The 129,607-nt window shown below is 54.5% G+C and overlaps 1 protein-coding gene and 1 pseudogene across 2 annotated transcripts; both read left to right on the plus strand.

The window, feature by feature from the left end:
• The first annotated feature begins 61,931 nt into the window (after window positions 1–61,931).
• Window positions 61,932–63,496, plus strand: LOC119064459 (isocitrate dehydrogenase [NADP], mitochondrial-like; annotated as a pseudogene).
• Window positions 63,497–69,610: 6,114 nt separating this feature from the next.
• On the plus strand, window positions 69,611–120,967 carry CD82 (CD82 molecule). 2 transcript variants are annotated; one of them, XM_037166094.2, is made up of 10 exons: window positions 69,619–69,724; window positions 91,014–91,082; window positions 96,813–96,895; window positions 101,689–101,761; window positions 106,635–106,759; window positions 106,893–106,967; window positions 115,617–115,718; window positions 118,260–118,466; window positions 118,737–118,820; window positions 120,069–120,967. In XM_037166094.2, exons 3-10 carry the CDS (start codon window positions 96,833–96,835, stop codon window positions 120,144–120,146), a joined length of 807 nt encoding a protein of 268 aa, XP_037021989.2. In that variant the 5' UTR covers window positions 69,619–69,724; window positions 91,014–91,082; window positions 96,813–96,832; the 3' UTR covers window positions 120,147–120,967. The 2 variants fall into 2 exon arrangements, with proteins under 2 accessions (XP_037021990.2, XP_037021989.2); XM_037166095.2 differs by lacking the exon at window positions 91,014–91,082 and having other exon boundaries at window positions 69,611–69,724.
• The last annotated feature ends 8,640 nt before the right edge of the window (window positions 120,968–129,607 follow it).

The raw sequence follows: 129,607 nt of genomic DNA on the forward strand, positions 1-129,607 counted from the left end.
AGCACCTTGACAGCCAGCTGAGGCAGAGAGTATAACCAGGTTGATGAGGGTGTGGACGATGTTAAGATTTATCATGTTCACTGGTTAGGTCTTGCTCTGCGCTAGGTGCGTTGTATGCACTAGGTTGAATTCTTCCAATAAACCTTGAAGGGACTATTAAGACCCATTTTATAGATGAGGAAACTGAGGCTCAGAGAGGTGACATGACTTTCTCATTATCCTACCAGCAAGTGGCCCAGGAAGAAGTTGGAGCCAGGCCCACTGGGCTTCCTCCCACGCGCCTCTGGCACATTCCAGGCGGGCCCGAGTGGCCAGAGCAGGCCCCGCCTGGCTCCCCTCCTGCCGCCCCTCCTGCCCTCTGCGGCTGTTTCGCATCCTGCTGGATTCCTGAGGTGTCAGGCCTCATTAGAGCCCGCGCCCCAGCGAGCGCCGAGAGGCAGTTGACAGGTATACAATCTGACCGCGGCTCCCTTCAAATCATCAAGCTGTCTTCGGGCAGGAACGTGCCGGGAAGCCGGGCAGAGGCCCCTGGCTTGGCTGCATAATCTGATGCACATTAAAAACATCTTTCAGACGCTTTTGCCTGGCTGCACGCTCATTCTCACTCTCCTGGTTTCTCTTTTTCTTCATCCAACAAAAGCTGACTGAGTTAGCCAGACATGTGGGCTCTGCAGCCCAAGCAGGGTCCCGCTGACTGGTGGGCCACCCAGGAATGGCTGACATTCTCGTTTGGCTGGTACCTGGGCAAGAGCGCCTGAGACACTGGGCCATGCCCAGGCGTGCTTCAGAAGGGACCGGGAGCTCTGCCGCCCCCTCCAACTCTGGGGAATGGGTACAATTTTGCCATGTCCATCAGTAGGAAGCCTGGACCAATAATAATCGTGACTGGCATTGAGAGAATGCTCAATCTGAGTGTTGAATCCCTTTCTGTGTTTGGAGAGTTCCCCATGCCATGAGTCAGGAGGGGAAGGAAAGCCAGCCTTCTAACCAAGAAGCTGAGAAAGCCAGATCCCAACTTTCCCAAGGGCCCTTGCAACCAGGAAGGGGTCATGTGACCAGAGCCAGCCTATCCAATGCTCCCACCCAGCTTGATTCAGCCCAGGAGCAAGGGAGGGTCGGGCCCCTTGGCTGCCAGATCCTGGATCCTGGGGTGGTGGAGCCTCAAGTGGCAGCTGCAGGCACTGGGTGCACGGGGCTTCGGTACATGGAAAACCTCACCGAGCAGGTCATGGAGCGTGGCTGGGGCTGTGGGTCTGGCCGCCAGTTCTCCCTTGCTCTGGCATATTCTGACCCTACATTTCCAGCCCCCTGATGGCTTTATGAGCTGCTGCTTTTCTTCTTAAAGCAGCACAAAAACAACTTCTGTTATTTATAGCTAAGGCTCTCTGGCTAGAACTCATAGGAAAGCTTGTTTAATTCTCATAAGAACCCCTGAGACAGCTTTATATGGATGAGGAGGCTGAGGCACAGAGCGATACACTAATATAAGGTCACAGAGTGACCTTGAAAGAAATGGCAGGGTGCGGATTCAAACCCAGGTCTGTGGACACCAGAGCCTGGGTCCTCAGCCACTTTCGGAAAGAGCTTGTGGTAGACTGCACAATGACCACCCCCCGCCCATGATGTCCATGGCCTAATCCCCAGACCCTGTGCATATGTGACTTTACATGGCAAAAGGGAGTGTGCCGATATAACTAAGTTAAGGGTTTTGAGAAGGAGAGCTTATTTGGGATTATCTGGATGGGCCTTGTTGTAATTGCAGGAGTCTTTCTGAGAGCGAGAGGCGTGTGGACAGAAGCAGAGGTCAGAGAAGAGAAAAGACGCTGGCTTTGAGGGTGGCAGAGGGAAGCAGCCCCTGGAAGCGGGGCAGGCAAGGAAGCAGAGTGTCCCCAAAGGGAAGCAGCCTCCCCGACACCTTGACGTTAACCCAGTGACACTGACTTCGGACTTCTGATCTCCAGAACTGTAAGGTAGTAAACAGGTGTATGTTGTTTTCAGACACTGGGTCTGCGGCGATTTGTTATGGCAGCAGCAGGAAACTCGATGGAGCCATGAAAAGTTTTACCACAGCCCCTCCTTAATCAAGGGGGGCACTTTCCGAGCCCCCAGTGGACGCCTGAAACCTTGGATAGTACTGAACCCTGTATACTGTTTTTTCCTATACACACATACCTATCACAAAGTTTAATTTACAAATTAGGCACGGGAGGAGATTAACAGCAACAACTAATAATCACACAGAATGATTAGGACAATATGCTGTAACAAAAGTTATGGGCGGTCTCGTTCTCCCAAGATACCTCACTGTACTGTCCTCACCTTTTCACCTGAAGGAAGCACCTCATCCCGGCTTCTCCGGGCGCGTGGGAACCGTCACCAAGACTACGCATGAGGGAAATGAGGGCTGTGAACACAAGCACTGGGAAATCGGGGCTGTCGACCCGAGGACACCTGAGATGCTGCTAAGGGACCAATGGGCGGGTAGGGGTTGCAGAGTGAAACTGCTGGACAAAGGCATGGTTCACATCCTGGGGGTGGGGGTGGGGAGTGGAGATGGGACGGGACAGCACGACATTGCACCGTGCTCCTCAGAACAACGGGCAATTTAACACTTCCAAATTCTTAATTTCTGGACTCTTCCATTTAGTATTTTTGGAAGCGTAGCTGACAGCGGGTGACTAAAACCAAGGAAAGAAAAACTGTGGATAAGGGGTGATGCCTGTGTATCCCCCGTCATCGTTGCTGAAGGAAGCCCATGGAGACAGTGGAGCTGCAGCCGAGCCCACCACCGCACCCCAGGGCCTGGCACGGGGCTGCTGTTCGATACACCCGGTCTGCCAGCCAGGTGGGAGGAGACTGGCAGTGCACTGTTGTCGCTGTGGCTTGGGCCCCAAACCCATGGCCTCCGTGGCTTACCACCCTATGGTGAGGAATGAACAAGATCGAATAAGTGAGTCACATACATGGAGATCGGGGTGGCGGCTGGAGGAAGTGTGTGCGTGGGGACAGCTAAGGTGATTGACACACATCTCTTGTGATCCCATTTCCTTTGTCTTACCTCTGGGAACACAAGGTGTGCTTCCGGAATGTGTGACAGCGTCCAGGTGGCATTCCATCTGCTCTGCCATGCCCAGGAGCACCAGTGTCCGGCGAACTCCTGTTCATCCTTCAAAACTGAGCTGGCTAAATGCAGCATGCTTCCCAGAATTGCATGCTGGGTTGTGAAAACCGGGGAAATCCAAACCAAGACTGTAGTTTAGTTAATAGGACCCTACCAATGTTAATGTCCTGGTTTCGACAAACATAGCCCTGTATCTAAGAGAGGAACAGGGGAAGCTGGAGGCAGAGTATGTAGGAACTCTCTGTACTACCTTTGCAATTTTTCTATAATGTAAAGTTGATCCAAAGTGAAACGTTTATGTAAAATAAGACAGTTAGGCTGGCGGAGGCAGTGCCGTGCGTGGAAGCGCCATGGCGGGAGCGGGTCCCCTCATGTACCCCCACGTGCGGTGTTCTTTCCCTGCACCGGCTGAGGTCGTCCCACTGTGTGATGATCTTCCCTTTTAGACCTGAAGCTCATGAGGGAAGGGCTGTGTCTTCCTGCATTTCTGCGCCTGTCACAGAGCATTTACGAGGTGCCGTCTACTGTACACACTAAACACTTTATGTGCCTCCCACGTAGCAGCTCCTTTACTCTTCACAGCAGCCCTGGGGGGTAAGTACTGTTCTTACTCCCACGTCTCAGAAGTGCAAACTGAGGTTCGGAGAAGTTGGAAGTCGAAAAGGTAGGAAAGGGCGAGCCAGGACCAGGACGTGAGGAGCTCCAGCAGTGTGGCCCAGACCTGACATCTGAAACCCTTTGTCGTGGGAAGCCCACGGCCTGGGGGCTCGGCATACCTTTGGTGTCAGGTTAGCATCTCAGCTCTGGCACATGCCAGCTGCGTGACCCTGGGCAGGTTACTCAGCCTCTCTGAGCTCACATCCCTCATCTGTGAAATGAAGAGAAGAATCAAAACTATTTCACAAGAAGTAAACGAGACACGTAAAATGCCGTACACATAGCATCCACAGTGGTAACGGTCGATGGTAACCATGGGGACGAAGATAAAGGCGGTAAATGGTAACCATACGATGATACAATGAGTGCAGTGCTGATGACGGTGGCGATGAAGATTGCATGCTTGCCGACTGAGAGAACCATATGGAGGAAAAGAGAACTATTAACAGTTTCTGGAAGAATCCAGACACGAGAGCCTGGGTGGTGGATGGAGGAAGAGTAAGTGGCAGCATCAGGTAAGAGGCCATCGGTCCAGAGGCCGGAGAGGACAGAGGGAGGGAGGAGCTGAGACGCAAGGTGACATGCCAGTGGAGAGCAGAGGCAGAGAACATGACCCCACCTGCAGGCCAGAACCACACTCTTCTGCTTCTTCAGGAAGGTGGACATTTCCAGATGGCCTCTTGCATTGCTCCAAGGCTGGGAAAAAACAAGCAAATCAGGCAGAGGCCCTGAGCAGCCCTTCCTCTCCCCCTGCTACAAAGGGCTTGGTCCGCTGTTTGTTCCGCAATTAGAAATGGGCTCTTGTCCTTGCCTAAGCAGGAAGTTTTTGTTTGGCAAAAGGAGGAGGAGAAGCCAAGTGACTCCAGAGAGGAGCCCCTCCACCCCAATGCCACAGGCTCCGCATTTCTCCTACAGTGCCTGCCAGAGCCCAGGTGGGCGTGGGGGACTTGGAAGCCCTTGCCACCCAGCGAGCAAGGCTCCAGAGGCCTGGCACCACCGGCAGAGGTGGCGGCTGTCAGCGCGGAGGAGGAGAGCATTCCAAGGCACAAGAATAGCCCGACCACAAGACAGGGAGGCGCTGTCTCTGAAGCATGGCCCTCCTCTGAGGAGCAGAAAAGACCACATGTTGGGAGGCCCCAAGGTTTCTGGGGACTGATGAGAGCAGAGGCCGTTCCCAGGTAGACCGACTTCCCTTGAAGAGTCCCAAAGCCCTGTACATGGGTGGGCACCTTCCTGAAGGGGGCCCGTGTCTATGTTGGCTCGTGTTCAGTTAGAGACCCCCTCTTCTGCAGCTGATGTAGGCGACAAGACAGTGCCATTCATGCAACCGCTCATCAGTAGATAGTGCATACTTGTCATGTTTACGTGAGACCTGGGGCCACAAGAAAGGGTTGGCAGAGCCTGGATCCCACTGCGGACCATAGAAAACATGGGACTTCAACCCGTCCCTGGTCACACATCCCTGTGCATTTCATTGTTCTTTGTTTAACAACAAGTGGGTGCCTCTGCATCAGGAGAGAGTGGAATGGCAAACAGGACAGGCCCTTGCTCTCACGGAGTTTACAACCAGGAGGAGAAAAGAGACAATTAACCAGGAAATAAGGAAAGACAGGAGATGCTTCCAGGTAGTGGTAAGCAGTAGGAAGACCATGAACATGGTTATGGGACGGAGATGTCCCGGCCTGGGGGCAGGAGGCAGCTGTTTCCTTCTGGTGGGTCTGGGAGGCTTCTCAGAGGAGGTGACGTCAGAGGAGGATGCCTCAGAGGTGAGAAGCAGCCAGACATGCAATGTCTGGGTGAAAAGTGTTCCGAGCACAAGTCCATCAAACTGCAAAGGCCCTAAGGAAGGAACGAGCAGGGAAGGGCAGAGTGGCTGGACCGGAGCGTGCTTAGGGGAACGGCACCAGCTGGCTTGGCGGGATAGCAGTGGCTGGGTTGTGTAGATACAAGCACCGTAAGTCGGGGGGGAGCACCTGGACTAGACTGTAAATGGACTGGGAAGCGGCTAGGAAGCTGTAGAGAGGCATCGTGGGATCTAGCTTTTGTTCTCAAAAGCCCACTCTAGCCGTGGGAGGGGAGTGGATTGGGGAGGGGCAGTGGGAGGAAGCAGGGAGCCCTAGCAGGTCCATTTCAGTTCCAGCCAGAGAAGACTCTGTCTCGGCCTAGGGAGGGAGAGCGGTGGGCAGAATCGGGCTCTACTCTGGAAGGCTGAGCCGCAGGGAGCTGCAGATGGACCAGATGTAAGATGTGATGGGAAGTAGAGGACTCAGATTTGAGGCTTGAGCAGCTGGAAGAACAATAATGTCCTTTCGCCACAGTGGGGTTGGGGGTCGGAGGGTGCGACCTTCAACAGGAAGCTGGATGTCGGGGGGCGGGAGACAGACTCACGTTCTCATAGAATGTTCAGGAAGTTGTTTCAGGTTCATGGAGCTGCTGCAGGGTATGGGGAGATTGTGGGAAGAACCAAATCTTGATTTAAACCCAACGACTCCTCGTTTACCGGTTTTGTAGGTAAAATGTTTTTCACTGAGTCAGAAGAAGACACAGCAATAGTTTAGCCCAGTGGTTAAGACCGTGGCTGCCGGTGCCCGTGTTCATGGCGACAGGACTCACAGTGGCCAAAGGCGGAAACAGCCCAAATATCCACCAGCAGATGAACAGATAAATGAAAGGTAATTTCTCCCTTCAATGAAATGTTATTCACCATGAAAAGGAGTGAAATCTGCTACATGTTACAACATAGATGGGCCATGAAAACATTACGCTAAATGGAATAAGCCAAATATTTGCCCCCAGAAGGAAAAATATTCTATGATTCCACTTATATGAGGCACTTAAACTAGACAAATTCATAAAGACATAAAGGAGAGTAAGTGTTATCGGGAAGTGGGAGAAGTGAGAGGGGGGATTAGTTAATGCGTCCAGAGTTTTTGTGTGGGGTGATTAAGAAAACGTTTGAATCCAGGCAGCGGAGATGGTTACTCCTGATCCTCTGGGTGCCTGGCCCCAGAGCTGCATCCCTAAAAGTGTCCCCTGGTGGCGTTTCACCCACATTCGCTTCCACCTGGGAGTGTCTTGTCAGAGTCAGCTCAAGCTGCCGTGACAGACCAGCACAGACCGACATTACACAATAGACATTTATTGCTCTTACAGTTCTGGAGACTGAAGTCCAAGATCGAGGGGCTGGTCAGCTCGGTTTCTGCCGAGAGCCCTCGTCCTGGCTTGTAGACCTCGGAGTGTCCTCACGTAGCAGAGAGAGTTTGTGGGCTCTCGGGGTCTCCTCTTACAGAAACACTAATCCCATGGAGTCAGGGCTCCCAGCCCCAGGACCTTGTTTAACCTTAATCCCTCCTGTGCTCCGACACTGGGGTGGGGCTCCAACATAGGCATTTGGGGGCTGGGAGGCACAATGCGGTCCACAGCAGGCCTCAGTCTCAGTATGGCCTAATCCAATGTGTCCTCCTGACCCCAGACCAGCGTCTCCTTCCTTCCTCCTTCTCTTCCACTGGTGGCAGTTCTGTGCTCCCAGGTACTCAGCGGCGTATCCTTCCTGTCCCTCATCCCCATGCCGCACCTGTCATGTGCAGTGGGAGAGGCCTTCCTGAAGCATCGATCAGACGAGACCATTCCTTTTCTACCCCCATCTGCCATGCCCATCGGCTCCCATGGCCAACCAAGTGATGTTTCAGCCTCTCACTTGGTACACAAGGTCATCCCATGGAATAGCCCAAACCTGTTTTCCTGTCATCCTCCTGTCCTCTAGTCAACATTAAACTACTTTTTCCACCCCCTGTCTTTGCTCAAGCCATCCCTTCTGCGTGCAATGGCTCTACCACCTTCTATCTAGAGGATTTACATTCTCCCAAGTCAAGTTCAAGTTTAATAGCCTCTGAGCTACCTTCTCTGACTCTTCTGGCCAGAAGAGAGCTCCCCCTCCTTGACCTGATCTGTTTCTTGCACTAGTTGATGACACCTTCAATAACACATGGCACAAGTCCAGCTGATATTAGTGCAAGTGCCACAGGGGGAGGGGTTAACCTGTGTATCTGCAAAGGCCAGGCCTGGGGCGGGTCCCCACAGCGAAGGCATCAGGACGCTCTTGTCTTGCATTACTTGGCCTTCCACTTCCCAGGGGCCTGCTCCACTCGTCCCTACCACAGGTGGAGCACCTGGCTGTGGTCAGTGGCAGGCTCCCACCGCCCCAACTAAGGGCTTCACGTGAGAGAGAACATCTGTCCACAACCCTAGGGAACCATGCTGATTGGCCCAGGTGAGGATCATATGTCGTCCCAGATCAGTCACTGAGACCAGGAGCACGGGGCTCTGTAATTTCCAGGCAGGAGTCACACAACTGCCTGGTGGGCCAGAAAAATGGGGTTTTGTGATTGGCACCTTGCCGGCAATGCTGTCAGGGAGAGGCAGGTTCCCAAAGAAAGGGGTGTGTGGCAAATGAGAGAGGAACATCCATTATGCCACTTGTTCTCAGAAGTTTTGTATTTACAATTCCCTTTACACGTGTCTACATGCATCTCATGTGCCAGACTCAAACCCCTTGGGGTGAGGGGATGCGCCTTATTTTTCTCTACAGTCCCATACTTGGCTTAGGGTCTGACCCACTAGGTGCGCAATAAATGCTACTAGCTGTACATAGAGTGGTCTTCCTCCCCCTACATTGACCTTTTGAGTAATCCTTGGTGGGGAGGGGGCACAGAGCAGGGGGACTGTGTTCTTCAGATGGTACTACGTGGTGCCCTGGGAGTCCTGAGCTTCTCCCCAGGGACCCCCGCCCCCCACTGGCCCAGGAATGACAATGAATCATTAGGCTTCTGAACTGTCCCATCTCTACTTTCACACACACTGAGGTTTCCGACAGAAAATAATTGTAAAAGAGTGTCTGTGGCTCTTCAAACATTTGAAAACCACTGTACTAGTGAAGGGAGTTGTACAGACCGTTGGTTCTTCAAGCTGTCCCTCATTCAAGGGCTCCATAGTCAAATGAACTTGAGGAAACTTTGTTTACTGTAGCCCATTCTTGGAGGTAAATAATGTATGTTACCATAGCAAGTGCTCTGAGAAGTCCTACATCTTGGATTTGTGTACCTCGCTGATTCCCAAGATAATTTCCTCATAAAATCCTTTTGTCCAGTAGGAACGACTAGTAGCCTGAAGAACCAGTGTCCCGTGGAACCCAGACAGAAACTCCTGGGCTGGGCCCCTTAAAGCTGCTCTGGCCCTGTCCTTGGACCCGTATGAGGAGTTGCTGAAGGACCTTGGGCATGGAGCCTGCACAAGGGGGCCCACGGTCACGGTCTCCAAATCCCTGAAAAGCTGTCATTGGCAAAGATGGCTTTTTAGCTTCCTGGAGAAAGTGTGAGTTGGCTAAGATTTCTTCTTTCCATCATTTCAGCAAAAGGGCCTAAAATCTTAAACAGGTGTGCACCCTTTGCTTCAGCAATTCCACCTCTGAAACTTTCCCTGAAGGAAGTAGTAGCACCAGGAGGGAGCAAACGAAGACGTGCATCAGCTCTCGCCCCCCACCTTGAAAACTAGAAACCACCGCCAGGGTGCCAGACTGGCAGACAGACTTGCAGCGATCCGCATCACGGAAGGGAGCGGCCACTGACTGCTGCTAAACACGGGACATGGCAAAGGAGACACATGTGAAGACCGGGTGGGGAGCAGGCTACAGCACAGGACACGGACCCACTTTGATATCAGTGCTTCTCCAGCTAGCGAGGCTGAAGGGCCACTTGTGATTCCCAATCTGTGACAAGATGGTACTTCTGTAAAACACAGTGAGTGAAAATGCAGGGCCATGCCGTGCCACTGTGGATGCTTCTAAACTTTTACACTTTTCTTCACGCCCCAGGAACACACAGTTCCCAGACTACACTTTGAATTACCCTATTTTATGACATAAAAAAGCCTGGGGAGAAATGCAATACAAGTTCAAGAGTGTTTTTCCCTAAGTACTGAGGGAGGGGTGACGACTCATTTTTTTTTCTTACTCGTATCTCAGCATCGCTGCAAGGACTGCATTCTGGAGTAATAAGATGAGCTGCAACTGTTGGAGGTGGGACGAAGGGGCGTTCTGGCAGAGACAGAGGCTTTGCTTGTCTTCTGAGTCTGGAGCATCGTCCCTGGCCCCCATCCCTGCTGCCCCCATCACTCCATCTCCATCCCTGGGCACTGAACTCTCTCTGGCCATCCTTTCCCAGGCCAGGCCAGCCTCATCCACGGAACACGGAGCAGCACGTCCGAGTGCCACCTGCGCGGTGCAGCCCGGCCAGGCCAGGGCCGGTCCACCAGACATCGCGTCAGCGCGTCCCCACCAGAGGCTGAGCCGCGGAGGAGGCATCCTGAATCCAGGCCCCTGCCAAGGCCCCAGGCACCGTCTGCCGGCTCCTCCGCTCCTGCGGCTCCAACTAGTTTTCCCAGGGACCTCCACCCTGCTGGCCGCCAGCCTGAGGAGGAGGAGGAGGGAGGAACGGCAGGGGCCGCACAGTTGTGGTTAGCCTGGGGGGAGAGGCGGGAAAAGCTCTGCCTCCACCATCCTGGCTGGGTGGAGGCAAGGCTGTCCCCGAGGACGAGGACGGGAGTCTGGCTTTGTTGTTGTTGGTTCCTAAAGAGAAGAAAGGGCAGAGATTTGTTTCCAGACGCCAAAAACCGAGAAGAATGTAACCCCCCGCTGGGTGCCCAGGCCTTCCCCTCAGTGGTACCCAAGGCCCAAGGATGCCTGAAGGCCAAGGGCTTCGGCAAACGGAGTGGGCTGCCAGGAGCACCACTCATTCTGGCCCCAAAGGAGGGCGGAGTGACCTTGGGTGACTGTTGGTCTCTTTGTGCCTCCCCAGCATCGGGCACACCCTGACAGGGCACAGATCTGAGGCCTCGGACTGTTCTCAGAGCTTTGCACCAACCCAGTCGGACTGGTGTTAGTGTTGTCTCTGTCTTACTAACCAGGAAACTGAGGCTGGACCCTCGGCTTTAGCACACGTCATCCGGGGCTGCTCCGGACCCCTCCCTTGTGCCCTGACTCTGACCAAGGGCACGTGCCACCCCAGGCTCTGCAGGGCTTGCCACAGGCTGGGGTCACTCTCCACTCATGTTTAGCTCTGCTGTGCCAACCTAGTCCTCCTGCAGAGGTGCTTCAGGATGCTGTTGGGGTCAAGGGTCAGCTGTGGGAGTAGGAGCCAGGTAAGGGGAGAGCCGGAGGCTGGGCCATCTCATCTGCTCCCGGTTGGGAAAACACATGGAATCCTAGAGTTCCGGCTGGGTTCCTGGAGTAACCCGGAAGTGAGGTCAACTTTTTGAAAAGACATCAAGAAATCAGGTGAAGACAAGCATTTTGTAAATCAGGATTTATAGAGTGAGCCCATATTTTTAAACATGCATTTCAATGTCTATGTGTGAATCTATAGAGCCACATGGACCCAGAGTTGGGTCAAATTTTGCAATTAAGGGCATGACCCCCCCCCAAGACAGCCCTAACTTCATACACCAGCCATAAGTTTTAGGGTCTTCAGGGCTCCCCTCCCTTCAGACCAGCTGGCTACAAACTCAGAGGTCCCCATGGATTCTTCAGGTTCGATTATTCACTAGAAAGACTCACAGAACTTAGGAAAGCACTGTAATTACAATTACTGTCTTATTATGGCAAGAGGGTACAAATTAGGAGAGACACATGGGACTAAGTCTGGGAGAGTCCAGACATAAAGCCACTATCGTCCCCAGGACCACTTCACCCTCCTGGCATCGACATATGATAAAGAGCGCCGCCAACCAGGAGCTTCATCAGAGCTGTGGTGTCCAAAGTTTTAAATGAGGCTTCGTTACATAGATATGAGCGAGTGAACTATACACCCCTCCCCTTGGCAGAGGTTGGGCTGAGGTCAGGTGGCTCAAAGCCCCAACCGTCTAATCACATGGCTGGTCTTTCAGGTGTGGCCAGCCGCCACCCTGAGCCATCCTGTCAGCATAACCTGCCAGGTATGGGCCTAGGGGACACTAGGAATGTTAAGGGTGCTCCTATTACCCAGAAAATTCCAAGGGCTTAGAGGTTGCCTCCCAGGAACTGGTGACTTAGGCCAGCCAAATGTTTTATTACACAAAATGTATATGACGTAGAAAAAGGAACTGGAGGAGATCTCTCAGAGTGTGAGTAGTGGGTCTCTCAGGATGCTGAAGCTCAGGTTGTGCCAGACACCGTGTGATAGGACCCATCTTCTTTCCCCGACACAGAGTTAGACTACATTTCCCAGCTTCCCTTGTGGCCATGTGACAGAATTCTGGCCAATGAAATGTGAGCAGAAATAATACTTGCCATTTCCAAGCCTAACCCATAAAACCTGCTTCACAATCTTTACTCCTTTTCTTCCCCACCCACTGGTTAGAGACAAAGCACCCAGAGCCACAGGTTGATGGAGACACAAGATACAAAGATCCAGAGTCCCTGAATCATCAACAGAAAGGCCACGTAGCAAACATTGTCACTGGACTTTTGCATGTGCAGAAATAATCTATTATGTTCAGCATCTGAAATTTGGAGGTTGTTTATTAACAGCAGGTGGTCCCTCCTAATGAGTGCATTGGCAATTTTCTTCTTTCCCCCTTATGCTAATTTTCTTAACATTTTGTAATAAATACTTATTACTTTTGTCAGAAGAAAAACCAAACATCAAAGTTAGATTTTTAATAAGAACATACAAAAAAACTAAATTAAATGGTTAGAGAGGAGGGTGCCTGAATAATTTTAAAGTGTTTTTGAAGAAAGTGTTAATAGGAACATGTGATAGCACAGGAAAAATAAACTCTGTTCTTCTGGATCCCTGAGCCCTGAGCGGCTCCTCCCCTCTCTTGCAAGCTTTGAAGTAGCTTTTCCCATGGCGCACCACCAGGGTTAAGGACACGCTCCCACAGTGGGCTTATTTCCAGCCTGCTGTTTGGGTTGCAGCCCCTACAGCTGTGTCTGCTCCTACCCAGTCTCCTCCACCTGGGTCACTGTCCCGCCCAGCAGCCCTGAGCATCCATGCTGGCAGGTACCTTAGAGACCATAAAGCCTTAGCCTTCATTATCCTTACTGTATGGGCGGACCGAGGCCCTGGTACACAGGAGGGAACTCAGGCTGGGATCCCGGGCTTCGCGCCTTCCACTGTGTTTCCCCCAAGGTGGGTCCTTGGGGATAGAGATCCGCGTGGTCTCCATCTGGATTTCTCACCTCATTGCCCTGACGTCTTCACCAGGAAGGTGCTTCTTGCCTTCTGCTAAATCTGCTGTAGTTTCATAGAGTAGCCAGACTCAGGTCTGGGGCCAGTCTCCACCCTCCACCCCCAAGACCCTGCAGGACTTCCCCAGGGCCTGGGGCCCTAAGAGTGTATTTCCGGAGGATACGCTTTCAGTTCAGTTTTAAAGACACCTTGCTAAGGACACCCTCTTTCCCATTTCTCATCCGTGAGGTGGCTTGTCCTCATGGATGAGAAATGGGCATACTTTTTATTATCAGTGAACATAGGACCTATATTAGTTTGGGTTCTCCAGAGAAACAAAACCAATAGGGTGTTGGGGAAGAGAGAGAGATTATAAAGGCTGACAAGTTCAATGTATGCAGGATAGATCAGCATGCTCCAGACCTAGGGACTTGCCATTGTTGCAGTTCAGGTGTGAAAGCCGTCTACTAGCTTCCTCTGGTTTGGAGAAAGTCAGCCTTTTGTTCTATTCTAGCCTCCAACTGATTGGATAGACCCACCCACAATACGGAGGCCAACCTGCTTTGCTCAAAGTCCCCTGATGTAAGTGTTAATCTCATTCAAATAACCCTGTGCAGAAATATCAGGAACAAAATTTGACCAAATATCTGGGCACGGTGGCCGGTCAAGTTGACACACACAATTAACTATCACGGGATCCTCGAACGCCCAGCCTTTAGGTCCATTTTTCTTGACAGGTGAGACCTCGCAGCCCAGGAGCATCTCAGGCCACGCTGGTCCCCTGTGCCAGCCGCCTGCCAAGTGCTGTGATTTACTCCTCCCCGCCTCAGCCCATCACTCCCTCTTTACTGAGCAGGGGCCTGAAGTCCAGCGAAGCTTGATGCCTCATCCAAGATTATGTGGCTGGATGGAGAGGAAACTGGGTCTGAACTCGGATGTGGGGCCCAAACCCACACACTTTCCATTATGCACTGTGTCTCTCCGAGAGAACGCAAGAGACCTTCTGACAAGGCACAGCACTGCTCTGGGCGTTGACAGGTATTAACTCATTAAATCCCCACAACAGCCCCATGAGGGCACTACCTCTAACGCCCCCACTGAATAAAGGAGAAAGGGAGAGCGTAGCGGGAGCGGGTGGTGGCCAGCACCAGCGCAGAGATGAGACTTGATCCGGGCGGCCAGACCACAGACGGAGCCCACAGCTAGCCTCTGCCTCGTCCTTCCTCTCTGAACTTCCCCTCTGTCCTCTCCAACCCACACAGACTTTCATTTCTTTAAAAAAATTTATAGAAAAGAAGAATCTAAAAAATATTGAGCTCTAGCTCTTGGCATCCCTCTAAGCTCTGAGCCTGAGCCCCTGAAATGCGCGCTTCTTTTGTAACCATGGCCGCCAGCTGCCGGGCCTCTACCCCTTGTATTTGAACCTGCAGGTCTGCCGTGTCCACAGAGTCCACATGCTGCCTGCCACCTCCACGGGACTGTGTCTCCCATTCTGCCAGTGTGTCCCAGCTCCTGGCAGGCCCCCAGATTATTAGGGGTTACTAAGAGTGAGTGTTTTGGGGAGCCAGTGCTGGGTCAGCCATGAAATTAGGTTTAAGTGTGAGGACTTCTGGAGCCCCCAGAAATGCTGCAAGACAAGCACGCTATCATCCCCATTGCACGGAGGAGGCAGCTGAGAGGCAGAGCCATTAGGGGACGTGGCCAAGGCTGTGCATCTGCCCAGTGCGGTTCAGGTCTGACTGACCCGACAGCTGGAGCCGGTCCAGGAGCCAGCCAGTCAGCATCTTAGGGGATGCAGACTGAGACCCCTCTCTGAACCTGGCCTCGGCACACACTGGGAACCCAGCCTTGCTCGAGGTGTGGTAGGGACCACGTCTGGTAGAGACTTCTGTCCAGACAGTGAGCCAGAGACCCTCCTCTGGCTCACTGTGTGGACAGAAAGCATAAAAGTATCTTATCTAACAAGCCTCCTGGGACCCCACGGGGCCATCCCTGGCCAGCCATCACCTTACCACGTCTGGCCTCCCAGCCTTGAGGCTGCTGCCCAGTGCCAAGGCTGGGCCGCCCCCAGAGGGTGGTGGCATCTGGTTCTGCTTTGCTTGGGAAAACAGCTTCATCTACAAATATTTGGAGTGTGGAGCTTCCCTCCCCGCTCTGCCTCACTTGGGCCTCAAAATGAAGCCTTCCTCTAAGGGACCCAAGCTGGGGCTACAGGCTGGGAAAGGGGGCGGCCTCTGTCTAGATCATTATTTCCCCTGATGGAAACTGCCCGCCCGGCCCCACAGCTGCACAGGGCCATGGCGGCTCTGGGCCCGGAGGCAGGCAGTGTTTCCAGGTGACTGGGCTAACCTGGCAGGGGACTCAGTGACAGCCCTCCAAGCTGAGACCTCGGACCCCTCCCATGCCACCTCAACGAAAGCCTTCGACTCCTCTTTCCCACAACTGCCCTGCCCGGTTCTCCCTCCCCTAGACCTGGCAGCCATTGGGGCCCTTTCTGGAGCGCTGCGGCCTGGAAAGCAAGTGACTTGGGAACAAAGGTCTGGCTGTCCAGAGACCAGGATGGTCCTTCCAGAGGGATGTGCCAGGTATTGCAAGGGCAGGAGGCTCAGCCAGGAGTCTCCTCTGAGGACCCACAGGCAAGAGGCAGAGCATTTCGAAGTTGCCAAGAGACATGATTCATTCACTCGCCAATTACCAAGTTCCTGCTCAGAGCCAGCTCTGAGCTAAGACCTGGGGTACCTCGGTTTCTCCCTCCCAGCCCCTCTCTTCCTAGTAGGGAGGTAGAGAGAAATCACAGTGATGGCTGGGAATTAAAAACTAAGAAAGAGCTTTGGAGAAAAAGAGCTTGATTCTATGAGGCCTGAAATAAAAAAACTTGAGGGGAGTTCTGGGAAGACTTCCTGGAGGAGGTGATTCTTGACTATGTTCTATCATATGAGTAGGAGTTTACCAAGGGAAGGGGGCAGAAAAGTGAGGATTCCAAAAGTGAGGGTTTGGATGAGCAGGGAGTTTGGGAGGAAAGGAAAAAAGTCCCAGTCAGTGGGAGGACAGAGATTAGGGGGAAGGTCACACAGGATGGGCTAGAGGAGGAGTGGGGGAGGCAGGCCAGGCAGGGTCTGAAAGGTGTGTTGAGGATCTGGGTCCCAGACACCCAGGGACGGCCCATGTCTTCACCTGAGTCTGTGTGTCTATTGGGCAACTTGCTTAGTGACCAGAGTTTCTAACGTCCATCCCTCACTGGAGGATTTTGGCACCCATACAGATTTGTATTTATTTTATCTCTTTTTGTCCTTTTTTTTGGTATTTTAAAGAACTGTTAAAATACTTTTCAAGTGACAAAAAGTTACTGAAATATAGTAAAATGTTTACCATATTTTACTATACTGAAATATAGTAAAATGTTCACTATAGTCCATAACAGTTTTTAAAATCCTATTATTTAAAAATGTTTAATTATAAAGTTACTATTGGGTTACGAGCAGGCAGATTGGGGTTGGAATCCCAAGTCTGTCCTTCATAAATCGAGTGTCACTTCCCCTCCCCAAAACTCTTTTCTCATCAGGAAAATGGGAAAGTATTTATTTCTCAGTCTAACCAATACATTAATGAAGCTAAGAATATAAGCAAATGCTGAGCACGCGGTGTTCAATTACCTGCAGTTACTGTTGCTGTCGTCGTTACTCAAGAGTGTTTCATCCCCTGTATTCCTCATCTTGGACAACAGCCTCACCTTTTATCTCATATTGTTTGAGCCCAAATTCCAGGAGTCACCTTTGATACCTCGATTTTTATGTCCTCCAAGGACTGACACATTTAGGTACAACTTCCTAAATCTGTCCCGTAAGGGCCAGGTCTCCGCATTCCCCCTCCTCCTGTCCTTCCCATTCTCCATCATCACCCTCGGCTCGCTGCACTGCTTCCCAAGTGGTCGCCCACTTGTCCCTGTAGTTCGTTCTCCACACAGTGGCCCGAGCGACCCTCACAGCCTCGCAGTCTGGCTGTTTCTTAACCTGCAGGTATAACGGCATTTCAGCTCCTCAGGGAAGACCCCTGACCACCTGTCTAAAGTCCCTGCTCCCCACCCCCCACGTTCTGTCCCTTTATCTTATATAGCACTTCCAACTATATGAAATCACTTTATTCATTTACTTGTTTACATGTTCGTGTCTAGAATGTAAGTGTTTTGAGGGCAAAGACCCCTCTATCTGATTTATTACTATATCCCCAGCACATAGTAAGAGCTTGGTAAATAGTCATTCCATGAAGGAATTAATATCAAAACTGGTCATATAAGATTAATTTGGCAATGCCTCGAATGTCCCCTCCTCTCTGAAGCCATCTCTGACTTCCCAGGGCATTTCGTGCCTATAGACATATAAGCATACTGATAGTGGCCAGCTGACCTGTGGTTTTAGGTGAGTTGGTCCAGAGCTGTTTAGAAGAGCTGTGTGTGTGTGTGTGTGTGTGTGTGTGTGTGTGTGTGTGTGTGTGTGTGTTTGAGAGAATAGCTCTGTCCTGTTGCCTAAGAGACCTGGAAAGCCTGCTCAGGAACAGGCTGGTCCACGGATCAGAGAGCAAGAGGTCAGGATGAAAACTAGAGACAGTTTTCAAAAGAGGGAGACCACTTCAATCATCAACCACAAAGAGATGAAATGAGAGAGGTGCCCAGAGAAAATGTGCTTTTTAAAAACTTCGGTCTTCCAGAGCCTGGTCATAACTCGTCAGTGTCTGGTTGCCACCCCGCCACTCCTCCCCTCCTCCTGCACTTGGAACCTGCCCCATGGCGCTGCTCAGCTGCTCCCACATCCTCGCCCTTGTCCTTGGGCTGCCTAGAAAGCTGGGAGGGCATGACCTCCTGAGGTGGTAGCCGGGTTGAAGGAAATGCAAAAAAGATACAGCATACCCTGTGCTTAATCTGAACTTGGGACTCAGGGGTCACTCTGGAGCTGTAAAGAGAGAGCAGAGTTGTACCATGCTGACCCATATTGCTATAGTTGCTATGGGCAATGGACTCTGGAGTCACTGGATTGAAATTCAGATTCTACCAGCTATCAGCTGTATGACTGGGGGCAAGGCACTCAACCTTTCTGGGCCTCAGTTTCTTCATCTGTAAAACGGGCCTGATAATAGTACCCTCCTCAAAGGGATGCCTTAAAGATTGAATGAGAGAATCTACAGCACACAAAGTGCTCAGGACAGTGTCTAGCATGCAGCTAGTGCTGAGTCAGTGTCCACTTTTATTATCTTTTATACAGAGTGACTTCCCATAATACGACATCAGAGTACATTGTGATCAAGCAACATCTCAAGGAATTGAAGATTCATTTTTACCTCATTGCCAATGCAAAAGTCAATACTGGGGGATTCCTGTAGACTAACCTGAAAGTCTTCCATCCTGATGTAGATTGTGAGAAAGAAAACATACTTGACACGATAGACCAGCCAGGGCTAAGGCGCCATTCCGCCTCCAGCCTCTCCCCCGCTCATTTTTCCTACAGAATAACCGTTCTGAAGCATAGATCCAGGAGGCTAGAAGATTATTTTTATTTATCTGGGAAGAGCAAGATAATTAATAGAAAAACAATTATAAACAACCAGACAGCTTGGTCCGGTGTCTCGTTACAAAATAAATATACAAAACTCACTAGCTTTCTTATAGAGCAACAATAACCAGTATAATGGGGATAAAGAATCTGCTCACAAAGGCAACAATAATAACAATGACAAAAAATAAAATCGTGGGAATAAATTTGATAAGAAATGTGTAGGTTCACCTGAAAAAATATATATATATTCCCCAAAAGCATAGAGAGAAGAACTTGAATAAATAGATATGTATCTCATTCTTATCTAGAATGACTCGAAGTTATTCAATTCTCCTAAAATGTATTGAAAAATTCAACCCAATCCCAACCAAAATGCCAGTGTGATTATTTTTAGAGCTTGTCAGCATTGTTCTAAATTCCATCTGGGTGAATAGGACAGAATAAAACTCTGGGCCAAAAAATGAGAAAAGAAGGAGAAGTCATATTAACAGATATTAAGACTCAAAGATAGAAAAATATCGATGCTTTGCTCTGGGGTCAAAATAGGCAGGGCGCTATACCAGAGTAGAAAGTGCCGTGTGATATGGGGACTTCGTGCATAGAAGAGGGGCTTCCAGTCAGCGGGGAGGAGAATAGTATTTAATAGGTGACGTGAGCAACTGGCTGGCCATTTGGAAAAGAAAAGATGGATTCCTACTTCTCTCACCAGAATAAATTCCAGATGGAATAAAATTTAAATATAAAAACCCAAACCATAAAAATATTAGAAAAAAACTATGAAAAAATATTTTGTATGGATAAAGCCTTTCTAAGTGGCAAATGAGACCCAGAAGCCCAAATGGAAAAGATGGGCAGTCTGAGGTTTTACAGATTTTATAGTAAAATACGTTGCCAAGAAAGTTGAAAGACGGGGTTCACGCGGGGAAACATATGACGGAAATAAGCTCACTATCCATAAGATAGAAATGGCTGCTACACATCAATGAGGGAAAAGAGTAAGAAACATGAACAACATTCAAAACAATGAGCAACCTCACTAATAATAGAATTGAACACTGAAACAATAAAATGTGCTTTCCCCCACCACAAACGGGTTTCAAAGATCAGCTACTCCAAGTTGGCTAAGAGGTTGGGAAATAAGCATTTTCAAACATTGCTGATAGAAGTATAAATAGTTCAAGCTTTCTGGAGAGAAATTTGGCATTATCTATCAGCATTTTAAATGTGTAAAGTGTGTAGAGTACATTTCTATTTTGGGGGGCGGAGAGGCTTTTACACATCTTTTTTATGTGAGCAAAACTGGTGCAGTAGGTGCTGTGGTGTGTTGCCCAGATCCACCGCGTCCTGCCCCTGCCCAGCGACTAAGAGGGCTGGCAGCTGAGAACTCGGGACTGAGTATCACACCCATGTCATGGATTGCACCCCAGGGACTGCTCTCGGCTGAAAAGAAACAGCTGGCCCAAGGGGCGGCCTGAATCCAATGCATGGTTAACGGAGGTCTGTAAAGACCACGCCCTGTGGCCCCAGTTGGGGAAACCGCAGGTTCCAGAGCTCCCTGTGGGACTGGCTGAGGCTCTTGTTGTGTCTGCAGTGAAGCCCAACTTCTTTTTCTGTCTAAACATGCTTCCTTCACTCCTTGCAGATGTGGATGCTGAGAGCATCTCCAATGAACCTCCCACAAGCAAATGTCTCTCTCAGAGTCTGAGTTCTAGAGACCCTAACCTGTGATATTTGGTGCCACGAAGGCAGACTTCAGAATGGGCTTTGGGAGCTGGATCATCTGCTGCCAGACTGGCGATGAGCGCCTCACCCCTGTCGGTACAGGGAGCGCTGGTAATTGCTAGAGCGGTACAGCAATGACATCATGGGCCTTCCATGAGTGGTGAACTGGGATAGCTTGTGAGTACAAGGGAACAGTGGTTTGGACAATGTGACAAGAGTGGCAAGTCTGGGGGAAGTCATTCTAGTGACAACAGAATTGAATGACTGGTGCTAGGGACGATAGAGGCTTTGGAGACAGACAGGGAAAGGCTGTGTGCTTCATCAGCAATTCAAGGCTCATTTGAAAGCCAGACGTTCTCATTGGCAGTTTAAAAACAGACTGGTCTCTTGGGGTCAGAAGGCAAGAATAACTGAAGATCAGGTCCAGGACTTTTTCTTTAAGAAACATTATTTTCTTTAACATAATAAAATACAATTTTTTCTTTAAGAGAAGAAGAGCTCCAGGAAAGGAGTTTCTATGGAAGGTCAGGGCTTTGTAAGGGAGTAGGACCCAGAGAAATGACACGGGATATCTGGACTGATACACCTGAAAACCTTCTGTCCCCAGATGACTTGGAATCTTCTGGCCTTGCTTGAAGGCAACATAGAGGCCTCTGACTTACAAGGCAATATATACCTCCCTTAGGAGGTGCTCCTACCTTCTCTCCTGACCATCAGACGAATAACTGGGATTGATTCGCAGCGGGACTCAGGCAGGGATGCACAGGCTAGGGAAGCAGGGAAAGTGACTCTGCCGTGAAGAAGCAGAACCGACCAGAGTTGATTAAGAGAAAACGGCATCCCTGGAGCTGGGGGCAACCAGCAAGGGCATTTCTTAAATTCAGGAATGAACGATTGGGAGTCTGAGAGGAGCCACCCTAATAAAAAGCCATGATTTTTTGACCAGTTTCTGATCCCAAGTCAGTTTTCAGACCTATAACCCACGGGCTGGAGAAGAGGCTGGGTCTCCTGGGGAAAGGCACCGGCAACGCCATGGCAGGTGTGTTTGGTAGGGATTTTTCCAGCCCTGTTTCCTTGGGTAACTGGACACTGCCAGTTGGGGAAGGGGATTATTCCTAAATATGTTGAGGACTATTAGACACAGGGTCTGAGTTGACACTGATACTCAAAGCATTATTAATCTAGGGCATTCCAAGAAATTCCCTTGAAAGTAAAGGAAAAATTATTGCATCTTACGCTTGTCACCAGTAAGACCGAGAAGTACAATGACTGGTTTGCCTCCTCAGGTTCTGGAGGCCCGTGTTCCAGCCTATGTAGCAAATAGCATACAAAGCTGCTAACTTTGAGTGGAGACCAGGGCAGGATCTGTCTGCAGCAGATCCAGGCTGTAACCCAACAAGTCTAGCTGCTTGGGCCACACAACTCAGTAGACCCTATGGTGCTGGAGCTCTCCACAGTGGAAAAAAATGCTGTGTAGACTTTGTGGCAAGCCCCTGTAGGAGAACCTCAGGGTAGACCTCTGAAGTTCTGGAGCAAGGTCAGGTCATCTCAGTGGAAAATAATACACCTTTCAAAAACAGCTCCTGGAATGACACTGTGCCCTGATAGAGACAGAGGACTCAGCCATGGGACACCAAGTCTCCATGTGACCAGGGTTGTCCATCGTGAGCTGGGTGCAGACAGTATTGCAAAGCCATAAGTCTGGGTAGGCCCGACAGGAAGAGAGGGTATGAATAAACTGCACAAGCAAAAAAGCCAGACCCCTACATCACCCACCATGGTTCTATTGGCACCCCTCACTCAGCTCTCGCCCATTGTCCACATGGAGGGCCCCTTATAAACAGTGGACAGAAGAGGAAAAAACTCCACAGGTGGGTTAGCTTGGTGTGTGGGTGCAAGCTGCAAATTGACTCTAACTGCCTATGGCTCCGCTCAAGGTCAATGCTGAAAAACGGTGATTTTTTCCTTGGGCAGAGTTTTGGGCAGTGACCTCATCATCCACTTAGTGCAGAAAGAGATGTGGTCCAACCAATGGCCAGCCTTCAAGCCTGGGTCCACAGTGGACCCCAGGCACCTTGCCAGCACAGTGAGAACACAGGAGAGACTGCTGCTCCTGAGAGCCAGCGCCGCAGCAAGGGGGCATCTCTCAGGGCCTCACTCCTAGGCTGGAAGATGAGGTGATAATTAGGATCCTCCCTCATGGAGCTGCCAGGAGTGTTAATGAATGATGGACATAAAAGGCATCACATGGTGCAGCACAGAGTAGGTGCTCAGGGAGTGCTAGCCACTGAGGCAGTGACGGCCATCTGTCCACAGGATTCATGCTCCCCTTCCAGAATATAGCCATTTCTGGCAAACAGCTGTCCATTCAGGGACTACATTTCCCAGACTGCCTTGCATCTGTGTGTGGTCATGTGACTGGTTCTTGTCAAGGGAATGTGGGCAGAAGTGATGAATGAGTTCCTTCCAGGTTGGGCCCACTGACTGGACTCCACACCCTCCTTCCCTTGTCAACCATCAACCGGTTGAATGTGGATGCCCAGAGTGACCTTTGGTCACAGAGGGTGAAACCAGCAGAGTCTCATTAACCTGGGTCCTGAGAACACAGAGCAAGCATTTCTCTGGTATCCTGCTGCTGTGTAAACTTTACGTGAATGAGAAATAAACTTCTATCTGTTAAACTGCCAAGATCTATAACATCAACTAACTTGACCTTAGCTGATCCAGTTGTCAATGGTTACTTAACCATCTGATTATCCTGACAATGCAACCCAAGAAATAAAATTGCCATGAAATTCAATAAGGAGAACAAACAAATCTAAACATAGAAGGAAGAAGCAATGCACCTATGATAGCCCTCTGGTGCCAGGACAGGCCCTGTTGGGACAGTGTGGGGACACACGGGCTAAGTGCTGTGCCTGGGCTAAATGGACCTTCATCATGACAGCTCCAAATCATGAAGCACTCGCTACATGCGCACACCTTCCTTGCTTTATGTCCCTTATTCCTATGAGTCAGGTACCAAGTTTATGTCCATGTTTATAGAGGCGCCTCTATCCAAACCTCACAGAGATGTTCTGTGATTTGCTTATGGTTGCAGAGCTGGAGAGCAGGGGCTGGGGCTGGACTTCAAGTCTAGGGCACTTGACACCAAGCCACACTTTCAACCCCTGTGCTAGCCTCCCTCCACGATAAGACCGGTAGGAGCTAAGTGGATTACCAGACTCATGGGCAGATTTTTTTAGTTCCAACAATGAACAATTGTCTACTACATGGCTAAAGCCATCATATTTAAGATGCTTATAATCAGATCTGTATAATTAGCAAAGAAGGTCCTAAGGAGAGGGCCCTGATTTATGATTCTGAGGCCAGAAAGTCTACAGAATTTGGGTCAGAAGACAGAGAGAATGACCTGGCCTGCTTTCCACTCTCACTCCTTCTGTCTGGCCAACATCAGACTGTTTCTGGCACTTCGATTCTTGGCTCTTCACCTCAAACAAAAGGAAACAAAACAATGGGGCTTGTTTACTATATTTCAGATTTAGAGATTTATGGGTTCACTGTTAGATAATCTTATGGGGATTAGGAGAAGGGCGAACTCTCATTACAAATGTCAGTATCTTTGGGCCCCAGAGGCCCTAAGATCCATCTAGAAGAGTCTGTATTTCATAAGCAAGCATCAATGATATGGCACATTAATATCCGTAACCATTATCTATTGCCGCAATAATGCTGAGTTACAGCCACAAAGACTTGGCTGTATTTATTATTATTAAATAAATGTGTATTTGGCTCAAAGGTCTGTAGGGTCCTGCTGATGCAGGCTGGGCTGGACTCTCCCTGCACTACAGCCAGCCACGGGGTGTCTTGGACGGATCTGCGCATGCTCCTGCAGGAGGCCGCCTGTCCGCTGGTCCAGGGTGGCTCCATCGGAGAGGACTGGGCTGGCCAGGCTCGGTGGCACAGATCGCATCGGCCCGCAGGATATTCTGGACAGGGTACTCTGGCAGGTGCAGGGGAGCGAGAGGCGGGAGAAGGACACATGCAACTGCTTTCAGAAGTACATGCTGGAGTCACATCTGCTAACACGCCATTGGTCAAGCCGTGGTCAGAGAGGAAGGACACTGAATGGGTGGAGGGTGAGCATGCAGGGAGGGGTGAAGAGTTGGACGGGGGGGCGGAGAGGAAACATTAAGGCCATTAATCTACCACAATACCTATCATTTATCGTGTATTTCCCACGAGTCGCATCTTGGGCCAGGGTCTTTATGTACACGATCCTCAGTACTCAGAGTGCCTTCATCCCGTCCCGGATTCAGAGCCTCCGACAGGGGCAGCACCCGCCCTGAGTCCCGCTGCTGGTAAACAGCAGAGATGAGACTGGGCATCCAGGCCTGCCCACGGCAGTAGGTGACCTTTCCCCCCCACACGTGGTTTGGGCATAAATATTTTAATGCTGATTTGGAGGTCGTATCATACCATAACTGCTTAAATTGTAACTTAAGCAGGTCAGTGTAAAAGTTTGAGTTTTTGTTGGTTCATTCGTGTGAATATTTTAAATATAAAATTTCAAGATGACATGATTACCCTCACAAGAATAACAGTAATGGTAATTCATTACTATTTAACAAAATTTAATTACTGTTTAATAAATTACTATTACTGTTAGCTTTGCAAGGACTTACTGTGGGACAAGAACCTCCCAGATGTCACACCTCATTTCGGCCTCCCAGTTACCTACTACACAGCAGTTACCTACTATTATTTCTCCCTGGGTTTTACAGGTGAGCTAGGAGAGGCGGATCTGGGCTCTAACGCAGGTGGGTGATGGCAGAGCTTATGCTTCTAACCCTCTAGCTAAATGGCTTCCTTCTTTGTTATTAAGTGGAATGTCACGTGTTTAGGGCCTGCTTTGGGGACAGTCAGCCTCGTCCCCATGAGCCTCTTCCTCTTTGCTCCCGCAGCATCCATCTTCCTCTCAGGTGGTTGATCCCCCGGGGCAGGGATGAGGGCCTGGCTGGAGGGGAAGGTTCCAAAGCTGCAGCGCCCAAAAGTGTGCTGGGAAGGGGGCCATTCTGCACGCCGAGTGAACAGACGCGGCCATGGGGACCCGGCTTCCTGGCAGCATAGCCTCCAAGATGGATGGTCATGGCCTTCAGGGCTGGACAACCTCTTCTCGGGCCTTTGATGCTGAAAGCAGAACAAATGGGAGCCGGCCGCCCGGCCACAGCTGCCTCTCATTAGAGCCTGCTTCCTCCAGCCCAGGACAAGGTGGGCCTGCGAGGTAAGCCGGGGCAAACGCCAGATGTGTCTGCCACAGCTGGCTGCAAAACCTTGCTCTTGACTTCTCGCCCCCAGACCTACTTCCCAGCCCCCCACCCAACCTCCCCTTGGCTCTTCAAGCCAGAATCTGAAGTCTTACTGGGTCTCCTCTTCCTGCTACCGCCACTTCCTATCACACATCCAATCCATTGGCAAAACCCATCATCTCTGCCTGAGAGGGGTGTCTCCTGTCAAACCACCCTCTCCGTCCCCACTGCCATCCCCAGCCATCTCCCCTGGCCATCTGTCATCCCCACTGCCATCCCCAGCCACGTGCCATCTCCCCTGGACACCTGCAGCAGCCTCCCGTTATGGGCCAGAATTTTCAAACATTTTGAATTCACACACTGAAGCCCTGAATGGGACCGAATTTGGAAATGGGGTCATCACAGATGTAATCAGTTACGATGAGGTCATGCTGGAGTAGGATGGGCCCCAATCCAATGGGGCTGGTGTCCTTACAGAAGGGGGAAATTTGCACACAGACATGCGCTCGGGGAGAAGGCCATGTGAAGGTCAGGGGGAAGCTTCCATAAGCCAGGAACGCAGACGCTTGCCAGCGAAGCACCAGAAGCTAGGGGAGGGGCGTGCAAGGGATTCTCCTCCCCCCCCCCCCCCCCCCCGCAGCCCTCGGAAGGAACCAACCTGCCTATACCTTGATCGCAGTTTCCCAGCCTCCAGAACAGGAGGCCAATACATTTCTGTTGTCTAAGTCACCCAGCGTAGTTCTTTGTTGCTGCGGCCCTAGAGAGTGAACACACCTCTGAACTGGGCTCTCTGCTTTCTCGCTTGCCTCTCTCCCCTCCCCATGTGCACATGGCATTCCACAGTGAGTGGATATTTTAAAAGTCCAGCCTGGGCTGTATAATTTTGCTTTGAATTACGTAATAGGTAGCCATGGCCTGTAAGGCCCTGGCAGACCTGGCGCTGTGGAGTTCTCCGACTTCCTCTCTTCCCCTCTCTCCCCAGCCTACCCCACGCCACTCACACCAGCTTCGGTTGTCTATCTCAAACATGTCAAGCCCTTCCAGCTGAAGGGCTTTGCGCATGCTCTGCCCCCTTGTACGGTCCCATTGCCCAAAAAGCTAGGGACACATGGACACCAATGATGCCACTGTGATGAGGAGGAAGACACCAATGGAGAAAGGGGAGGGGCAAGGACGGAGACTGATGGAAGGCTGAGAGGCCTGTGCCCAGCTCTGAGGGCAAAAGTTGGTTCTCCAGGGATTTGGTTTGTTCTCCGGGGATTTTCAAGTTTTCATGTGAAGACCCGGACTCTTAGCCCAGTTCTTCTCCAGGGACCTGTCGTAGCCTTAGCTGAGTCTCTGGTATCGTGATGCGGGCCTCTGTTTACCCATCTGTAAAATGGACCTGTGTACAACCTCATTTATTTCTCCTGACAACAGCATAAGGGAGGTATTTCTTCCACAATAGGTGTTTTTAGTGTCCTCGCGTGTGAGAGGGGCAGACTGAGACCAAGGCTGATGAAGTCACTTGCCTAAGACCACCCAGCATGAGGAACAGCAGAGCTGGGGTTTACACCTGAGTGTCCTTGGCTCTGGAACGCGCACCTTAGGCCATGGTGCCACAGTGCCTCCAAGAAGCCGGGACGTGACCATCCACATCTGTAAAATGGGCAGGCGGGGGTGGGGGTCTGGGGTGTCACAGGCATCCACCCAGTGTAATTCCGTGAACCTTCCCCAAAGGTGAAGTCCTTCCAGATTCAATGCGAGGCACGCAGCCCCTGGAGCACACTTGTAGATGGTGGGCAGGAAGCACGCACCCTGCGCCCTCTGCTCTGTGGCTTAAGCAGGAGAGAAATCCCAAAACTGCACAAGCCACACCCGTGGACTCTTTGGGGGACACCCGCTGTCCCCTAAAGCCAGTGGTCGCTGCTTTGGGGGACAGGGACAAGTGTCTGGGGTAGCCTGTTCTGGCATGGACTCCATGTTTTCAACTTTACACAGCCCTGGGGCTGAGAAAGGAATCTAAGCAAGGTCACAAAATCAACGTGTTGGAAGCAAAGTTTCAATCTGCTGTAAGTAAACAGCTCATGAACTTGGCATGTTGTTAAGTCCCCCAGTACTGCTGACCTGCCACCTGGGCACAGCAGGGTGACCAGTGGCCAGCCTGCGGAGGCCGCCAGGCTCTGGGCTGCCACACTCACACTCGTGCTCCTGTGTAACCTTCAGACAACCTTCTGAGGTAGCGGCAACGTCCCTGTACCCATCCATCCTACAGGAAGGGAAACTGAGGTCCGGCCACACTCTCCATCACAGCAGGGTCACGGCAGGCTGCTAGGTGACATCTCAATAGGTGTTTTTGTAACTCTCCCAACCCTTTGCCACTCCCTGCCTCTCACCTCTGAAGGCTGTGCCACTGGCTTTAAATATAGACAGTCTTCAGCTGTTGTTCCCAGGGGTGTGGCACCATCTACTACAAAAGAACACAAATTCTGAAGTTTTACAATTCGCTGTGATTTCCTTGATTAGTCGAGCATTTTGGGAGGAAGGTTTGTTTCAGAAAAGGCAGCTTTGGGGAGGCAGCAGGGGCTCCGTCTCAGGGTACGGGCTCTGCCAGCACCGGGGCGGGGTCTGGAGATGGGTGGGAATAACAGTCCCCTTTTTATGTTGGGAGATGGGTGAGCAGAAGGAAGCGGGGCCTCACCTGCCCAGGGGAAAGCCCAGGCAGGCCCGGCGCTCAGCCTCCTGTCCCAGGGTGCGACAACGGCCTCACGAGGACCTGTGCTAACGTCCCCTGAGCTAGCTGTGAGGGGTCTCCTGCAGCTCCAGAATGTGGCAGAGCCTCTAGGTGGGTGTCTAGAGACACCTCCCCACTGCCTCTGTGGGGCTCAAGGTGGCCAAATGGCAGAGGTGGTGGCCCCAAGCGGGCCTAGTTGGGCAGTGTCGTGAGCCCCAGGCTGTGAAGAGCTGTCAAGAGAGGCCCTGGAGCACCAGCCTGAGGGCCTGAGGGGCTGACAGCTGACAGCCACATCCAAAGGATGGAAGGGTGGGCAGTGGCCCAGGCTGAGTCACCCCTGCCTCCCACTTTGGCCCAGGAAAAGCCCCAGGAACTCATTGCTGGCAGGGTCTGCCCGGATGGGCCGATGTTTTATTGCATGAGCCAGAATGAGGGCTCTGGGTAGAAATCCAGGGTCACCGAAGGAAAATAAAGAGATTACATTTATCTATAGCCTGTCAGACTTATACCTGCTGTATTGTTCCCGTACACTGTGAGTTGGGCCCTGCTGGAATGTCCAGTTCTCTGCACGCAAACACGCACACACACGCAGGAGTCTCTCTGACCCCTTGTGATGGGCAGAAAAGGGTCTTCCAAATGTGTCTGTGCTCTCCTGTCTAGTACCTGTGATGCATTAAAAGGTGGGAGCATCTGTTCATCAGTCAACGGGCAGCTCCCAAATCCCAGTCCCCATGGAGCAGGGCGAGAGCAAGACGTCACTTTCCGGGTAGGACCCACTGCCACAGCCCCTGGCCCTGTGGGAACGCTCGGACTGAAATGGCTCAAACATGGGCCAGGAGCAGGAAAGGGGGTGGGCAGGGCCCCCCCCCAAGGTAGCAGAGTGTGTCGCACCTCGTAAAACCACACTCACCGGGGCACGGAGAGAGGCTGCCCCCGGCACTTTCATCTCCTGTCAATAAAGTGTTATCAGCACTGAGCTGGGCTTTCAGCTCTTACTTCCAGATGTGGCCCGAGGCCTGTCCCCAACAGGCCCCCTTTCCCTTTCCCTCTTCCCACGCAGACCGCTCAGGGCGATGCTGGGCCAGAAGGAGGGCAAGGACAAAAGGACTTGCTGTCCTGGGGTGCTGTCCTGGGGTCACAGGAGCCAGGCCAGTGTGGTCAGGCTGCTAGAAAGTTCTGGGTGCAGAGACCCCTGCCCCATGAGGCGGGGGGGGGGGGAGGCTGCTGGTGCCCCAAGGGTCTCTGTCCCTGCTGAGAGGTGGGAGGGGCACGCCCCAGACTGGGGGCTGGGAGGCCTGGACGCCAGGGCTGTCCTTGGTCTGAGCAGTGACCTTGAAAAAGTGGATTTCCTTTTCTGGCCGCGATGGTCTTGGTAAAATGAAATGTGCTTTAGTTTCTTTTGTTACTTAATCAATAACCACGTGGTAAGCCCCTAGTGCATGCTGATTTCTGTTTTGTCTCAGAAGTTGGGAAACTATGGATTAATGGAGGGGCTGCATTTGTATGGGCTACTCACTGCATGATAAACTTCATGTCTTCTTGAAGGGGCCGTAATAGTTTCACGAAGTGCTGGGTTCTCAGCCACACACACGTGGCAGAACCCGTTTTTGAGCATCAGCCACACACAGGATGGAACCTCACTTAAGACCTCCAAAAGGTGGAATTTCAGAAGGCTAGAGGGGAGGGGCCTCAGCAGGGTTTGTAGGAAGCCAAGACGGTCTCCAAGACCGTCTACAGTGAGCTCCCTGATGCAGGCAGCGTCGGAAAGACCAGAAGCCCGAGCTGCAAATGAGATGCCTTTTTAGACCTCCTTTAAGGAGCCAGTCTCTTGGGCTCTTAGAATATTTTTTGCTGAAACTCACATTTGTTCAGAATGGTCAAGATGGACTTCAGATCAAGAGACCCAGCGGTCTCACCCCTGCACTACCCAATCGCAACCCTGGGCCTGCTCCTCCACTCTCTGGGCCTGCCTCAGCTGCTCCGTCTGTGAAAAGGAGGTGGCTGAATGAGAATCCTTGCGATTAGTTCTCATGTTGATAAAACTATGAGCTCTCAACTCTCTGAAAAATGCACGAGATGCATTTAGGTGTGAATCTGTTACTCAAGCTAGGCTCGGCTGTGCTGTGCTAACTGATAAACCCTAATGTCTTGGCAGCTTTGCACAGTCACAGTGTGTTTCTCGCTCACATAAAGTCTGCTGTGTGTTAGCTGCATCATCTGTAACAGGTGGCCGGCAAGATCCCGGGGCAGGGGAGAGAAGGACGAGGAAAGGACGCTGGCTCTAACTGCCTCTGCCTAGAAGGAACACCCAAAATTTCCATTCACAGTCCACTGGCTGAAGGAACCCTCGGCCCCACCTCAGCGGCAAGGGACTCTGGGAGATAGAAGGAGCACTTGGAATATTTGGTGGGTCCAACCACCTCTGACACCTTCCATGACATGATGTTGGGTTGGTGAGCCTTCGCTGCAATCCATACGCACTGAGTGCCTTCCTGGGTGCGCCCTGAAGCTGGGCTTCATCCCCTGCGATCTCCTTTGCTCCCAAGTGCATGTCAGCCGAACTTCAGGGACGCTGACCTCTTCTTCACACCACCACTCAGCTGAGCAGCCAGCTCCTCGGAAACATCTGGAATTCTTCTTTCCGAGTGGGAGACCTGGAGCAGCCACAGATGGTGTCTTGTCCATTCTGAGGCGTCCTTGGTATGACCAAGGGGATATCTGTTCTCCCTTTGTCTGGTTAACGTGAGTGGGGAGGGAGAGTGGTCGTTCAACCGAAGAGAAACGTTGGAATTGTCTAACTTGCTATGTCTCTCACCCATTCTTCCACCACACCGTCCACCCATGCAGTTATTCAAGAATCCTTTCATACCAGATCCTAGATGACACTGGGGAGTGTGGTGCCGAGCACTGTTGAGGGCACGAGGGCACAGTACAGGGGGTTTTCTCGAGGACCAATTCTACCTGGTTTGTGGAGAGAAGAACAAGAAAGGGACCATAAGGATGACAAGGACTTGAAGCCAACAGTGACAGCTGGTTGTGTGCCAGGCACTGGGACACTGTGCTGAGTGCCTTGCAAGTGTGACTGCTTTTGAGCCTCGGATGATCCCAGTGAAGCGAGAACTATTATCCTCACTTCCTCGGCAACTCTGAGTCCAAAGCCAGACACGGTCTCTGAGTCTGCAAAATCTGCTCCGGGACGGTGGGGGCGTCTCCATGGACCAGTTATTTCATGAGATCGAGGCACTGCTCCTTCTGCCATGTCTTCCCCACCTGGTCCCAGCCCTTGTCGGCCAAATTTAGACACATTGGTTTTCTGTTGCTCACCCCGGACACTCCATGCAGTTGATGCCAACCAGGGGGGGGGAAATGTCCCAGCAAATATGGGAGGTGCCATCTTCTTCCCCCTGCCTCTGCCTGAGTCCAAAGCCACATCCTCTCTCCTGGGATTATTAAGACAGCCACCCACGTGGCCCCCTTGGTTGCTCCTCACAGCCACTAGAAGGTGCTTTCTAACGTGGAAACTGACCTACTCTCACCTTCAAACTGGGGTGACCCGTGGGACAAAGGATCCTTCCCACAGCAGGCCCCTGGGATCGGCCTGTGGCCTCGGCTCCAGTCCTGCCTTCTCTTGGCCACCCCTGGACTGGACCAGCGACCCCCGCTGTTGAGCATTCATTCCCACTGTCCTACCCACAGACAGCTGTGGAATGTGGAGCCCTGGGTCTGTCCTGACAACATCCACAGTGTGTAGCACGGTGCCTGGTACACACTGAGCTCCCAGTAAATGGTTGTTGAATTAAGTAAATTAAAATTAGGTCCCAGATGATCATCTCATCCAGAGGTCTCAGACGGGTGGCCAAGAGGCAGCCAGCATAATTTAAAACTTCATTTGAACTACTTGTCAGCATTTTTAAAGCTGGGGTGTGGGGAGAGGATTCCACGTGGAAATGAATCCTGCTTTCTGACTTCTCTTCAACCAGCAGAAGAGCGGCCCCGCCCCCTTCCTGAGTCCGAGGCTGACAATCATCCTGTTGGTTGGAGTGGTAGCCACTTCTCACAAACAGTGAAGGTTCTTCTTCTTATTTTTTTTTTATAGCTGCTCTCCAGTCTACTTCTCTCATTTATGCAAAGTCAGTGCTGGGCTCCTGTGAGCACCGACATTTTTTAGCTCCTGACTGTTTGAAACCTTGTTTTACTCGTGGGCCGAGATGCCCTGCTAGGCCTGTGCGAGACTGTATTTAGTGGCAAGGCCGGGGCAGGAACCGAGGTCCCTGGGTGCTCACTCGGCTCCACCATCTGCCTTGAGTTCTCCACGCTATCCCTCCCTGAACATGGAATGGGCCCAGCACACCCCACACGTGCTTAGAATCTCCGTTTTGGATTTGCCTTAAGCTCCTTTTGCTACAGGTTGGGATGTTTTAGAGCCTCCTAAGTCTCCATGGGCTCCTCCCATTACCACCCCCAACAAGGTCCCCGGTGCCCCCAAGCTGGGCGTCCAGAGCCACATCCATCACGGACACTGGGCTGTCAGCACGGCCACGCGCCCCCTCAAAGGCCTGCATCCAGAACGGATTCATCCCAGGGGGACCTTGTTATGCTTTTATGTCTTCCATTCATTAGATTTTCTGTCAGCAGCATAAATCAGGCCTGGACCCTCTTCCTGCACACTCGAGATCGCGAAGACACACAGGGAACAGAGACTGCGCAGAGGCCTGGATGTGGCTGGGGGTGACTCCGCCGCCCCCACGTGGCTCCCTTTGTTTTTTAACCAGAAAGGGACTTCAGAGAGATCCTTTGGGGGTCGGAGGGAGGGGAAGGATGGATGGGGAAACTGAGGCCGAAGTTACTTCTTTCCCTACAGTCCTTCCAGAGCACCCTTAACTTCCCCTAATTCCATAGCAGAAATTCTCCCCTTTTGTTCTGCCCAAGTGCATGTAAGGAAGATTATCTTCAAAATTTAGCAACCAAAAAAAAAAATCACGTTAAGCCTTCAATAGTAATTATTATGAAATTCAACGGGTCTAGCAGGGTCTTGCAGACCCCCAGGGTCCGGTCCCTCCCTTCTCTCTCATCTTGCATTATATAGCTCCCCCTTTGCTGTATAAGCTGCAAAAATGCTTTTCATTCATTTACTTGTTAATTCCTTCATTAGCCAAATGTTTAATGAGCACCTGCTAGGCGCCAGCTACTTTTATAAGCCTTTGGAGTGCAGTAGAAAACAGACAAATTTCCTGCCCTTATAGAGGTTACATTTAGTGCAGGAGAGGAAATACTACAAACAAACACTTACATTACAGGTCAGATTATAACAAGGGCCATTAAAAAGAAATCAGAATAAGGGATAGAGAGTGAACGGGGAGCCATTTCAGAGGGGGTGGCCCCAGGAGGCCTCTTTGAGGCCATGTCACTGGGGCAAAGTCCAGAGTGAAGTGAGGGGGTGAGACCTTGGGATAAAAGGAGGGACAGTGCTCCAGGGACAGGTGATAGTGTGTGCGAAGGCCGTGTTTCGGGAGTGTGTAAGGTGCATTCAAACATGGGCAGGACGGCCCGTGGGCCAGGCAGACAATGGGATGGGAGGGAAGTTGGGAGAGGTGGCCAGAGGCCAGGTAGGCCGGGCCTGTGGGCCGTGGGGGGACTTCGGATGTGCTCCGGGTGAGGGAAAAGCTCGGAGGGTTCAAGGCAGGAAGTGACACACTCATCCTTACGTTTCAGAAGGATCATTCTGTGTGCTTTCTCCCCATGAGACAGATCACAGGACACCCTGAGTAGGACCAGGGGCTCTCTGGGGGGGCCTGAGCTGGGAGAGGGGGGAGTGGGTGGCAGGTTTTTGGCATTAGGAGACTCAGGACTCCAGCTTATGCCTCAGGTGTTTGGGGCACATTCCGTAACATAATATCTCTGCTGCATTTTTATGGTATTATCACCTCCGCTCAGCCATTCCACTGTCCGGAAACCCCACGGGCTTGGAGCCTCGTCTGGCACTCTGGCTCCGCCTCCCACGTTGCGTTGTGCATCTGAAGCGGCGTTCGGTTCCACCAGCACAAAGTTGGACCAGAGGGAAGAAGTGCTTTTCTGAGAAGGGAAAATGAAAAGGGAGGAACTTTGGTTCCTAATATCCGCAAACTCATCCCATGTCAGGACTTTTGAATCAGCCACTGCTTCTAGAGTGTAAGCTCCCCTCCGGCCCCCTGGTACCTTCACCCAGAACCTCAGCACCCCCATCCTTTAGAGCAGAGGTGTGCTCCCCAAATTCCTATATTCAGGCGCTAACCCCCAAGGTAATTGTATCTGAAGGTAGGGCTTTTAGGAGATTATTAAGGTTACATGAGGTCATAAGGATGGGATCCTAACCTAATAGGACTGTGAGGACCCAGGGAGGTGGCGGCTGTCTGCAGCCCAGGCAGAGCACTCTTACCAGCAACCAAGTGACCGGCACCTTGATCTTGGACTTCCGAGCCTCTGGAACTATGAGAAATAAATGTCTGTTGTTTAAACCACACAGTCTGTGGTGTTTTGTTATGGCAGCTGAGCTAAGACAAAGGGTCTTCCAGCCCCTGATCACACACCGCTCCCCAGCAATGGAATCGCTGAGCACACAGACTGCGTGTTCATGAATTTCCTACACGCACCACACGCCTACCATCAGCCTGCCTATGAAGCATCCGAGAAAACTCTAGTTTCAAGACTGAGAACTAAAAGTAAGTGGAAGTTCTGCTGTTTTCTTTATGTTGCAAACTGGACCCTCTTGCCCGCTCTACCTTGGAAACATTATTTTAGAACTCAACCTCTGTTCCTCCAGAAAGCCTCCTCTGATTGGCAGCTCATTCATTCATTCATCCACTCGCTGAACAAATATTCATGAAGGACCCACCAGGGACTGAGGGTAAGTAGGCATGGCTCTGCTCTTGAGGGCAACAGCCCAGTCTCGGCAGGTCTTCCTGTAACGCACTTTCCTCTAGAATTAGCCATAACTGATTCAGCGTTCAATGACCTGTTTACAAGACATCTGTCTTTCCTACCAGAGGTTGGAGAATAGAGGCTGCAGGGACAGAGGCCTGACTGTCCTCACTTGCTGTTGCATCTTCAGCGCTCGGTGTAGAGTAAGCACTCCATTAATGGGGAGTGGACGAGTGATGCATGAACGAATGAGTGAATGGGTGAGTGCTGAAGGAACAAATGAGCAACAAGTGCATGACTGGGTTTACCGCCCCTTTTCTCCCTTTTTCTCAGGTCAGTCTTGCCACGGAGAAACGCTGGAGGAGCTGAGGGGCAGGCGGACTGGCCGCAGAGCGGGAGCGAGTGGGAGAGGTTTGCGAGCGGGGCCAGGTTAGCAGTGGTTTTATTACATCCCATTAAGCATATGGTCATGATTATAATAAGCACATGAGTTATGGCGAGTGACATATGTTTCTTAAAAAAAGAGAAAGAGGAGGAGGAGAAAAAGAAACCCAGCAAGCGCCCTGAAACTGCCGGGCTGGCTGGGCAGGAAAGCGTGCCGGCTCTGCCCCTGCTTTTTAACCCCTTCCCATCCTGGACGGGTCAGGCAGGGAGAGAGGGACAGACTCCTGGAGGCCAGTCTGGGCTTGGGTGTCCCCAAAAGGATCTGTTCACTTGTCTACATGAGCCACCCGAAGACAGGTGTGTGTTCAGCTCAGCTTGGTGGCCCCTCTCGAAGGAGGGGGAGAGTTACACAAAGGGAAAGACGGCCGAGGGAGGACATTCATTCACCCAGCAGCCGGGCTCTGTCCGGTGGCACACAGCATGGTGTGGTGGGTAAGTCCCAGGCTGGGGTCAGGACACCTGGGTTGCTCCCTCGTCTTCACCACGCACATCCTGGGTGGCCTTGTGGAAGTCACTTTCCTTCTCTGTGTCTCATTTGCAAAACGAGGTGGTCACTCAATCTGTCCTGGCTCTGAGTTCGTGAAGGCTGCAAGTCTCAGGGAGGCACATGGCACAGAGACGCCTGCTTCCCGCCCCCACCTCTGCCTCGGGAAGGTCCGCACCCAGCCCTCAGCTGGGCAGGTCCCTGGGGGTCCTCTGACCACCTTCCTTCTCACCCATGTCACAGGGGTGGAAACGGAGGCCTGGGCGTCTGTGCTACCTGAGGCTGAGCTGGCCTTGCCTCGCTCCTCCTTGCTCTGAGGTCAAAGGGGACTATAACCAGAGACTCAAAAACACAAGTGTGTTTGTTTATTTATTATGTTTTTAAAGATTTTATTTATTTAGTTATTTAGTTATTTATTTATTTATTTTTAGAGAGGGGAAGGCAGGGAGAAAGAGAAGGAGAGGAACATCGATGTGTGAGAGAAACATCGAGCAGCTGCCCCTGCACACACCCCAACCGGGGACCTGGCCCGCAACCCCGGCATGTGCCCTGACCGAGACGAGAACCGGTGACCTTTCAGTTTGCAGGACAATGCTCAATTCACTGAGCCATATCAGTCAGGGTGACACAAGTGTACTTAGTCCATCTTCTGTGCAGATAAAATCTCCACATCTGGGCAGCGGCAGAAGATAAGAGCCGCTGTCCTCACCCTGGAAGCTGCACCTCATCTGCTCCAGGAGCAGCCATCGAGGCCGCTGGCGGAGGGTGTGGGAACTGGGCCTCCAGTGCCTCGGGGGCCGGGCCCCGGCTCTGAGAACGTGCCCACGAGCCAGATCACCCGGAGACTTGCTTTTTAACTAACCGAAGTGGTTTCTCACCATCTTCCCATGTGAGATGTGGTTTGCTCAAAATCTCCTAGCAGCAGGCAGCGGAGCCAGACTGAGATCCAGGCTGCCAGACCCTCTGCCTCCGCAGCAGGGTGACCGTGGACAAGTCACGTCACCTCCACAACTCTCCACTTCCTCACCTGTAGGTGGGCCCACACTGTGAGGGCCGACAGAAGGGTGATGGAAGCGGCCTCAGAGCCAGAGCTGGGCCAGGCACGCAGGGCTCGGGGCTGCACCAAATTAGTGCTTCTTAGCCTTTCCCCAAGGAAGGCGGCTTTTACTAGCCTGTGCCTGGAAAGATCTTATCTCTTGAACAAACTTTGTTTTCAAGTAATAATGTATGTCCCTCTTCTCCTGCCTCAAGGATGCCTCTGAGATGACAGACGTGCCCACACTGGGCTGTCAGAAGTCCAATCGCCTTCAAGACACAGAGCTCCCTGGGCTGCTGGGGTTCCCCGAGAGGGGCTATCCGGGCCTCGGAACTGTCCAGACTATGGATGACACCCACCTGGGAGAGACAGAGTCCTTGGGAGAATGGTTGTGAGGATAAACGCGGTCACCGGCCTTCTGTGCCCCACACGGCTCCAGGTCGTTTCAGTGGGTTACTTCCCAGGCTCTCTGGCTCATTCTCATTGTGCACGGGCAGAACTGGGACTTGGGCACGTGACAGCTCCCCGAGGTCAGGAGCTGGGATGTGGAGAGACCGGGCTCGAGCCCTGTGGGATTCCAGACTGACCCCTCTCTCTGAGCTCAGCATTAAGCCCCCTCTCCAAGCCTGAGGCTGGAATCCTGAGATTGGGCTGGGGGTCCTGAGGCAGCCTGCGCCCCAGATGAAGGACTCCCCAGGCTAGCAGAGGACCTGGATGTGAGCTGATCTGCCCAGTCCTGCAGGGCAGCCACACAAGTCCCACAAGGCCGAATGTGATTGGCCAAAGGTCAGCCGCTGGTGCCCACAGCAGAGCCAGGCAGCTAGGGAAGCCCCCTCTCTGTGCCTCAGTTTCCCCCAGTGCAGACTAGAGACACCAATGCTCCAAAGGGCTGTTATAAGGCTGCCGAGAGATAGCAGGAGTGCAAACGCCCAGCGCACACGGCCGTGACTAAGATGCATCGTCCGCATCTGCAGGCGCTCACTGTGCGCTGCCAGGTGGGGACGGGAAAGGAAGCCGGAGGAGGCCTGCGTTCTGGGGGCCTGTCCTGAGCACCGGGGCCGCCCCGCAGAGTGATGGCCACAGGGGGACAAACCTGAAGATAAATAAGAACAGTCCGCGTGAGCCGGGGCTCATCTTAACACTGAGCAGAGAGGCCTGGGGCCGGACTTGAAAGCCTCTGGCCGAGATGGATGGGCTGCTGCCGAGGCGGGGGCAGCTGGGCGTGGGGGATGAGTGATGGGGTGCCGGGGCGCTCAGTCACCGCCAGCCAGAGATGCTGGCCTCTGTCCGGCCGCCAGGACATATGTGGGGGCCTGCCCCTCCCACCACCTTGTCCGAGGATTTATGGCTTCGTTAAGGCCTGGAGAGGGGCCGAGGCCAGGCCTGCGGTGGGAGAGTTTGATGTCGGCCCGGCCGCCCCTGCTGGATTTCCGCTCTGCGCAGTGGAGGGGAAGCCAGGCCAGGCCCCACGGGGCTGTGGTGACTCGGGGTCACGCACGAGGGGCATGAGGCCCGGCTTCCCTCCTTATGTTGTCTGGGCCCCGAGGACTTCTGGGTAGAGAGCCTCCAGGTGCCTCCCTGTGTTGCGAGTCCTCAGCCAGCGCGGGTCTCAGGCTTTGCCAGTCTCTTGCCTTTACCATGCAGGCTCGTCTGCCTGGAGAGTGTGGGGTGGGGGTGAGAGGGAGCCCGTAAAAGTACCACTCACCCTCGCAGCCTTGGCGTCTGCACCACCTTCTGTGGGGGGCGTCCTTTGTCACCCCGCTCCATCCAGGCAGTGCTGGGCTGTCTCCCCAGGGTCTCGTGCCCCTCCTCATCCTCACCAACTTCTTCCCACAGTCCTTTGGCTTGTATCTCCAAATAAGCACGAGCTTGAGGGCAGGGAGCCCAGTTTTCTTCATCTTGACACCCCAGAATTTTCTCCATGGCAGCTGAGCAAAGCGTTGTAATATTTGACTATTGTTGACTATTTTCATCTATTTTACAGGCGTGGAAACTGAGGCTGGGAGAATCACTAGCCCGGATTCAAACCGAGTCTGTCTGATTCCAAAGCACAAGTGTCTGGCTATTCAGCGAAGCACCCACCTGGGGGGGGATCAGCAGACAGGGAGGGAGGGTCTGTTTCTCCTCTGAGTCCACCACCCAACGCCCACCCCTCGTGTTCGAACAGTAACGTGGCTTCACATAGGTCCACCCACTTGACCCCACGGCAATCCTGTGACGTCAGTGCTATTGGGACCATGTCATTTGACAGGTTCAAAAAAGGGAGGTCCAGAGAGGGGACATGCCTGGTCAGGGCCACAGCTCCTGGGCGGCTGAGCCACGGCTGTTAGATGTGCCACCCTCTTCCCACGACCCCTCGGCTGTTCCCACACCTCCTCCCCCTCGGGTCAATCGCAGCTCCTGAGGGCCAGCCTGGGGGAGGCCAGGACTCCGCACATGGACTCTCGGCCTTTCCAGGGGGGCACCAGAGGAGCTCCCCCAAAGCCCAGGCCCTCTCTGACACCCCAACTCTGGGAGGGAGCTTGCCCTTTGGTAGAATAGAGCTCCTGGCAGCCAGCCAGCCCCATCTCTCTTGAGACCAGGGTGGCCCCAAGTGGCCCCGACCTCCTGCCCACCGCCAGCCCTCGGTGCTGGGATTGGAGTGCTTGCCACGGCCCCCTTCCTGCCCAGGCCTGCAGCCCCATAGCCGGTGCAGTTGTTAGGAAGCGGCCCTCTCCCACCACCTCGGTCTCTCTGGTGGGGGCTTGGCGCCACCCACCGCACGCGGGGGTGTGGGCGATGGCCCGTCGAGGCTGTCCAGGAGGAGCTGGGGCTGAGCAACCTCATCCCGCCTCCGGCTCCCCACCCATGACCCCCCAGTCCCTGCAGGCTTGCTACCGGCTGGCTCTCTTAACTGTCTATTTGGAGTCCAGACATTTCATGAGTCAGGATTCTTAACACGTGTCCCAAAGGACCCATCAAGCTCCCCCTTCACTCACTGTTTGGGAGGGAAGGGAGGGCAATTGTCGTTTCTGCAGCATCTTGGGGCCTAGAGTGAGGTTAGAACTCGAGTCTGCAGAGATTTCCTGCCTCTGTCATACACTCGTTTCTTCATCACTCATCCATTAATTCCATCATTCATCCATTCATTCATTCACTCGTCCATTGGCTTGCTGCACACAAGCAGCACACACGTTTGCTGAGCAACACTGAGTGCAGGGCACTGCTCTAAGCATCGAGATACCACTGGGAACAAGACAGGCACGTGTTTTGTTTTCATGAAGCAACAGTCCAGTGGGAAAGACAGACATTAAATAGACCCCGAGGGAATGGTTAGTTCACACTGGGATACATCCCTTCCCTCCCAACGCTGCTCAGATGTCACCTCCCGGGGACCCTGCCCTTGACCCCCAAGTCTAAGTTGCCACGCTTTTCGCCTGCATCCCCTTTCTTGATAGTGCATAGGAGGACCAGTATTTGGCATTGCGTTGTGTGTTTCCTAATTGTCTGTCTTTCCCACTAGGACGTAAGCACCGTGAGAGCAGAGATGCTGACTCCCCGGTGCTCCACCTCCAGCACCTGGCGTGCAGTCGGTGCTCAGTAAACACCTGCTGAAGGAGAAGTGAATGAAGGAGGGCAGAACCCAGGGTGCCGATGAGAACCAATGAGGCCCGCGCAGCGGCCTCAAGGGCACACGACGGGACCGTTTTCCAGGGATCCTTTGCTGGCACCGCAGGCGGCTCCCGACGCCTGGATGACATCCTGGACCTGCCACCTCCTATCTGAATGACCTCGGGCATATACTTAACCTCGCTCACCCCCAGTTTCTCCATCAGTAAAACGAGTATGACGTCTACGTCGCGGGGTTATTGTGAGGACACATGGAACAGCAGCCATGAGTTTTTCTAGATGACGAGAGCTTGACAAATGCTGACTATTGCAGCCGAGGACTGCCTCTTGGCTCCCACGGAAATCAGTCTGGAGCGTTTAGGATTTTAAAGAAGTGGTTCCTAGTTGACTTTGATCTAGCAGCGATGGGGTAGGAAGTTAAAAGGAAGGGTTAGTTCGTTCTTGGTCCCTGCCTCAAACAAATCATCCGCCTCTCAGCCTCAGTGTCCCCATCTGCTCAAAGAGGCGTCAGCTCGCTTCCCTCAGAGGCCGAGGGTCCCTGCCCCGGCCGGTGCCTAGCGAAGCTCTCTGTCCACTGAGGCCTTTCCTTCCCATTAGAGATCTCAGGGCCATACACAGCCCGGCCTTCACCTCCTGCACAAATATTTTGCACCTTCCCCCGGCCCAGATGTCCTGGAGTCTTGCCTTTCTGGCTCTCTCTGGGCCTGTTCTTTGTCCCCAGCAGCTCCTAGCCAGGAAGCAATGACCCCTTTTCTTGTCCCCAGCACCTGCTACAGGGGCTGCTCTGCCCTGAAAAGCCCCTAGGACCCCCGTCACCCACCGTCCAAACTCCCACCCATCTCTGTCCTCTGCAGCAGGAGGTCACACCCCTACTTTCAGTAATTAATTGTAAGGAGGGTTGACTCCCAGTGTGGGTTTGGGGCTTCTCTCATCTTAGAAAAGATTCCTACTGTGGGGGGGGGGCAGTCCTGCCCCAGGTAAGGACGCATGCACGCGCACACGCAAACACCCACACAGTCTCAGGGGGGCTGCAAAGCCTCCCCCTGAGACAGAGAGTGAGTTTCTGAAACCCAGGACAGTGGGAAGGGGCCCTGGGAGGGGGCAGGCTCTGGCAGGGGGCCCAGACTGTGGTTGCGGATGCTGTCTCAGCCCTGGGGTTGGAGGGGGGGCAGGGAGGAGAGGAAGCGCTGAGTCTGCAGCTGAGCAGCGACGGAACATGCACAGGGCAGAGGCGGTCCTGGGACCCACACCAGGACGAGGCGACCTGGCTTCTCCTCCCATGGCGACTCTGGGGAAGTCACTGTCCTTCTCTGGGCCTATTCCCTCCTCTGGGAAGTGTCAGCTCCAGGCAGTGGGTAGCGTGGAGCCGTGCACGGAGAAGGCTGAGCCAGGTCCCGGTCACAGCCCAGGCCCTGGCTTGTGGTAGAAGGCGACCTCGAGCTGGGCTTTCATCTCCCCATCCGTGAAGTGGGGACAATAACCTTACCTTGCAGAATTGCCGCACGGCTGAGAAACAGTGTACGGGAAGCCAATCACGCAGGGCCTGGGAAATACGTCCTTCCAGGGGCGCCTGCCTGACCCCGGGTGAGAGCCAGGCCCCTTGGTAGGACTTTTCCTCACGGACTCCATGCCTCACAGCACTGAGCTGTCTGTGAGTACGACACGCATGCACGTGTGTGATGGCTGGGTGCACGCCCTTCTTCCCCACTGGATTACGAGGCTCTGGAAGGCAGGGACCTGGACCTGGCACGTACGGAGGGCTTCTATTAAATCCAGTCGGGAAACCAGAACTCACGCAGGTGTTTCAACAGAGAGAACTGAATACAGGGAACTCGTCCTGGGGGCGGGTGGGAATTGCTGAACAGCCCACATGGTGTGGTGAGGTAACTTAGGGACACGCAGCAGCGGGAAGCTTCACCATCGCCGGGACCGGAGGGACCGAGGAGGAAGTGATGACACAGGGCCTGGGAGCCGAGACCAGTGGGGCCACTGGAACCAGAGTCAGGCGGGGGGCTTGGGCAGAGGGCCTGGAACCCAGGAGGTGGCCTAGTCATTGCCCCAGATGCCACCAAAAGAGGGGGTGGGTAAAGTATCCTGGTTCCTGCCCTCTGGTCTTCAACCTGCTCCTCCCATTGACCAAGGCTGGCAGGAAACTGGATGGCAAGGGAGCCTGGGAAATGTAGTTGGGCAGGTGTCAGCCCTGAGACACAGAGTGGAATGAAGGAAGAGCAGGGCACAGGTCTGAGTTGAGCAGGCCAACGGCAGGCCCGCACTTCAGCTTATCATTCATTCACAAATGCACGTATGGCTGGTATCACCAGGCACTGGGCAGTGTTCTAAGATTTTTACAAAGATGAACTTGTTGAATATAAGCCTTTGTTTAAATAAACAGCAGGCACTCAATAAATGCTGTCCATCCTTGTGGATGGTGCTGCTGTTGTCGGACTTACTCTAGAAGGCTCAGTCCTGCTGGGATTCTGGAATTTTCTTGTAGAGACTCCAAGACCCGCCCCCAGACCCTGGCCTCCCGGGACCCAGGCCCCCAGCGCTCCTGGGCAGGGAGGAAGGGCAGAGGATGCTGGCCCCGGAGCCCGAGCCCCTGTGGAGCCCCTCCACCCCAGCCTCAGGCTCCACAGGGAGCCGGGGCTCCCTTTCCCCTCCTGTCAGTCAAATCCAGTGCTTGGAAGTTCAAGCGTGGCCAAAAGGAAGCAGATTTCAAAACACACCTCTGCCTGCCCCCGCTTTCCTCCCATCCCCTCGTGCCCTCTGCTCCAGGCTTGGGGCGGGGGTGGGGGGGTGTTCCGTGGCCCCTGGCCTGTCCCAGGCAGAGCAGAAACCATACGGCATAAGTTTCTGGGGCAGAGATGAGGGTGGGGGTGGGGGTGGCTATGGGGCAGGAGTGAGAGACACCAGCAGACGCTCCGGGGTGGACCTGGGTTCCACGTGGCTCTGGGGACTGCTCCTGGGGGGCGGAGAAGAAATCTGAGTCAGAGCAGGGCCACAGCTGCCCCTGCTCTAGTGCGGAGGGGTGGGGGAGGGGCCTAGGAGTGGCAGGGGAAAGGGGCCTGACCCCTGAAAATCAGAGAAACTCGGGGCTCTTACTGTTTTTAATACTTTACCCCTGCACTAGCACAAGCCTCAGCTTCTAGAAGATTCTCCATAGTGTCTGTCGAGTAAATGAAAAGTGAATTCCCACTAAGGAGAGGCTGGCCCGACGTTGACACCGAAGGTGAAGGGGTATAGGGCTGGAGGGGCCCCCAACCTCCCGACTAGAACCAGAGCCCCGCGCCCCCCTTTCCTCTGCCGGCTTCCTCCCACTTTGTCTCAGCAAGGGGCTTCGCCCAGAGCACTGGGACACCCCTGACCTGCTGTGTGGCATCGGACAAGCCGGCGGCCTCCGCCAGCCTCAGCTGCCCCCCACCGCAGCATGCTGTGAGGCTCCCATCCTGCAGATAACTCCTCGTGCAGCCCCGCCTGCCCGCTGTAGAGGGCTTCGCAGACACCGGGGACCTTGGGAAGCCAGAGAACCAGCCAGCAGTCTTCCTTGGCGGTTGTCAATAGCATTAGAAGTATGGCCGAGGCTCTGACGAACAGCTAGTGCTTCTCGTAATCTCTGTGCAACAGCAGATGGAGATGAGGCAAGGCCTAGTCATGGAGGCCCGTCCTGGAAGGAACGCGGGCGGTGGGAGTTCGCCCTTCCCGTCGGTGGGCTCGCTTTTCACTGCCTCTCCCCCCCCCCAGCCCCCCAGCACCCCTCCCTGCCCGAAGCCCAGCCATAAAAGCGGTGACAGCCAGGACCACACTGTTCACTTTATTGCAGTGTTGTTTTTCATTTGGAAAACCTCTCTCCAGAATGTGCTGGAAATTTTGAAGAAGTGAGTTAATATATCGATGATGTCTTTATTGTCAGGACACTTCCTGAATTAGAAATAAAAGGCTCTGCCGAACTCAACACAAGGACACGGGCAGGGGGCCGGTTCCTTTCCCAGAATGAAAGCCCTCCTTTTGTGGCTCACTTGGAGGGGCGGGGCCAAACTTCCTGAAGCTTGGAGATTCTTCTGAAAACTCAGGAGCCCAGCTCCCTGGAGGCAAAGGAGAAATCCCTGCCCTCCTGGGAGCAAAAACCTGCACCTACAGAGGCCCAAGGCGGGGCTGGTGTCTGGCCCTCACCTACCCTGTTCTGTGAACTGGGAGGAGACACACTCGGCCTTCGGCGCCCCCTCTCTGCAGAGTGCCCCTTCCCTTCTCCAGGCCCCACCAGCCTGCCCCCTTGCCCCAAGGCCCCAGTGCCCCTCCACCTCGACCCCTACCCCATCTTGTTGATCTTTTTGAGTCTGAAACTTGTCTATGATTCATTAGAAGAGACAGACGGCAGGGTGGACTGGACAGACAAGGCTCTGGACTTGCACAGATCTGGACTTGCGTCTCTTAGTTGCTGTGTGACCTTGAGAAAGTGACTTTACCTCTCTGTGCTTCGGTGTCTTCAGCAGTGGTGGGAACACCCAGCACAGGGCCGGGTAGCTACTGTTGCTACACAGCCACTTCCCTAAGGTCTTGTTACCAATGGGGAAGATGCGGCTCTGGGGAGAAGGAGCCCGCGGGACATTGGCACCTGCTGGCCGGGATCATAGACGTTTCCTCTCAAGAGGAAACAAATGAAGGGGGTGACACCTACTATGTGCATGGTGTACAGCTACCCTCATTCCGCAGACTCAGAGAGGTCAGGTTACTTGTCCAAGATCACACTGCCAAGAGACTCAAGTTCATACCTGGGCCCCTCGGGTTCCCAGTTCAGGCTGGGTGTCCTCCACTCTCGAGGACCCCTCCCCCCAAGCCACGCACAGAGTGAGTCTTGATGGAGGTGCGGGGAGGAACGGTCCCAAGCCTGGGTGGGGCAGAGGAAGCCCCTGGGTGAGAATCCGGCAGTGAAGAGGGTAGAGGAGGGTGGGTTGGGGCAGAGGAAGCCCCTGGGTAAGAATCCGGCAGTGAAGAGGGTAGAGGAGGGTGGGTTGGGGCAGAGGGTCCCCAGCAGTGTCCTGCCCACTCCCCCGTCACAGGCAGGGTCTGGCCAATGCCCCTTTTCCCCCCGAGGGAGAACCCAAATGTCCTGGGAACACTGTGTTGACTCAGACAAACAAATGGGGTCTGTTTCCCAGGCCCCCATGTTTCTGACTCTGTGTCTTATTTCCTTTTGATGGATTTGTCCTTACATTCCAAGCCCCTGCCACACTGAATTTCGATGGTTCACTTCTCTGTGCTACCTTGGTCCCCATTCGGATGCCAAAGCAGGAAGCCGAGGACAGCGGAGTCTGGTGGCCCATTTCCTCTGCACTGCAGTCAGGGACACTGGGTGGGGCTCCCATGACTTGGGACTGGGTGGGGTTGGGGGGGAAGGGGATGGAGAGAGAAGGGGGATTGTCTGAACAGGGAGCAAAACACCAGTCACCCTAATCTGCATAATCCTCAGGATGGGTCCAAGGTGCTGGGAGCCAGGAGGGGACACCGGCCAAAGTGCACCTTGACCAGGGACAAGGGGGCCCAGATGTCAGCACTCGGCAGTGCCACCTTTCACCCCAGCAGCCTGGGAAGGAGCCCAAGACATCAAGTTTGTTTGCTCTGCGTCCACCCAACTGCTGTGCCCCTCTCCTGCCTTGTCCTCCTCCGAGACAGCCCTGCCCCCCACCCCTTCTCCAGTTCCATCGTCCTAACCTGGTCCCTAAAATAGGACGGCATCCTGATTCCTCTCCTCTTTCTCTGGCAGCCTGGCTCTGTTTGCTAGGGAGCTTCCAGCTAATCAGAGGAGACACACTGCCCCGTGTCCCTGTGTCCAGCTCCCGTCCTCACTGTGGCCACTCTCCCCAGCTCTGCAAAAGAGGCCACATGAGTGTCGTGGCAGTAGACTCGGGGAGGGCAGCAATGACCACCCCAGGTGGGGGGCTGTCCAGACGTAACCTGAGCGGCCGTGGTCTCAGTCATCCCTGCTCCTGCCCAGTGCCGGGGACCAGCCTTTGGTTTCAGACCCGGTTCCGAAGACGCTGCGTGGCCGGGGTGCATAACTCTGTGACTTTGTGCCTTGATTTACCCACCTGAGACTGAAAGGGTCCCTCCTCCCCTCACCACCCACCTCTCTCATTGCCCCAGACCCTCAAAGGAGCCAGCAAGCGGGTTTCAGCAGCTGCTGCCTGTGGGTAGGACAGTCAGCTGGCCTGGCTTGGAGGCCCGGAGGAGGCCGTGGTGGGCAGCCCCCCGCCCCCGGCACAGGCACATGCGCGGCCCCGTCTGGAGCAGCGCCCCCACCCCCCGCCCACATGCTCCTGCAGCTAGACTGCCAGCGTGCCCCGACCCCGCCTGGCTGCCTTCCCCGCCACCCCCGGATTTGTACCCGGAATCTGCACACTTAGCCGCTCACCGAGTTCGTTGCAGGCCAAACCATAAATCCTCCTCGGCCGGCGCCCTGGGAAAGGGCTCCCCACGCTTCAGCAGAGCCCTGAGGCCTGGCTTCTGAGACCCCACTCGCCAGGCCTCCGGCGGCGGGGAGGGTGTCTGCTCTGTCCTCAGGTGTCCCCCAGCCTCCAGACAGTGAGCCGGGCAGCTGAGAAATCGGAGTGATCAAAATAATTGGAAGGGGAATGAAAGGGAAATAAGAACAATTCCCCTGGACCTGGAGGAGATGAACTGGGACGTCTCTCCCCACTGTGCAGACCGGTAGCCTGAGGTGCAGGGTCGGTCCTGAGTCCTCCAGGGTCAACTCAGCCGCAATGCCGGGAGAAGCTGTCCTGTCTCAAAGGCCCGGCCAGGCCAAGTGAATTTCTAATTCTGCGGCCTGGAAGCAGCTGGAGAGCACAAGCAGACCACGGCGTGTAGGGCCCACACCCTGGGCCTCAGTCCCGACTCTGCCCCAGCAGCTGTGTGGTCGCGATGATGGGTTCCACCCTCTGGGACACTCCCCTCCCCCTCTCCTCCTGGGTCCTCTCCGGCCTCCCCCATTCCTGTCCCAACCCCGAACAGGCAGGACCTTTCCCGTCACTGATTCTGTTCCGTGAAATGCAGACGGACACCCCGAGAAAGCTGCTTCCGGGAAAGTGCAGGGCAGACATTCTGGTTGTCTGAAGCCACCCTTGAACCTGACCCCGACCCTAACGTGCCAGCCATCAGCATTTTCAGAGCCCTGCCCAAGGACCCGAAGGTACAGCGAGCGCCCCTTGGAGAGCTCATCCAGTCCCGACGTCGTAGCCCTTTGGGGAGGGAGGGCGATGAAGAGGGTGGCGTCGGTCGGCGGGTGCTAGAGGCTGGACTCCAGGCCAGAGTGGTCGGAGGCAGGGCCTGGGCCTTCAGCCCCAGGCCATAGAGAACAAGGCCACGGTCGTCCTCAGAAAGAAGGAGTCTTCCCACTTTCTGCTTTGTGTGCGCCTGCGTGTGGCCCAGCGTCTCCCCAGTCCCCAAGGGCACGCCCACCTGTCAACCCGCAGCGCCTGCCACCGCCACTGCTCCCCTGTCCTGGGGCGTCTGCTGGCTGACACAGCGGTGGAGGCCTCCCTCCGCAGCCTGGCTCTGCGGCCGTGGGCCTGCTCTCACTCCCCTGGGCACTGGGTGCCCAACAGGGCAGGACGTGCTGTTCCAGGTCTCCTGTCCTCTCTCTGATTCATGCAGGTAACAAGCGCCTCATGCCTGGCGCCGTCCTGATGATGGAGATAAAGTCATTTAAAAAATGTCCTCAGGCCCATTGTCTCCCGCCCAGTTTGCCTGTGGCGCCTCCTCTTTTCACTTACATCTCCACCGATGGGTGAAATAGAAAATTTAGAAGGAAAATGCCCTGGCTGGTGTGGCTCAGTGGATTAGGTGTTGCTCTGCAAACCAAAAGGTTACTGGTTCGATTCCCAGTCAGGGCACATGCCTGGGCTGTGGGCCAGGTCCCCGGCTGAGGGCATGTGAGAGGCAACTGATTGATGTTTCTTTTGGACTTAGAAGTGTTCTCTCCTTCTCTTTCTCCCTCGCTTCCCCTTTCTCTAAAAATAAATAAATAAAATCTTGAAAGAAAGAGAGAGAGAGGGAGGAAGAAAGGAATGAATGGAGAGAGGAAGGGAATTTGGGGAGAAAATGGAAAAACCGCGCCTGGAATCAGAAGACCTAGGTTTAAGTGCTCACCTTGTCATTAACTTGTGTGACCTTGAACAAGTCACCGGCCTTCTGGGCCTCAGCTGCCCCTCTGACTGTCACACGGGAGGCCTGGACTCCAGCCATCACGCAGTCTCGGTCACTCTGGTCCCACCTTCCTAACTTTTGCTGTGTTCATCTACCCCCTATAACTTTATTAACTGAATATTTTTTCTTTAAATAAATGTACTTTCCTCAGTTACATAAATTTGTTTTAAAAGAAAATTTTAAATCACTTCCACAAACGAAAAAAATCAGTATCATCTGCCATAGGAAATAAAAGGTAACCAGAAAAATAAATACGGCGAAGACAAAATAACACTATTAGCCTCACTGGAAACTGTTCCTGCTACAGGCTGCGGTCCCAGCCTCCTGCTCTCCTCCCATTCATTCCCCTAATAAATGGCCCCTGAGCTCCTTCCCTGCGCCAGGCATTGTTCTGGTGCTGGAGATAAAGAAATGCAAAACAAATGGACCAGTCCCGGTGGACGCAGCTCATGCCCTGGTGGAGGGGGACAGACAGCACGTAAAACAAACACTGCATGGTAGTCACACGCTCCGGAGGCAAAGGCAGGTGGAGAAGGGGTCGTTACCTCACCCAGAATGGCCAGGGACGGTGTTGATGTGAATTTGAGCAAAACTCTGAAGGGAGCAAAGGCTTGAGCCATGTGGACACCTCGGCCAAGAGCACTGGTTCAAAGACAAGAGCAAGTGCAAAGGCCCTGAGGCAGGAATGTGCTTGTGTGTCTGAGAAGTCACGAGGAGTCCAGGGTAGAGTGAGCCCGGGGATTCTTGCCCAGCAGGGTCTCCAAGACTGGAGAGATCAGATAAATTAAAGCCTTGAGCTCCCCTTGGAGCTGCCATCAAAGTATGAAGGCAGCCCCCCAACTCTTCTCTCCAGAAGATTCTGGGCTGGGGGAGGGACTGAGGGAGAGGTCCAGAGTGGGGACCAGCCTGAGGCAAGCCAGACGCCCAGGGCACAGATCGAAGGCGGCCCTCTGGGCAGGGTGGGCACTCGCACACACGCAGAGAAGCACCTCTTTGCATTTTGCTCCCCGGTGCCTGGCTTGCCCCACCCCAGTCCTGGTCCTGATCTGGGGCCTGCTTCTAGCTCACCCAGGACAGCAGGAACCCACCCGCCCCTCACCCTTTCTCGCAGCTCACTGCCTCGGGCTCGCTGAGCTGCCGCGGCTCATGAACAGGGCGTTGCCGCCACCTCTGTGTACTCTCACGCCAGCTGCTCCCTCTCTGAGCCTCAGTTTCCCCATCCGAGAAAGTGAAACTGGATCAAACTGCCACAGCATCAGAATCACCTGGGACACATGCAGGGGTGGGAGTGGGGGAGCCCTAGGTACTCCAGGTCTCTACCTCAAACCTACCGAATCAGAATCTCGGGGTGGAGGGGCCCAGAAATCCACTTTAAGTTGAGGGACCATCTGGTCTGTGAGCTACTTAGAGCTTTCCTGCTCTGACTGCCTTTGCATGTATGTACCCAAAATACCCCCAAAGGGAGAAAAATGCCCTTTCTGGGTTCATTCATTTGTTCATTCTTCCAATCAAGCAACACATTTCCTGAGCAGTGTCTGAAGGCCAAGAAGTGTTCTGGACTCACGGCCGGTCCTGCACTCACAAAGAGCGCCCACTGGTGGGCGGGTGAGAGATAACAGGGCAGGATGATTTTCCACGGCAAAGGCTGTGAGGAAAAGACACTGTGGTATGAGACTGGGGGAGGGGCAGGGCTACCTTTACAGATGCCTCCTTGAAAAGACGTCTGAGCTGACACCTGGGTGATATAACAGGCGATGAGAACAGCCAGTGCCTGGGTCCTGGGGCAGAAACAGATCTGGTGCATTTGAACAATAGAGAGAAGGCCAGTGCAGCTGGCGCATGGTGAATGCGAGGGAGGAGCAAGGGCAGGACCTGAGGGGTGAATCGAGACAAGCGTGCAGCAGGCGGTAGCAGCACGGGCTGCTCTCCAACAGACGACCCAGATGCTGGCGGAGAATCAACTGGGAGGCACACTAGAAGGAGCAGGAACACGGTGAGCTGTCACGGTGAGCCGGTCTGGTGGTTGAGCTGCAGGTGGCCGAGGTGAGCAGGGGACCTGATCCGGCCTCGTTTGGAGGGAGGGTTGGTAGACGTTTCTGTGGACCTACCTGTGCTTCTGTGCACGCACAGGTGGAGTGGTCTGAGCAACCCAGGGCAGGTCTGGGACTTACTGGGCCTTGTGCCCTCTTCAAAGGCCAGGCCAGGTGCGCGTGAAATAAACTGAACAGAGCACAGGTAATTCCTAATGTGTCCACAAGATGGCAGAATTCTAGCGAGTATAAGAGATGCCAGCAGACACCAGGTTAGTGCAAGGGGACTGTGGGCTGGACCAATGGGTGGTACAGCTCCAGGGGGCACCCCTAGTGCTGTATTCCATGTGACTGGTGCCTACTTGGGTGATTTCTTTCGCTGGGAGCTCCTGGAAAAAAGAATAAAATGATTTAACAATAGCATCTAAGGTGCCAGGTGCTTGTACATGTCATCTCATTTAATACTTCAAAGAACCCTCTTGTTATCAACAACTGTTATTATCTCTGTTAGGGATGAAGAGACTGAATTTCAGAAAGGGGAAGTGATTTTCTCAAGGTGACACAGCAGGGAAGCGGTAGAAGCAGGAGAAGAGCCTTGGCCCAGCCTCTGGGGTGCCCTTCTGCACAGAGAAACAGTCGTGTGGCGTGCTGGGCGAGGAATTGGAACAGGCCTGCTCTGGGCTCTGTCTCTGCCTCTCTGTGATCCTGCTCCTTCTCTAGGAAATGAAGGGGTAGCTGAAGAAGAGTGGTCAGGAGCAGAGAGATGGGTTTGGAGGGGAAGCAAGGGCTGAGTGGGTCTAGACCTCACATGACCCTGGCAGGCACTGGGAGGTTGTTTCACCCCTCCTCCAGAAGTGAGAGGCTGGCCAGGGTTAGGTCCAAGCTGGGAGCATCCTGGGGGCTGTGGCAGGCCTGGCCTGGGGTTAATCAGCCACTGGGAGGGGAGCATGAGGGCAGTCACCTTCAGAGGCAGGCTGGTGTCCCGCTGGGCCCACACCAGGTGCAGCACCCACAGACACCCGGCCCCCTCTCAGGTGGCCTGGTGCATGGCTCTGCAGGGAGGGGCAGAGGTGGGGTGCGGGTTGGTGGAGACAACCCAACTCAGGTCTGGGAGTCAGGGGACAGGGCTTCCAGCTGCAGCTCAGCCTCTGGGCCCTGGTGACCTTGGGCTAGTCCCTGCTCCCTTCTCAACCAGTTTCCCCATCTGCAAAAAGTGGTGGGTGAAGCTGGTGGCCCCTTCCACGGCTCCCTTCCAAGTCTCCTAGTCCCTGGGCAGGTGAGTGCGGGGAAAGGCCAGTGTTGATGTAAGAAACGTCCAAACCTGCAGAGGATTTTTTACAAATTTATTTCAGCCAAAATGATGTCAATTACTGGGGAAAAGAATCTCAACAGATGAAGAAAATGCTTTGGAGAATGACGATACTGAAGCTTATGTTATACATTAGAATCAAAGGAGGAGGGTTACATGAAACTCATTGGTGGTAGATTAAGGAGCAGAGGAAAGCAAATGGGAAATCTCTGGGACTGGATAAAAAGTAAAGCAGAGAAACACATGCTTTTACATTGGTGAGTGTAAGAGAGTTAAAAATTAACATTTACAGCACACAGAGACAGTATTGGGGGAAGAGCTAGAATGAGGGGTTCTGTGGTCTCAGGATCTGAAGTGGTGGGTGTGCCCTGAGGGCCTGGAAAAGGGAATTACTCTGACATTCCAAAGGTCTGTTATCTCAGATGCAAAAATACAATAGACAGGCTCAGTTAAGGTAAAGATTGACCTTTTCAAGAAAGCTACAGGCCTAGGATGTGACTACCCACCATGGTCCACTTTTAGTTAGGAATTTGTATGTTCAGACCATCCTGTGTGGTTGCTTTTGGTCTTTAAGTTTGCAGGGCCTGCCATGCTGGCCTGCCCTGAGCTGCTTGTCAGGTTTGGTACCTAGCCCCCTGGGGGCAGGGGGGATGTCCGAGCTGAGGGAGGATGGAGGAGAGCCCAGACAGAGCCTGCAGCATCCTCAAGACTTGCACTTGGAGGGGACCTTGGTTTGAGTCACTGCAGGGGACTGGCAGTCCAAAGGGCTGACCCTGATGGTGTTTCTCATCTCCACTCCTGACTTCCACAGGCGATGGCTTGAAGCTCAAGATCGGCTTGGAAACTCCTGACCTGGGCCTGTCCCACTTCACAGAGAGAATGGACTCGCTTGAGTCATACAGCCAAGGAGGGTGAGGAGACAAGGGGAGGGGCACCGACACTGCCTACCTCATCCCCTTAACTTCAGCGCATTTGCCCCTCGGGGAAGGTCTTTAATCTGCCAGGGTGGCCCCATGCAGCAGTGGAAGACTCACTAGAGGTGTGGTCCTCAGGGGCCCCTGGCTCTGTGACTTCTTTGGGAGCCTAGACTATCTCATTCACTGAATGACTTCCTCATTCTCTGTCCCTTCTTCCTCAGCATCCCAGACTGGTGAATTTTCATTTCATTTCTGCTCAGAGATGCTGCCTTCAGCTCACCAAAGGCAGGGCAAAGGCCAACTTAAAAACAATCAAAGAAACGAGCAAATCAAGTCCTACCATGAACTATCAGACAGGGTCTGGCAACCTACCTACCTCCTGTCACAGCATTATTACTCCCACTTGGCAGATGAGAAAACTGAGGCCCAGAATGGTGCATGGGCTCTCTCAGCCAATGGTGTCTCCTGCTAGCTCCAGAACCCAGGCCTCAAGACTCTACCCCCATGCAGTCTGCTATGGTGAGGCTTTTCTTACCTTTCCCCCTGCCTCCTCCCGGATGCAGTCCAACTCCAGCCCTGCCCCCTAACTGCTGGGTCAGGAGCATCCTCAGGTATCGCCTGCCCTTCCAGATCCTTGCTGCTTTGTGCAGGGCTTGGAGGTGCCCAATTTTGGGGACAAGGTCGACCCCTGGTGGAAACTTATGAGCATGGCATCCTGCTAAATGTTAACCAGAGTTTCCCCGAAAAATGCCTGGGTATATTGGCTCCCTGACTTCCTTCCTCACTCAGTGCATATTTATTGAAGGCCTACTATGTGCCAGGTACAATCTAAAGTATTAGAAACACAAAACTAAATGTGATTCTTTCGCTAAAGAGACTTTTCACATAGGAGAGGCGTTTCCCTCAAGAACCTTTCAGCCTATGATATCGTTGTTTTATAACAACAGTTAAAATCACCACTATCACCATTACCAGCCGCCATCATCAAAGTCGCCATCAACACCATCACCATTCTCCCCGTTACCATTGCCATCTACTGTCACTACCTTCACCATGACAGTACCATACCCATCGCCTTTATCATCACCGTGTTCACTGCCGCCACCACCCGAGTCCCCATTCCCAACACCCACTTACTTCTTCTTTAATCTCACTCATCAGGGTTTTGTAGCTTTCCTCATATAGATTTCATACATAGTTTTTAGATTCACACCTACATATTTCATCTTTGGATGTGCTCATGGGAATGGTGTTTTTTAACTTCAAATTCTGCTTGTTCATTGCTGGTATGTTGAAAAGCAATCAACTTTTATATATTAACCTTGAATCCTGAGACCTGTAATTACCTAATGGTTTTAGGAGATTTTTTTATTCTTTTGGGTTTTCTACAAAGATGACCATGTCAATGTGGAACCAAAAGAGTTTTGTTTCTTATCAATCTATGCACATTTTATTTCCTTTTCTTGTCTTATTGCACTAGCTAGGACTTACAATATAGTGTTGAAAAGGAGCAGTGAGAGGGGACAGCCTTGCCTTGTAACTGATCTTAGTAAGAAAGTTTAGAGTTTCCTACCATTAAGTAAAATGTTAACAGTGTGTTTTTTTGGTAGACATTCTATATTAAGTTGAAGAAGTTCCCCTTTATTCCTGTTTTACTGAGAGATTTTATAGTGAATGGGTATTGGTTCTTCTTCCTTAGAATTCCAGGTGGATGAATGCTTTCTTTGTCAATTCTTTTTTCTGCACCTATTGATATGATTTTTCTTTTCTTTTTTGTTTATTGATGAGGTGTAATACATTCATTGATTTTTGAATGTCGAACCAGCCTTACAGACCTGAGATAAATCCCACTTGGCCGTGTCGTATACATAATTGGATTTGATTTGCTGATTGATTAAGGACTTTTACCTCTACGTTCATGAGAGATACTGGTCTGCAGCTTTTTTCTTTTCTTTTCTTTATTATTTTTTTTGTGATGTCTTTGGTTTCAGTATTAAGGTAATGCTGGCTTCCTGAAATGAGGTAGGCATGATCTCCTCTGCTTCTACCTTCTTTTACTTTCATTTGTGGTGAAGTTTAGAACACACACAAGTGAGCGTGACAACGTCTATGTCCTCCATGAGGACAACACCGAGAACCCAAGCCAGAAGCTGCGGCCTTGAGACAGTTACTCAACCTCTTTCCTCTTTCCTTGTTTTCAAACTAGCATTGACTGCAACAAACACTTTTAACCTATAGACCTATTTCAAGTATCAAATATATTACAACATGTTAAAATAAAGGCTTAGCAAGTCCCAGGACATGGGAGGATGCATTGATATTAGATACCATTATGACCAGGTGTTTAATTTTATATATCAAGGTACACCTCGGCCTGAAAATATCATCTGTGCCTACAGTGTGAGCCAGTAAATTTTGCACAATGAGAAACCACATGCTTCTTTGTCTGAGTGGCAAAAAAAATGCATTCCTAACCGACCCAAAATTCCCAACCAAGTCCCCAAATATTATAAACACACAAAATAATCCTTGAAGGATTTCCACATAACATAAAGCGGCCGAAACACCAGTTGCCTGATGACTCACCCCCTAATGGGCTAATTAGTGTGTCTGTTGGTCCGCTTGGCGCACAGCCCGTGGACACAGTGATGAGGAAATCCCTGGCGGGTGAGGGTCATCAGTCCACCCCTCAACAACCGTTTCTCTAGGTTTCTCAAAAACACGGGTCATGCTCCGGAACGGCGGTAATGCATTCCAGAACCAACAACACATTTATACTTGTTCTTTACTTTCTTACCCATGACAATACGTGGGTGTGTGCAGTAGACGGAAGCACATGTGTGGCCCAATGCACGGCTTAGCCACACATTTCTTTCTCTCGTGTTCTCTCTCCTTTTTTTCTAGTTAAGTTGCTTGAGTACATAGGCATTTCATGCAACCAGAGCAGAGGCTATGGATGGATGGCTTGTGTTTCCAATTGGTGGGGGAGGACTCATTTCCTCTTACTATACCGAGCCAACTGGTGAAAACAGCTGGCAAATGAGGCTCTTGATCAGAATTGGACAGAATTTAGCACCCTCATTCTTTCTAATCTTCTCAAGGGACTTTTAAAATTTTTTTTAATTTATTTATTTTTAGAGAGATGGGGAAGGGAGGGAGAGAAACATCAGTGTATGGTTGCCTCTAGCACACCCCATACTGAGAATATGGCCTGCAACCCAGACATGTGCCCTGACTGGGAATCAAACCAGCAAGGCTTTGGTTCTCAAGCCCGCGCTCAATCCACTGAGCTATACCAGCCGGGGCCATATACTTCTCAAGGTGCTTTTGAACAGCAACTGCCTTCTTAACTAAATGGTAGAGATCCTCAGGAAGGTCAGGCGCAAGTCCTGTGGACCGGAGGACTTTCCAGAGCTGACTGCCTGCCAGACAGGTACTTGTTCAACTCGGGATCACACCCATTTGTGAGGGGGCCAGGCCCTTCTCGGCCAGCTTCGTCATCCGATGTCAACTTCAGCCAGGTGGGGGCGCTGCAACGGTGGGGACTGGGACGGGCCTTCCTGGGAACAGGCTTGCGACGCAAGATGGCAGGGGACAGGCAGAGAAAACGAGCTCCATCCATCTCTTTCATCACCAATTCTATTCTAGACTCGATTTCCTGGATGTCTCAACTCACAGGCTCTTCCTCTTTTGTGGGAAACGTGTACAACTGACAGTGTGGGAAGACGACAGAGGCGGTGCATGACGCAGTGTAGACGCTGGGCGTGGATCTCGGGGGAAAAACCGCAGTGACGCCGCGACCCCCGGCTCACCCGAGTCTTCCCACCGGCTCCACCCACAGCACAGACGTTGTTACGCCATCTTTCTGCAGAATCATCAGGGCGGGCGTTAGGTTCTTTAGTCAGAGCGAGGAAAGGCTGTGTCGACCTTTCTTCAGAAGAAATTGAATTCAGACGTTTTCAAAACAGCTGAGAGCAGAGCCCCGGAAGAAGAGGTGGAGCCTGAGGCCCCGCCCACCGAAGCACCACACTGGACTCCAGGCCGGTCCACAAAGACGTACAGACGGGCGTCACCATCCAGCCGTCTTTGAAGAGCACTGAGCCCGATCGCGTCCACAATGCCAGCCTCGCCCTGGCTGCCAGAAAGCCCAGGGCGCAGCGCCGTGCTCACTTGTCAGAACTTTTCTCAGCTGGGCTTTTTATGGGCGCGATTCCTCTTTCCCTTTAGGTCATGGTTTCCATCTCTTCATTGGTTAGGGGTGTTTTCTGGTCTCCTGTCATTGGGTTTGCTAACAATAGTTATAATTGGTAAATGTGTTCTGAACGCTCATTAGACCACCTTGGTCCAGGTCAACTGTCCTGCCTGGATTAGTGCAGTGGCCTCCTCGCTGGTGTCCCCTCCTCTAGGCTTGCCTCTCTACAGTCTGTTCTCAAGCCAGCAGGCTGAGGAACCTGTTAAAACATAAGTCAGGTCATGCCATTTCCCTGCTCAAATCCTTTTCTTCTGAGTACAAGCCCAAGCCCATCAGACCCTCCATCACGGGGCCCCTGACACCTCTCTGGCCTCATGTCTGATTACTTTCCCTGCATGCAACCTATTCTGACTTCACTTTGGCCTCGGGGCCTTTGCACAGGCAACCCCTCTGCGTGAGATGCCCTTTGCCCAGGTATCCTCAAAGTCTCACTGCCTGGCTTCATTCAGAACTTTGCTCACATCATTTTCTCAGATGGGCTTCCTTGACCCATCACATGAAACAGCGTCCCTCTTCTAGAAACTCCCTGCTGTTTACTCGGCTTCACCATTCTCCAGTCCTCTTATCGCCACCCGCCACAGTATATAGTATTGTCTGTCCTTCACTGGAAGCTTAGAAGCTTCAAGAGGGCAGGGCCCTTGGCTGTTTTGTTTACAGCAGTCTTCTCAGTGCTAGGATATTGCCCAGTACGCAGCAGGCACTCAACAAATAGCCGTGAGTGAGAGAATGAAGCAGGATTTTCTGCATTATGCTGCTTCGTAACTGGTGTAGATGGTAACTCCGCTACCAGGAATGCAGCTACCTGTGCTAGAGGGGCTGGTGGTAGAATGTCCCTTTGTTCCCAAGTAGCCACTCCCACTCCCTGTAAGAAAATTAGATAGTCCTGCCCATTGTCCTGTGATTGGTTAACCAGAGAGAGGGGATAACCAATCCCCTCTCTGTCCACTGGTGTGGAGCTCAGCTCTGTGACTTGGTTGAACCAGTAGAATGTGGGCAAAAGGGACAGATGCCACATCTGAGCAGAAGCTCTGAGAGCCATCATGAGGATTGGCCATCATTTTCCCTCTCCAATAAGAACAGCATATCCCACGTAGGGACCAATTTTTCATCTTCCATCTGGGAATGACAAAGACACAAGGAAGAAGCAGCGCCTCACCTGACCCTTAGCAATCTTCAGTGGCCATTTAACCTAGATGAGAAATAAACCTTTGTTGTCGTAAGTCAGTGAGACTAACTGCAGCCTAACCTCACTGAGTCTGATTGATACAGGGCTCAGTGGTAGCACCGGAGAAGTAGTTCAAGTAGATGACCTAGCCCTGACTGGTGCGGCGCAGAGGGCTGTGCACCACCCCACAAACCAATAGGTCACTGGTTCAATGTCCACCAGGGCATACGCCTGCACCAGGTGCCTGATTGCGGGCATGTGAGAGGCAACCAATTGATGTTTCTCCCCCCCTTCCTCCCTCCCTTCTCCTCTCTCTAAAAATATATAAAGAAATAAAATAAATTTATCTTATTTTCTTTTAATAAAATAAAATAAAATGGACACCCTCTGAAGTCTCTTCTAGGTCCTCAGCCTGGACTTTCTGGCCCATTCTCAGTAAGTGGGACATGGGTCCCTCGAAAGGAGGTGTTTTTAAGGAGCGGCTCTAGCGTCCTCATTGGGTTTTGAGTCAGGCGGTCCTGGCTTGCTCCCAGCTCTGCCTCTTACCAGCTTTGAGATCTTATTGAAATCATTTGTAAACTCACCAAGCCCCAGTTTCCTTCTCCATAAATGGGGGTGGTGAGTGTTCCCGCTGCAGGGGGTCAGTGTGAGGATTAGCTGAGGCAGCGCCCAGAGCCCGCCATGGAGCACACCGGCAGCAGCAGGAGCGGTGGTGGGCCTCTGTAGGCCTCGTAGGTGCCTCTGGTCCTAGGAACAGTCTCCCTAGACTTGACAAAATCCCCACATTACAAGTCCTACCGCCCAAAGTGGTCATCGGAAGCCTAGCTCCCCACCACCCCCACAGCCTAGGCTCCTCCAGCCAGACACTCCCGTGCAAGGCTTGGATGTGGAGGGAACAGGCTCTGCCGGGAGCCACTGTGTTTTGCTGGTGTGACAGAGGTGGCCTCCTGGTGGTGGTTTGCATAGCCCCCCGAGGGGCATAGCTCTCCAGGGGGCAGAGTTGTCAGATGGAGGATGGCGGTAACAGCTGTCTTATTAGGCCAGTTCTGCAGTGTAATTTGAGGCCTTATTCCTGGAAACTGAGCTTGAACCTGGCTGTCCAGCCCACCTCAACACTCCCCCTACCTCAACAATTTAGGGGGCCTTGCAAGTGCCTTTTAGAAAATTTTTTTGCGTTAACAACCAGATTATACTTTCTGCCCATATAATGCCAATAGTTAATCTTATCTCATCACCATTATTCAGTAAGAGTAATTGGGTCCTTGAGGCCTCCAGACAACCCGGGGTGGGGGGGAACCGTAGGCTGGCTAGCATCGGTTTGTAAATCCCACACCCCAAGTTCCCTCAGTGGGCACGCTGCTGTTGCGACCTGCTAAGGAGACCTAATTCTATGTCTACCTTCACCTGGCCCTCCTGCCGGGGCTCCACTCTGCACCTGGGGCCAGGACAGGGTGGAGCCCCCGTCCCCGCAGTCCTTCCTCGCCTTGTCTCTCTAGGTTTCTCTTGATTTGCTGTGCTGCGTGCTATGGACACCAGAGGGCGATAAATGCCCATTTGGGAGGAAAGAGAGAGTGTGTGTGTGTGTGTGTGTGTGTGTGTGTGTGTGTGTGTTTCCACTCTCTATTCCCATTGGTGAAAGTAATGACTTGCAGACAACTAACTAGTCTGTCCTAGGGCCCTAAAATAGCAAATGTGGTGTGCGCATCGTCTGCAGCTTACGGGTGGAGAAGCAGACCTACCCAGGGAGGCCAAGGGGCGTGCCTATGGTCAGGTGGCCAGGAAGTTAGCCAAGAAGGGGTTGGAGCTAAACCAGCTCTCACAGGAGAGCCGTGCTAACACCGCAGCTTTCATGGGGCAGGTGGGAGAGAGTAGGGAGCAAAAGAACGCGGTGCCCCTCGCTGTCTTCCTGCAAAGGTCTGTGTGGAGCAGCTGCTGCGGCTGAGAGAGCTCGCTGATTCAGCCAGTATCCGTCCGCCAAGACTGGGACCACAAAGTCAGCCACCCACGAGGACAGGCAGGTCACACAAATGAGAAAGGCAGGTTGGTGGGCCACAGGGAATGGTGGGGAAGTGACCAGCTGGTGGTTGTATAGCATGGCTGAAGGGGCACCCACATGCCGGTCCAGCCAGCTGCTGCCCCGTGGAAACACACATCAGACCATTTGGATTTTTCTACTTTTCAATGGAAGCTGGAAATCTAAATGTCAATGTGAAATTTCTCAATATTGAAAGGCTGGTGACAAATTCAAAACTTCTTCAACTCAACTCTCTGAGTCTTGCTGTTCTCGCCTGTAACAAAGGGCAGAAGGCCTACCACATGGGCTTCTTGGGCCACAGGAGCGTCCCCTTTGACCTTGGCCTAATTAGGGAAGGGTTTCAGCTTGGTCCTGTGCACCTCCAGCCAGCGGCTGTGTGAGAGCCCCCTGGTCTGCCCCCCTTCCTGCGGCATCTCCCCATCCGTCCCAGGGACTTTGGGGCATCTAGGGACACTGGAAATGGGGTGTCCCAAGAAGAGTTTTCTGTTTTCTGCTGTAACGATGGTGCCCTGTGGGATGGAGGCCATGGCAGGTGGTCTCCAGGGTGCTCTGTTAAAGTTCAAGGAGAAAGTAACAGAATTTCTCCCATTCAAGTGGTAACCAGGCCCAACCCTGCTTCACTTCTGAGAGCAGACGAGATCGGGCCCGTTCAGGCTGGTTTGGCCGTAGACTAAAATTTCTTTTATTTTTTTTAACATATTGAATATTTTAAGTCATTTCTAAACTTTTGACTTTTTAAATGTTGTGTTTGTATATGCTGGTTTGGAATATGGGAAATGACTGGCCAATTTGTGCATTCATCTTAACTGTAAGTAAATAAGCTAACCCACACTGGGGCGTTGGGCTCTTGACTGTGTGGGGCGCCCAGCCCTGCCAGGGTTGAGCGGATACCCTAAAAGGGAAAACAGCACGTGTAACTGGAAATTCTGGACAGGGAGGCATCATCCAATAGTTTCAAATAGTGACCCAAGTGCCACAGTTTTTTTCTTTAAAAGCTTCATAATATGTAAACTGCTACACAAACGCTAGTGATCCATCAGTTTAAAATACTCAAAGACATTTTTTGAGCCTGCTGCCAGGCAGCCGGATCAGCTGCCATGCTGGGATGTCGCCTGCTGGTTTGCTCTGCCCAGGATGGAGGGCCACCGGTGGGGCCTACGTTCACGCCACGGAGCTGCAGGCTCCTGGTGCCAGCAGCGCTGGATGCCAGCAGCCCTGACAGGCCCCGACCTGCAGGACCAGCCACGATGCCACTACACCGACAAGAGGTCAAGGCGGCCAAGCCAGTGGTGGAGATGGACACAATCAGATGACACATATTATCTGTTAGTTCATCAGGGAGAAACTCATCCTGCCCTGCACACCTGTCCAGCTCACGTATTTCCACCTGGGGCTCCCAAACCCAAGCAAGACCAGGTTGCTGTTGACTCTGCAGTGGCCACCAGAAGTACAGTGCAGTCGTCAAATATGCTTCCATCACCTCTGGTGAGGTCCGTGTGGAAGAGTTTGAGCTGAAGAAGATGTGGAAGAGTCCCAGCGAAACCATCCGGAACACACTCAGAGGGACTGTCTTCTGGGAGCCCATTTTCTGCAGAAATACCCTCCATCTTGTCCCTGGCTGGACCAAGCCCGTCACCGTTGGTAGGCACGCCCACGGCAACTGGTGCAAGGCCACAGTCTGTGTGGCAGATCGGGCTGGCACCCTCCTGATGGCGTTCACCCCAAGGGTGGGCCGCAGTGCTAAGAAGCGGGAGACGCACGGCTTCCCTGCCAACGGCGTGGGCACGGGCACATCCAACACGGATGAGTCTATCTGGGGTTCCAGTAACCACCCAGGAGAAGCAGCTGCTGTACGTGAGCAATGAGAATACCATCCTGAGCCTGCAACAGGTGCTTCGTGGACATCATGCAGGACGTCTTTGACAAGCACTGTAAGACCGAGTGCAGTGAGAGCAAGATATGGAATGAGCACCTGCTCGTTGATGACATGGCGGCTCAGGTCCTCAAGGACCTGAGTGGCTGTGTGTGGGCCTGCAAGGCCTATAATGGAGGGGTGCGGTCGGACATCCTGGGCCAGGGCTTCGGCTCCCTTGGCCTGTTGACATCTGTGCTGGTTTGCTCGGATGGAAAGACCATTGAAATTGAGGCTACTCATGGGACAGTCACCCGCCACCATTGGGAGCAGCGGAAGGGCCAGCCTAGCAGCACCAACCCCACCACTAGCATCTCAGTCTGGACCCAGTCAGGGCCCATCAGGTTTTCCCAGCCCCTGGAGAAGGGGTGTGTTCAGACAGTGGGGAGCAGAGCAATGACCAGAGCCTTCAGGGGGCCTGTGGACTAAAGGAGGCCACATACTAAACCTGACAAGCTCCGGGGAGGCCTGCGTGGCAGCTTTATCAACTCAGAGGCCTGAGGCAACCACAAAGGATGACCTGAAATTAAAACTGACTAAAAGCAGTTTAGGCAAGCAGTCATGTCCTAGGCTGGAACATCCCCTGACATTAAGTCAGTCTTTACCCTAATTGAGCTGGTCCACTGTCTTTTTGCATGGATTCAACATTCCTTTGGAATGTCAGATTTCTTTTTCCCTGGGGTCCCTCAAATCACAGGCGCCAGGCCAGAAGGAGGTCACAAATCCCCTCATTGTTATTGAGTCACTTTAATTGTTGAGTGTTAACTATCCTGTACCCACCTGTGCTAAAGAAGCGCGTGTCTATCATTTCACTTTTTCCCCAGTCGCAGAGGTCCCCCCACTTCGCCGTCTCCCGCTTCCCTAATCTATCATCAGTGGATTTCATGTGACCCACTTCCGTCTTCTCTTTGGAGTCTAGCCTATAAAATAAGGTGCACACCGCCACTTCCTGGAGCATTTCCTCAGTCCTTTGAGGTTTTGTTTCCTGGCAGTTGTCGTCAGTTTGGCTCAAATAAACTGATAAAAATTCTTACAGGTTTGGAGGTTTGTTACGTCGACAGGATGCATCCATGGCCTCAGCAACAGGAAGCTGAACGAACACTTCCGGGCCCCCCCCCCCGGGCTAAGCCCCTGCTGTGGGCGCTGGTCCCCAGACTCGTGCTAGAGAGGGGAGCCTACCAGCCCTCTCAGGGGGCCTTTCCAAGGGACATTTTTTATAAGCAAAATGTTTTTAAAGGTATCTGCGTTTCCTCTCATGGTGACAGGAGGCAGGAACAATGCGTTTTACCTCAGCCGGTCCATATGTTTGGCATACTGTAATTTACATTGGCCTTGGGACACGTGCTGCCGTATTTAGCTACTAAACTCTCTTAAGAAAGAAAGAAAGGAGGAAAGAAAGAAAGAGTAGGGAGAAAGAGAGAAAGAAAGAGAAAGAAAGAAAGAAAGAAAGAAAGAAAGAAAGAAAGAAAGAAAGAAAGAAAGAAAGAAAGAAAGAAAGAAAGAAAGAAAGAAAGAAAGAAAGAAAGAAAGAAAAAAAAACCTCAAAGACATTTAAAAACATCTGGTTGGATACAAACAGCTTACTTTAAAAATGATAACTTCTGTTATTGTTGTTGTCATTGCTATTGTTATTGTAACAATGCGGGCACCTCTGCAGGGGGTATGGGTCAGCTTCCCCACTGTGCCAAAAGCCCCCTGAGGCCAGGGTGGGTGGGATCAACTCCTGGACCTTCAGATGTGGTGGGGAGCGGGGTTGGTGGGGTGGGGGGTGGGGAACAAATCAGGGGTCTAAAAGATCTTTGTTACATGCCTGAGACAGAAGAAACCAGTGGCTCAGTCTGCAGCGGAAACTTGGGTCAGGTCCCAGCTACCACCCAGTTATAATGGGTTTAGAGTTCAGATCCTCATGCGGTCCTTTGGAGAGGAAAGTAAAAGTGTGGTTCCGCTGAGCCCATTCAAATGCAGAAATTGGCTCGCTTCAAAATAGCCCTGCTTGAGGAACTGCTATTAACCACTACCTAGCCAGAGACTCAGCAAAAGGGCAGAGTGTGGGGCAGATTTTTGCAAAAGGGACTAGCGCTCTTTCTGCTACTCCAGCAGGAGCAGGGTCCCTTCCAGGCCCTTCGGGACGGGGTGGGAGCGGTTCTTCGACCAATGTAAGCCTTGAGGGATAGACCACGTGGCTCACGGTCGGGTGCTCAGAATCTGGATGCCTGTGTCGTGCCCAGCTGGGTCCTTTCCCCCGGGGCTCAGTTTCCGCAACAGAAAACCGGAGTTACTGCCCACTTTCACTTCTCTTTCCTCCATCACTTACTAGTTGTACGACCTGGGGCAAGCTGCCTATCTACTCAGTGCCCTTATTTCCACATCTGGAAAATGGGTGTCATAATCATATGTACCCCATTAGGTCGTTGTTATAAGGACCAAAAGAGTGCTATTTAAATTTGGAACTTTCAGGAAACAGTGCAGGGGAGGGAGGTGCTCACTCTATTCTGAGGACTCTGAAGGAGGAAGATCCCAAGTACTGAAGTACTACTCGTCCACGGGGGAGCTTATTCACTTGCACATGAATCATTACGGGAGAAATATTGTCTGCTTCTTTCTTTAAATCAGGTCAATTCCTATGTGCAATTCCTATGCAGCTTTTTTAAAGTCATATCTTTATTTTTTTAAAGATTTTATTTATTTATCTTTAGAGGAGAAGGGAAGGAGAGAAGGAGAGAAACATCAATGTGTGGTTGCCTCTCATGCGTCCCCTGCTGGGAACTGGCCTGCAACCCAGGCATGTGCCCCGACTGGGAATTGAGCCGCGATCTTTTGGTTCGAAGGCCCACGCTCAATCCACTGAGCTACACCAGCCAGGGCTGTGCCGCAGCTTTTTTATCCACTCATCTACTGATGGGCACTTGGGTTGCTTTCATATCACGGCTACTGCGTGCTGCAGTGGACGTAGGGATGCATATATTCTTTTGAATTACTGTTTTGGGTTTCTTTGGATAAGTCCCCAGAAGCTGAATCACTGGGTCTAGATCAGCTTAATTGAGGCTCCCAGTTCCCACAGAGGAATTTCTACTCCAGTCATTCTGACAACCTGCTTGGGATAGTGGGTATTTTTCAGACTGAGGCCCTGGCCCACAAGAATATGTGCAACAATATCTCTGTCCTGCAAGCTCTCCTTGCACTTTGCTACCCCCTCATCAAGAGAGAGAAACTGTGTTCCCTCCCCTCGAACTGGGGGGCCTTTGTGATTGCCTCCACTAATAGAATACAAAAGAAGAGATACTACATGATTCAAGTCTAGGTCAGAAAATGCCACGTGCTTCTGTCCTGTTCTCTGTCTTGCAACAAAGGAAGCCCATGCAACATGCAGAGACACCTTATGGAGAGGAACTGAGGCCTTGGTCCCCAGCTCTGGCTGAGCCCCAACTTGCTAGCCATTTGAGAGCGCCATCTTGGAAATGGATCCTCTGGATCAGCTGACACTGTGCAGAGCAGAGATAAGCCTTCCCCACTGAACGCACCCGAGATTGCAGATTTATGGGCTAAATGATTGGGTGGTTTGTTACAGAGCAATAGGAAACAGCTGCATCACGCTCCCTCCTCCCTGCAGGGTTGTGTAAGTCCTGGGGCCTTACCCAGGTGCAGGCATCAACGGGCCCCTTTGCTCTTCCCCTGGCAAAGTGCCCAGGTGAGCCACGACAAAGTGCCCAGGTGAGCCACGACAAAGCCTGACTCTTGCTGGAAAGATAGGAAATGCTGGGAGAACCAACCCGATCTGACCTGTCAGTAAAGCACTCAGACGCACATCTCAATGACTGTCCCTTCAGCTTCCAGGGTGTGCAAGCATTGTGCTCGGTGCTGGGAGACGAAGGGAAGTCACGGTGCCACCCATGGACCTGGGAAAGAGAGGTCACCCATGTCACCTTGCTTTAGTGCCTAAAATCCTGGAAATCTCTGCCTAAAGGACCCAAGGCCAGTTTTATGGCTTACCCAAGCACTTTCCCCAGGTAAATGTGGCCTTGTGCGTACCCCTCAAGGGGTAACCGATCGGTAACTATAGGCAAGATATGTGTACAGTTTGGTCACATGGGCTAGGGTGTTTATATGCCTAGGTCCTTGGCCACTTGTAGCACAAGACAGATGTGGAACCAGGAAGAGAATCAAGGTGGGCTGGCTGAGGGCTGGGGTCAGGGCTGGCCCACCCCATACTGTCATGTTCCTGCCAGAATCCCTAAGAGTACAAGAACTTTAAATTTGAACATGGCCTTCTTGGTCACCATAGAGAATATTTCTCAAGGCAGGAGAATAAACATGTGTTATTTTCCAGTCTGTTAAAGGTTTATATATAAGGGACGTGGGCCTTCGTTTGCACTATTAACATGTCAGGGTAGTCCCAGGGGGATAGTAACAGCGGGGGTGGTGGGTGGGGGTAGAATACGGCAGAGATTCCAGAAGCTGCCTGCAGACTGCCCTCCATGTTGCCACAGCTGCCCCCATCTCTAATCTGGAGTGACAGAGACAGGAAGGGGTAGCAGATGGGACTAGTGTAATGAGATGTCTGTCTGGGGGAGGGGGGACAATGGAATCCAGCTGTTTTGCCAAGTTCCAGGTACCAGCACAAACACCCCCAGCCTGAGGGGAGGGGACATGAAGCACAGTCAAAGAAGAGGGCATTTTAGAGCCATTTTGCATGGGTTGGCCAGGAACCCAGCCCAGGACCGAATAGCACAGTAGTTCTCAAAGTACAGTCCCTGAACCAGCAGCATCGACATCAGCTGGGAGCTAGTTAAGCTCTTGGTCTCTTGCAAGATAGATGGCTTCCCTCCATGGGAAGAACAATTTGTGTGCAGATTCTCTAAAGAAAACTCTTTACTGGAAAAAGAACACTTCTCGAACATACAAAGTGTCCGAGAATGGGCGAATGGTTCATTCACAGTACCAGATTTGATCCTCGACACTCAAGATTAGTGTTATTATTACCTTTCTAAGGGCTTATCAAAGAAAAGTGAAGTACTGTGGATGAAAGAGGGGCTCTACAGAAAGTAACCTCACAGGGTGGTTGATCATAAATCCCTAACTGGGCAGTTTACGGTGAGTAGTCACCCCCGGGCCCACGATTTTTTGAGTGAAAGTTCACATCTGTCAGAAGCAAGCCCTGTGCATTGTTCTTGTGTATCTAGGTTAACACATCTTGGAATAATCATAATCACCCTCACGATCTTAACCATCCTGTAATCCAATCCCCACCTCGCTTTCTCGCCATCTTCATGTACCCTTCCTTACTTCCCTCATAATTTCAAATGCAGAAAAGAAACGGCAAGACTGTCCTCCAAAGCATTCAAGATCTTGCTCCCCAGTAATAGTAGTCAGTTTGGGCTTGAATAAACTCAGAAAAATTCTTTACAGGTTTGGACAATCCTCGCCCTGCCTGCCTTGGGCCACAATGCTCCCAGGAGGCTACCTGGTCTGTGTGATTGTCGGACCACCCAAACTTCTTCTCAGACTTGATGGGATTCAGAATCTCCCGGAGGCCTTGCTAAAACAAATTGCTAGGCTCCTTCCCCCGAGTTTCTCATTCGGTAGGTCTAGAATGCAGTCCCAAAACACACATTCCTAACAAGTCCCCAGGCGCCACTGCTGCTGCAGGTCCAAAGACCATGCTTTGAGAAGGACCATGCTGGCCTGGGATCCAGTTCCCAACCTACTCCACCCACGTGGAATGACGTCCTTGGGAGATGCCAGTGAGATAATGGGAATGAAAGAGCTTTGTCAACTGCACAGGTAAATGGCCCTGGTCAGTAACCTGCCTGAAGCTGGTCTCTGAGTCTGGGAATGCAGAGGGCTGGAATGCAGGTGGGGGACCCACTGCCATCTGAAAATCTTTTGCACCCCTTCTTAATTCTGGGTGGTTGGTTCCTTCTCTAGGGAGAAAGCCAGCTTCTGAGGACTCAGGCCAGCAATCCCTCCTGCCACCCTCCTCATCAACCCACACCTCTTCCTTCACCTCAGAGAGCCTACTGGGCACTGCTCCAATGCTAGCTGGCCCAGGCCACTTCTCCAGGGGCCAGCCAGCCCAGGCAAGCTGGGGCAGCATCAAGCCTGTGATTCAGGGCTTGGGACAAGATCCTGCTCACACCTCCAAGTGTGAGACTCAGAGAACATGACTTCTCTTCTCTCACCCTCAGGTTACTCTTGGGTAAAATGGGTGCAATATCTGCATAGAGTTGTGCAAGTTCAGGAGCCAGTAGGTTTTTACAGTGCTTGGCATAGAGTCGGGCCTCTGGCAAGAGTTTAATCAGGGGTAATGTTAGGATTTTCAAAAAGTGCTTGGGCCCAAGCCTCCTCCTGATAGAGGTTCAGACTTGGGACGCAAACCACTCCCACGCCGTGCACCGGTTGGACCCGGATACGCCCTCCCTGGAATGCCAGCATGGGGCCCTCCTCCCGCCGGCCCGCGTGCAGTTTGGTTTGGCAGGGAAAGACCAGATTAGGTAGGCGCTGAGGCGGGGAAGGGGCGTGCCTGGGGCGTGGCCTCATCCAAGGAGGGCTTCGGCCAGGGTCCGCGGAGAGGAGAATGTGATGGAGGCGGGGGCAAGGTGGAGGAGAGGCGGGACCGTTAGGTAGCATTGTGAGTGAGGCTTCCCACCCAGCAGGACTAGATCTCGGAACCCCGCCAGGCCGGGGTTAGGCTTTATCTCGGCATCGCAGGGAGCTGGAGGAACACAGAGAAGAGGACTGAGGAGGAGGGCTCAGGGACAAACCTCATTCACCGTGGGCCTAGGGGCGGGGCTGGAGGGATAGATTGGAGGCCATAGCGGGGCGGGGCAAGGGGCGTGGCCCCACCCCCAGCAGGGCGCGAGGCGGGGCTGCCAGGGTTACAGTAGGGAGGCCGTGGTGGGCGGAGCCTGGTCGGGCTCGTTGCCAGGGTACATTCCAGCAGCACCCTGGGGCGGGGCTGGCGGACTTGAGACTGGAAGCCAGGGGGCGTGTTCAGGGCGTGTTCTCCAGCGGGGGCGGGGCTTGGCCGAGGCCGTTGCTTTCTCTGAGGACCGCCGGGAGGGGCCGAGTGGTTGAGCCCAGCGCTGCGCAGTTGGACGCTTGACTGGGGCGCGAGAGGGCGACGCCAGTCTTGCAGCGCCGAGCAAAAACCAGAACCAGCAGGTGAGAAGGGACCGGGGGAGGTCGATCGGACAACCAGTAGCAAAGTTAGTTTTCGCCACCACTTCCAGAGCGCGCTTGGGCAGCTTTCTCGGAACAAGTGACAGGTCGGGCCACGAAGGCAGCTGGTGGGTGAGAAGGAGCTTAAGTTCCGGAGTTCTGAACCCCAGTTCCCCAGCTCCGCCATGTACCAGCTGTGTGACCCCGGGTTCAGCCCTGCCCTAGGCCCTGGACCTCTCGAGTTCCAGTAAAAGGAGTTTGAACCAGGTGAACTTCACGGTCTCGTTGCCCTTTCTTGTTAAAACCCGGAAGGCGAAGGCTTGCAGGTGAGAACCAATTCAGTTCAGCCACAGGTATTCAGATTGCGCTGCCCAGACGGCGGTTTCTCTTCCTGCAGAGTGGCACTGAGCGAAGCCAAGTCTCTGTAAACGTGAAGCGAACTGCTGTACAGGTCACACTAGTTACTTGGATGGAGCTTGAACCCACAAGCCCAGGAAGCATGGGGCCCAAGTCTGGGAGATTTCAGTCTCCCTTTCCCCCCAACTCTGAGATCCCAGTATGACTTTGGGTCGGAAACTGAACGGGGCTTTTGTACCCCTCCGAGGGCTTTTCCAGGTGAGTTGGCCTGAGAGACTCAGGGCAGAAAGCAGGGGACAAGTTCTCATCTGGTGAGTGTGGAAGAGAAGGGGAATCCTGGCCAGAGGTTGGTCCCAGAGTCAAGCCCAGGGCCTGGGGCTCTTGCCGTATGCTCAGGTTTAGTTCTTGGGTCTAGAGGTTTCTGTCCTCCGTGGTTGTGGGTGCTCTGTGCCAGGGCCATGGTTGTTGGGCAGCCCAAACCAGGGGTCAAGGGCTTGCTGGGGCTTTGGGACCAGACTGACTTGGATTTCACTCCCCCGCTAAGCTTCAGTTTCCTCATCTGTAAAATGAGGATAATGACAGTGCCATTGTCAGTAGTGAGGACTCAGTAGAATAAAGGGTGTACAGTACTTAGCAAGGCTCCAAGCACATAGTGAGGCCTCACCACATGCCAGCTGCTCTGATGTGGATGGGCAGGTGGCAGATTGGCTTGCTGCCTGAGAATAAGCCTGTTTTTGAAGGGTCAGAAACGGGGCGCATCCCCTCCTGACCCCACGAGAGGCAGAAATTGTCACCTGCCACAAGTGTCAGTTTGTCCATTTCAAGACTGAGGTTTAGATTGTCATCTGGACCAAAGAGTGGCTGAGTGTTCCGTAATATTGCTTGAGGTTGGTGGGTATCCAATTAAATAAACACAAAAATGTGTCCTGAGTACCCACTATATATTGGGTGTTGTTTGAGAGGTGACCTAGCCAGACCTGGTCTCTGCCCTCATTTTGAGTTGCTGCCAGTGAGGGCTCCCCACCCCACCAAACCCCTGCCAGAGAGGATAACCCAGATGCGGGCTGCGGACCAGATGAGGTTCCATGGATCTATACTGCTCCGGAGGCTGCAGTCCAGCTCCTCTATTGCCCACTTGGCTTGGGGTGGAGAAGAGGAGCAGCGGGGCACCTGTTACCTGTTTGATCAGGGTTGGGCACTGGAGGAGACTGGGCATACTGCGTGCCGGCTCCCTGCATCTCCTGAGGAAATGAGCCCTACACTTTGGAACCAGCTGGAAAGTACAATGGGACAAAGTCTGATTGAAGGGTGTACTGAATAGAGGAGAGAGAGAAAATGAATGTGGGGGGGGAGGGGTGCATAAAAGAAGTGAGCCATTGGAGACAGTAGGGTAGGGAGTGACAGAGCTTCTTAGAGTTGGTGAGACTTGAGTGGGACTTTCTACCTGGGTTCCCAAGTCCTGGATGATCTTGGATCAGCTTGGGGCCACAGACTCCCCTCTTCGGCATTTGAGTGACATACAATTAGAGTGCGGTGTGGTGGGGAGGGAGAGGTCAGTGGCTGGTGCCTGTGGGGGAAGGTGTTCATTTCAAACAGGGCTTAGTAAGCATCTACTGGAAAGTCCTCCCCACCACTCTCTCCCCCACGTGATGGTGACAAACGATGACACATTGATCTCATCCTTAGTTGCTAACTGTCTGAGAAGGAACAAAGACAAGGATATCCTTGACTCTGATAGGAGATGAATGAAGAAAGAATTAGAGAGATCTTCAGGAAAGCTTCTTGGAATGATGGAGTTTGGGTGGGCCTTAAGGACTGGGAGTGTTCCAGCAGCCACAGGGAAGACAGTGTTTGGTGCAGATGAAACTGTACAGGCAAAGGCAAGGGGGTCAGTGTGCTCACAGAGATTTAAAGAAACTTCCGGGTTGATCAGTCCAGCTGAAGTGTTGGGACTGGGCAAGGATTCAAAGGGGGAATGGTAATTGGATCAACCCATCGAGGGCCTTGAATGCCAAAGTGAGCTATTTGGATTGTTTTATAGAAAGTAATAGCTACTGAAGGTTTTCGAGCAGGGCAGTGACACAGAGTGGCACCTTATTTTTTTTAAAGATTGTATTTATTTTTAGAGAGAAGGGAAGGAAGGGAGACAGGGAGAGAAACATTGATATGTAAGAGATACATCGATGGGTTGCCTCTGGCACGCCCCCAACTGGGGACCTGGCCCAGAACTCAGGTGTGTGCCCTGACTGGGAATCGAACTGGCGACCTTTGGATTCACAGGCCAGCACTCAATCCACTAACCCACACCAGCCAGGGCCAGAGTGGCACTTTAGATATGCTGGAGTGGGTGACCCAGTGGTCAAGGGTTAATGAATTGATGGCGGTGGTGATGGGGAAGAAGGGGCTTGTGGGGCTCTGGGGACATCTGCAGCTGGGGGATAGTAAAGGTGCCATAAAAGGGGTGGGAGGGACCCAGGGTGACATGGTAGAGGAGAGAGTGCCCCAGTGTATGCCCTACGTTTCTTTCTGTTTCCTACCCTAGCTAGATCATGGTACACTGCAGGGGCTGAGGAAGGTGCTAGATTAGGTGGGCGGGGGGGGGGTGCCAGGGAGGGTGATGAGTGCTACAGAACGATAGAGAGGGAGTCACCCAAGGAGGCCCTGGTTGCCCATGACATCTGGGCCAAGTGGCAGAGCTTGGCCAGTCAGCAGTGGGTTTGGCAGCAGGGCGGACTGAGAGAAATACTTGTGTCTCTCCCCTTCTAGCCCCAGCCGAGGGAGGGCCCAAGTCAGAGGTTAGCCAGTGGGGCACAAATTTCCCATGTGTGGGGGTGGATTTTGGTTCCCCAGCTCTTGTGAAGTTTCTGCCATGTGGGACAGTCCCCTCTCTCTTGAGACCTCCAAGTTTTAAGCCACTGAATGGAAGCTTCTGCCCTGCCCCACCACCCCGTTTCCCCTCCACCCTTGACCCTGAGACCGAATCCCCATTTCCCCTGAGGACCAGGCAGTCCCTCCTGGCACAGGGCTGGGCAGACCCGAGCCTTGAGCATTCCTTTGGATTTGGGGCTTCTGGGGCCAGCTGGCACCTCCTGCTTTGGGCTTGGCCTTGACCCCTTGATCCAAACTGTTATACCCACTTCCTCCACCCCATGGGAAGCTGGGTGGTGGTGGTTATGATTTAATAAAGAACATCAAACCATCAGGAATTGGCCCTGGGAGAAGCAGGAGGGAGGGAAGAGTCTGGGCCCCTGTGTGGGACAAGGCGGGGACTAGGCTGCAGGGCTGGTTTAATCTCAGCAGGGACTTCCCTGCACACTGCTTCCCCTCCTCTAAGCATGAATCCAAGGAGCCAGGAGGGGAGTCCAGAGGTAAACATAAGCGGCGTGCTACCTGTTGCTTCCTGCTTCCCTTCACCCTGGAAGCTGCCTGTGGGAGGAGCCATACACAGACCCAGACGGCGTCTGGGGGCTAGCTGGTTCCTGACTCACCCCTGGGGATCACCCTACACCATGGTTTTCCTGTCGCAGCTGATTCACTCCGTGCTGACATGGTGAAGCCGCTGAGGGGAGGGAAGAGGCCTGTCTCCTGGTTCTTGAAGTTCCTTCCAACTGCAGTGTTGAGTGTCGACAGGCTGTGTGACCTTCCATAAGTTTCTCCTCCTCTCTGGGCCTCCCTCCCCTGCTCTGCCAATGGCCCATCCCCTTCTTGGCTCTCAGGAGGTTCTGTAACCAGATCTGTCATTTGTAAAGTAGAGTCCTGTGAGCACACACGCACGTGCATGTGTGTGCACAGACACACATACACCACACAGGCTCTCAATACAGAACAAAAGCAGGCGACTCTTCTCAAACATGTGATAATGGGTCCCACCTCATCAGCCCTGCTTGTCCTCCACCGGAAGCCCTCGCACCTACCTGCCGCCCGTCTGCAAGCAGGGACGTGGTGTAGCGTGGTGGTGGAGTTGGACCTGGGGCAGGAATCTTGGCCCTGCTCCTTCCTATCTGTGACCCTTTCCGAGCCTCAGTTTCTGAATCTGAAAACTGAGGATAATGGTAACTACTATATCTCACAGGGGGACGTAAGAGAAAACAAAAATGTGTACGTGAAGCTTAGCAGGTTTATACCTGGTGCGCAGTGAGTGCTCTGTAAGTCAGAGCTGTTGTTCTTTTCTGCCTCTGGCCCGTCTTTCAAAGTTGAACCAGGCTGCTTTGCAGGCCTCCAGGGACATTCCCTAGTAGGTACTTCTGTGAGGGCTCTCCATGCCTCTCCAACATGAGTGTGTGCGCACCCCAAGACGCTAGTCATTTCCGGCTGTGTGGTGCTCCCCAGCTCTTCCTAGGGTGGCTGGTTTCCCCAGTGTGACTCTAAGCTTCCTGAGGGGAAGTAGGTCTGAACGTCAATGGCAGATTTTCTCCAGCCCCCCTCTTCTGTGCTATGTACACCGAGTACTTTCCTCTTTCCAACTGGTTTGCCGCATACTGAGTATCTCCATGAACTGTCCCCAGGCTGGGACTGCCCTTTCTGTCTCTGTATCCTGACTTCTGGCTCCAGGCTGGGCACACAGCAGGAAATAATAGTTGAATGAATAAGTGATTCTTGTTGGGGCAGCTCAGCAGGACCCAGCTCAGTGCCAGATCCTTGGTGACTCCTTGGCAAAGGCAAAGCCTACAATCAGGGTCCGGGTGTCCCTGCATTGCCCTTCAGCCTCCTGGATCCTGGATCCTGGGTCTAGGGCTGTGGGAATGGTCCGCTGGCCTGGGATTGCTTCAGCCAGAGCTTCAGCTTCCCTTGTTCCCTTCCTGAGAGGGGAACAACTGAACTTCCTCCAGCTGAGGGGCCACTCTGGTCCTCAGTGAACTCTGACTCAGCCAGAAAAGGCACCTGCAAGTCAGCAGTTATTTGAGGAAGGTGCGACTGCCCTGTGTGGGCACAGACTCAGAGCTGGGGGAATGGGAGGCCCATTCTTCCAGAAGTCCACCTGTTGTTACCCCTCCAGACCACCGAGTGGGAAGTATTTCCACTCTCACCCATCTTCTTTCCCTGAAGTGGGAGCTTCTGCCCCTTCTTTGGGCTCCACTCCTGATTTTTCCTGATATGTCGAAGGGTGATCTGGGATGGAAGTTGTTGAGAATTCTAGACCTAGGCTCACAGAGCCAATGCAGGGAAGTAGACAAAAGTGCTGGAGGCTGGGCTTTGGGAAGCCTGGCTTCAGACCCTGGCTCGGCTTTGAAGTTGCGGAGTGACCTTTTTCAGGGAGGCGGCCCTCTAGGCCAGTTTTCTTGCTCTTCAGGCAGCAAGTGCTCCAGAAGCCTGCCCGGGCATCTGCTGAGCTTGGCCCAGAGGAGTGGGAAAGAAACCACAGGCAGTGTCATGGACTCTGGAACCAAACTGCCTCTAAAAAATTCCCACCTCTGCCATTTACCTCCTTGGTGTAAACTTCTGCAAGTGTTTTAGCTCTCTGTGCATCCATTTCAGCATCTAAAATGGAGATGATAATAGCACTTGCCACACAGAGTTGTTTGAGAATGATGTGAATTAATATATATGAAGCATTTATGCAGTGTGCCCGGCATAGAGTACATGTGCGAGTTGGTTTTGATACTGTTGCGATTATTAATAGGAAGCAAGATGTAAGTCTTTGGGAGCAGAACTTGGTGACTAGCTCAAGCCTGGGGATCCAGAGACCTGGATTTTGATGCCAGCTCATTCTTTACTTGCCAGGTAACCTCTGACAAGTTACAGCCCTTCTTGGGCTGCAGAATTGTAACTATGATCCTGCATTTGCTGCACTTGGTGTTTGTGAGCGAGGCACATGCGCTGTATAGTGGGCATCTGCAGGGCCATATTCATCAGAAGGACTTCTGGGTGCTGGTCCCATTCTCCTGCAGGGAGACAGCCACTGCAGGTGGGCGGGCCCTGGCTGCCGCGGAGACACTGCAGACAGGGAATGGCAGAGCTGCCCTCACCAGACTGTCCTCAACAAAGTGAGAAAGTAGATGCGTCCATTTAAATCTACATATAACAGTGAGCTTATATAGATCAGATTGCGAACCTTTGTTTTTTTTTTACTTTCCCCTATTTTCTGATTCTTATCTAGTAACCCGAATTATTCTCATGCTTAAGAAAGAACACCCATACAATAAAGCTATCAAAAAACTTACTGTACATATTTAAACAAAAATGTATTATATGAACTTGGGATCATACTGAGCTTTTTGTTGCTGTTAATAAAGCATATTTTTTTCAAAAGGGGGTGGGGTGTTGGTTTGAAATGAATATCCATTTGTCAAGGCTCAAGACGGAGGGAATGTCCGTGGAAGGAGTGGCTTTGGCCACCAACCTCAGATCCTGGGAGACAAGAGCCTGATAGAGATGGGAGTGTCATCGGCTTCCCCGGTGGTGGACACACCCTGAGTACTGCCTGGCGTTTAGAAAACTTTTCAATGATCTTTTCAACAGTAGATATCAACAGGGTTAATTTCGCTCATGTCAAAGTTAGGGTAAATAATAATAATTTAGGGGGTGCTGTGAGGGTTAAAGGAACTTAAAATATGTTGAGGTTTTAGAGCAAACCTCCCTTTTTCCTTCTGAATTTGGAAGCAAGTGAAAAGAAAACAGTTGACAAAGATGGAGTGCCAAACATTAGCGTCATCACTGAGAAGGCCAGCCGGAAAACGTGGCTTTAGATCCGGGGTCTTGAGGGCTTGCTAACCGTCTTCCCTGGCACTGGCAGAGTTACCCGTCTGGTCACAGGTGACGCTGGGCAGGTGCCAGCCTCGCTGTAGGAGCAGGTGGTAGTAGCAGAGAGGAGCCCAGACTAAAAGCTCCTGCTGGCAGCTTGGCTCTTCCAGAGTTGGGCCCCTGCGGAGCATGCCCAGTGCATGTCTCCCAGAGGAGCCAATCAGATAAGCCACTATTGGTCCCGGTGTGAAGGGGGCGGAGCGAGGCCACAGGTGTTCTCCCAGTAGAGGTCCCTCATCAAGGAAACAAGTGGAGAGGGGAATATGTGTTCCCCCTCATAAACATAAGGCACTTTGAAAAATGGGTTTGCTATAGACACTCAATGAGTGTTAATTTGTCCTTGCTGATAATCATAACAATGAGTCATTCTACTACGGTTGGAAAGTCACTCTCCCACTCACTGTCTTAGGAAATGGAATATTAGAACGTTGTGCAATGGGATCAGATGAGACATCCTCCTATATAGCGGAAATAGAAACTCGTTGAGTGAGAAGTCTTGATTTGTATGAGGTTCTGTGGCAAGTGAGTGGTAAGGCCTTGGGTTACTGTTGGTCATGTAGGCACTGACCTCCTGACCTGTGGCCTCACTGACTTTGCAGCAGAGATGTAACTGGGGCAGGAAGGATGTGTCATCTACGTTTTCCCCCCAAAGCCTCCCAGTTCCCTTTCTCTCCGTTCTGGCAGGATCCAGCAGAGGTATTTCATTTTGTTCTGGTCACAAGACTGTATAGAAAGGAAGAGTCATGCTTCTCAAACTTTGTTCATACCAGAAATCTGCCCCCATCCCCTGCCCCAGGTGTGAGGGGGTCATGGAGCAAGCGGCACATAGGGGAGAACCAGGATTGTACTCATAGCTCGGTCTTCTTTCAGCTTCTTGGGACTTGATGTTGGCCAGACCTAGGTATGGGCCAGCTCTTCCTCCCAACTCTTTGCTCGCCCTTGGACAAGTTTTGCAACCTCTCAAAGCCTTGGTTTTCTTACCAGTGAAATGGAGTGATAATGGTAGCTTTCTCTTGGGCTTGCAGGAGGATTAAATGGGATCATTAGTTAGGTAAAATGCTTAGTGGTGGGCCTAGCTTTGGATGTGTCCTCCATACAAGTCAGAGGCCGAAAAGGCTGCTGAGAAGTGGTTGCTCCTGCCACTCTGTGGGGGAAATGACAAAGGGTGAGGTCCCTGGTCTGGGGTGAAGAAGATTTCCTGGGTTGTTGGGAGCTCTGGGGGTCAGGAGGGCCTTAAGCTTCTGTGGGCTTGGTCCTTGGGCAGGTTGTGCAAGCCCAATGTCTACCTGAGTGTTCTCAGCTCAGAACTGAGAGCCAAGGTGGGTGCTTGTGACCAGATTCACGGGCTCGTGGTTTTGTGAGTGGCTCTGTAGTGCATTGAGTCAAGCTACCTACCCAGTCTGATCCCATGGAAAATATCCAGCATTTGCTTACATACCTCAAGGCTTGGAAAGCTCACTATCTTTCCTCTCTGGACAGATCTGACTCTTAAAAAACATGGTATAGAATTTGAGCAAACCCAACCTCACTCCACGTCCGCTCATTCTGATCATGTTTGCTGGGACTGTGTGGAATGTGGATGCTGTCTGAGAGGACCAAGTCTCTTGTGGCCAGGACCGCCTCAGGCTGGTGGCTTTAATGTAGGAAACAGATGTTTCTGTCAACTTTTTTTAAAGAACTGCATCTCCACCTAAGCCAAATGAGCACTTAAAGAATAACTTTCTAATTATTGAAGAAGTAGTTTTTGTGGAAAGAATTGCTGGGTAAAGAACAGATGAAAAAAGGAAATAACCATTCAGAGATAAGTAGTGTGAACACACACACACACACACACACACGATTGAGATCAGAACCATTTCCTGTGCTGCTGCGTTTCAGTTAATGTTGTAAGGGAGGATTTTTCCACGTTATTTGGGATTCTTACAGCATGTTTCTCTGTCCATAGCGTTGTGCCACATGGATCTACTGTGACCCAGTTAAGTGTCTCCCTGCCGTTGCACATTTAGGCTGGTTTGAATTTTTTATTAGTATCCACATTACTACAGTGATCACCTTATCCAGACATATACTTTGTGCTCAGTTCTCCATGGAATGAATTCCTAGAACCAGCTTTCCAGTCAGGTGGTTTTTAAACTCAAAGTCTGAGGGCCAGGTTCTCAGACAAGCCCTTTCCCTGACACCCACCAGAATGTACCCCCACATTTAGTTCCAGCCCCCCTGGGGAGAGGGACAGATAGTGCCCCTCAGTGCTAGTTAGCAGACCCACAGAAGTAAGGGGGTAGGCTCTGGGGGTGTGTTTGTGTGCCTGTGTGTGTGTGTGTGTGTGTGTGAAAGAAACAGAGAGAGGAAGACAGGTACAGGAGCACTTTCTCTTTTTCAACTGTAGTCTGACTTTTGACCCTCCTCTCCAGGAGCCAGTGGTGTCATTAACTAATTATGGGATCTCTTTACTGTTTAATGACCTCTCTCCATGGTGACTCCTTCTTCCCCAGCTGCCTTCTGGGAGGCAGGCAATGGGGAGATGAGTCCGTGGGAGAAAGTTTCTGTGGAGTAGAAGGTGGGTGATGGGGTAGTGCAGTGCTTTTCAAACTTTGACATATGTCAGTCTCCTAGAGGCTTTGTTGAAGCTACAAGCCCCAGAGTTTCTGATTGTACTGGTCTGGCCAGGCACAGCCCAAGAACATGCATCGCTAGCAGGAGATGCTGCTGCGGCTGGTCTGGGGACCACACTCTGAGAGCAGTAGAGTTGTGGGACAGGGCGGGGCGGAGGCCGAGTGGTGAATTTCAGCTCCTGGTGCTGCTGACAATTGGGCCCTTGCCCTGCTTGGTAAAGCCTCATGTGTGTGCTATGGATATGTTTATGTGCGGAGGCTAAGATGATTATTGCCATCCTGATTTTACAAAAGGAAAACCGAGGCTCTGGCAGGTGACCCGATATGTCCAAGGGTGTGCCCCACAAGCCAGCAGGAACACTGATCCTGGAACCCTGGCCTTGTCTCCTCTCTCTGCCCTCCCCTCACTCACTCTGGGCTTCCCCCATGCAGGTCCAGTGGGGGAGCAGAGGTACCTTACTTGAATACTGTGCTGCCCCAGGGGACCCCAAGTGAGGGGGCTGGGAGGGCAGGAACCCCCACACTGTCTCTGAGCCAGAGTCTTGCTCTACTTTTTACCTCCCCTGCCCCGACTAGTTGTTCAGTAATATGATCTTCCTCCCAGATCTAGCGTCCTCCAGCCGGTTTCTGTTCTCAGTTATTGTTCTGGGCAGGTTTTCCGGGAAAAAGGAAACTTTCTCCTGATGAGACTAGGAGCTGCCTGGCCGGCCCAGCCGAGGGGGAGGAGAGGACCCTCATCTGGGGAGCACCTGAGGTGTGCTGGACCCTGTCCTGGGCACTTTGCAGCCATGATGTTGGGTCCAACCTCCCACCAGATCCCCAAGCAGAGGTTACTTGGAACCCCCATTTACTGGTGAGGAAACTGGAGGTCCTGGAGCTGAAACGACTTGCCCAAGGTCACAGCTAAAAGGGGCAGGACTAGGCTTTCCATCCCAGAGTCCAAGGCTGGGTCCTCTGGTCTGGAGCAGTAGTGAGTCTCAACCTGAAGGAGCTGGGATGTGCTGGGAGCATAGGTGGTGGCCTGTGCTCCACCTACCACCCATGCACAGAGGGTCAGCCCCACAGGCAGGGCTTCTCTGGGGTTTTGGAGTCTTGCCGTAGGAGGGCCCCAGCCTGGCCATCAGGAGACCCAGTTAAAATCAAGCTCTGCTGCCACCTGGCTGTGTAACCTTGGGCAAATCACTCCAGTGCTTGAGGCATCCAAGTCCTTATTTCTCCTAATGATACCTTGTGCTATACAGCTTTTAGCAGTGGGTACTTTCTCACACACTTAGTCCTGCAAGCCTCCCAGCACCTTGTGAAATAGGCAGGGAGGGAATGATCGTTAAGCCCATTTTACAGTTGATGACAGAGGCTATGAGTGAGATGCCCAGATCCTACAGCTAAGGAGGTACTAGAGCCAGAACTTAGATGCATGTTGTCTTTGCTCCCCATCCTGAGCTTGGTCCCTCACCCCACCCTGCCTCCTAAGTAAGGAGGAAGAATTCTGGGTTCCTTCCCATCCTCAGCCTGAGATTATGGATCCCAAGGCTTTTAGTCGGGTTGTGGGAGTGGGTCTTGGATACAAGGGGCCCAGATCTCCAGGAAAGGGTGGCCTGAGATCCTCGCTCTAGGCCAGGTACCTGGGGAGGCGAGATAGGGTGGTCCAGGCTGTCCCTGTTACCAGCTCCTACCCAGGCCTGGGCATTTGGGACCCCTGGAGGTGGGAGGAAGAGGAATCCAGCCCTGCTCCCCCCACCCCCCAGCCCCTGGCTTCCCCTGGGAACTGCACCTGCCCTCCAAATGCACAGTACAGAATTTTCCAGGCTTTCAGACCTCGGTGCCCCAGTCTTGTGGTTCTGCCTGGACGCCCTCACCTCCTCCCCGTCTCCTGACCTGCCTGCATCTTCCTCATTCTTCCAGGCCCAGCTCCAGCCACTTCTTCCCTCGGGACAGCCTTGGTGCTCTGGCCAGCCAACTCAGCTGTCCTGAGTCTGTGCAGTAGGTGAACAGGCTAACTGGGTTAGTTCACTCTGCAGTGAGGCCCTGAGAGCTGGGGCTGCTCCTGTGGGTTCAGGACCCCTGAGGGGTCTGCCTGGGCTGGGGGCAGCTGACGACTTCAGGGTCGGCCTCAGGCCTGTGACCCCCAGACTTTGTGGCCCTGAGTAAGCCATTTGTCTTCTTTAACTCCTGGTTTCCTTGTCCTGAAAATAAAAAAGCTATATTCTGCACTGACCTCTTGGGAGGCTTGCATGAGGTAAAGCATGCAAAACACCTACCGAGGGCATCTGGTGGATTCCAGACGCTCAGGAAATGCCGGTCCCTCCCCTTCCCCACAATCAGCTCAGCTTCATTCTACCTCCACCCACCCAACCCCCTTGAGTGGGGTGTCTGGTTGGGCCTCAGTCTAAGCCTCAACTCTATCTGCTCCAGCCAGGGCTGTTCTAGGCTGATAATGGGGGAAAGATTGGGCAGAAGGACAGAATCAGCTCCAAGCAGCCTCAGGCCAGTTCCAAGCTGTGTGTGACCTTGGGCACAGTGCCTCCCCGAGGCGCAGTTTCCAGATCTGTGGTAGAGAATCGTATGTGTTCTTGGGGTCATTCTCGGGGTCACACAGGGCTTGCCAGTAGAGCTGGATGAGTATGGTTGGGAGTCCAGGTGACCTGAAGCTCTGAGCTCCCCTCCCAGGAGCCTCAAGTCCGGTCACTGATGGTTCATTTACACATTTGTTTTCCTGTTGCAAAGCAAAGAGTCTTCTTTCCACCTGGGTACCCAGAGGCTCGCCAGGCTGTTGTGCTCTTGGCCCTGGGCCTGGGGTGCTGGGGTGTTGGCCCTCCCCCAAGGGGAAGCCACCCCTCTCTGAGCTTTCTCCTGCGCAGGGAGGGACCTGCCTGGCTCTTTGGAACCAAGGTCTGTCACCGCAAGGACCCTGTGCTGAGAGGCCTTGATCCCCGTGCCTGGCCCCAGGAACCTCGTGCCAGACCACTTCCTGTAGCACCAAACACATTTCCTTTCCCTCTCTGTTTTCTCTCTGTCTCTACAGCCCCTCCTGCCACCGCTCTGTGGCCCAGAACCTCTCGCAGTGATAATAATCACCCGCTTTTCTGTGCTGTGCTCACAAGTGATCGCTTGTGCTCCTCCCTTCTGCTCCTCAATCCTCACACCTGCCAGTGCCCTAGTTGCGCAAAGGTGCTCTCCCAGAGAGGGAGGGGCCTGGGGCTGAAACTCCTTGCCCAAGTTCACGGCTGAAGGGGGCAGAGCTGGGCTTTCCATCCCCAGCTCCAAGGCTGAGTGCCCTGGTTCGGAGTGGTGGTGGGGGTCTTGGACCAATGGAGCTGGGACGTTGGGGAGGCATCCGAGGCCCACAGCTGGGACTCCTGACCTCCCTAACCCCCGGTTCTCAGTGGGCGCTCACATTCTTGGCTAACTGTTGTCTTACAGGGTCATGCCCCTCCAGTCCAAGTGGGAAGTGGGTTGAGAGAGGGGGGAGCCAGGCAGAGACCTAGGTCTCTCGGAAGGGGGGTGGGTCCAGGATGTTCACCCTGCTTTAGGGGCTGCATAGGGACCACCCACATTGCACAGGTAGGAAAACTGTGGTTTAGGGAAGGGGCTGATGACAGGGCAGAGCCTGCTGGGCACAGTCGGTTCCTTCTTTCCTCTCCAGGGCCCTGAGGCTCCAGTTGGGAGGTGGTGGGGTTCATGTGGCTGCTTGGGACCTCATGCCCGTGTTGGCCGGCCCTGCTGGCTGATGTCAAGCCCCCCTCCCTGCTCTGGCTCCTGCAGGGCCTGTGAGTGCTAAAGACCCAGGCTTCTCAGGAATCTCAGTGAGGGGGGCTGTGGGGAGTTCCAGCTGAGGCACCGCCCAATGCTCACAGAATCTGGGGGAGGCCAAGGCTGGGAAGAATGGGCTGGGGAGTGGCCGGGCCATTGCGGATGGCTGGTGGGGGGAGGGTGGTGTGGGTAACAGCCAAAGGGTCCTGGTCCCTCCAGGAGACCACTTCTCTTGGCTACAGAAGAGGGTGAGGGTGGGCATTTGGGGTGGTCGATCTGGGCTGACTCCCAGGGTGGGCTTTGGCCTGGGTCAGCAGGGCTGCATCGCTGAGCAGGTTGTGCCTCAGGCACGTCCCAGGGAGACCAGAGAGGGCCTGCAGGCGGCAGGCTGGGGCTCCGGGTGCGCAGCAGGCTCCCTTCTCCCGGGGTCCGTCCGTCTGTCCTCTCTCCCGTCATTCCCTGTCTCTTTCCCTATCTCTTTGTGTCCGCCTCTGTTACTCGCTCCTCCCCATCCTTCCTTCTCTCTCTTTTTACCCGCGTTGGTTCCCCTTTGAAGCTCGGGCATCTCTGGAGGGTCTGGCAGGCACTGAGGCCTGAGGCCACCTGGCTAAGTCCAGGCTCAGGCAGGTGGATGGAGCTGCCCAGACCTGACTCCTCAGCAATCCCAGGGGGCCTGAGAGGCCCAGAGCACCCTCTCCCTGAGCAGGGAGCCCCGACAGGCTGTGCTGGGCTGTCACCCCTTTCCTGCCCAACCACCAGGTGTCTGGTGAAATGCCGTCGCCCGGCCTGGGCCTTGGGGTACGGGATCTACGCACCACGTGGACAGCGCAGCCCTTCACCCCATCCTCAGAGGGCCAGGCCTGCAGGTGACTGGACATGGGTCCTCTGGGCTACTCCTCCCTGGAGCCGTGTGCCCACCATGCGGAGGGCTTGCTGGGTTGGAGCCGAGGTCCGTGGGCTGGGTGAGGTTGCCCTGGACACTCCGGATGTCCAGAGGCTCTCAGGGTATGAGAAGGAGGCTTAACAGATGGTCTCGGAAACAGGGAGAGGCAGGGCAGAGGGACAGGCTCAGAGGAAGCCACTGGCAGAGGCAGAGACCGGTGAGAGGGACGAACCGCAGGACAGGAGGGCGAGCCCCAGAGAGCCCCGCCCTCTCCTTACGTGGGTCTCAACCAGGAAGACTCCCCTCCACCCACCCTCGAGCTCTCGGAGTTAGAGTCACCTCGTTTCTCCTGTGTTTTTATCCAAGGACCCATGGGAGAAAGAGTTCCCATACCTGTACGTGCAGCCCATGCCGTGTCTTTACTATGTCTCACGCCCACGCTCCCTTTTCCTCCCTCCCTCCCTCCCTCTCCCTCCATCAAGTGCCCCTAAAACCGAAGTGGCTCTCAGGCCAGGCAGCTGCTGAGAACTACAGTCCAGGGAGGTAGGAAGGATTAGCCCATTTTACAGATGAAGGAACTGAGGCTCCGAAAAGGTACATGACAGGGGTAGAAAGAGCCACGGTTTGAACCCACATCCACCTGATGCCCACCCCAACTACTCGCGCCGCGGTGATTATGGCTGTCAGAGAGCACCCTGTGAGGGTCTGTGTGGGAGAATATCCTGGGAAGGCTGCTTGGAGAAGGTGGCATCTCAGCAGCCCTCTCTGCCCCTTGGGGCCTGGGGAGGGTATGTTGTGACTGAGTTGCCTGCCTGCTGCCATATGGGGTCCCTAATTAGCACCCCTTCCTTCCTAACCACCCTGCTGAGGGTCCACCCCAGTGGCCAGAGTCAGTCTCTTAGGAACCCGGCTGTGGCCCAGATGTTACCACTCTGTTAGCCACTTGCCCCAGCTGACCATTCTCTAGGTGTGCAAGCTGGCCCCTGGGGCCTAGTGCAGCCAGAGGCTGTCTTCAGTTGATTGGCGAGCCTGGCCCGTGAAACCCTCAGTTAACGCAGGCTGGGCCTCGGTTATCTTAGTTACCTACCATTTATAACTGCTTCTGCAGGCAGCATAGCATGACAGTAACGCACAGGACCTCTGGGGTAGACCGTTGGGGCTCGACCTGCTGGGGCAGCACCATTGGCTGTGACCTTGGGCCTTGGGCCTTGTGTCTCAGTGTCTTCCACTGTTAAAAGGGGGAAAAGCAGTGCTGACCTCAGAGGGGCATTACAAGGATAAACTGGACCACATGAAGCACTCAGCACAATCTCTGGCAAGTAGTAACTGCAAAAATGTTGTTATGACATAGTTTTGTTGTTAAATACTGGACACTGTGTTCTCGAGAGCCTATCTTGTCCCTTAAAGGGAGGGCTGGAGGCTGTGCGGAACCGCCGTGCTGCTTTATGATCCTGTTGGTGTGCAATCGCTCCTTCTCACGTCTGTGCCCCTGCAGACGGGGCACTTCCTGGGGGCAGAGACGGGTCTCATCCATCCACTGCCGTGTCCAGCTCCGGGACTACCGGGAGTGGGGATTCAACGAACTGCAGTGGCAGTAGCTCGGGATAGAAATGCCGAGCAGAGGACAGCCACTTGGGAGCCCCCTGGGAGGGTGGCCCCTCGAGCCTTCGATGGTGGGAAACAGTATTGCAAAGTTGGGGGGACCTTAGGCTTCAGTATCAGAGGGTCTGGAGCACAAGTCTCAGCAGGGCGCTGTTCTCCGTGTGACCAGGACACATGGGAGACAAGTGCCACCGTCTCCCACTGGAGGTCCTGCTTCTGAAGTGGGGATAATGAAGCCATGCCCTCCACCTGGAAGGGTGGCGTGGGTTAAATGAGAAAAAGATGAGCGAGACGGGCCCCCACTGGGGGCTTTCCTGTGTGTTCATTTTATTCTGCAGTCCTCCCTCTGCTCAACTGGCATTTCAAGTTCTTGGCTGATGGTGACCTTTCTGGGGCAGTTTATAGGAACCCGAGGTTCTCAAGGGACAGGTTTCTGATGCGTGAGGAGGGGACTCTCTCTCATGTGACCTCCTCCCAGAGTCTTCTGACTTTGTCATGCTCACGTTCTGGGGCTTGGCAAGCTGATTCTGCCATCCCCCTGGACAAGTCTTGATATCCCTATTTCACAGATGATGCTCAGAGTGGGTGGGCAACTTGTCGAAGGTCACACAGCTTGACAAAATGGTATTGGAATTATGTCTCTTTCAATTCCAAGTCCATACTCTGACCTGGTTCATTGTTCTGCTTCCCTCCATGGGGCTGTGGAGGGGTCCTTGGGAGGAGAATGGCTTTGGGAGGCCACCTGGGGATCTGGGTCCTCTTCTTAGGGCCCCTGGAATCTGGGACTCCCAAATGGGTTACAAATGTGTTGAGATATCTCCTTAGCCCTTGGGACAGAGCCTGGGCCACTCAGCTGAGACCAGGCACAATCCTGTTTGTCTACCTGTGTGTTGAACAAATACGGATCCTTCTCTTCGCGCTTCATGGTGTGACTCAGGTCGGGGAGCACTGATGGCTCGACCCCAACCAGGCACACTGAACACACACTGTCCCCAGAAGGGCGGGGATTCACGGTCCTCTCTGGGCCACTGTCTCTTCATCCAAGAAATGGGCACTTCAGTGGGCAACAACGTCAAAGGCCTTTCTGGCACTGTGAACCTGTGTGTGTGAGCCTCAGAACACGGTGGGGCAGGGTCCACATGGGGCCCAGTCGGGCCAAATACAGTCAAGAAAGAGAGCCATGGAGAAGGAGAGGCCAGAGGCTATGGCTGTGCCTCAGCTTGAGTCTTTGGCTGCACGGGGGGCCAGATGGGGAGGCTGGGGGAGGCTGGAAGGCTGCAGGTGTCTGCTGTTCCCCATGCTGCATCCTCCAGCAGAGGGGCCCCCTTCTTGATACTGAAGGTTCTCCGGGCTCATTGCTTAGGTTTTAGAGTAAAGCCTGGTGGGAAGGCCACATCTGTCGGACTCATCAGCCACAGTGAAGGGACACCCTGGCCAGGTTTGGCGGGGCTGACCTTTATCCTTTCTGATAGGAAGCCAAGAGTCATGCCTCAGAGCTGGGGCAGGACAGAGGGCCAGGCTGGCAAACGGAGGTAGGAGGGTGGGTTGGCAGCACCGCGATCTACCTCATTCCCTCAGGCAGCAAGCAGGGGAGGAGGAAGGGATTCTGGTCTCAGATCAGACTTCAGTTTTAGTCAAGGCTTAGCCACTTACTTGTGTGATCTTAGGCAAGCCACAGAGTCTCAGTTTTTTCCTCTGGTAAATGGGGATACTATTTCAAGGGTGGGGTTGTAGAGAGATTAAGTGAGGGGCAGGGGGCACGGCATGATGTAAACTATAAAGTGCTGGCCTCCTTCCCCCAAATGCCAGGGGCCAGTTCCAGCTCCAGAGGGTTTACCCTCTGGGGAACGGGGGCCTGGTACCCAGGCTGCTGGAATCAGTCACGAGGCAGGAGCCATTCCTCATCGGGCCTTGGGTTCTGCATCCGTGAGACAAAAGGGCTCTGAAAGCCATGCTTCCTGGGAGGGTCTGATCTGGAAGTTTCCTCCAAGCCACGATGGTGTGGGTGGTGGCATTTGCTACCTTGAATTGAGCAGCTGACAGTGGCCCCAAATATGCACCCTACCTAGGTCTTCCTGGGAAGACCCAGGCACCTCGGGGCCCTGGGAGACAGGGCCAGCTGGTGTTTCTGAGTTCCAGAGGAGGTGGAGAGGCTCAGCGGCACCTCCCTTGCTCCAGGCCGCAGCGCAGCTGCTAGGAAGTAGGGCTGGGATTCAAACCCAGGTCCTCATGGAACCTTGAGATCCCAACCATGCCTCTGCCCTTCTGATTTCTGTGGCCCAGAGTAACAGCTTTTCACTTTTGTTTTTCTTTTTTGTTTTAACAACAATAGAAAGGTAAGACTGGAAACTGAAAAATAAGACAGAGGAAGAGGTCAAAAAGCCAGCCCCTGGACTCAGCTGTGTTTGCAGGAAACACATCACCTGTCACACGTGAAAACAAACACAGCCACCTGTGACCAACGTCTTCTGGACGGGACAAAGTCCAGAGGAGGGAGAGCTGGGTCACCAAGGACCAGCCTGCAGGTGGAGTGCCCGAGGACTGGTGGCTTCCGGGGCACAGCCGGCACGCCAGCCTCTCACTCCACTTTGTACCCAAGCAAGCAGGCTGAGCTGCCTTGGAGTCAGCTGTCCTGCTCCCGAGACTGGCTGGCCCTCCAGGCCTCGGGCGGCCCCGCCCCTGGGCACAGCCCAGAGGCTTGGAGACAGTGGCCCCTCCCCTGTGGGTGGGACAGAGACCCTCCTTCCTCCGGCGGCTTGGCCCCGCCCTATTTGACGTAACCCTGGCCCCTTGCCCCAGAGCAGTGGTGGCCGCCCTCTCACAGGGAGCCCTCTGGCCCCGGCACATATCTGCAGGCTGGGTCAAGCCCTGGAGGCTTTCCTGTCTCAGTGGGCTCTGGGCAGGAAACTAACAACTTCGGGATAGTAATCATCATCATCGTGACTGGTAGCATTTATTTGACATTTACCTGGTGCCAGGTACTTTACAGATACTAACTCATGTAAGTCTCACCATCACCCATTATTAAGTCCACTTTATAGGTGGGAAAGCAGAGGCACAGAGGTGAAGTGATTGCCCAGGGCCACGCGGTTGGTAAGATGTGGCAGATTTGGCACTTCAGGAACGGAGAGTAGGAGGAGTGGGCTAGGGTGCCAGCTCAGACTAAGCCCTACTGGGTGCTAGCCTGATTGCAGGCCGCCCTCCCACCCGTGTATCATGAATAGTGTCCCCATTCATTGATAAGGAGGTAGCTCTCTAGCCTCGCCTGAGGTTTTGTGGCTGATATGTGGCGGACCCAGGGGAGGAAACCAAGGGTCGCTAAGTGACTCTGAGTTCAGTTCTAATACCTCCCTAGGCTGAAGGCCTGGTGACCCGGGACAGGGCAGCAGGTAGAGAGAGAGAGATCTCTGGACTCCGAATCTCTGGGTCCCCCACCGTGTGCTCGGCCCTGATTTCACTGTGTGACCTGTCCTGCTCTCTCGGCCCCTCTGAAAAACACACCGATCTCAAAGGGCTTCCCCTTCAGAGCGGACGCTGCTCTGGGGATGTGCCTCCGGGAAGTCAAGGGCGGAGCAGAGGTGTCAGGAGCTTCGTGGGAGCTCTCCCTGGCCAGGCCCTGCTGTACCAGGCGCCCCAGGCCTGCCTGCACCCCACTCCCAGCAGAGGGATAGGGCCCCATTAGAGTCCCCAGAAGAGCTTTAAAAAACCCTGATGGCCCTGGCCGGTGTGGCTTGGTGCATGAATGCCAGTCTGCAAACTGAAAGGCCGCTGGTTCAATTCCCACTCAGGACATGTGCCAGGGTTGCAGGCCAGGTCCCCAGTTGGGGTCATGAGAGAGGCAACTGATCAATGTTTCTCTCGCACAGCGATGTTTCTTTCCCTTTCTTTTTCCCTCCCTTCCCATCTCTCTAAAAATAAGTAATAAGCTCTTTTTTTGAAAAGTCCTGAAGCTCAGACTATACCCTGGGCCAATTAAATCAGCATCCCTGGCACCAGCAGGTTTGAGTTCCCAGGGAAATCCCGGAGTGTGGCCAGGGTCAGGGACCACTACTACTCCAAACAAATGGGAGACGGGGAAATAAGAACCTCCTGGCTTTCTGGCCGTGGTGACCCCCTGACCAGGAGACAGCTCGTGCCTGCCGCTGTGTGCATCGTTCTTGGGAGACAGTTTGAAGCTTGCATTGGCTTTTCTGGCCCAGAGGAGATTAAAATCCAGTCTTGGGGGAAGCAACCCCTTCCCCAGTGGCACGATAAAAGTTGGTTTGCCCTCTCTAAGAAACCTTTCCCCGCCTCTCCAGACTGCCCCTGTTTTCCTTTCCTGCTTCCTGCAAGCACATGTGAGTACCTGCTATGGACCAGGCGCTGCCCTAGGCTGGGGAAGTGGGAGGAAGGAGACAGAAGCCCCTCCCCCTAAGCCCGCTGCACAGGGGCTGCAGCACAGCCGTGAACCAGCTAGATAAACACAGTGAGCAGGGCATGCGAGTAGCTGTCAAAGCTGCTACTCCTTCGAGTCACCAGGGGAGTCCCCCCAAGATTCTGATGACTTGCGGGTCAGGAATTGCGGTGGGGGTGCCTCTGGGCATTGGCATATTTTGAGTGTAATGCGCATCTGGAGGTGAGGCCTGCTGAGTAGAGCCAGTGTTCAGGAAAAAGCCTCTGGAGGAGGGAGCTCATCAGGGGCCAGCCTGGGGCCTTGGGGGAGGAGTGATCTTGAAAGAAGAAGCGCAGGTCAGAGGCCTGGTGGGCAAGGGCCTGCTCTACTGGAACAACAGGAAAGAGTGGCCTTTGTGTCCTGCAGAATGAGTGTGTGCGTGAGAAGGGGGGAGGGGCAGGGCCCCAAGGGCCACATAAGAGCGTGAATTACAGCAGACATCTTGGCTGTATCACCATCGCAGGGTTGGGGAGTGGCAAGATCCAGTTTGCATTTTTCAGAGCCCTTCCTGAGGTATGGATAACAGTGAGGGCAGGAGGGGGACCTGTATTGGTGCAGGTGGGAGGTGAGGCCAGGGGCCGGTAGGGGTGCTGGATTGGGCTGTGGGTGGGACGAGGGGGCTGAGGCACAGAGAGACCTGACTGGGGCCCCTAGGTGTTCAGGCCGAGCCTGCTGGTGAGTCAAGGCTGTGCCCTCCCTAGCTCAGAATCCTGCAGTGCTTACAACCCTGGAGCCCGGGCCCTAAGGGACCTCAAGAGGGTTTCCTAAGCTGTGCTCCACGAGGTGTGAAGGGCCGTGAGGTGAGCGATGGTTGTAAGTCAGGCGCGGGGTCCTTAATAGCCGAATGCACAGTGACTCTCAGGGAGAACTGCTGCTTCACAGACTTGGTGACGGCAAATTTTCTGTTCCTAACAGAGCATCTCCAGGCCTCGTGTTCTGAGGAACCACTCGTGAAAAGGCTGCTCGGGTCCTGTCACTTGACAGGTGAGGAGGTGGGGTGGGACTGGAGGGCAGGGGCAGTCACCTACGCGCCGTTTCCTCCTGAGTGACTGACTCATCAGAGCAGGGCGCAGCCTGCACCTCCGACTCCGGCCTGGAGGTACAGTGAATGCTGCAGGAGCCACTCTGTGTCCCCAGGGCTGTATGGGGACATCCAGGTCCCAGGGCTGGGCTGGAAGGCTCCTCCCCTTCCTCAGCAGAGGGACAGACCCACCCTCCTAGTCCACAGGTGCAGACCCACGGGAGGGCTGCACAGAGGGGTTCTCTTGAAGACACTCCTTCCCTGTGACCAGGAGCTCTGGGGAAGGCCGGGGAGCCCTGGCAGTGGGTCCTGGCCTTCAGAGCTGGCTCTGGGAGCTAACCCTATGCAACCTCCACCCCACCCCGTAGGTGAGGGCACGAGAGGCTTGAAAATAGAGTCTCGGCAGCCCAGGGGCAGTGGATCTCAGACCCCCCTTCAGGTGGCCAAGTTTAGAAAGTCCCAGTATTCCATGGGGAAGTCCTGCCCCTCCCATGCACCTCCCCACCCCGCCCTCCATGCCTCCCTCCATCCTTTCATCCTCCCATCCCTCTATCCACCCACAATCCTGCTGACAACATTTTCTGGGATCCTAATTTGTCCTCATAAATAATTCACAGTCTTTCCCCTGGAGGTCTCATGACCCACTGGGGAGATGGGCAAGTGAGTAGAAAATGACTGAACAGCGTTAGGAGTTGGGATGGTAACCCTCATGTATTGGAAGCCTACTCATGCCAGGCACTTCACCCACATTGTCTGATTCAATCGCAGAGCAACTCTGCCAAAGAGATTTCATTTTTCCCTTTTCACAGATGACTAGAGTGAGGCTCAGAGAGGTTAATTTCTTTATCCAAAGTCACACAGCTGGAAGGTGATAGAATCACATTTACAACCAGGCAGCCTGATGCCAGAGCCTGTTCTGGGAACCACTCCAGCCTGCAGTGCTATTGGAAGGAAGCAGACTGGGGGCGCCCCTCACCCACATTTGTTCTCTGGGAGCCGCAGCCGGGGCGGTGATGACAAGCCCGGCTGAGTGGGAGGCTTCCTGGAGGAGGTGGATGTCTGAAGCGAATACTGATGGATGAGTAGGAGTTAATGACATATTAGTGTAATAGAATTTCACTGCACAAACTGATCTGGCATAAAATGATATATTTGGTCAATTTAAATCATAGATGCTTAGAAATGGTCAATTTACCTGCTATGAAGCATAACAAAATCAGCACCTTCTTTCCACTGCTCACGCAGCTGTCGGTGACTGTTCTGGCATTTTCCAAATAAAATGTGCGTGTTTTGCGGCTGCCAAGACACCCTGGCAGGAAGGCGGGGCGGACCCTCCGGGGTCCGCAGAGAGTGCGGACACGGAAGCGCAGCCCTGGGAGACGGCTCTGTTTCACTTCACCTTCAAGTGCAGCGCCGCCCTCGCTTCTTCCCCAAGAAGCTCACCCCAGCCTGGCTGCCAGGTGCTGACCTCACTGTGTCTTCACAACGGGGTTCAGCTGGGAGCCCCCACTCTGCAGGTGAAGAGAACAAGGCTCTGAAGTCCCTTCCCTGTGGCCATGCACTGGCAGAGCCAGGATTTGAACCCTTGTCTGGGGATCCTGTGCACCGCCATTCGATCCCCTGTGCCAGGAAATGACAAGCTTTTTCTGTAAGGGGCCAGGCAGTAAACGTTTAGGATTTTGTGGGCCAACGGTCGGCCGCAACTGCCCCGCTGTGCATGGCAATGCCGAGCAGCTGCAGGCAGGACACAAACCAGGGGGTGTGGCTGGGTGCCAACCCAAATTTATTTGTGGACTTCGAAATTTGAATTTCATGTGTTACAAAATATCCTTTTTTAAAAAATTCTTTTCCAACTTTAAAAACGTAAAATTTGCCCTGGTTGGTTTGGTTCAGTGGATTGAGTGCTGGCCTGTGAACCAAAAGGTTGCCAGTTCAATTCCCAGTCACATGCTTGGGTTGTGGGCCAGCTCCCTGGGTGGGGGCGTGTGAGAGGCAACCGATCGATGTTTCTCTCACACAATCTGTTTCTCTCCCTCTCTCCTTCCCTTCCCCCCTCTCTAAAAATAAATAAATAAGTAAAATAAATAAATAAGTAAAATAAAATAAATCTGTAAAATAAAATAAGTAAAATAAGTAAAATAAATCTGTAAAAACGTAAAATTTGTTTCTAGCCCATAAGCCATATAGGTGGCAGGTTGGATTTGATCCATAAGCCTAACTGGCCGCCCCTGTGCTGCCCCGGCCCGTATTCCTGTCTAGTGGGTGAGGAGACTGGGGCTCAGACCCTTCAGCGTAGGCAGGCAGAGCTAGAATGTAACCTCATGCCCTCTGATTTCAATGTGGGGTCTCCTCGGGGCTTGGTGGGGGTGGAGGGCTCCCAAAATGTGGTGCCACACCCCACTGGGGGCTGACCTGGGCGTGTTCCCAGCCTTCACTGACACCCACCTGCCCTCGTGGAACTGCCCACCTGCTGCCAGGCGTGCAGACTGTCGCTCATGCTCTGCTCCTTGGGGCTGAAAGGAGGAGATGTCTGCACTCGCGGGGCAGAAAAACTTTGCATCCAGGGTTCTGGCCCACAAGCCTGGGAGCCGCCCACCCCAGGCTCTGGTTCTTAGTGCCTTTTCCTCCCTTGGGCAACTTCCAGGTAGTCCCTGGATGTGTCCCGATTGGCCAAGCTGCTTGCCAGTCGTGGGGCTTCCTGACTCCTCTTCTAGCATCTGAACCCACCCAGCTTCCTCCTGGAATGAAGAGGGCGGCCCAAGGGGTCAGCGGCCTGGATTCTGTTCCTGGCCTCTCCGCATACTGGTGGCTGAACTAGCTCCTTTAGCCCTCCGGGCCTTAGTTTGCTCCCAGGATGTTGAAAGGCTTTGCCCAATGCCTGGTATGAATTGTGTAAGTAACCAGCGAAATGGCCCGGGGGTCAGAGCGTGGGGGATGCCTGCCAGCCCACTCAACCAGAGCTCCTTCGAGCTGTCACCTGGGTCCTCACCACCCCCTTGGTCAACAGAACCCCAGTCATCCCCAGATACAGTCCACAGCCAGTGCCTGGCTCACAGCATTTCACAGCGGAAAGATCTTGCTCCTGGACCTTGGGCTGCTTAACGAGCTGTGTGACTTGGGCAAGTTAACTGCACCTGCCTGAGCCTGCCCCACCCCGCCCCAGGGTAGGAATACCCTCCTCACCTCCTGGGCAGGTTTTGACGATGAAAGGGAAAGGGGTTGAGTGGCCTGGCGCCAATGGCTGTTCACAGGCAGCCCCTCCCCCTTACTGGGCAGACCTGGTTCTCACTCTGGTCTAAAAGCTGCCCGTTCCGAACACCCCCAGCCCTGCGAGGCTGCACCGTGGACCCGGCCCAGGAACAGGATGTGGGAGCCAGAAGTTCACAGACTCCGCAGACTCTCTGGGCCCGCTGCAGTTGCCCAAGGGCTGTTTCCACACTCTTCCAGTTTCACAAGAACCAACCGGCACCACTGCTGGCTCTCTGGAGCCTCTGCGCCCCTCGGCTGGGATATGGTTGATGAACAGTCCTCCTGGTGAAGTGGTGACTTCTCTGTAGGCTGTTTGGGTTGACCCTGTGTCAGCCCCTGGGGCTGGCATCCGCACCCCCCACCCTTTTCCCTCCGTGTCCTTTGCTGGGAGGAACCCCAGACAGGCAAGCAGGTCCCTGGTAGGAAAGAAAAGCACGCCTCTGTCCACGGGGGGATCTCTCCTCTCTGGCTGTTTGACCCCTGTGAGTTTACGAAGTGCCCCTGGTGCTGTGTGGGGAGGAGAGAGAGAAAAACAGCAGTCTCTGGGTCTCCTGACTTGGGAGTGAGGGTAGCCTCTGGGTCTGGGGGAGCTCCTAGGCAGTGCTGCTGAGGCTGGTCTTTCAGGGGTCCTGAGTCACTGCTGTCCCTGCATTTCTCAGACCTAGATCTTGCACTCTGGGGGCTTGGAAGAGCGTCATTTCCCCATGTAGCACTTGAACCAACTTCCTCCATAAGTCTTTATTTAGACTTTGCTTCCATGCCACTTGTGACGGGGTGCTTGCTACCAACCAGGCAGCTTTTAAAAAAAAATTTCTTCTTTGGATGCCTTTGCTTCATGTGCCCAAACCTGACCCATAGAAAGGCAGCTAAAGAAAACTTTCTCTAGCAGGGATACTAGAAAACTGAACTGAACCCCTTGGGAGGCAGTAAGTCCTCCCCCTAAACCCCCTTCCCCTGTCACTGGAGGAACATAAAGTCAAAGCCGAGCTTCCACTGGCGAGGATGTTGGAAAATTGTTATAATGTCCAGAGCAGGGTGAGAGGCCTCTGTGTGGACAGGGGAGAGTCCCATGACTTAGGCCTGCCTTCCACCCTGCAAGGAGGGGTGAGAGGGCCTCCATCCTCTCTGTTCTGTGGCCCCCCCTACTCTTCCCCCTCCACAGAGCAGTGGGAACAAGACCACAGCAGGTCTGCTGCCTGCTTCCCCATCTCCACCCCCACCCTCAGGGCCTGGCTCTACCCTTGCAGCTGTCCCTGGCCAGCTGTCCTGGCCCGAGCTGCCTGGCGCTGGTTCCCTCACCCCACAGGGCCTGAGAGCTGGCTGTTTTCACTCCTGGGCTTGTCTGGCCTTGGGGAGGGTGCATAGGCAGCCGGCTTCCAGCTTCCAGCTTCCCTCTTCCTCCCCGAGTCCTACCCTCGCCTGGGGTCCTCTGAGTAAAGGGACAGAGCATGGGTCGTGTCACCCAGGGTAACTGAAAAGTTGTAAACAACCTGTGTGTTCAATCTTCAGTGTTGATGAAATGCTTTGTGGTATATCTACATCTGGGGCTTTAACCCGGAGTCCCCGGGGAGTTTCCGAATGGGCTTCATGGGGTCTGTGAACCCCCAGAAGTTATTTTCAAAATGTAACCTATACCTGAGTTTTCTGGGAGAGTCTCTGGCTGCCCCACATTAATAAGTATGAGAGCTCGGTCCTGAGCAGCGCGTAGGGCTGCGTTTCAGAAGGGCGCCCCCTGCGCGCCGAGACAGTGCGCTGTGGGATGGGGAAGCGGTGGGCAGCTCAGCGTGCTATGCCCCCACGTGCTGGAGGTGCAGCCACTCAAAGGACAGCGGTGTTCATCTCTGGGGCGAGATCAGACTTTCTGTTCAATTTGTGTTTTTCTGTGTTTGTTCGACGTTTCACAACACACACTCCTTCCCTTTGCACAAGGCAGAGGGAGGGAGTGCGCAGTCCGTTTTCCCAGCGGCCGGAACGTTCCTTCTCCTCACAGCAGCCCCACTGCCCCAGATGTGCGTGTGGAACGAGCCGCAGGACTGAGCTCGGGGTGTCCAGCTGTCACTCACTAACTTCCTGGTCTCCTGACTTCCGGGAGCCCACCTGGGCAGGTTTCGAACCCTGAGCTCTCCTATATAGTCTCCCCCCAGGCCTGGCCCCCATAGAGTGGCTGGCCCAGACCCTGACTGCCAAGCATCAAGCGGCCCAGAGTACTCATAGGACCACTTCCTAGCTGTGTGGCTTTGGGCCAGTCATCTAACCTCTCGGCCTCAGAGTGCTATCAAGCAGGACTTCATGTTAGTACCTACCTTTGGGATTGTCAGGGTGAGCTAGGAGGATTTGGGGCAAGCAGACGGTGGGTGCCCATGGGCCTCAGTTCTCTCTCCTTTCCAGCCCTGCCCAGTCCCACCTTGCACTGACCTTGACCTCCCTGCCTTCTCTCTCCACAGGGAGCTCCAGGGCCGGCAGGATGGGGTCCGCCTGCATCAAAGTCACCAAGTACTTTCTCTTCCTCTTCAACTTGCTCTTCTTTGTAAGTATGGCCCCCACACTTGACGGCCTCCAACAGAGACTCTGGTCCCTGATGCGTGCCGGCCTGAGACCCTCCAGAGAAGCCAGGACTGGGGATGGAGGCGGGGTGTGGGTGGTGGGGGCTGAAGGCAGGCCATTCCAAGTGGAACCTGGTCAGGCTGGTGAAGAGATTGCTGGCATTCCCGGCCGGCTCCCTGGCGGAGCACTGGACCCTTGCCTGGCCTCGCCCTCTCCTGGGGCCCTGAGGCCAGCTGTCCAGGGAGCCAGGCATGGGGGAGGGGAAGCACTCGGGGCATCTCCTCAAGTCTCGCCATCGGGGAATGGTTGGATGGGAGTCTCGGGGTCTTTCTTGCCCTGTCCTGCCCCACCCCCCACCTTCCTCTTCCCCTCTGAGAACCTCCCTGTTACCATTCTGGTCTCAAATGCCCCCCCTTCAGCCCCACCTCCAGGTTGGAGAGTGTGTCCCGAGCCCCCCAGAGGGTGGGCATGAGGAGGCTGGGCTCTGGGTCAGAGTGGAGACACAGTTTCCTTCCCCAGACCCTCCCTGGCAGGCGTCATCAGGTCCTCGAGCCAGAGGACGCCCAGATGTGAGCTCCATGCACATCTGGAGCTGCTTTTTGTGGGGCCTCGATTCCCCTCTTCGGCCTGGCACCTCCCGACTCTGGCTGCTCTGGAGCTGCCAGGATGATGGGGGGGCGTGTACGAGTAGTTGTGTCAGTGTGTGTGAGAACGTGTTTATTAGGGTCCAATTTTACTTTTAGACATTGTGCACATACATGAATATTTTTTAAGAGAAAAACAGTACCTCTGAGTGCTAATGTCAGGCTTCCAGGAAACTTGGGGTTTGTTCTTTATGCCTCTTCATTTTTCAAATTTTCTACACTAGACATGAATTACTTGTGGGGAAAAAATTGTCCTGCAAGTTACATAGGATTATGGGAAGTTTAGAAAATGAAGAATCTTCCCAAATTCTTTCTCATAACTATAACCCAACACACGGACACTTACAAGTGAGTTCCCGGCACATGCGAGCACACGTGTGTACGTACATGCATGCACACGGACAACCCTGGTACCGCCTGTCTGGCTCTTGCCTGGCCTGCCTCCAGCCCGCCTCCCTCCTCCAGGACCATGCTGAGGCCCTGCCGCAGCTCTGCCCTCCACTGATGGCAGCCAGGCCTGGACGCCACCCCAGGCAGGGCCTGGGCACCTGGGCTTCCCCAGCTTGGCGCTCAGGTCCCTCCTGGTTGGCCCGGGTCACTGCAAAGCAGCTGCCCGAGCAGCCAGAGCCAAGCTTTCCCTGGCAGGCAGTGGGCTCCCAGGCTGAGGCCCGCTACGAGGGCCAGTGGGGACCAGGGGTGGGGAACACTGCGGCTCCATCCCTGGGGCTCGAGAGACGAGAGAGGGGTCTGGCCACAGCCTGATGGTGCCTGAGGCTCAGGGTTCAGGGCTGTAGACACCCCTCTGCACCCGTGCAGTGGGAGGGAAGAGGGGCAGAGACTTCCTGGAGAGAGGGAGCAGGGCTGATGGTTTTGGCTGGGGTGTCCTCTCCTGTGCTGCGGGGCTGCCCAGAGACTGGAAAAGCTGCTCTCGGGCCAGAGCTCCGGGGGCTGGTCTCGGGGGCCTGGCTTCCGCCCAGCTGCTCCAGGAGGAGGCTGGTGGGAATCGGGCTTTAACTCCCTGTGTGCTGGGGCTCCGAATGGCCCCTCGGGATGGGGGGAGTGTGTGGTGGGGGTGGGAAGCTTTTATTACAGGAGGGTGACGGAAGGGAGAGTCAGAGGTGACAGTGTGCGTTTGCTGTTCGCTCATCCACCAAACGTGTGTTTGACGCCTCCGTGTGTTCAGTGTCCCTGGCGGTGCCAGGCACACACTCACTGGCTGAAGAGCCATGGTTTCTGCACTCCTGGGGCTTATGTCTGGGTGGCGATGGCCTCTGATCAACTACTCAAATGGGTGATAAAGTGGCAGTTGGGGTAGGTGCTGGGAACGAAGGACGCGGCCCCTAGCACGGCAGATAATAAGGCACTTGAGCTTGTCAGGGCAGTCAGCAGAGGCTTCCTGGAGTCCCCCGTGTCCGGGGAGAAGGGGGTCTGGCAGCAGAACGTCAGTCCCTTGGGGCAGGGGGCAGAGTGCGCCTGTCTGGGGCGCAGGCTTCCCAGAGTGACTCTGAGCTGTTCCTGCACGGTGGGAAGTACTTATGTGATTGGGCTCATGGTTGGGGAAAATCACTCCGGCTGCCGAGTGTGCTCACACATGCACACGCGTACATGTACACGTTTTTGTCCGCACATCCTCCTGACCCCAGACTCCTTACCAAGTTGCCGCATCAGCTTTTCTCACTAGCAGAGGAGCCCCGAGGCCGCTGGAGCCACTGTTCTGGGGGGACCAAGGCTGACTGTCAGGGTCCTGGCTCCTGGCACAGACCTGGGGGCAGATCCTGTCGGGGTAGGGGTGGCTAATGTGGCGTGTGTCCCCGATCCCCAGTCTAGCTCGCAGAGAAATAAGACTCTGTGAACAAGAGGGTGTCTCCCCCGTTCTAGTCAGCCAGGGGCCCAGCCTGCCCCTCCTGGCTGTCTCATGACCTGAAGGCTGGCCCAGCCACACCTGACTGCCAGGCCAGCGGCAGGCCTGCCGGAAAACCGAAAGGGCCAGACTGGGGATTTACCTCTGGGTTTCTCCAGGCTGGCCGAGGAGCTGAGCCCAGCAGCCTGGGAATTTTACTCTCTCTGGGATTTATCTGCCCAGAGGGGATTTTCTGCCCTGCCTCTCATTCCCTCTCCCTGGCCGGACAGTCGTCCCCACGCCCGCCCTCCTGGCCCAGCCCTGCCCTGTGAGTGCTGATAGGTGAGTGGGTCTGTGGTAACAGGGCCAGACTGTGGGCCTGACCGCAGGCCCGACTGCTCGGCACCCTGTGCTGTGATGTTTGGGGTGGGGTGGGCCGGGATTCTGGGGCCTTTGGGAACCTAACTGCCAGGTCCTATGAAGTCCCCCTTCCTCCCAGCAAGCTGTGCAGTCCGAGGCACCCCCACCTGGGGGTACACCGTCCCCCTCCCCAGGGTCTCAGTAGCCTTCCTCTCCTTCGAGACTGGCTTTCTAAGGCTAAAACCCAAGACAGACCCCAAGTATCCCTGCAGCCACCCTCTGACCCAGCTTAATGGTCAGACCTGGCTTTGAGCTCCTGGTGGATGAACTGGGTGACCTCGAGCAAGGTCAGGGCCTCAGTTTCCCCAGGTGTAGGAGGCACAATGGAGGACAGTAACAGGGTCCGTCCACCAAAAAGAGAGGGCGGACGAGTGAGCTGCTAGAAGGCTGGGGGTGAAGGGCGCTGGTCCTCATGCCTTTGTGCCTTCACATCCATGGCCACCACCCACCGTCGTCTTTAAGGGCCTGGGCCAGGGTGAGACCGGTGAGGCGCTCGCTGCAAGGCCACAGACAGCCCCGTGCTGCCCCGTGGGGCGTCTGCTGCTTGTCAAAAGGAAAAATCAGCAATACCGAGCCTGTGTTTATGTAGACGTTTAAAATAGTTTGTCCATCTTGGATTTTTTCCACTAATTTTTTAAAACTAATTGCTGTGAGCTATTATTTGTCTTGGTTACTGAGTCTTCGGTGCCCCCTTAATTTTTAATGCCTGAAGCAAATGCGCCACTCCCCTCCCTCAGGGTCCCAGCTCTGGTCTTAATGAGGTAGAGCGGCGATCAAGACCCTGGGCCGGACCCCGGGCTGAGGGCTTTCCCAGCGGCCGCTGGTCTTGCACCTGATGCTATGGGATGATGGCTAAGGAGGGAGCCCAAGGCTGGTGGTAAAGGTGGGCGGTGACATGGTGGGACCCTCAAGGTGGGTTATCCCCAGGTGGGCCCAGGCCAGGCCCCAGCCAAAGGCCAGCCATGTGGGGTGACGCAGCACCTGCCACCCAATGGAACCTGTAGTTTTGTTCCCCCACCTTAGCTGCTTTGGCGGGGCGGTGGGTCGAGGCTGGGGTTCCATCTGGGAAGGTGGGCTCAGGCTGTGGGCCTGCCCTGGGTGGGCGCAGGGGGCGGGGGGAGGGAAGAGGCAGGGAATCCTGGGTCTGGGCCTATGGCAGCCACCCCCTACTCCTGCACCTTTCTACTCCTGCGTTTACAGTTAGGTTCATTTATTTCCCAAGCCTTCAGCCCCCAGTGCTGGATACGAGCTGCATGCGACCTTGCCCTGCCCTCCGGGAGCCTAACCAGAGAGCCACACCTGGTAGTTAAACCCAGTGGAATGCCTGTTAAGAAGGGTCCCATAGTGGCTGCCACGGAGGAGAGGCCCCTTAATCTGCCTGGGAGAGTCAGGAATGCTCCCGTGGAAGGTGGCCTTGGAGCCAAGCTCCGAAGGACAAGTTGGGTTTTGATGTTCAAGTTCACAGGGATACTTCTCAGAGGCTGGCTTATTTGGGACACTCTCAGCCCCCAGGCTGGGCTGGAGTGGAGGGAATGGGCCCTGAGCACGGGAAAGGGCCAGGAGATGAGTACAGGGTACCCTTGGCGGGAGGCTGTGCCTCGCAGAGCTGGTGGGCTCTGACCACACAGAGTCACAGGGCAGGGAGACTGGGGACAGAAGGGGCGCTCTACAGTAGTCCTGCTGCTGCATTGCTGGGGTATCCTGGGATTTGGAGTTCGGGGCGTGAGGCCACTTTGAGATCCCTGGATTGGGCAAGGATGGAGGGAGCTCCCCTGTACCCCTGTGGCCTAGGCTATAGGTACAGCTGGGCAGGGCTCTCTCCTGCCCCACCTGTTCTCAGTGCCCCCATTAACTGCCCCATTCTTCTCCTAGATCCTGGGCGGAGTGATCCTGGGCTTCGGGGTGTGGATCCTGGCTGACAAGAGCAGTTTCATCTTTGTCCTACGTAAGGAGTCCTCTGCTTCCCCTGCCCCCGCTGGCCCTGGAGGGGAGAGCCAGGCCGCGCTGCCCCCATGAATGCTGCAGCCACAGTGCTGCGGGTCACTTTCCCAGCTGGCTCCAGGGCCCCCTGCCCAGGTCCTGAGGCTGACCTCTGCAGGGGGTTCTGGAAGGAATTTTCTCTCCCTCCTGAAACAAAGCGTCTGCTGTCTGAAGAACCCTGGGGGGTAGGGAGGCTCGTTCTCCCATCCCAGCCCCTTCCCTGGGCCCGACCTTGGGAAAGCCTCTTACATTCTCCATTAGCCTCTTCAGCAAAATGTGGGCAGCTGTCCCTCCCTTTCCCAGTTGAGAGATGTAGGAAAGAGCCAGGAATGACAGACTGCTGGGGGGTTGGTGAAGTGCCTACTATGTGCCTGGCACTGCCTGGGGGTGTTGGGCATATGCACTGAGGAGGAAGTCACCAGACACAACTTATGTTGTTCATGCGCACAGGGCTAAGCATTTTGCATACGTCGGTTGTCTTAATTCCACAACAGCTCTGTGAGGTAGGAACTCTTCTATTCCTGCCTTACAAAGAAGAAATGAGGTCCAAAGGACTTCTGCTCCCTGCTCAAGTTCACACGGCTTCTGAGTGTTAGGTGTGAGAGCTTTGGTCCTAAATGCTGCACAGGGTGAGAGAGCCACAACATGGAAGCCCCTTCTCTCGCTGTTTGGAAGCAGGGGGAAAGAAGCCCCAGATGATAAGAGCCATCTGAGTCTACTCACAGTCTCCTCCAGGAAGCCCACCAGGCTTGCTGCACTGACCTCTCATGGATATGCCCTTTGGTGGGAGGAGGCCTAGCACATGGCCCCACGTAGCTTGGCGATGCCACTCCCATCAGTGAATGTGTCATCCTTGGCTCACTTCCCCTTCCAGCAGCTGCCGGAGGTAGCAGGTTTGGACTCAGGCCCATGACAGCTGCTTGATTTGAATAAAACAAAACCAGCTACAGTGGGGTCACACCTGTCACTGTGGTCCCAGGGGGCTAGGTCTTCGCCTCTCAGAGAGTAAGGGAAGCAAGGATGATTCACCCCCCACATACATCAGACTTGGCCTGGGGCTGCCGGCCTTTCCTCCTCCTGGGGGACAGCAGATGCACCCCCATTCTGGGTCCAGGGCCCGGGTTTCCTGTCTCTGCCAGGTGCCCACATTCGCCCCATCCTCCCATGGACCCGACTAGGCCCAGGCTCCCCACCTCCCGGGCCATGGCCCACACCCAGTGGGCACTGTGCCACTGAGCAAAGTCCTGAGGCCCAGCCCGCTGCCCCATTTCTGCCCTCTGCACCCCGCCCCAGGGCTCCAGGGACCGCCTGCTGTGCCTCCTGCCTCCTCCGGCCTCCCCCCTGTTCAGGTCCTAGAATCTCGAGTTGGCCAGACTTCAGAGACTACACCCCGGGTGTTTTTAACAACACGGCCCAGCCCCACCCCAGGGGATCTGACCCTCGCTGTGGGCGGGGGCCTGGAGCACCGTGGTTTTTACAAAGGCCCCAGGAGTTTCCCAGGCAGCCAGGGCTCAAATGCCAAGCTGATCTCATAGCCTAGTCACTGTACCGCTGGGTAAACTGAGGCTTGGCAAGGAAAAAAAGACTTGCTGAGAGTCACATAGCAAGTAAGGGCCAGGTCTGGGAACCCAGGGCTCCTGACCTACTGTGTGCCAGGCCGCATGACACCGCTCTGCTCTGAACCTAATTGAATCCTCGCTGCAACACTATCCTTTTTTTAGTCCTCATCCAAGGGCATGCTTATTGATTTCAGAGAGAGGGAGAGAAATATCAACATGAGAGAGAAACATCGATGGGTTGCTTCTCTCAAGTGCCCTAACTGGGACTGAACCTGCAACACAGGCACAGGTCCTGAATGGGCATCGAAACCACGAACTGTCGGTTTCCAGGACAGTGCTCCAACCAATACAGCCACACCGACCAGGGCTCCATGTTTTACAGTGGAGAAAACCGAAGCACAGGAAGGGGAAGTAGCTCATCAGAGGGCACACAGCCAGCAGGTGGGGAGCTGGGGCGTGAACCAGGGGGCGGGGTTCCTGAGCCCCCGCACTGCAGGGCTCTGTGGCTCTGTGGCGCACCGCGGGTTCGCAGGACCAGCAGACGCAAGCACAGCGGTTCAGAGTGCAGATGCTGGGTGCAGACTCTCTTGGTTCGAATCCTGGCTCTGCGGCCTATCAGCTCCGTGATCCCGAGCCAGCTCCTTCACCTCTCTGCACCTCTCTGTCTGCAAAGTGGCAAGGAGAGGATGCGCCTCATGAGGTTATTGTGAGCAATGAAATGAGTTATTATCCAAGAAGAGTTTAGAATAACTCTTAGTGAATAGCAAACTCTACATAGTGACTGTTAAATAATGATGTTTATAATAACTATTATAATTATTAAAGTTGTTAAATAGTAACATTTATAATACCATCTAATCCTTATGATGTCTTTAAGAAGTAGGACTTTGATCCTTTTCAGAGAAAGAAACAGAGGCTGGGAAGGGCCTGCCTGGCTCAGGGGCTGCCAGCAGCAGCTGGGAGCGGGACTGGCACGTCGTCGTGGTCCGCAGTCCCTTTCGCTTTGGGCCACTCTCTCCCCTCACTAGGGCCTGCTTGACCCAATAGGATTGAGATGTTTCTGCTGCATAGCGGACAGGTCACCCTGGAATGTCCTCAGGTCCCTTCCTAAGTCAGTTGCTCAGACTGGGGCTGGCCTGACCCCTGGCGAAGGACAGGGCCTAGCATCCACAGAATGTTCTGAAAAACCAGGCCCGGCAGCTTGGCTAGCCTCCCAGGGGAAGGGGCCGGGGGTTCAGCCCCGGGCCTTGCCTGCTGGCCACCTCGGCGGCCTCGGGCCCCCTACAGACAAATCGGGTGTGAATCCCCACCCTTGGGGCTGCTGGTGGATGGTCCGGGTCAAGGGCCCGGCCAGAGCTGGCGTGCGGCGGGTTTCCAGGCGGTGCCAGCCCCTTTGTTGCAGCTGTTGTCCCCGGAAGGGCTGTCGGAACTCACACCCAGGAAGTTCAGGAAAAGTAAAATTTGGTGGCTCCTGCTGCCCATGCTGATTGCTGAGAGCCAGGGCAGTGAGGGCCTGGAATGAAAAGGAAGCCCCACCCTCACGTATCGGGGCTCTGCCGGGATTCCTGGGGGCTGCTGTGAGGGGCAGGGCAGAGGCAGCCCTACCCCTGCACCCTGAGAGTGGTGGGCGGGCCAGGGCTCTTCCTGAGCTCCAGAACATTCCGTCTGCTACCAGAAAGTGCAGCTGGGTCAGGCCCTGCTCCACCCACACTCTAGCTTTGTAGTTAGACTTTAAGGATGCTAATGCCCCCTCAGTGGCCTCTCCCGGCCCCCAGGCAGCAGGCGGTCACTCTTCCTGCTGACAGTCATTTCTGCCAGCCGTGACTGCACCCAGGTCACTGCAGAAACACACTGAAAATGCAGGGTCTGGGTGGTTTCCTTGTGATAAGGCCAAGAATATTCGTCCCTAGAAGCTGCCCCCATCGCCGGTGTGCTCCAGGCTGTTCTCCAGCCTCTGAGGGTCTCCCTCTGGGGCTGCCTCCCAGGAGTTTGGGAGGCACTGTGAGCCCGCAGCCCCCAGCCCTGGCCCTCCTGGTGAGTCTCAGCCTCGGTGTAGAGTGTGCCCAGGCCGACAGGCCGGAGGTGGCTCTGAGCTCTGCCCCGTGTGTCCTGTTGGACTTCTGGAGAATTGCTGGCCAAGTGCCCTGACAGAGCCTCCAATCCACCCCCACCGGGGTGGGCCCTGCAGAGGGTCTCTTGCCATCAGTCCCCTCCTTTGTACCTCGAGCGTATCACCTGTCACACTACTCGGTCACACTGGTCTGTTCATTCTCACCTTCTCTCCATTCTTCACAGACATCAAGCCTGCTTCTTCCTCAGGTCTTTTCCCCTGCTGTTCCCACGGCCTGGAATGCTTTTCCCTCGGGTCTTCACCTGACTGACCTCTCCTTTCTCATCTCAGCTCAAATGCCACCTGCCCAGACCAGCCTTCCCAACACCCCAGCCCACTCCCTGCTTTAACGGTTCTCTACATGAGCCGGCCTCAACACCTTCACGGCCTTTTACGCAACCAGGAGGTTGTGTAGTTTACTTTTAGTCCCCACCCCACGTGACGTCAACTCCTTGGTGTGAGGAGCTCATCAGTCTGACTTCTGTATCCCCAGCAGCTGCCACACTGTCTGGCACCTGGTAACGCCAGGCCAGGACATGGCCCTGTGCATTAGAGGAAAGAGCGTGGCATTGGAGGTCTGCCTATTTCCCAATCCCAGCTCCGGCCTATGCAGTATACCTCTCTGAGCTTCAGTTTCCTCATCTGTGAAATGGCTGTAACTCAGCGAGTTACGTCAGAGTTGGAGACAGTGTGTGGGAAGCCCCCGAGGCACATTGCGTGGGCAAGAGAGGCTGGCGTGGATCGTGTGGACGAGGAGGCAGGCAGGCCTGCGGCTCGCTAATTCAGTAGCTGTTCATGCATCATTTTGCTGCGCCAGACACTGCTAGGTGGGGGCGGGGGGTTCGGCAGGGGCGAACCCAAGTCCCTGCCCTTCTGGAACCCACTTTCTGGTAGGGCCGCGGCCACGAGCTGGATAAGCTAGTCCAATGCAGTCTTCCCGATCCTGGTCAGTGCCCAGGAGATCGAGCAAAGCAGGGATGAGGTCTAGCATAGATTGAGGGAGGCACATCCAGGCAGCTTCCAAAGAAGGTGAGAAGCAGGTTCCTTGCTGAGGGGTGGAGGGTGCTGACCCAGCACCCCAGCTCCAAGGAGGCCCTGCCCCTGGTTTTGTACTTCATGAGTGGGAGCCAGCCAGGCTGGGTCGAACACCCTTCTTTCTGTTCCCCCAGAGACCTCCTCCAGCTTGTTCAGTGTGGGGGCCTACGTCTTCATCGGCGTGGGGGCCCTCACCATGCTCATAGGCTTGCTGGGCTGCATCGGCGCCGTGAACGAGGTCCGCTGCCTGCTGGGGCTGGTAAGTCGGCCCTTCACCACTGCTGGCCTGGGCCCCTGAGCCCCGCCCTGGCCCAGACTGGGTGGGGAGCCCTTGAGGGGAGTGGGACCTGGTGGGGGTCTCCCAGCTGACTTTGCCTGCTCTGTGTTCCCAGTACTTTGTCTTCCTCCTCCTGATCCTCGTCGCCCAGGTGACTGCTGGTGTCCTCTTCTACTTCAACATGGGCAAGGTAAGCGCCCCCTCCCCGTCCCCAACCTGCATTGGACCAGCCATGTCGGGGACTGGCCCGGGGGTGGGGGATAGACAGGAAGCCTCAGTTGTCACAGACAGACCCAGCAGGTCCAAGACACCTCTCTGTGGTTAAATGGGGGGCTGGTAGAAGGGAAGGCAGTATCTGTGGGCAGAGTCTCTCTGGGGCTTGGATGCCGCTCCACCCCACTTGCTAGCCGTGTGGCTGCTGTGTGCAAGTTGCTTGCCTCTCTCTGCCTGTTTCACCCTCTGTAAACTGGGGACAGTAATGACATTGAACCCTTTGGGTTGCTGCTAGGGTTCAGTGAGATTATGTTAGTGCAACACAGCACAGTGCTTGGCATAGTAAGAACTCAGTGAATCTTTGTTTTGCTCTTGTTATGGTTGAGGCCCCTGGGCAAGTATTCCACCCACGCCAGGCACCCACAGAGGAGGCCCTGGGAAGGAACTGTCAGTAAGAACATTAGTGCTCTGTCACAGCGAAGGTGCTCAGCTTTGAGGAATAGAAGAACATTAGACTTACTGTGGCTTAAAATCTAAGGACACTTGTGAACATAATCAGAAGTCAAGTTTGGAAGCTCAGAGACCGTGGTTCTGGTTGTCTCTTCAGCATTCTCATCGTAATGGTTTCTCTACATTATACCTCTCACCTCATGGTCCCAAGGTGGCTGCCACAGCACCATCTTGTGCTGCTGTGGCCAGAAGAAGGGGAATGGGGCAGTGCCAGCCATGGCCATTTCTTTTATCAGAAGAGTAATCCCCCTACAAAAGTCCCCCAGGTTGGGTTACAAAGGCACCCCTGGCTTTATTGGTGGCTGAGAAAGTATCTAGCTTTTAGACTCTGAAGACAAAGGCACAAGGAGCCAGGGATGGCCGCTGGGTGAGCCAGTCCATTGTGATGATCACAGGTATTTATGGAACATCTACTATGTGCACAGAACTCTTCTAGAAAGTTTATACACATTGTCTCACCCTCACAACAGCTCTGTGGGGTAGGCATTATGTTCTCGAACAGGGAAGCAGATGCTCAGAGGGATTAATAGCAAAACAGCATCAATAATAATAATAACTATAACCTCCGCCATCCCTGTATGGGTTCAGCACATGTCATAGGCTGGGTATAGTGCTGGCCACTCTATATTCATTCTTTTGCCGATCCTCACCATGCTCTCCCAAGATGTGTGAGAATCCCAGTCCTACAGGTGAGGGTCAGTCCCAGTCCCAGCAGGTCAACGGCAGGCCAGGTGAAAGCTCAGGCACCTGACTCCAGTCGGTGTTCACCCGTGGCCCAGCTGAGCCTGGGGGCCTGCCCTCCTCCAGTGCTACAGTTCTTGTCCACTGAGCAGGTGGCAGAGCCGGCAGCTGGGGGTGGGGCTCCTGCATTTTACCATGTCAGGGCACGTGGTGAAGGGCACATTGCCTCAGATCCCTCCGAGAAGGAAGCTGAGAAAACATTACGCCCTCAACAACTAGCACTTAGAACCGGTCTGGAACTAAATGTTGTGCACGTGCTGACTGAGTATTTGGATTCATAGAAATTCTCAGGTCATGGATGTGAGCACCGCATTTTCAGATTTGGACGCTGAGGCACAGAGAGGTTGAGCAACTCAGCCAGAGGTCACACAGCCGGTAAATGGCAGAGCTGAGATGTGAGCCCCAGCAGCCTGGCCTTTGAGCTCATGCTGGTGAAATTTTCACTGTGGCCCCTACCTGAATCTGCTGTACTTATTTGCAACGCACACCCAGCCTAGTTCCCAGGAGAGTTGGACCTGACTTCCGATGTAGGCACAGGGTGGCTAAAATCAAAACAAAGCTCAGAACGCACACCGAGAGAGAGGAAGACCATGATTCCTGAAGCCACGGGACAAGGTGCTCATGTAGCTGAGGGCTAACTTGAACCTGAACAAAAGGGGAAATACAGTTTCAGTAGGTGAAAGGAAGCTTACTTGGCTACTGCACAGGAAGAAGGTGCTTCGGGCAGGGAAACTCCTTTTCCAGAGAAAGGGTTGTGGGACAAGCGCCTGGGGCTTCAGGGACCCAGCCAGCTGTGCATTCTAATGGGGTGGACGGGAACCGGGCTCCAGTGAGCCAGCTGCTGTGACTGAGCGCTGGCCAGCTCTGCGCGGGTGCAGGCAGTCCACCTTGCCGCTTCTGCGTGTTTCCCCATCTCGGAGGAACAAAGACGGTGCCCGTCCGTGGACACCAATAGCGTGCCAGCAGTTGACGTCGGGACTTGACCCGTTTCGCTTTTACGAGCATTTTCCACTGTAAGAAACTGAGGCCCAGAAAAGCGAAGTGGTTTTCGGCCACAGTCACACTACAAAAGTCCCCCATCTTGCTCCCTCTTCCCCACGCTGCCTCCCCCAGGACGGTACACTCTGCCTGGCTGACGACCAGAGCTGCACCGAGGTGTCCCTCAGGTCCAGGCAGGGCTTGTGCAGAGGGTTACCTCTCCTGACTCCAGTCTAGGCTCTGCCCCTCGTACCCCTGTGCCCTTCTGTGCCTTACTCACCAGCCCAGGCCTGGGCCCTCGCTCTCCCCTGTCCCAGGCCCCCTCACCTTGGCCCACCTCCTCTTCTGGAAGGCAGAGGAAAGTCTTCTGGCTTTTCTGTGGAAATTCTGGCGCCACCCTATTGCCCAAATTGGAATGAACAATTTATTTTTTCTTTCTCGGCACATTGTGAATCCCAGTGGAAGACTAAACATGCCCTTGATGGTGTTTATTCCTGCAGATGAGGCCCAGCTGGGGGGGCGGGGCGTGGATGAGCCTGAAGCTGCAAGGCAGCGGGCCCGTCCCTCCGGCCTCGTCCAGGCCTCCTGGGCAGGTGGGAGGGACAGAGCCCTGGGCTCCCTGTGAGATGGTCTCCAGGCTGCCACCTGTCTTCCCTGCCCCACATTTTCAGCAGCTGCTGTTTGCACGGCAGCAATGGGGTGCGGAGGGGAGTGGGGAGGGCTGGGTCTGTGGGCCCGGCGTGTGGCCTCTCCCGCTGGCTGCTGTGGGCTCCCGGATTACAAATGGAGGAGAATAAACCTGCCTGACCCCTACCCCGACCCAGGAATGCCGACTGCCAGGTGTTTATAAAATGCAGAGTGGGGGTCAGGGCCGGGCTCCGAAATCAAAGTGCTTGTGTTGGAACCCCTGCACCGAGACCCCTGGCAAGTCGCCACCCTCTTCAGGACTCATGTGCCAACCGCAGTGATCACACAGGCCCACTGCTCCTTGTCTGCAGTTCGGAAACCCCAAACCACTTTGACCTGCCTCCCGCCAAAACAAAACAAAACAAAACAAAACAAAACAAAACAAAACAAAACCACTTATAACTCATTTGGTGGCAAAATGGACCTGAACGGAAGTGAGGCTATTTGTGCCCTTGTGTCCTGTGTTCAGGTGTCTCTCGGGAATGTGAGTGGGGGAGACTTGGGGCTGTGACACAGGCCCTGATTCTTTGGTAAAACTGCGACATTTCTTGGTGCAGGAGCATGTGGGTCCCCGGGCACCCCTGGCACCGTGGTGAGGGTGAAGGGCACTGACCTGTGGGAAGGGCACAGCAGTGGTGCTGGCCTGGAGCAGATGTTTGCTGGCGTCTCTGCAAGGGTTATTTCTATTGTCACCGTTACGGACCTCGTTAATGCCCAGAGAGGGCCCAGTATGTGGCAGCTGTTGCCTCTGTTGTCGGTATTCGTACCAGGGCTAGTGGGGGCTGTGGGAACCAGGAAGTGTGAAGCTGAGGTCCCCTGGCCTCTTCCTCACCTGTTTATCCAGCTTTCGTTCGGTGGGCCAAGGGCTGACCTGGGACTCGGGCACCGTGTTCTAGGGTGAGCTCTGCCACTGATTGCTGTGGGTCCCTGGACAAGTTCCCCACCCTCTCTGAGTCACACTGGACCTCCAGGGCCATTCTGAGTTCTGCCAGTCTGGGTTTCTGACTTGTTCTATGCAGGCAGGGGAGGGTGGGAGCGGGTCAGGAGGAAGAAAGTGGACTGACTGTGCTTCCTACCATGTGCTGGGCTCGGGGCTTGCTGCACTTGTGCAGTCCATTATGCAACCCACTCCCCCCAACAACCCACACAGGTGGGGCTGCTGCGGCTCTGACCGGTTGCGTCAGGAGCTCAGCAGAAGGAGGCTAAGGGCTTGGAGGGAAGGGCTTGCACAGCCTGGGCGGGAGCTGGGGGTCAGGGGTGATGACAGTGTCTGTGTGCCCCGAAGAGAGGGGGGGTCAGGGCAGCTCTGACTCCCTCCTCCTTCCCTCTCCCACCTGAGAAACCAGAAATAGGCACTGCACAGGCGTCCTAAGGTACAGGTAGTAAAACAGGTTCCTTGAGGACAATGCGGGTCTGTGAGGTGTCTCTGCTCATCGAGAGGAAAACTTCCTGAGGCCATGGCTCAAAGGCAGCTAGAGTCAGTACAGGAGAGGTGGCCTTTCTCTTCCCTGTTGGGAGACAGAAGCCTGCGTCCAGCCTGTCCTGGAAAGGGATTGTGGGAGAAAATGGGACAAAGGCTTGTGAGCGCCTGCTGGGTGCCAGGACGGCCCCGCCCTCAGGAGCTTACCAGGTGACTCGGGGTGGGGGGCAGTCAGGGGAGGACATGACGTGGCCTCCTGCTGAACCTGGGGTGTCTGGTTGCCTGGGTTACAGCGGACTTTCAGGAAAGACTCAGGCGGTCACTGAGTAAACCTGCCACCCCTCCACACTCCCCACTGCTAAGGGGCCTCGTTTCCTATCAGGATACCGGGGGAGCCTCAGAGCGTTGGCAACGTGGCCGTGGGAACCCGGGGGAGAAGACAGGGACACGTGGCCCCTTACATCGCATCTGGGGCACCTTGTTCCAAGGGGACTTGACTCGTTAGAGTGCAGAGGATGGAGAGAAGTCTGGACACCATCTAGGCCAAAGGGGCCTAGAAACTTCCCCCAGAAAGGAGAGAGGAAAGGGAGACGCGGCCGGTCACAGACACCTGAGCCATTTGTCCTGGGAGACAGCAACCTGGCCAGTGCTGTCTGGCCCCAGCTGGGACTGGGGGTGGGGTGGGGGTGAGGACTCACGCTAATAGCAGAAATCACTGGGGCTCCACTGAAAACGAAGAGCTGGTGCCAGCAGGTCCCGTCCAGTAGTGGGCTGCTGTGTGAGGTACTGAGTTCCTCCTCAAGGGGAGCATTTAAGCAGAGCGGGGAAAAGTATGATAAGGATTCTTATATTTAGATTCTTATATTTAACCTCTCTGTGAAAAGTCACGCTTCAAGGTGAAATGAAAGCACAGACTGGCAGGGGAAGGTGGGGGGAGTTGCCCTGGGGGATGGTGGGGTCCCCCGGCAGGTGGATACAGTGAGTGGCTTGTTGAGGTTAAGGTCGCGGGGTCCTGGGGCTGTGCATGTCAGTTTATAGTCATCTCTGCCACCTGCTAGGTGTGCGATCTCGGGAAGTTGTTCTGACTCTGGGTGGCCTCCATTTTCTCTTCTGGGAAATGGGAGGATGCTGTTGGCAGGGCCAGGGCTGGCTTCTTGGGCGTGAGGCCTAGTGAGGGTCCCACTCTTACAAGGGTCCTGCGCTTGGCTCAGGTGATGCTCTGCCGCTGCTGTTTTGAAATTCTCGGTCATTTTTGAACAAGGGCCCTGCACTTTCATCTTGCCCTTGGCTGTAAACTGTGCAGTTCTCCCCTGGACCGCCTGCAGCAGTGACCCCACTGTAAGCAGCCACTGGCTGCAGGCCCAGCTGGGTGCAGGTGCCCGCAGGCGGTCAGCAGGACTCTGTCCCCTCTCCATCCTCAGCCTCCTCTCCTCTGTGACTCTTTCTCAGGTGGGCTGTCTCCAGTGGAGCCCAAGGTGGCCACCAGCAGTCCAGCCCCTCCTCCTATCAGATTAGCATACAGAGAGGGCCCAGGACCCACGCGTGTAACCCCGGGACGCGGACTCACCCCTAACCCCCTTGCCGTTCCCAGGATATGAAAGGCATTCAAGTGGCAGCCTGGGCCTTTACCTGTCTATGGCCCGGAGGAAGGGAGATGCGGGCAGGACTTCCAGCTGCATGGGTGGGTTGAGGGTGCTGACCCCCAAGGAAAGGAACTGTTACTTCAAGAAGAAGGGAGAACAGGTGCAGGTTGGTCAGAAACCAGAGCAGCCCCTGCAGGGACGAAGCGAGACAGTGAGCACCGGCTCACCGGGTGTCCCGGCTTCTCCTCGTCTCAGGAACAGCCTGGTTGTCAGGGCGACATCCACGTGGGCATTGGGATCCCAAGACGTCAGCTCCAAGCTGAACCAGCCCCTGCAGTTGTGGTCCCTGCGGCTCAGCTGTGGCCCTCAGCCACATTCGAGGCTGGAGGATGAGCTGGCGTTCCCATGGAAACCACCAGGTCTCAGTGGAAAGCACAGCTTCCACCCCTTCTTATTTCAGGAGGGTCTGAAACAGGGAAGTTGGGGCTGCTGTGGCAACCACACTGGGGTGTAAATAGAGCCGGGTCGGAGGGGAAGGCCGGTGAGGAGGATGTGGGAAGGGTGGTTTTCCAAGCAAATATTTCTGGGGAACCCCCTTCTTTTCTTGCCTCAAAAATCACTGGGGCAGAGGTGGGGATGGTCGGGGACAAAGAGCCAAGATCTGCAGGCAGACAGCCCCAGCCGTGTGACATGGGCTTCTCTGGGCTCCTCTTGAAAGTGCTCTGACCTACTTCAAGCTGTAGCCATGTGGTTAAAATGCCAGTAGAGCTGAACGGGTAAAAACGGGTTTTAGAATCAGATGGGCCTGAGTCCAAACCTCAGCTTTTCTACTTTTTGGCTGTGTGACCTTGAGCAAGTTAATGAACCTCTCTGAGCCTTGTTTTCTACATTTCTAAAATGAGGGAAGGAGGTCAGTACCTAGACCATAGGTCTGCTCTGAGGACTAAAGTGAGGGAACATTAAAATACTTAGCATAGCACCGGTGCAGAGCAAGCATTTGATAAATGTCAGCCACTCCTAGTGCTGTGATTAGTTACTCACAGGAAAGCTTTATAAATTGTAGAGAGCTCTGGGTAAGTAAACAAAAGCAACCTGTGAAGAGTTTTATGAAGAGGAAAGGACAGAGGGAGGTCCTGGGGGCCGTTTCCCCAGGTCCATCTGGAGGAAGTGGTTGCTCTGAGCCCAGCATTCGCGCTGCCTGTGGGGAGCTGGCGGAAGCCCCGCAGGCAGGGTTCTGAACCAGCCTCTGCAAGCCCCTGCCTGGAAGCACCTGTCCCGTCTCCGTACTCCCCTTTTCTCAGGAACTGAGGGGCAGGTGTGCAGCCATCCCCTCAGCGCCCCCGCCCCTCTCAGGCCCCTCACTGCGGGTTCCACGACTGGCCGGTGCATGCATGTGTGTGGAGGAGGGCCTTGGGCAAAGTCCACGGGGGAGGCCCAGTGGGGCCAGGCCAGGGCTGGCTTCCGGCCCCACCCACCAGGACCAGAGGCCCTGTCCTCCGCTCTCTGGGCTGGTTTCCGTTCACCTCTCTTTGCATAGCTGACTAGTTCCTGAAAAGCTGCTGCTGCGAGCTCCCGTGTTCAGGGCCCCGGGGAAAGCGCTTCAGCGCTGAGTCCTCCTGATCCCTGCACCCCTGTCTGCCTTATTTGTAAATTTGTAAATCAGTTTTCTCTGTGGGGTCAGTGAAAAGCAGGGCGTGTCTGTCTTCCTCGGGGAAGGCCTCCGAAAGCCTGAGCACAGTGGCGAGCAGCAGTCAGGATGTGGATTCCGTGGGGCCGGGAGGGGGGGGGGCAGGTGTGAGGGTTAACTTTGAGGGTGCGTGGTGATGCCCATTCCTGACCGTGGACACTGCACACCTGCCCAGTCCTGGGAACAAATGAGCACGCAGTGACCATCCCATGAAGAAAGCACGTGCCCTGGCCGGTGTGGCTCCGTTGCTTGGAGCATCTTCCCATAAACCAAAAGGTCACAGGTTCAATTCCAGGGCAGAACACATAGTTGGTCCTTGGTCAGGGCCGGTGTGAGAGGCAACCCATCAACGTCTCTCACACATCGATGTTTTTCTCCCTCCTTTCCCCTGTCTCTGAAGTCAATAAACATGTCCTGAGGTGGGGGGGCACAAAGAAAGAAAAAAATGCAGGATATTCTCTGTAGGATAAGGAGGGCCTGGGAGAGGCGGGGGAGGGAAAAGGGAAGGGATGGTGTTCTGAAGGGCGGGCCAGGAAGGCCTTGCTAAGGAGTGGCATTTGAGCGGGGGCCCGAAGGCAGTAAAGAGGTGAGTTGGGTTGATTTTGGGGGGAAGAGATTCCAGGCAGAAGAAACGAGTGTATAGGCCCCGAGGCGGGGGCGGGCCTAGCACAGTAACAGAAGCAGGGGAAGCAAGAAGAGAAGAAGCGAGACCTGGGAAGGGCGCTGCGGGCCACTGGGAGGGTGTCGGCACTCTTCCTGGGGGCACAGTGGGCCACTGGAAGGCTTTCCGCCAGGGCGTGGGAGGGTTCACATTTAAAGGGTCACGCGGCTGCTGAGTGCTGAACAGACTGTGGGCTGTGTCAGGAAAGTGGCTGGGCTGGACAATGAAGTGTTCTCACACTGTGAGCATGTCCCCAGGCCAGGCCGTTAGGGTGGGGAGAGGCAGTTTGAGTGGATGTGACCACAGGTGGGGCATGGGTTTCAAGAATCTGACCTTGATCCTTGCTCCCCTTTCTGCAGGTGAAGCAGGAGGTGGGCGGCATCGTGGCCAAGCTCATCCAGGACTACAAGGACGGCGAGGAGGACAGGCTGCAGCAGGGCTGGGACTACGTGCAGGCGCAGGTAGGGGGTGGGGGTGGGGCAGCGGGAGGCTGGGCCTGTTTGTGTCTGTGCATCGGGGTCCAGGGTCCATGTACCTGTACGTGCCTGACAGGGTGTGTTCTCGAGCTTGTGTGTGAGTATGTATCTGAGGAGCACGGGGCCCTGAGGCGCCCTCCCCGTCCTGACATCTCAGCCACCACCACAGCTGCTTCTCAGGGGCCGCGGGGCTTGGGGCTTCGAGGCTGTGCCCTGGCCTGAAGTGCTTCCACCAATGGCCTGGGGGTTGGGGGCAGGGTAGTTGCAGGTCTCAGCCCTTTGGTCTCAAGCCAGGTGGGGGAGCGTTGGCGGCTCTGCCCTGCAAGTTAAGAAACTGTGTGCCAGGTGGAGACTACCTCTAGGGAGGAGCCCGTGGAAACCTCCTGGGGGGGGGGGGAAGGAGCGTTCTCTTCAAACCCAGTCCAAGCACTGGTCCTGCCGGCATGGAGGTACAGACTCGGCAAGCTGGGTTTGTGCGCTTTAGCGTGTGCGTGCTCCACCTCAGTTGGAGTGGGGGCCCGGAGACGGCTGACTGGCCGACAGAGTGGACGGCTGAACGACAGACTAGCATACGGACTGGGTGACTGGCAGGATGCACAAGTGGCTGAGTGAATGCATGATCGTCTGTGGGGGTCCCAGCCTGCCTTGGTGGTGACCCAGTCACCACACCTACAAATCGGCATCAACGAGCCGGTCCCGGCTGCCCCCTTTTTCATGGCCCCAGGTGCTGTGTGTCCTTGGCCAGGACCCGCCTCCTCTGGGCTGCAGCCTCCTGCAGAGGGGACACTGGGTACAAGTCACTTAGGACCTGCTGGCTCTGGCTGGAGACTGAAGGGGGGTTTTGTCCAGGAGGCACCGGCACACCTGTCTTCTGGGCCGGCAGAAGGGTAGGGTGATGTTTTCTGGCCAACGTGCCTCGCAGATTTTTCAGTGAGGACCAGCTGAGGCCAGGCAGGAGGGCTTGTGCCAGACAGAGGGCTCGGTGCACACAGCAAGGTGTTCTCATCACGCCTTAGGTCTGACCCACAATTGCTGAAACACTTTGCTAAGATTTGAGGGAGTCGATGCCCCAGAATGAGCAAGTGCCACCTTTCAAGGAGCCCTGGGGAGAAGCAGGTCCCTTGGGAGGTGAGCCTCCCACCGTGGGAGGCAGTTGGCTGCTTGGGGGGACTCCTGGAGCTGGCAAGTCCTCTAGAGGATTCTGATGTCTGTCAGATGCTGCTTGGGATCGCGGTTGAGAAAGCAGACTGTAGCCCTGGCTGGTGTGGCTCCTCCGTGCCAGTCTCTGCAGGAGAGGAGGCAGCCAGGCAACTGCTACATAAAAAACACAATCTGGAGCCTGAGAACGCTGAGCGTGCTTGGCACGCCCCCTGCTGGTCACTGGGCTGCTTGTCCGAGACTCCTCAGGGAGATGGATAGGGAGCAGGTGGGGAACTGACCGTGTGCTGGGCACGATGGCGGGCAGCTTTCCCTTGCCGCTCATTCAATCCTCGCAGGGATCCTGGTATCCTGGTTGCCATCCCATTCTCCAGATGAGGAAACGAGCTCAGAGAAAGGCAGCAGCTTGCCCACGCATGGGTCAGGGGCAGGGTTTGAAAGGAGCCTTGCCCCCACTCTGCTCTGCCTAACCAGGCTGTTTCCAGCCCAGGCCCAGCCCTTGAGATCCCAGTCCTGTGGGAACTGCAGCCCAGATGTGATCAAAGACTCTCAGGGTCCCCTTCCTGAGCCCCATGGGGGCCCCTTTTAGCACACGGAGCCCAGAAGTCTTTCTTCCACGAAGGTGGAATGGACTGTGTCTCCTTTTTCACTTGGGCAGCAGGAAGCTCAGGGTCAAATAGCAGCCGCAGCACACTCCCAGCCCCTGGAAGTGGAACCAGCCTTTCCCGAGCAATTGCTGTGCTCTCCAGACCTGTGCTGGGTGTTCCACCTGCCCGATCTGTTCGGCCCTTGTAACAGCCCTGGGGGACAGAAACCTTGTTACCCCATTTTGTTACTCATAGGACCTGGGGGACAGAAACCTTGTTACCCCATTTTGTTACTCATAGGACCTGGGGGACAGAAACCTTGTTACCCCATTTTGCAGATAAGGAAACTGAGGTCAGTACTTTGACCAAAGCTGAGCAGCTGGTAGGTGGCAGAGCTGAGATTTGAACCCAGACTCCTGACTCCAGACCCTGTGCTCTTAACCAGAGGTTATTTGTCCTCCAATTCATCCCCACACCTGTGTTCTGCCTTTCAACTTGAACTTTCCTCCTGTTCTGCTTTATATTTTTGCTGGTCCTGATGTTTCCTTCTGACTGTTTAGTAGTTTGTGGTATATATTTCCTAAAAGCCCCTTTAAACCCTTCGTGGCTCACGGAAGCCACAGTGAGACCTAAACTCAGCTCCTGGCTGTGTGTCTGGGGCCAGGGAGGCCTGCAAGTGGCAGATCTGCGCCTCTTTCCAGGGAGGCCCCGCCTCCGCCAGGTGGGGCGGCGGCTGCCTGCGTGGGCACGGGCCTGAGCAGCCTGTTTCCTCTTGGCCCAGGGCCAGTGCTGTGGCTGGACCAGCCCCTACAACTGGACAGAAAACACTGAGCTCATGAATCGCACCACGGTCACCTATCCCTGCTCCTGCGAGGTCAAGGACGACAACAACAGCAGCCACCTTGTGAGGAAGGGCTTCTGCGAGGATCCCAGCAGCAACGTGACCCAGAGTGGCAACAATCCCGATGACTGGCCCGTGTATAAGGATGTACATAGGGGGCTGTAGGGCTGGGGGCTGGGCTCGGGGGCCCCGGGGGTTCGGGTGCCCTGGCCACCCCAGCTCCCCTGGGCTCCCGCTCCATCCGTCCTTCCTTTCTTCATCTGGTCTTCTTGCTTTTGAACCACTTGGACCTCTGTTACATATTAATTTGTCTACTGAAGAAACTCTCTACACAGAGCCCTCGGCAGGCGGTGGCCCCTCCTGGTGGTCCTGCCTGCTGGGGGCCCGGGCTGATGCGGCTGTGTTCTCCCCCCGCAGGGCTGCATGCAGAAGGTGCAGCAGTGGCTGCAGGACAACCTGGGCGTCATCCTGGGCGTGTGTGTGGGCATCGCCATCATTGAGGTCTGGGGCCCCTCTCCGCAGCCCTCTCTGTCCTCCCGGCTGTCCCTGCTCTGTGGGTGTCCTGGTGGAGGCAGAGGCCCATCAGCTTCTAGAGACCCCATTATTACCGAATGGAACCCATGGGGGTGGGGGTGCCCAGACACTGTCACTGAAACAAGCCTCTTTCCCGGGGTCCTTTCATCACTGTGGGTTCTTTGCCCGCTGCCCTTAGGAATGGTGGCTCTCAAGGCCAAAGTTCGGTAAAAAGGAAAGTAACTTTTTATTAAAAAGTTATATAGGTTTAGGGTAATGGCAGAATGTCACTGTTAAAAACCCAAAGTCCCTTAAAACACCCACAAACACACACAGCCCTTACTTCCCGCCTTTGTCCAGTCAGGCCAGTCCCAGAACGTGCCAGTCAGAAGTACCGTCCTCCAGGAGGAAAAGAACAGAAGTCCGCAGCTCATTCCTCCCAGTTCCTCTCAGTCATCGTGCTTGGCTGGGCAGGGCTCCCACGGCCCCCCTTGGCACCAGCTGTGTCGCCGGGCCATCTCCAATTCTTACTCCAGAACCTTGTGGCACCTCCTTGTGGCCCTCCAGCAAGAGTCCTTTTGCCCCTTTCCTTCCCGCATGGTCTTGCACTGTTCCCCGTCCCTCATGGTGGTCTGCCTTTAGTTTAAATCCCAGCCTGGAGCCTCCTCCACAGCCCCATTTCCGACTCCTCCCACAGTCGGCTACACCTGCCAGCATTCCTGCATTTTTCTGCCTTTCTGGGCTGCCACAGCGAGTCCAGCAGGCGTGGCCCCGGGGCATGGAGCGAACCATCTCCAAGCTCTCACACAGACGCTGCAACCAGGGGGAGCTGCCTCCCAGTTACATGATGGGTCCAAGTTATTCATGCCTTCTGGCTCCATTCTGGCTGGAAGACTAGTCTGCTGTTATTGATATACAAAATAACCATTTTTTGCATATCAGGGATGAAGCTGGCTGGCAAAATAACTCAATGGCCCTGTCCCATGTGTCCCTTCCCCCAGCCAGGCCTATTATGCCGAACACCCCAAATTCTGGACCCCGTCACATTGTGGCAAGGCTGGCCTGAGCACGGCAGTCTCTGGCCCCGGCAGCACCCGAATCACAGGCTGGTGGGGGCCTCTGGCCGAGGCTCCTCCTGGTCCCCGTGTGCTGAGCTGGACAGCAGGGAGGGGCTCTGAGACCTGTGGGGGGCTGGGCAGCCCTGCACCCTCTGACTCTCGCCCTCTCTCTCCACAGCTCCTGGGGATGCTCCTGTCCATCTGCTTGTGCCGGCACATCCATTCCGAAGACTACAGCAAGGTCCCCAAGTACTGAGACAGCTGCCGTCCCCACCTCCCTGCCTGTCCGCCGACCTCGGGGCTCTCCCTGGCTCCCTCCTCCGGGCCTGCCTTCAACTCACCGCCGAGGCCCCTTGTCCATCCTGTGCTGGCTGGCAATGAGGGGCCTTCTGGGGCCTGGACCCCACTCCCTGCCTTTCGCCTCCAGCCTTGAGCCCGGCTGTTCTGTGGCTCCTCCGCTCACTGCCCACCAGGGTTCTCTGAGCAGCTCAGAGAACACACCCTCTGCAGCATGCCTGCACAGGTGGGCTGGGTCTCTACCTGCCTTTGGGGATGTATATATTATATGGGGGAAGTGTATTAAAATGGGGGGGATGTAGATAAGGTACCCTGGGCTGTCAGGGGACTGCCCACTGCGTGGGTCAACTTCTTTTCCACTATTAGGCTTAGATCTTTGGCTTTCACGTTCTCATGAAAGGTTGTGGGAGAGGGTGGGCTTTACCTGCTGTTGGGGGCAGCACCCCTTCCCCAGGCCTAGCCCGGCCCCACCCAGGCAGCTCAGATCCGCCGGGGCCGTCCATGTCCTGGGAGCAAGACCCGGATGAGCTTGGCCGAATGGGGTCTGGCCCAGCCCCGGGCTGCTTAGGGAATCAGGGTGCATCCTCGGGGTGTGGCACAGAGCTGGCCCTGCATCCTCGGACTGTCCGGGCGGGAAGGATGCTGTCCCTTGTCCTTTGCCTCCCGGGGAGTGGGTGGGTGAGGCTGCGCTTTGTAGGGGAGTGGGAAGGGGCTCCGCGCACAGCTCTGTAAATCATACTCAAGATTGGAAGACTATTAAAGAGAATTTGTAACAACCTAGCCTGACTTGGGGATGCTGCTTCTCGAGCTGCAGGAGGACCAGGGGGGAGAGCGGGGGCGAGTGGAATGGCTGGGTCCGCAGGGAGGAGTGGCGGGCACCTCACAGCTGTCCCCAAGGCCAGGGACCCTTTCCAGCCTGGTGCCTGAGGGTGTGTGACACCCCATTCTGGTCTGCCTGCCTGGCTGCTGACCTTGCTGGGGTTTGGTTTATATATTGAAACGAGTATAGATTGTATGTCTAGGTTCCTGCCCCTGAGCCCTGGGTACAGGTACACAATGAAGTCTTGGGGCGAGAATGGATTCTTACTGGAGCATCTGTTCTTGACAAAGGAAGGAATCACTCTCATATTAAAGAAATGTGATGGAGTAAGGTGTGCAGAATTCAGAGACTTCAAAGATGCAGTGTGAGACTTTAAAGGAAGCTCTTACTGGTCCCAGAGGGGGAGCCCAGCACACCCCATGCCCAGCTGAGGAAGCCCAGAGGACGTTCTCGGGCTTTGCAGCTGCTTTATGAGTGGAAGGCGGGGGAGAAGCCTGACCTAGGAGGCACTTTTCCTCTCTCTCCCCAGTGTCCTCCTCTCTCACTTCCTGAGGCCCTGGAGGAGGAGGAAGGGGTGGGACATAGGGACTTGTCTCCCTACAGCAGCACAGCAGGGACGATTACAGAAGGGAGGTGTTCCAGAAGAATCCCCCAGGTGGCGCTGCTGCCCCAGCCCAGGAGCCCAGAGTTGTTCTGGTTTCTCCAGGGGCCTCCCAACCCCAGGCTTGTGGTCTCTCATTGCCGTGGGAACACTGGTAAAAAAGGCAGATTCCAGGGCTCAGGAATTCTGATGCAGCAGTTTGAGCTGGGGACAAGGAATCTGCATTGTTAGCCTCCCTCCGAGGTGATTTACTAAATCTCATTACTTTAGATTCTCAGTCCTCCCTGATTAGATGTAGCCAGATGTACCCCAAAGAGAGATGGGGGTGGAGGTCCTCAGCAAGGGTGTAGGGGCGCACCTCAGTGACAGTCTAACTCTTGATCTGACTCTTGATTAATTTCTTGCAAGAGACTTTTGTGGCTGAAATCCAGGGCCAACTCACTTTTGGGCCTGTGGGAAGCGCCAGGCACAGACAGCACTGGGGGCTGAAGGAGCCTTGAGCTGTGTGGTTGCTCCTCCGCCACGAGGGACTCTCCCTGGGGCACTTATCATGCAAAGAGGGCTGAGGGCTCCAAGCGAAGCCCGTCAGCTTATTTTATATGTAACCCACCTCATTCCACAAAGGAAGGACCTGTCATAAAAGACACAACGTAACAGAGAAAATATAAATTGTATGAGGAGGAGTGGACTTGCATGAAATAAGCTCATAGCTGCATTGCCCAGACTGGTGATGGCACATGTGTGCCACACGAGGAGTGTGCTCTCCAGTGTCGTGCCCACAGCAGACATCGCTGGTCGGTCGTCTCATCTCCTTGGCCCCGACGCCCCCCCGGCCATTCCCAGGGCTGCTGTCACTCACCGCAGCCTCGGAACCCCTCTCGCCCCCGCACTCCCCACCAGCCGGGCTGGACTGCAGGGTGAAGGCAGCTGCCGCCCTCGAGCTCTTACTGTTTAAACGAGACAGGGGTGGACAAAAGTAGGCCTACCATTGTTTGTACAACAACACAATAATAAATTAATTAAGAATACAGGAATGAACTCTGTTCTGTGCACTCACCACTGCACACCTACTTTTGCTCACCCCGTCTATTGTTTTACCTCTGAGCTTCCCAGTGGTCAAAGCGAAAAAGGTACTGCTGTCAGTTACATGGCTCTCACTCCCCAGGGTTTTCCCCGCGCCCAGCTACCAGGACGAATGTGGCCAGCGGCAATCCAGAATTCAAGACCGTCCGCAACCACACAAACCCTGGTGGCTGTTCATGACTGAAGGAAAGACTCGGAAGAGCTGTGGGTCTGACCTTGTGCTGGTGGTTGGCACTGAGGACACAAGTTTTGCCCCTGCCAAGGAGGTGCCAGAAAGACCAAGAGAATGCACGTGAAACAATTCGGCGACAGTTTTCCACGTAGTGGTGCTCAGGTAGCACCCGCTCTGTGCCAGTCCCACTGACGTGTGTTAACTGATCTGCTCATTGCAGTCTTGTGAGGTGCGTGTTCATCATTGTCCCCGTTGCAGAGACAGAACGATGAAGATGAGAAGATGAGAGGCTAAATAATTTCCTCAACATTGTTCCATCCGTAAGAGGAGCTGGGAGCCACACCCTTGCCACCTGGTGTCGGATGAGGGGAATCTGGGCTGCAGCAGGACTTGGAGCTTTGTGGGGTCGGGAGGGGGTGTGACTTTGCTCAGGGGTCCCTCTGTGCACATGCAGCAATTCCACATCGCTGGGTCTTAGGTGGGGCGCAGCTGCCCATCCCCTTTGCCCTGAGAAGGGCGCAGCTTGTGGGTTGGACAGACCCGAGTTCCACAGGAGGCTCGGTATCTTGTTGCTGTGTGGCCCCCGACAAAGCCCCTCAACCTCTCGGAGCCTCCCTTTGCTCATGTGAACGCTGCGGTGTCGGCACGGTTGTGTGAGGCTCAGGTGATGTGGACGATGTAGAGCCCCCAGCAAGGTGCCTGGCCCCCAAGACCCCTGAACCAGAGTGAGCCGTGGCTGCCCTCGGCTCGGCCCACCTCAGTGCCCCCAGCTGAGCAGACATCTTGCCCATCTCTGTCTGAGACCATGGCAGTGGAGGGCATGGGAGTCAAACAGAGGGCAAGGGTCTGCAGGGGGCGTGGACTGAGGAGCACAGGGCCCCAGGGGGCAGGGGCAGGCGAGTCTGGGCTGTCAGAGGGTGGGGCTTAATTGCCCTTCAGCGATACCTGTGGGTGGGAGCCCCGAGCATGACACCTGGGTAGAAGTAGCCATGGCGGGGGCTTAGGTGCACCAGATGGGAGGTTCTGCCCAGGCCATCAGGCCCCTGGAGTTGGGGAAGACACCCAGGGTGGGGTCAGCAATCAGATAAGCACAGAGAAACTGGGGGCTCCTTGTCCCCCATGTTTGTGTCTTCTCCCCACCCTCTAGGCCTGGGAGGTGGGGAGAATGGGGGTGCTGGGGTGGGCTGGGCATCCTGAGAAGGATGGGAGACCTGAGATAACCCTGTCCTGGCCACCTGCTGACCTCCAAGTTAAATGGGACCAGCTGAGAGGTAGCAGCTGTAGGCCCCTTCTGTGGCCCCGGCCACGTCCCTCTCAGGGGGTGGGGGGAGGAAAGAGGAATATCCAAGTTCCCAGGTGGCCTGTCCTCGCAGGCAGGGCTGTGTCATCATGGTGGGGTCCCCTGTCAGCTTCACCTGCAAGTACAAGGAGTGTCTCGGGACAGCTTTTTATAAATGCTTTGTCATTTGGAGCAGGGGGACCTGGGCTGGAATCTACCTCCACCTCCGTCCTCCTGTGTGGCCCCAGGCCCCGAAGTGGGGGTGGGCTCAAAACTGTGCATGCAGAATACTTCCAAGGAGACCAAAAATGCAAGTTACCAAGGTGGGTGGGCTAAATCCCCCAGCCTGCATCCTCTGACAGGGCCACCTTGGCTGGTAGGGCTTAACTGCTGGACAGTGCCAGTGCGAGCACCGGCACCGCATGGACCAGACTCTAAAGATGTCCCCATGCCCCCCGCTGCCCAGACTTCCCGAGCAGTCCCAAGGGTGTGCCGTGTGGTGAGACTATTACTGTAGGTAGTTGGTGATTATGAATCAAAGGGAAGCAAAGGGCTTAATAAACAAGGGAGCAGGAGCCTGCCCGCTTCACCAGGAAGCTACGGCCTCACACCCCAGGGGACCGCCGCGCTGCTCCACAGAGGGGATTCCCACTCCTGCGTTCCCCGCTCCGGTACCAGGTTGTTGGGGGGCGCAGGGGGAGTGCTCAATCATAGAGGCCTGTCAGTCTAACTAGGGGGTGGGCCCATCAAAAACCCCACAAAAGCCTGGGAAGTTGCTTGGTTCTTTTGGAAAAAAAACACCTGGTCTGTCCCAAACTCAAGCTAATCTAATCCCAGGGGGACAAAGAAGTGTGCTCTCGCGATCTCTCTCTCTCTTCCTGACTCACCCTGTTCGTTTGCTCACGCCCTTGCCCAGGAGGACACACCACGTGGGTCTGGCAGCTACCAGGGCCCCGGCAGGCGGCATGGGCGCCGAAGGACTGAGCTTTGATACAAAGCACAGACCCTGGACCTGGCTCTTGTTCCGGCCTTGCTGGAACACAGTTGGGTTTTTTCCACGGCAGGACAGACAGGTGGGACCCTGGAAACCCAGGGGGCAGCCTCTATTTCTCCATGAATAAACCACCTTGCCACACCGCAGTCTCCCACACGTGGGTCCTCGGAATGCTTTCCTCGAGACCCCATGGAAGAGCCCAATTTCCACCACCGGCAGGACCCTGGCCTCGGCTTTGGTGAAATCCGGTCACTAAGCAGTGACCTGCTGGGCCCCTTAGTCCTCCTCCTGGAGGGGACCTCACTTCGGGCTGAAGTTCCACACGGAGGGCACATAGTCCACCTTCTCTAACCCTGAACTGGCCCCTAGAGCTGGCCATTCATCTGGAGCCTGCCCGGGGCTTCTGTCCTTCTTGCCTCCCTCCCCGAGCCGCTGGACCGGCAGAGCTGCTACCAGGCCTGCTGCGTGGGGAGAGGCCACCCCCAGGCTGCCATGTCTCCCCCCAGAGTCCATGCCAAGGGCCATGCTGTTCAGAGGACTGACACCGGAGCCCCACAGTGGCCTGGCCACTGAACCAGTAGCAGGAGGAGGCAAGGGCCCCGCTGGGCAGTGCTCCCTGAGGCCAGGTAGGAAGCATAGGAGGGCACCAGCTTGCTCTCTGGTTCCTTGGGGAGCCAATGTCAGTGCCCAGAAAGCATCTTGGAAGCTAGAATTGGGGGTCACTGTCTGACATGGACACTGACCAATGGGACACTGAAAGCCACACCTGAGCTGGAATAGGGGCCTCTGTGTATGGATTGGCAGGGGCCGTCTAGGGGTTGACATGGGGGCTGTCAGTCAATCAGTGGAGAAGTACTTCAGTGATTGACACAGCTGTATGGGTGGGTACTGCTGAGTGTCAGTCCAGTGTGCACACCCGTGTGCATGCACACAGGTTCTGAGCCCCCCAAGCGCTCAGTCCATTCACAGGGGTGAGGGACCCCAGCTCTTATGCTCCCAGATGAAGCTGTGGTGGCCAGCGGTGGGCAGGAAAGATCAAATGTCTGCCGCCTACACTGTTCCTGGCCTGCTTCTAGCAGAGCCCCCTCCAGCTCTGCCCTGGGGCCTTCCAGGTGAGCAAGTCCCCCAGGCTGAAGTGTAGCGGCATGAAGGGGGCCACTTGGGACTCTAGTGTTCTGCCACCAGGGCATCGCCTGGGCCAGGACACCACCACCTCCTTCCCCTGAAGAGGGATAGAGACCTAAGTAGCAGAGCGACCTCAAGGCAGATATCTGGCTACCCACTGGGGTCTTTGGAACCTGAGGGTTAAGGTTTGTTTGTCCGTTCATTCATTCATTCATTCCACGAATACTTAATGGAGACCCACTACTATGTGCCACACCGTGTCCTAGGCTCTCGAGAGCGCAGCAGTGAAAAAGCCTACATGTCACCCGTATTCTGGTGAATGCAGGGAGTCTTGCACACCGATCTGTACACACTTATACAAGAGACACATGCACACAAACAGCACATGCCTGCACCCAAGCCAACTGCTGGCAGCATAGTCCATGCAGATGGACCCCTGGGGCCCAGCCAAGGCCTCGGGCATCCTGTGGAAGGAAGCAGAATAATGAATGTCGAGAGGAACAAACAGGATAGAGGGTGGGAGCACTCATCACTCAGCCCCCTAACCCTCCACCCGCACCCCTGACAAAGCCCTACTCAGCCAAAATTCAATAAAATCAAAACAGCGATGGGCAGAGTGACTTCATCTCTCTTAGTCTCATCTGTGAAATGGGGCGACACTTGCTCCCTCCCAGTGTTACTGTGGGAATTAAATGAGGTGATGAGCTGCTTCCCGCTGCCCCCGTCCCCAGGATGGCTCCTCGGCTTCAGTGGGAATCCCTGTCCCACAGCACGGGCCCACCCTAGTCGAAAACGGACAGGCTGGGGAACTCCGGTGCCTACAGGCCAGGTCCAGAGGCTGGGACTGGGGCCTCCTGGCTTCTGGGGAAGGTGCTGCTCTCAGAGCTCACCCACCCCCGCCGACCCCTCTGAAGTCATTTCCCCAACACCTGCCTCCTGGGCTGAGGCAGTGTCAGGCCCAGAGCCAAGCCCCTCGCCCTGCCCCTACTGTTACCTCCGACGCTTAGAGCAGCGCCCTCTGGGGACAGAGGTGGGCTTCCTGCAGGATGCGGGGGTGGGGGCCAGCAGGAACAGCTGGAAGTGCAGAGGGGCCGGAGGGCGGGGTGGAGGATGGAGGTTGGCGGCTGGACAGACCCCGCAGCCCCTTGGGAAGCTGTGGGGTGGGAAGGGGAGCCGGTGCAGCCGACCAGAGCCAAGGGGTCTAGACTTTGCCCCTGAGTTGCACCCCTGGGTGAGCCCAGCTTGGGGCTTCCAGGGTGACAGGGACCCTGGGATCCCAGCAGCCAATCCTCTTGATCCTGGTGAGGCCTCAGGGCCTTAAGGGCCTATCCTACCTGGGACCCGGTAGGATAGAAGGAAAGAGGCTCTTTCCCAGACAGCAAACCCCAGGGAACCCACAACGGGGTGGGAGGGAGAGAGAAAGAAAAATGCTGTCCACAGACCCCCAGCTACAGGAGGAGCTGGGGACCAGGGCCGGGCCAGCTCTGCAGAGCAAGGCATGACCGGGCAGCAGGCCAAGAGGCAAAGGGGCGGGCAGCGGGAGGGGAGGGCAGGAGCCACCAGGCATGGGTGGGTAGGGGTCTCTGCCTGGTGCCCTGTCTCTTTGCCAGCCATCATGCTCATCACCATCACCATCACTGCAGCCAAGCGCTCAGTGTTGACCTTTCACCTACACACTGGCAAAGTGGAAACGCTGGCTCCCCCATCCCATCTGGCTGTGGAAACCAGGACTTGGAAAAGCCAAGTTGCTTGCAGCAGGCCTGGAGGAGCCATTCACAGGGTAGTCTAAATAAATGGCTCCCCTGGAGCTGGCTGTGAGTGACCGGTAGGACTGTCCATGACCGCCCTGTGTCCATGGTCACATAGAAAGTGGAGAAGCTGGGACTGGCCCCCAGGGCCTGCGGCTCTGTGTCCAGTGCCCTCTCCACTGACCAGTCGGAATGAAGACCAGTGGCTCTGAGTAGGGGTAGAGGTGGGGGGGCCCTCCGAGGAGGCTCAACTCAATTCAGGATTGCCTTTCATCATTGGTCTGTGCCGTAACTGCGGGGCACGCACTCCATCCCAGGCTCTGTGGACGGGCCTGGGGGCTCGCGGGGGTGATTGAAATCATCAATGTTGCGTAACAGACAGTTCAGAGGCGTGACACACGGAACAAGCACAAACATGACCCAGATAATGTACCAAGGCCCTGTCTCCTCCCACAAGCAAATGCACAGCAGGTGGAAGAAGCCTGTCCCAGACTGGAGGTCACCTGATGTCCTCACTGCCTGGGACATCGTGGGGCTGCCACTCCACCAGGAGGCTGACCGGCCCAGAGAGGGTGCACAGGAACCAACCGAAACGTGAACAGAAGTGAAAACCAGGCACCCTCTGCCCCCAGAGGGAACTCGCACAGCCTTCCGTCGATTCAGTGCAGGAGGAGAACCTTTGCTTGGTGGCTAGGGAAAGTAAAATGCCTCGCTGGGATAGTTCGGTGAGGTATTCAGTGGACAGCTGGGCTGCCCTGTGGGGAGGGGCCCACGGGGGGGTCCTCGGGTTCCCGTGACTCCACAAGTGGGGTGCCTGTGGCTGTCCCTGTGGGGAGTCTGGTCCCCATCTCCTCCTCCCCTCTGCTCAGGGTGGAGAATGGAGCTGCGAACCTTCCTGGGGGAGCAGCGAGCCCCTCCGGGGGAGCACGGAGGCCCCCTGGGAGAGCTTTGCTGCTGGTGCCACAGGAAGCTGAGGTGGGGTCATGGCTCTGGGAATTGATGAAACCTGGTTCCTGTCCCAGGTGTCCCCTAATTAGCTGCATTGTGGTCGGCCATTTGCAGAAAGGGTCAAGTGATTCCCCTTCCCGTACCAATGTCCTCTGCCAAGTGACGGTGCGGCCAGCTCCCCGCTGAATCTTGGCTGGCCTTGTGCCTTGCTGTAGCCAAAAGAATGTGGGGGAGGGGACAGTGGGCCAATTCTTAGCCTGAGTCTCAGGAGGCTTTGCGCCCTACCACTCTCTCTCCATCTCGAGCACCCTGCTGCTGACACAGGAAGGAGCCCAGGTTGGTCTGCGGGAGGGTCAGAGGGGTGGCCCGGTCACTCATCACCCCACCTGCAGCCCACTCACCTTGAAAGCAGAGCCGCCCAGCTCACCTGTGGCCAGACACGTGAAAAGCAGGGGGTGGGGTGGGGGCACGATCCACCCAGCTGAGCCCAGCCTATGTTTTGGACACGCAGAATTGTGTGCTAAATAAATGGTGGTTGTTTTAAGTCCCTAAAATTGGGAGTAGTTATGACACAGCAGTAGCTGATACAAATATGACCTTAGATAGCAATAACAACAGCTATCATCTGCAGAGGGCCTACTGTGCACCAG

Source organism: Artibeus jamaicensis, unplaced genomic scaffold, assembly GCF_021234435.1.
Source record: "Artibeus jamaicensis isolate MK-2021 breed Jamaican fruit bat unplaced genomic scaffold, CSHL_Jam_final contig_797, whole genome shotgun sequence".
NCBI classification, from domain to species: domain Eukaryota; kingdom Metazoa; phylum Chordata; class Mammalia; order Chiroptera; family Phyllostomidae; genus Artibeus; species Artibeus jamaicensis.

Bases quoted from the DNA above. Each gene is read 5' to 3' on its own strand.
- CD82 (XM_037166095.2), top strand. From the start codon at position 96,833: ATGGGGTCCGCCTGCATCAAAGTCACCAAGTACTTTCTCTTCCTCTTC. The intron at 101,762-106,634 runs GTAAGGAGTCCT...CTGTTCCCCCAG, and splicing joins CAGTTTCATCTTTGTCCTAC to AGACCTCCTCCAGCTTGTTC. The intron at 118,467-118,736 runs GTACATAGGGGG...CTCCCCCCGCAG, and splicing joins ACTGGCCCGTGTATAAGGAT to GGCTGCATGCAGAAGGTGCA.